Source organism: Malaya genurostris, chromosome 2 (assembly GCF_030247185.1).
Source record: "Malaya genurostris strain Urasoe2022 chromosome 2, Malgen_1.1, whole genome shotgun sequence".
NCBI lineage: Eukaryota > Metazoa > Arthropoda > Insecta > Diptera > Culicidae > Malaya > Malaya genurostris.
The window spans coordinates 334335963-334438156 of NC_080571.1; the positions used below are offsets into that span (position 1 = coordinate 334335963).

General features: G+C 36.6%; 1 protein-coding gene across 1 annotated transcript; it reads right to left on the bottom strand.

The window, feature by feature from the left end:
• Positions 1 to 4023: 4023 nt before the first annotated feature.
• Positions 4024 to 68855, bottom strand: LOC131431650 (ATP-binding cassette sub-family G member 4-like). Its single transcript, XM_058597488.1, has 9 exons — positions 68015 to 68855; positions 22551 to 22858; positions 6301 to 6446; positions 5998 to 6236; positions 5526 to 5939; positions 5356 to 5456; positions 5136 to 5291; positions 4577 to 4782; positions 4024 to 4510 (listed from the first exon to the last, which is right to left on the bottom strand). The coding sequence occupies exons 1-9, from the start codon at positions 68313 to 68315 to the stop codon at positions 4369 to 4371; spliced, it is 2013 nt and encodes a 670-aa protein (XP_058453471.1). The 5' UTR covers positions 68316 to 68855; the 3' UTR covers positions 4024 to 4368.
• Between the last annotated feature and the right edge of the window lie 33339 nt (positions 68856 to 102194).

Sequence of the window (102194 nt, forward strand, 5' to 3'; positions counted from 1 at the left end):
GTGAGCGTGTAGCAGTGAGTGAGTGAGTGGGGAATGACGGTGGCATGCGTTGTGTCAGAGGCCGCGAACGAGTGTATAGAATATAAGTAGATATCTGCGGAAAGGAGAATAACACATAAGTAAAGATATTTATTAACAATTATCTCCACATATTAACAAACAGGGACATCTATATTAAAGATATCTCCAGCTCTCAAAATAAACGTCATTCTGAGAGAATTCAGAAATACACCCAGAGAATGTTTACGTATACACTCTTACCAGAGTCTTTTGAGTCAAAACCTACCCAAAATGAACTAAAGTGAGTCTTCCCAATTTTAGGTAACGAGTGATGACCTCAAAATTTAGGTAAACGTAAGTTATGCCGTAACCAATCACGCTACCCATTTTTTACGATCAAGTCAAAGTATAAGTAGATAACGACCTAATTTTGGTAGCCAATAGAAGAGCTCGACAATGAGTGATTTCTCCTCAAAAAATAGGTAAAAATGATTTCCAGTGTAGAAAAAGTCACGAGAGTGTACTCGGGTTAATAGAACCGAAACAGTTACAGCAACGACACGACCAGGCACTTCGAAGGAAAATCAGAATAAAAAGTGTTCGTGAGCGATTTACCGCTAGTTACCACAAATATAGCGACCCCTTGATGGAGATGAAAATAATCTTCTTAAGCAACACTGCTTAAGTTGCCACGAACTAGTAACCGAGGAGCCCCATAATAAATAAACAAACCACTTGGAAAAGTTTCGAAACAGTTCAATTGAAATTTCAGCGTCAAAATCAAAAACTCGAAGTAATTCTGGAGAAATTAAGATTGTGAAAGCTGCACGAGGTAGCGCAGATCCGGGAACTGGTACCCCTGATAAATGAAATTATCAATACGACGAAGTTAGACGCTTTCACAATACGCTAGGTACGACGAATAAAATTTGGCTAACTGAATTTTTATATTTATCCCGAATTACAGAATTATTTTGCACCAGAGCCAGATTCAATAGTTGATCTTGTACCAGACCGAATTTTAAATTTGTAAGATACTATCAAGTTAATGGAACTGGGTGCAAAATATGCAAATCTGACATTAGATGTAGTGCTGCGATAGACAGGCGTCATGCTATATCATCATCAAGAGCTAGGAGCTCTACCTGTATTGTAGTCACGAAACTCATTCATGATGAGTATCAAATTATTCAAAGAAAATTTGTTTTTACAGGTCACAATTCTGATCAGATCCCACATCCTAAGAACCCGTACTTCTCCGTTTTGCGAAGTGAAGGAATTTCTCGAATGTCCAAAATATGAAAGCGTATTGTTTTTCATGTACGTTGATTAGCAATTAAGGTCGAATGATTTGGAAGAAAATCAGAAGTGGCGAATATACATAATTTTGACGAATACTTTAGAAAGTCATTATAAAAAAAATAAATTTTAGTTCTGTTTATAAGGCTATTCGTACCTGCATATGAAGTGCGATTCTGGAATGGATTTAAAAATAAAGCTCAAATATTTAGGTATCTTTGATTTTCTGCAAACGAATTACTTGCATCTCGTAGAATAGTACTGATATACCGGATCGACTCAGCTTTATCATTCATATTACGATACTAAATTTCGATGGTCAGATTGATAAAAGGATTCGCACTAGCGCGTTATAACGGTTCAAGGACTTTGGCAGTTTGCTATTATTTTGAAACTCGTTTACATAACAGACTGCCGTCATAGATCTGATCTGAAGTCTGATTATGTTAAATTATTTAACAAACATCTACGGATATTGGAACAATATGTGATATCGACAGCGCAACAAAAGTATCCAATACAAAAGATTTTGGTCACATACGGCAACCTGATAGCGCCGGTCCTACAAGAAATTTTTCGTATGTTCAAGTCTCAGCTGAACTAATCGATCCACTGCTCTTACCCGTGATGATGCTGCAGAACTTGTAATTTGCTACGATATAAGATCTTCCACTCGAAGTAGTTTACATTCTTCAAGTCTTCAATATGCAGTAACCAGGTTTTTGGTAACTGTTTTTCAAAATCAATAATTCACCAACCTGTGTTGCCAGTTTCAATAGTATTTCGAGAGATTACATTTTGACATTACCAGTTACTGCGGGTTACTTAAATTTGCGATACATTTCCGTAGACGAGTGGCAGGTCATGTCGTCGGTTACAGTTTGTAGGCTGTTTTTGTTGGTGATCAAAAGAAACGAAGTCACCAGTTTCCAGGGGCGGAAGTAATACTACTTTTATTCATACCGATTAGAATTCGCAGTAAAGACTGTCCCAGAAAGTATGGACGCAACCAAAAACCGCTTCCATTTCACAATGGTTCAGAATCTGTCCATTTTTATGGCTGCACCCTGTTGTTTACACTCCTCTCTAACCACTTGTGCAGTTGTTTATTCGTTTTCATTAGTTTGTTTCGAAATGCGTGGACTTTAAGCAGAACAACGTCGAAAAATTGTGTACAAATGGTGCACAGAACGCGGACTGTCACTGAGAAAGATGATAGCAAAAATGGAAGGAGTAAGTGAAAAAGCCGTGAGAAATGCAATCAGGAAGTTCGGTGAGGATAACACCTTTGAGGATAAACCGAAAACGAGTCGAAAAAAGGTCCTGCTAACCCTCAGTTGGATAAACGTTTACTGAAGGCGTTCGAGCAAAAGAAGGAGGTTTCAGTTCGGGATGTGGCCAAAAAAATGGGCACAATGAAATGTTCTTCGTGCTAAAGAACGTTTGAATCTTCGAACCTATAAGAAGCAGAAAAAACCAAAATGTAGTCCGAAACAAGAAGCATCGATCAGGCCGAGGGTTCGAAAGCTGTACAATACGATTGTTGCTGGAAATTTGAGCTGCATAATTATGGACGACGAAACCTACGTGAAACTCGATTACAAATCCTTGCCGGGACCACAATATTATACGGTGCGAGAAGGGCAAGTGTTAAATCAGTCCGAGACATCGATTAAAGTTGAAAAATTTGGTAAGAAAGCTATGATCTGGCAAGCAATTTGTAGCTGCGGTAAGATTTTGAAACCCTTCATCACCACTGCTTCAATAAAATGCGAAATATACATCAGGGAATGTTTACAAAATCGACTTCTACCCATGATTGTTGTCTTCTGGCTAGATTTTGCTTCTTGCCACTACTCGAAATCAACGGTAGAATGGTATACTAACACAAATGTCACTTTCGTCCCAAAAGACATGAATCCACCAAATTGCCCACAACTTCGACCAATTAAAGAACTTTGGGCATTTACAAATGCACATCTTAGGAAACATGTCTCGGCAGCCGAAACCATTCAACAGTTCGCAAAAGATTGGAGAAAAGTGTCAATACCTGTCGCCAACAAGTACGGAATTTAATGAGAAACGTTTACAAGAAGGTGAACCAGCTAGTCTACAATGGCTAAGTAGCAAATGTTGAGAATAATATTCGGTTGTTGTAGTCTAGTATTATCAGTATATCGAATAAAATTTGAATATCTAACACTTGTGAATTATTTACAGCGAAATCAAAGTGCGTCCATACTTTCTGGGACAGTCTTTATGTTAAAAACGTTCTGTGCGGTACAGTCTGTTATTTTGACATTTGGATCACCACATATAATATTCACTGCCGAAACCTAAGCTTGCTACATTTTATTCATACGTCCCATTGAATTTTCTATTAGATTTCATTGGTATTCGCATCGCAGTAACGTTGGAAAAATTGAAGGCATTTTTGATTTGATCGCTTCAAATATTCGATGGATTACGAACTATTACGAACGTTACATCGATGCAGCCTTAAAAACAAAAATGGCATTAGAGTATATGGTAAAACACAGCCTGTTGTAAATTGATAACTTACTTAGTCAGTTTACACATTACATTTACAATTAATGTTGAGGTATCGAGCTTGACGGCACGATCTGGCAATGGATAAATCTGTTTCATTTAAGGACTGATGACAGAAAATACGGGATGATTTCCGACACTACTGAGATATAAATAGGGAACATATATTACGGAGTAAAATAGGATTTATTTGTCGAATTACTTATGATTCTACATTCCACGTAACATTAAAAATTTTTTGTTCAATATAAATTTACTTATTGAAAATAAATATCACTAGCATAACTCGGAAGAGAAACGGTTATTTACACAATACACTCGAGTTGATACAGTTTTCGATATTTGGCAATTGGTTTTTGTTTCAGCTCCCGTATTTACTAACGAATCAAGTGCATTCTCACGCAGAACGCTGAACGGTATTACGAATATCAACTGTTGTAAGACTCCCAGCAACTAGGATTAGTCTTTTTGGTGGAATCGCTTGGCGAGGAAAAGATCATCGGTACGGATCCAGACTTCTTACCGAACAGCCATGACCTTCCAGCGTAGCATGAAGTAACAGAGAACTCGCGTCAGAACCAGAGTGATCGAAAGTGCGTATATATCCTTCCAGAACTGATCGTCTTCCATTGCGATCTCCGAAAGGAACTTTGCTGGGTACCTTTGGATAACAGAAAAAAAAGATCGATTTATTTCATGGTAATGAGACTAATCAGATTGGACGCACCTATAATGGCAGTACGGTTTCAGTTCGCAGTCCATCGTGGCACGACCCTCGCCGTAGATCGCATTCACGTAACCTTCCAGACCGTACCGCAGATAGGAGATGTGAGTTCCCCACTTAAGATAGCCGGGCAGATCACGCAGTGTCACTCCGAAGCCGGCAAACATCATCATCGGGATGGACAACACCGGTCCGAGGAATGTTCCGTTCTGGTTCATGGGAAAAACGGGAATGAAACGAAAGGAAAGTTTGTTCTTATCATTTGATTTGAAAAGCTGTCAAAACAAGACGCGAACGATTGGATGAGCAGTAGGCTCTAACGTGGTTGCCAGGGGATGACGTCAATGGCAAAACTATCAGAAACGTGTTTTTCTACACTTGACTAGTTTTAGGGTGAAATGTGAGCTGAATAGTAGTAAACTACTGGGACTGTCATTGTGTTTTTTTCTGTATTAGTGATAATCAAGTTGAAGGTTCGTCATGTTTGGGTGATACAAAAACTTCAATATTATACTGCCATTATGATATTAATGGTTAGAATCTAATCAATTCAATCGCTTACCACAACGTTAAACCAGGCACCGATGGCAAGACCAATGCTTTGGGCTATCAAAACTATCAGGAAGCTGATCGCGAAGAACATACCGAACCGGAATAGTTCCATAGGCTGAGCACTCATGAAATAAATTATACAAGTGAACATCAGACAACAGGAAAACTGCGAAGAAAAAATGAGTTGGTTATTCGAAAATAAGTTTATTTAGCAACGAAAAATCACTTACCGAAAGAGGAAGATCGATTATGTTGACCGAGAGGTAGTAACTTTTAAGCGTGTACCATCGATTGAAGTGTTCCTTCAGAATAACTCCCATCTCGGTCGGGACTGGCAAATGCAAATACAAATGAATAGAAATTAAAAATTCACATTAATTCTCAGCAATATATAACTTACATGTCAGAACTGTCAACATCATGGTCGCCATCATGTGGTGCATCAGAATAGAAAATAGCAAATTGTAATTATCCAGAACCCTCGATCCTTCGTTTCCAGCGTCGATGAACAAAAATCCGAGCATTCCAGCGATCAGAATGTTCACCCATATCCTCAGATGCGTCAGCGTGGAGTCCCTCTTTGCTTTGATGATCCCCCGTTTGATCAACACCTCCAGTTGGTGCCACTGCGAGGTCGCATGCAGTTTATCGCTCTGTTCGATGACCTTCTTCAGTGGGTACTTCTTCCGTAATTGTTCCAGCTTTAGAACCCGTCGCTTATCCCCGAACCAGTCCGTACTCTCGCCGTTGCCCATCTCCATCACCATCGTTTGGATTTTGTCCATTCCATGTTCCCCGCAAGCCAGTTCAATAACTGTAATCATAGACAAATTTTAAGTGGAATCCAGGTCAAATCAAATGTTCGATCTTACCGTAATCGGCGGGATTGTGATACACCGGACAAGGCATATCCACGGACTGTAGGAACGGAACCAAACTGCTGGTACTGCCCTGGTACATGCATTCACCACTTGACAGGACGTAGACCTGATCGAACTCGTGGAACAGTTTCGCCGATGGCTGATGAATGGTGCAGATGATGGTGCGTCCTTGCTTGGCTAGCTGCTTCAACAATTCCACCACTTGATTACAGGAAAAGCTGTCTAATCCACTGAAAACAGTATCGAACAATTCCGTTATTATCCTACGCATGCAGAAGTAGGTTAAATACATACGTAGTCGGTTCGTCGAGGAACATAATTGTCGGATTGTTGATCAGCTCCAAAGCGATCGAGAGACGTTTCTTCTGGCCACCCGACAAACGGCTCGTGATCGTATTCTGATGTTCGTACAGCCCCAGAACGGTGAGGATATCTTCAATCTGTAAAGTGTACGATGGGAAAAGAGGAGTTCAAAGAAACAACGATTGTGATAGGGAATCTTAATAAAGTAAAGATCGCTGGATCGTATTTTTTTGTATATTCTAGGATCGTGACAAAACCGAATGCCTTACCAATAGCACATGAAAGTGAAATTTTCATAAATTTCGTTCAAGTGTGTTGTGAGTAGAATTGCAAATGAAATAACCGGATTGTGAAATCACTTTATAATTAACTCTCTGCTGATTATTTTTCAGTTCTATTTCCGCATAGTCCAACGTGTCATTCTTCTACAGGAAACACTCCTTGAATTGATCCGGTTCTAACAGATCAAACTCACATTTGTAGTGAACTGATTACTAATGCAAACTTCGACGCAGACCATCTTCAAGTTACATTCAGAATTCCAAATGAAGCGATAATTAACCCAATTAGCTCTACATTCTTGGAAAAAATGAAATTCACGATTGACGTAACTTTTTTTTTTTTTTTTTTTTTCAAATAAAATTTTTATTAGGCTCATTTGCTTTAGCTTAACGTGGCCGATTGTCTTGTTGTTAGGGGGAGAGAAAGGGATGCCGTATTACGGGGCGGCATACTCCCCAGTTAGTAAGGGGACATAGGGAGGGTGGGACCTACACAGTATTGAATTGAAATTTGAATACATCATTGGTTTGTGGCATACATCTTTTAGACACATTTTGCGTTCGATGAATCTTCATGTTTTTCAGCTTGTAGCAATGAAGAGATTATTCTGGATTGGGATGCTTCGTTGGTGTGTTCTGACGTTGATGTGACGTTTTTGGGTAGCTTCCAGCAACTCAGTCAGTTCAAGGCAGGTGCATGCTCCGAAGCATCGTTTACACAGGCCATACTTCCAGCAACGTAAAGAAGAGTGCGGTAGAGCTGTAGACGAGAAAGAGATAGGGAGAGCACTAAATTTGAGCATTGATAGTTTTCAAGAAGTTATAGATGAGAGTCATATAAGGAAGATTTCGAGTTGCCAAGACGTCGCGGACTGGTACGAAGGGTGGTATACCTCGGGCCCGAAGGGAACCTATGAGTTGGGACCTGGCATCACAATACTCGACACATGTCCAAACAACATGTTCGATGTCATGATAACCCTCACCGCAAACGCAGACACCACTCTCAGCGAGCCCCACACGACGGAGATGCGCGCTGAACATATAATGATTAGACATGAGCCTTGACATTACACGAATAAAGTCTCGACTCACGTCTAACCCCCGGAACCAAGCTTTCGTCGATACCTGTGGGACTATTGAGTGTAACCATCGTCCCAGAGTTCCACTATTCCATGTATTCTGCCAGCTGGCTAGAGTTTTCTGACGACAGCAACTGAAAAATTCATTGAAGCAGATTGGTCTTTCATAGATATCACCTTCTAGTGCGCCCACCTTGGCTAACGAGTCCGCCCTCTCATTGCCCCGTATGGAACAATGTGAGGGGACCCAAACCAAGGTAATCTGGTATGATTTTGCAGATAAAGCACTCAATTGTTCCCGTATTCTCCCCAGGAAATACGGTGAGTGCTTTCCAGGCTTCACTGTACGGAGAGCCTCAATGGAACTGAGACTGTCCGATACAATGAAGTAGTGATCTGTGGGCAGAGTGTCAATGATCTCAAGGGTATACTGAATTGCAGCTAGTTCTGCGACGTAAACTGAAGCTGGATCACTGAGTTTATAGGAAGCGGTGAAATTTACATTGAATATACCGAAGCCAGTGGACCCGTCTAGATATGATCCGTCAGTGTAAAACATTTTATTACAGTCGACTTCTTTAAATTTATTATTAAAAATTTTTGGGATCTCTTGAGGGCGTACAGGATCCGGGATTCCACGAATTTCCTCTTTCATGGATGTGTCGAAAAACACAGTAGAATTAGAAGTATCCACAAAATGAACACGATTGGGAACAAACGAAGAAGGATTTATATTCTGAGCCATGTAGTCAAAATACAAGGACATAAAACGGGTTTGTGAATTAAGCTCGACGAGCTTTTCAAAGTTTTCTATCACCATCGGATTCAAAATGTCGCATCGGATTAGCAGTCGATATGAGAGATCCCAGAACCTGTTTTTCAACGGTAAGACGCCCGCCAGCACTTCAAGACTCATCGTATGGGTTGATTGCATGCAACCCAAGGCAATACGTAAACAACGATACTGAATTCTTTCCAGTTTAATGAAATGAATATTCGTAGCGGAGCGGAAACAGAAACATCCATATTCCATTACTGACAATATCGTCGTTTTGTACAACCTGATCAGGTCTCCTGGGTGAGAGCCCCACCAAGTTCCGGTTATTGTACGAAGGAAATTGATTCTCTGTAGGCATTTTCGTTTCAAATACCTAATGTGACATCCCCAGGTACCTTTGGAATCGAACCAGACCCCGAGATATTTAAATGTGAAAACCTGAGCTATTGTTTCACCCCCTAGTTGAAGCTGTAATTGCGCAGGTTCTCGCTTCCTTGAAAATACAACCAGCTCAGTTTTCTCCGTAGAGAACTCGATACCCATTTGAAAAGCCCATGTCGACAAGTTGTCGAGGGTATCTTGCAATGGTCCTTGGAGATCGGCAGCTTTGGGTCCTATAATAGACACAACACTGTCGTCGGCAAGTTGTCTTAGCGTGCAAGATGTGTTGATACATTCATCAATGTTATTTACGTAAAAGTTGTATAAAAGGGGGCTTAAGCATGAGCCCTGAGGAAGACCCATGTAACTGAATCGCTTTGTCGTCAATTCACCATGCTCAAAATGCATGTGTTTCTCGGACAATAGATTATATAAAAAGTTGTTCAAAACTGGTGAAAGACCATGCTGATGCAACTTCTCAGATAGAACGTTAATGGAAACTGAATCGAATGCCCCCTTGATGTCGAGGAAAACTGATGCCATTTGTTCTTTACGAGCAAATGCCATTTGAATTTCTGTTGAGAGCAACGCTAGACAATCGTTCGTTCCTTTGCCCCTGCGGAACCCAAATTGTGTACCTGAAAGCAATCCATTTGTTTCGACCCAATTGTCTAGACGGAAGAGAATCATTTTCTCCAACAATTTCCGGATACAGGAAAGCATAGCAATCGGCCGATACGAATTGTGATCGGAGGCTGGTTTTCCAGGTTTTTGAATAGTAATAACTCTCACTTCTCTCCATTCGTGTGGGACAATATTACCCTCGAGGAACTTGTTGAATAAATTCAACAAGCGCCTTTTGGCAGAGTCGGGCAGATTTTTCAACAAGTTGAATTTAATTCTGTCTAACCCCGGGGCTCTATTGTTACACGACAAGAGCGCAAGTGAGAACTCTACCATCGAAAACGGTGTTTCGTTTGTATTCAATGTCGCGACGCGGGATATCTTCTGTTCCGGAACAGAATCAGGACATACTTTCTTAGCGAAATCAAATATCCAGCGGTTAGAATATTCCTCGCTTTCGTTCGCGTGATTTCGATTGCGCATGCGACGGGCCGTATTCCAAAGAGTGCTCATTGCTGTTTCTCTCGTTAATCCGTCAACAAACCTTCGCCAGTAACCGCGTTTCTTAGCTTTAATAAGACTTTTCATTTGAAATTCTAACGCCGCGTATTTCCGATAATTATCTGGAGTTCCGTTCTTTCTAAACGAGATGAAGGCTGAAGCTTTTTTCGTTTTCAGCTCTGAGCACTCTTTGTCCCACCATGGGTTGGGAGAACGCATACTAGTTTGCGCGCTAGGTACTCGTTTCGTCTGAGCTTGAATTGCGGTGTCAAGAATCAAGCCAGCCAAAAATGTATACTCTTCCTCCGGAGGAAGCTCCTGTGATGTTTCTAGTTTCTCAGATATCGAGCTCGCGTAACGTTTCCAATCAATGTTTCGTGTGAAATCGTACGAAACATTGATTGTTTCCGATGGTCTTCCACGGTTGGTGATAGAAACTATGATCGGCAAGTGATCGCTACCGTGAGGATCACAGATTACCTTCCACTTGCAATCTAACTGTAGCGAAGTCGAGCAAAGGGATAAATCCAGCGCACTTGGTTGTGCTGGCGGTCTAGGGTTCCGTGTCATTTCTCCCGTGTTTAGAATTGTCAAATTGAAGTTGTCACACAGATCTTGGATTAACGAAGAACGATTATCATCATATAAGCAGCCCCATCCTGTACCATGCGAGTTAAAGTCCCCTAAAACCAGCCGCGGTGAAGGAAGAAGTTCTATGATGTCTGCAAGCCGACGATGCCCTATCGAGACTCTGGGAGGAATGTAGATAGAAGCTATACATAGATCTTTGCCTTTAATATTAATTTGGCAAGCAACAACTTCAATTCCCGGTGTCGAGGGGAGGTTAATACGATAAAATGAATAGCACTTTTTAATCCCTAAAAGTACCCCTCCATAAGAGTCTTCTCGGTCCAGGCGGATTATGTTAAAATTATGGAAGTCGAGGTTGATGTTAGAAGTAAGCCAAGTTTCACTCAAGGAGAATACATCGCAATTATGAGTATGTATTAAGTGTTTGAAAGAATCAAGTTTTGGGATGATACTTCTGCAATTCCACTGAAGCACAATGATCATATCTTCGATTCTCAGTGGTAAATTATCCATCAAAAGATACGATCGCTGCAAGGAGGGGCCATTGTTCAGTCAACTGTTTTAAAAATGTCCTTACTGTTGGCAGTAGAGCAGTTAGGAAGCTTTTCAGAGGATCAGTAATATTGAAGGCTGTTAATATCCAGTCCACGATATCAGAAAATTTCAATAATCCAGCGTTTGTTGGATTTTCTGGTTGTGCTTTGGGGTCATTCGGGTTTTTTGATGCCCCAGGAAGTGCTGGGTACTCCTTATCATCCCTAAGTTTTTTTAACCCAGGAGGTGTTTGCTTCGGTTTTGAGTCAGCACTTTTTGTTTCCGTTTGGTTCTTTTGTGACGAAGAGGACAGTCTGAGGCCTTTACGAGGAAGCTTGGGAGAAGCCAGATGTTGTCTTTTCCTGCTTCCTTCAACCTGTGTGTAGGAAGGTCCTTCGCCTGGGTCGTCAGAGGTATCCTATTCAACTGGCAAGATTGCAAACGGGTTCTCAGGGGTCGATGGAGTGGTTCTTTTTAAGATTTCCGCATAAGAACGTTTGGAACGTTCTTTCACGGATCGCTTCAATTTCTCCGCACGCTGTATGTACGTAGGGCACACCGAAAGATCATGAGGATTCTCCCCGCAGTAGCAACACTTTTCCACTGCTCTTCTGCAGAGATCGTCCTCATGGGCCTCTCCGCATTTGCCGCATCGCAGTTTGTTGCAACAATAGGTTGCCGTATGACCTAGCTGTTTGCAGCTTGTACAATGCATTACCCGCGGTACATACAGCCGAACAGGTAGACGAACTCCACTCACTACCAAATAATTTGGAAGTGCAGATCCGGCAAAAGTCACGCGAAATGAGTCCGATTGGTAAAATTTACCATCTATCGATTTGGAGTGCAATTGCTTGCACTCCAAAATTTTCACTGGTTGAAGGTCGGGGTTTTTGAAACGGCCTACCCCGTCCTTCATCAGATCTTCGATTGTCAGACTTTCGTCACGGACCACACCGTCGATCTCCACCACATGAGACGGGACGTACACGCGGTACTCCTTCGTGAACAACTCGTTGGTAGCAATCCCGTTTGCTTGCTTCAGGTCGGACACAACAACGCGTAACTTGTTTGGCGAAACCTTATCTATTGTTTTTATTGCCGAGTAATGTTTTTCCAGGTCCCGAGCAATATTTAAAACTCTGAGAGACTTTAATTTGGGCCGGAAGTATACCACCCACGGACCCCCCGAGCCATCGTCTTGGTAAACTTTTTGGCGGGCAGGCAATATCTTAGAGGGAGATGGAGGCATCGGAGAGGGAGATGGCATCGGAGAGGGAGATGGTATCGGAGGGGGAGATGGTATAGGAGGGGTAGATGGCATCTCGGAATCAAACTCAGCCTCTAAATGTTCTTCGTTCATTCGTTCAGCTTCGCCCTCCTCCGAGACACCCCCACTGTCATCAATATTCATATTTAAAGTGCGGGAGTAAAGAAGTCTCCCGCACTTGAAATGAGAAAGAAAGAAATAAAATGAAAAGAAAATATATAAATAGTAAAAGTTGAAAGAAAAAGTTTGAGAAAATACTTAACAGTATGTCACGGTAAGCTGTTAGGTGAGTTGCTCCTTCACTCCTTCGTTGTGCTTCAGCGTGACCTTGACTCAGGATTTGGCTGCTGCGATGCGGGTAGCAAACAATAGAAATAACTGCTGCCCGAGGATAGCACAATAGCGTCTACTGTCGATACCGATACAAAACCGGTGCACAGACAGAACTCACTTGCGGGGATGCTACTTTTTATCACTTTTATTTAATGCCTATACTACAGCCTCTGCTGTGATAGGCACCTTCGTCTTACCGATGTCGATTGTTAAAAAAACGCGTGTGCTCACTTCGAACATTCGGTTACGAATGATTGACGTAACTTCAAGCAGGCCGTAATTTTGTTCGGTGATGACACAATATTACAGGGTCCGGCACTCGAAGTGTAACCAACTTCAGACCGCTCGCGCAGCTGACGCACGGGCATCAGCTCTCTAGAAATTTGCTAAATGACAGTTCGGAGTTGTATTGTTTACAAGAGCAAGAAAGCATTTTGCCAAAAGTGAACGCGAAAAAAAATCTTGACTTGAGAGAGCGAAGGAGTTGCTTCGTTTGGCCGAAAGCGGTCAATTTCCGAACATTGTATTTTCTGACGAGAAAATTTTTCCAATTGAGCAATTCGTAAACTCTCAAAACGATAGGGTTTACTTGACCGACCGTTCATACGAGAATTTGAGTCATCGATTGGCCACCAGGAGGCAGCACCCGCAACAGATAATGGTTTGGGCCGCTGTAACCGCAGATGGGCGCTCTCCAATCGTTTTCATTGAGCCTGGCGTCAAGGTAAATGCGATATATAATCGGGAAAGTATTCTGGAGGTTGCTTTGAAGCCGTGGGCAGACAAACATTTCGGTGGCAGACCATGGACGTTTCAGCAGGACTCGGCACCGTCTCACAAAGCTCGAGTGAACCAAGAATGGCTGAAAAACAACGTTCCGAACTTCATCACGTCCACACAATGGCTCTCAAATTCACCAGAATCCAATGGATTATTCTCTTTGGGCCATTTTGGAGAGCAAAGTCCGAACTAAAAGATACACCAGTCTCGAGGCGCTGAAAAAAGTTATTGTCCGCGAGTGGGCCAAAATACCTGCAAGTCACATTCGGGCAGCTTGCGATTCGTTTTTTGACCGTCTCAAGGCCATAGTCAAGGCAAAAGGTGGTCATATCGAGCAGAAGTGAATTGATTCTGAATTTTGTAGTATTTTTACACATTTTGTACTTTGAATTAAGTAAAAGTAATTTTCCAAACTGAATTTATGGCCTTTTTAATCGGTTACACTTCGAGTGCCGGACCCTGTACATCTATTAACATGTAAACATAATGTTTGAGTCTGTATCGATGTAAACTTCAGCTGAATCAACTGTGAAGTTGAAGATATGACATTTTTACATGCTTTGCAATGTAAATTTCAGTGAATTATGACGCTGCTTTTATGTGCATCTATAAAGACGTAAATTTACACGATTGTTTTTGAGTGTGTATATCATAACTGCCACATTTAAAAATATTAGATGCACATAAATGGAGCGTCGCAGTTCACGCAAATTTACGTGGAAGAACATTTAATATTGTGTCTAAAACTCCATGACATGAAATTCGTTGAAATAAAAAAAAGGAATTTGTAGCAACCCATCACGACTTGAACCGAGAATGGTACATTTAAATTCATACAGTCGCACCTGCTAGCAGAACGCAAGTTACAGTCGAAACCAGTAAAATACAAGCTCATGTAACATTAAGTCATTACAAATGAGATTTTCCGTCATTTGACAAATTAGGTCTTTATGAATTACATCGTATGAAGGATTAAGTCATCTGTGAAGTTCAATTTTTTTTGGTGTGTATATCATAAGTGTGTAACTATCATGGAGCAAATTACTTACAGAAAAGATCGCACATTGAAAACAGAATGAAGCGAGAAATTGTTTTAGTAAATTCTTCCGATATCGATATAGCAATAGATCATTTGAATCATTGTCTAGCAGTTCCCTAAGCACAAACTAAATGCAAAAAGTGTCTACGAGGGGGGAGGGGGGGCTTTTAGGTAAAGTCTGCGTAGTCTCATATATTTTTTAATTTCCAAAAAAAAAATGACGTAAATAAGCCAACCAAGCTAGAATAATGTTTCACCAGCTTACACAGTTCGAAAAAATCTTGTAATCTTACATCGTATTTCACACAAAATTATATTCAAGAGCATGTAAAATTGTATAATATAAAAATAACATGGCTTGAATTCGAGTGAAATAAAAAAACTAAAGATCAATAGCAACAGTGCGGCTTGAACCGAGAATCATTCGATCACAGAGCACTTCGGTTAATCGACTGAACCACAGAAGAACATATCTGCTTGTTGAATAATTGATACATATGAATCCATAAAGCGGCATTTGGTAGCCGAGTGCAAATTACACTCGAAGTCTGTGAAATTCTGTGCAAGTGGAATATTGCTTTATTAGAAAAATTAAAGGGCGGGTAGGGTCAAACACTTTTGAAAAATCATTTATATTTTCTGTGTATTTTCTTATAGTAAAACATTTCAAGAGTATTCTGTGAAATTTTTAGGTCGGAACAAAACTCTGGAAATTATGGGCCTTTACTTCTGCTTATCTCATACTGCGAAGAAGTAAGAGCTCGACACACAGGCCCAAGATTCCTGCTTCATTTGACTTATAAACTTGACAAAACATTATTGAAATGTTTCATTATAACAAAATTCAAAAGACAAAATATGATTTTTTGAAAATATTATATCCTACGGGCTCCCTAGAGTAATAAATTGTTTCCATTGATTTTCTAGACAAAAACATTCAAACGCGTTTTTCTCGAAAGCAGGTTTTGAAAGTCCATGTCCATCGTCATTCAAAAACTACTGCACCAATTTTTTTCAAACTTTGCACACACTTTCTACATATAGAAAACAGACCCCAACGTTTTCCTTTTAGTTGTTTGTTACCTAGGGAGGTTTTACAGCTTCATAATGGCGGATTTTTTCGTGAAAAATCGTAGTTTTCACTTTAAACAACCACCAAAAGTTCAAGAAATTAAAAATAAATCAAACAAAAACGTTGGGGTCTAGAAAATCTTCTAGTCTAACTATGCTGCTTTGGTTTGTTCACTTCTGATTAGTCTGCGCTAAGATACAGTGGACACCGCAAATCATGATTTTTAAGAAGTGTCCTTAAAAATACTTCTTCGCCGACTTATTTCTCAAAATTTTTCCATGAAAAAATTACAAAATGTTATTCTAATAATGCTTTTTATCATGCAAAACATTTGAATTTATTTTGTTGAACGATAATTCTGAAAAAAAATTCGCAAAAATGATCACCCTACTCCCCCCTTGAGTAGCTGTAAATCGTATCGTTTGTAGAATTATGTCACCTGTAAAACTCATCATTTTTTTCTGTGTAGCTTTACCTGAGGCCAAACAGAAAAAAGAAAAAAGTAAATGTCTAGCATTGCGGAAGTGCAAATTTACGAAATTACACCTTAGATGCACCGATGAATGACTTTCAAAATCAAAAACGATATAACTAAACTAACTTTCAACACAAATGGTATACTGCTTTGCTCGCTTTACGGCTTCTAGTATCATATTGTTGACAAACAAAATTTATCCAGACCACTTATTAAGTATTTTTTGTAACACTAAGGCTGTGGACCATTTCGTGGATTATTTGAAATTTTAAATAAAATTTGACAGTCGAGCAGTTAGCAGTTCGTCGTTAACAAAAATAACCCTGCTCGTGAGTATGGTTATTATTGGCAGTTCGATAGTTATTTTCCAATACTGGAAAAAATAAATCTTGCAAAACAATTATGATTTTGAATCTTGAGTAGAAATCACTCCTGTATTACTTCTTTTATACTTACAGTAAAAGAAAATACCCCAATCAGAAATTTCAATACATTGTCAAACTCTAAGTTCTTACGTTCTCTGCATTGAAAACAATACTACCTTGTGCAAAAAGTTCGCGGAAACACCACCGTGTGGCGCTCTCAGTCATCTGATTAGATTTTTCTAAGATTGCCACATCTGTCATTGATATTCTATCAAATTTTCCGATTGATACCTGGACATTTGTAAAAGTTACGCTGTATTGAAAAGGTGAAAGACTGTAACTTGGTTAAAGCCGGGTATAAATAAATCAATTTTAATAATAATTAGTAATTTGCAACAACGAGTTTGCATTAAATTTTGCGTTAAAAACGGTTTCAATGGTGCGACGACATTGCAAAACAAACAACAACGAAAACATCAACAAAATCAAAGAATGGATGACCGTAAACAACAAATTGACTATTGAAGAGGCGGCAGAAGAGTTATGAAACGTTTGCGTGAAGCACTTCGCCGAAAAATACCAGATTTGTTGGCAAACAACTCGCGTAACTTGCACCACGAAAACGATTTGTGACGAGAGCGGGTTATTTCACCGAAAGTCGTTTCGCCGAAAATCGTTTCACCGAAAGGGTCATTTCGCCGACAGGGTCATTTCACTGAAGGGAACATTTCGCCGAAGGGAACATTTCACCAAAACGGTAATTTCGAATACATCATATTATTTTTTTTTTCTTGGTGTTATGTCTCCTGTATAACTGATGTGGCGCTGCCAACTAACCGAAGCCAAGATGGCTCGGCGGCACAAAGCCGCCGAGGTGACGCCAGCTGAGTTGGCCGGTCAGAAGCGGCGGCCTCTTGCATACAAACCTACAACCGCCTGGTTTGTCCGGTCTACTTAACGCTAGGTTTCATTGATTTAGTTATGTGCGAACGAGCGGTAGCGAGGTCGGACAGCACACGAACCAAAACTTTTCAAAATGTACCCTCTGAGAGAGTGATAAGGTTTTGATTGTGAATATCTCTTGTTGTATCAAACGAATCAACATAATTTTTGCTACATGCCATCGGAAATATGATCACAATTTTATTATAACATTTTTAGTTGTGTGACATAATCTCAAATAATTCAAAATTAAACTTTTCCGAAATGTTTGGTATAAACGAGTATCAAAGAGGATAATTAATAACGTGTTTGCCTTTCTCGTATTTTTAAAGCTCATAGCTCAGTGATCTATGAAAGGATTTATATAATCTAACTACCAATAGAACTGAACTTTTTTAACTTAAACGTGTATAGCAACAGCCTTGAAGTATTTCAATAGTACACTATTGAAAAACCTGTCTCATTTGACCCATGTCAACACCAGCCAACCAGAACGCGTTCTGAGGAAGAAAACAAAATATTTGCTGCTGTACAATAAGTCGTTCGAGAAAAATGTTCCGAACAGTGCTTAATATCGTAGTGAGTTCCACAATTTGGTCCTTCTGAAAGGCGGGAATGAATCCCGTACAGCATCCTGATAGTTTCTTTCAATGAAATGCAAATCCGAAATGAAATAATCGACATTAAAATTTTGCTGCCAATATTTTTATAGCCGTTAGGACAAAACGTAATCACGTAAAAGGAAACCTCTTAACAAAAATTTGGATTCAATCGCCACTGCGAGCAGATGTATTGTGTGTCGTTTGCAAAGCTAGTTTCGCTTCCGACAAGTACGTCACAGCTGCTAATCGTTTGCATTGGTGAGAAAACAACGAAAAGAGGACAACGGTGGGGAGCATCACACAAAATCAGAGGTTCCAATGGCTCTAAAAGTTTCCTAAAGAACTATTAGGATTCCTTGCTCGCAAATCGAAGGTAAAATCCTTAGTTTAGTGCAAATCTAGAACTGTTTGATTAGATTTGTGCACTTTTCGCTGTGTGAAATTCACAGTAATCGAGATAAAGTGAAGCCTTCTGTTTTTGCGAACAATGTTCCAGAATTTAACGTCGTAGAGAATTACGCAATTTGACCCTTCTGAATGCTAGAAACGAATCCATACAACATATTTATAGTTTCTTTCAAAAAATTATGCAAATTCGAAATGAAATAATCGACATTAAAATTCTGTATGCGGCTAGTTTTATTATAAAGAACTATACTGGTTATTTCATAATATTTGTGTTTCAGAATGTTTAATGTAACTAATCTGTACTTTAGTTTAGGAGAATCGTTTCAAATTCTGGTAGTGAAAAGGGGGAATGCTTGCATAATTCATACAATAGATCAACTAATTGATATTCGGAAGTGTTAAGGAACATGTCAGTTGTTTTCGTATTCACGACATCCAGTTATGTCTCTGACATTACCCACCCGCCTTTTCATTTTCTTTTAGTAAACGAAAATACCACATACATTTGCCTTGTAGATACACCTTGTCTTGCTTTGATGCTTAGTAGCTAATAGTCAACCAGTTTTCTTGGGAACTCCGTTCTGAGGTTCATTAAACAATCTTTATTCAAGAGTACAAGAATCAAGCTTTATTCAAGAAGTACAATTGTAGGTCAACAAAACGGGTGTTAACGCTATCATCTTTCATTTCTCTTTATTTTAAATCAGTTTCAATTATAACATTAAGACAATTGCAAGAATCGACGTAATGACCCTTTCGGCGAAATGGCATTCGGCGAAATGTCATTCGGCGAAATGTCATTCGGCGAAATGACCGTTTCGGCGAAATGGCTTTCGGTGAAACGACTTTTGGCAAAATAGCTTTCAGCGAAATGACCCTGATCCCACCGTCACACAATGTCATCGTTATCCGTGAACTTAAAAACGAAACAACTGGTGGTGCATTGGAAAAGTCTACGAAAGTCTACGAGGGACGGGGGAGTAAAAAGTTCCTATTTGAGTTCAAGTTTTACTTAAAGACTCTCCCAGAAAGTATGGACGCAACCAAAAACCGCTGCCATTTCGCAATGGTTCAGAACCTGTCAATTTTTATGGCTGCGTCCTGTTGTTTACACTCTTCTCTAACCACTTGTGCAGTTGTTTATTCGTTTTCATTAGTTTGTTTCGAAATGCGTCGACTTTCAGCAGAACAACGTCGAAAAAATGTGCACAAATGGTGCACAGAGCGCGGACTGTCACTGAGAAAGATAGCAAAAATGGAAGGAGTAAGTAAAAAGCCGTGCAAAATGCAATCAGGAAGTTCGGTAAGGATTAACCGAAAATGGGTCGAAAAACGGTCCTGCTAACCCTCAGTTGGATAAACGTATACTGAAGGCGTTCAAGCAAAAGAAGGAGGTTTCAGTTCGGGATGTGGCCAAAAAGTGGGCACTTCGAAGTCAAATGTTCTTCGTGCTAAAGAACGTTTGAATCTTCGAACCTAGAGGAAGCAGAAACTACCAAAACGTAGTCCGAAACAAGAAGCATCGATCAGGCCGAGGGTTCGAAAGCTGTACAAAACGATTCTTGCTGGAAATTTAAACTGCATAATCATGGACGACGAAACCTACGTGAAACTCGATTACAAATCCTTGCCGGGACCACAATATTATACGGTGCGAGAAGGGCAAGTGTTAAACCAGTCCTAGACATCGATTGAAGTCGAAAAATTTGGTGAGAAAGCTATGGTCTGGCAAGCAATTTATAACTGCGGTAAGATTTCGAAACCCTTCGTCACTACTGCTTCAATGAACAGCGAAATATACATCAAGGAATGTTTACAAAAACGACTTCTACCCATGATTCGAAGCCACAAGGATCCAGTTGTCTTGCTTGGCTAGATCTTGCTTCTTGCCACTACTCGAAATCAACGGTGGAATGGTATACTACCACAAATGTCACTTTCGTCCCACAACTTCGACCAATTAAGGAATTTTGGGCATTTACGAAGGCACATCTTAGGAAACATGTCTCGGCAGCCGAAACCATTCAACAGTTCGAAAAAGATTGGAAAAAAGTGTCAAAACTTGTCGCCAAGAAGTCTGTACGGAATTGAATGAGGAACGTTCGCAAGAAGGTGCGCCAGCTAGTCTACAATGGCTAAGTAGCAAATGTTGAGAATAATATTCTGTTGTTGTAGTCTAATATTATCAGTATATCGAATAAAATTTGGATATCTAACACTTGTGAATTATTTACAGCGAAATCAAAGTGCGTCCATACTTCCTGGGACAGCCTTTACATGTAGTTATTTTTATAGGGTTGAGAATTTGTAACGATTCGTGGTCGCTCAATGGTTCTTACCAGACATCGATTCCGATCAATGCGATGAAGTTTTTCTCAGTATAAACCGAGTTTATCTTATTTAAATTAGGAACTAATTTTAAGCACTCAAGATTTACACTGGGTCAGCTCCAGCATTCTATGGCGAAAATGCCATACCAGTATTCCATCCAAACTCGCATGGCTTTTAAGTCACGTGCATCGAATTTAATTACAATTAATGAAAGCTAACCCGTATGAACTAACACGAATCGTTTTATCTATGCTTTGTTCGATGCAATTCTATTAGTTCGATGTTTACCTTCGATTAGTTAGAGATGGACAATTCGCTCTTGAGCTGTTCTAGTGAATCGAATCATAATAGTGAGTTCCAAGCGAGAAGAAATGTGTGCACGAACTTTCGTTTGTTCTTCCAAGCTTGAATCTATCATTCTTAAGGTCTGAGGACAGAGGGTCGCGTGTTGAGTTTTAAATCGACCACGTGGCTCGCTCCATTTCCTTTGCGCATCGTATTTCTCTTGTACTCTCTCGTATATGAGCAAACTGTACCGGGTTGCCAGCATACATTTTATTACTTTGATGAGAAGTTTTATCACATTAATCTATCGTATGGGTTGGACATTACATGGATTCCGATGAACAATGAAAAAATATTCAGCTTTCACAAAGATTGAATGTCTGTGTGTTTGGCAGCCTTGTCGAGCCAATTTTATTTCTCTCTCCTTTTTCAGAATGCTATTAGCAAACCAAAGCGAAAAAAAAATGGCGGATGCATTGAAACTGACTTTGTTTCACAGAAAAATACAAGACTATTTTCATCGCGATAACATATATGTTTTTATGTACTAATCGCATCTAAACTAAATTATCTAGATTTGATGGTACAAGCCTTCTAAGCCGAGATATTCGATGAACAAGTAGAGGTATGCATTTCCGAGCGTTCCATTTTTCTGCAGTTCTTCAGTCCGAGAAAAATAGAACACGAATCCATGAATCATTCTGAAAATTTCACAGAATATTCTCAACTAAACTTCGAAGACATTGTCAGGTGGCTTTTTCTATATTCTGCAACGTTTCCAAGAAAATTTAATTTGAAACGAGAAAATAGCAAAAAACCTACCACTTTACGGTACTGTCCTCAGCCCTTAAACGGATGAAATGAAGTAAGAAAAGTAAGTAAGAAATCTTACCTCTCACTCAGTAGGCTATGGTGCGGACAGGGATGCCACTTTTCCAGAGATTCAACAAATGCGGTATAATGATATATAATGATAATTTAGTCGACTATTATCATATCAAATAAAGATAAACAAATTCGCGTTGCATTGAAGAAAAAAGGTACATAGTACAAAAAAAAGCTTCTGTTCAATCTAAATGAGCTGAAGAGCTGGTACATCGAATCGATACACTTTGGTAAGCTGATCGGTTCGGAGCTGCTCACCAATATGAGCTGCTTCGCACATTTATACTATTAGCAACCTTCCTATGACATGTTTCATGTGAGACTGAAATTTTAGCAAAAATATTTAAATTGCATTGAATTGCCCAATCCGAGAAATGCTCCTCAACTGATATATCGCTTACTCCTTCAAAACCATCGTGGAATTTGGCCTTTCTGTTTCAACAGACTTCGCAGCCGATTCTTAGCGGCGTACAGAATCATTGCATGGCTAGTACTAAGATCTTACTGGCACTATGAATCCTTCCAGGTCGAGGCTCGAACATATGACAGCTGGCTTGTAAGACCAGTGCCGTATGCATTGAACCGCCAACCCGGGTTTACATCAAAAGTAGTCAAATCATAGGTACTTTTTATGTTCTGTACAAAGGATAAACCCTTCTCTTCGGATGTCACCTGCACTTACCAGCGATTCCTTCTCGTGCCGGGACACGTCCTCCCCAAGCTTCAGATCCGCGGCAATCCTCATGTTCTCCAGCACCGTCAGCAGCGTTTGCAGCTGGTCCGCTTGCGTGATGTAGCACGTCATCCGTCGGAAGCTGTTCAGATTCCGAATTCGTCCGTTTACGTACACCGCTCCGTCGACACCGGTCCGCCGGTATCCGGACAGCACATCCAGCAGGGTTGACTTACCGGCTCCCGATGGGCCCATAATTGCGATCAGCTGTGATCCCGGAAACTTTCCGTTCACTTTGTGCAGGATCTCCTTCTGGCCTGTGTGAGAGAAAACGAAAAAAAAATAATTTTCTAGTGTGTTACAAAATGACTGATACTACAGTCGGATAGATTCATTTTCCTTTAACGGGCTAGCAATGGATTTGCTTTCGATATCTTATCAATGCGACTAACTTGTTGCAGCATGTTTACTGACGAAGTGCAACTTGCTGCTGTGCAAAGGTCGTTCCGGAAGATGTGTCAATAGTCAGTAACGCGATGCAATAGTTTGCTGATTTGATTAGAAAACAGTTGACACCTACAGTGTACAAAGATTGCATTAGCCCTGTCTCGCTCCCGCACTCGATTCTCGATGGAATTGCACCAGAGGCATACAGTCGACGAGCCCATTCTAATTGAGATCCGGCAACAAGTAGACTTGAACTTCGCTCGATAGGGTCGAATCGGGTGGCAGTCGATGTTGTTCAAATAATATACCAATTCATAATCAGAACTAGAATGTTAAACACACGGGCCCGTACTGTTCGAATTAGGGTGCAAAAGTACCCAACTGCAGGGAAGAAGAGTGCTCGCAACTGATAAGCTGGCGAGGTTGACAAGCTATTTTGAAACGGGCGCAGAAACGAACAGAACTTGTTTTTGCAAATTAACGGTTAGTAAACGAGTGTTTGATTAATAGCTGATATTTGATTGAGTGTTTTAGTTTCAGGGAGCAAAAAGTAAGTCATTAACAAGGTTCACTTCAGTTGTTTATCTAACTACATCTTTAAATCGATTTTCGGTAATTGCTACACTGAAAATAAATAGGAAGCTGTCACAAAAAAAGAAATTTTATGAAAAATAGTTTTATTTAAAATGTGTACCACAAGTTGTTTTCGGGCAGCAATGTCAGAGCTCTTTCAACAATATTGGGTCATCACGGAACGACCGAAATTAGCTCTGCGCCTAATTCGTTTTACTGTTTTTGAATTAGTTGATTTGAACAACAAAATTTCCAAAATAACTATGAAATTAGTTAAAATTGAGAATTTACTTTGCTGAAAAAAACTCTTATTTTTAGAGAATGTGTTTAGTTGGCAAATATCCTGGACACAATCCAACAATATTTCAATCCAACACGAAATTCTCATTGACAACTAATTTTGTTATTAAAATCAGAAAATTTGTTTCTATTTATCTATCACCATCATTGCTGAAGGATAGCACAAAGAAAACCAAAATGAAATTGGTTTTATTAACAAGTTTATTAACCAAAAACTCATGAGAAGTGTCAAAGAAAAACAATCCATAGAAAAGCTAAAAATGACAGTCTTGTTGAAACTGCTTGCAAATTGTTTTGATATTTTTCGCATGTGTTACGATATATCCATATATAAATTTCTAACCCGATATGTGAAAATGACGTAAACTCTTAGTGGAAAATGTATTTATTCAGAATTTGTGTGCATTCGAAGCGTTTGTGCGTAATAATTGTATACGTCAAATGATGTTTTTTGTAGATTTCAACCTTCCGGGCCACGCCGTTTGGTGTACTACTTGTATACGGTTTTTGTTTTCCGAATGCTCAAAGCTTTCAGTGCGAGAGTCGATTTCGCAAAGTCGAATGAAGAAAACAGCGATTTAGAAGAAAACGTTTCACGAAGAAGTTTATGTTTCGTTTATGTCTTTTCCTCCAATACAACATCTTATTTATACCTACCAATATAGAAAAGACGACTTTTTTTTTTCGGTAGTAGTGTGCCATCTAGTGGCTAGTATGTAGTCATTACGGTGTTAACGTTTTTTCAGTGACAGTGCGACATATAGCTGCAAATTGCAATTCAACCATTTATGTTGGTTGAAAACAACATTTTATTTCTCTAATTCAACTAAAAAATTAGTTGAATGAATATGAAGTGTGCCTTAGCTAAGAAATGACAGCACGTTTAATTGGTGAATTCAACTAAAAAATAGCCATTTAAACTTTTTTATTATTATTATTAAGGGAATGAGAATTAAAAAATCTAAATTAGCATAAGTAAGATATTTTTAGTTGTCTCAAAAAATAACTAACTAAAATCAGAAAATCAACTAATTTTTTCGCCAAAATACTGATTTCGGTCTTTCCGTGTGCAGATATGGTGATTGATTCCTATTTTTTTCCAGGACGATGATGGAGATAAATGATTTTGTGATGGCCGTTGTTCGTGAACATGGTTTGAATGGCTACTGGTTTCAACAGGACGGCGCAACATGCACTACAGCTCTACTAACAATCGATTTTTTACAACCGTTATTCCCCGGACGAGTCATACCGAATATTTTTTGTGGGGCTATATGAATTCCAAGGTATGTGCCGATGAACCAAGAACCATAGCTCAACTCAAAGACAACATACGACGTGAAATCGCCGCCATATCGGCCAAAACTACGAAAAAGGCCGAAAAAAGGGCACATTAGGCACTCAAGGCCAAAGGTAACTGTAACATATCTCCTTGAACCAAAAAAAAAAATCTTATAATCGGAATGAAAATAAATAAAAATGATATTTTCTTATATTTTGTTCTGAAGCTTCCTTTTTAAATGGTCCATCCTGTATCTGCACCATTAGGAGTGACATAAAAGCCATTTGCCTGCGCCTGAAAGTATTACGGTTCATCTAACAGCTTGTAAATTTAGTTTTGTCTGAATTGAATCCGAGAGATGTGGAACGACAATGCTGCAAGTCCGAAATGTTACTAAAGAGGTATACAAACTAAACGTGTGACAAGCGGAAAATATTTTTAAAGTTAACGAACTGATTCATAGTGGATAAATTTCAGAAATTATCAGCAGAAAAAATGACAATATCAGGACCGATTTGCTTCAGTTTGGATAAAATTTTGTATACGTCTCCGACATGAAAAATTTGTAATTTTGCACGTATTTTCAAAACGAATGAATGCATTTTTTGCAGACACTTTATTCAAATCATTGTAACTCAGAAACCGTAAACTGTACAAGTTGTCGAATGGACACTCTAAACGGTTTAAACGCTATTCGCACTATTCCGGGATGACCGGGACGGGACCATCCGGGGCTATCCGGGACGTTTTTTTTTCTCATCGGCGATGCCTGAGCTGCCGGCAAAAGCTCGGCGAGGAATGTCGGTGGCAACCGCCGGCAGTTCAGTCATCGCCGATGAGGAAAAAAAACGCCCCGGTCGTCCCGGACTAGTGCGAATAGGCTTTTATACAGTGAAAAAAAGCTGAACGCATTTTCATAAATTCTCTAATTTTACCTTCTTATATTTTTATTTTTAACTTGTTTATATAACACACAATTGAGAAAAATTTGACTAGCGGCTTTTAGGAAAGAAAGAAGTTACAGCTAAAATAATTTAAATGGTTTTGTTAGTGCCGATAAAAATGTCACTTAAATATTAGAATATAGTTTCACAAATTAAAAGCAATACCTTTGCTTATCCTTGCTCCTATACGTAGTCGTTTTCGATATATTTTGACATTCAATTAGAAAAACACAGGTTTTTGGAGCAGTTTTCCATTTTTCTTCAAACCGTTGAAACTCGAAAACTATTTATTGCACAAAATTGAAAATCGAGTTTACATTCTATAGTATATACATTAAAAAAAATTCAATAAAAATTTACCAAGAACAAAAAACAATATTTAAAAATAAACACAGCTATAATGGTTTTTTCAATTTGAAGCCTGATATTAAAAGAAACATTTGGAGTATTTTTTATGGGCAGTACTGTTTTTTGTCGTGAATACGACTCACTTTACTATGGGGAGCCTTTTCAAAATTTCCCCTCTGAGAGAGTGATAAGTTTTTGATCGTGAATATCTCGTGTTTTGCTACATGCCATCGGAAATATGATCACAATTTCATGATAAAATTTTCAGTGGTGTGACATAATCTCAAACAGTTCAAAATTAAACTTTTCTGAAATGTTTGGTATAAACGAGTATCAAGATAATTCATAAGGCGCGTTTGCCTTTCTCGTATTTTGAAAGGTCATAGCTCAGTGATCTGTGGAAGGATTTATATAATCTAACTACCAATAGAATCGAAAATTTTCAACTTGAACGTGTATTGCAACAATAATGAAGTTTTTCAATAGTACACTATTAAAAAACCTGTTTGATTTAACCCATGACTGCACCAGCCAATCAGAACGCGGGATGTCTGCATCTATACAAGAGCATCCATATAGAAGTTGAGTGGTTCATTTTTCCTACCATTTGCTGAGCAACTGTTCCCGAAACAAGACACACACGAGAGCAACATCGAGGACCTGTCGTCGCCCGTTCTGCGAACAGGAAAAGGAATTTTGGCAAAGGGGCTGTCCGTACACCGCTGCCAGTAGCAGGTATAAAATGAAATGTGATGTGAGAAATAGCGTCGAAATAAGACGAAACGAAAAAATAATAAAAACGGTTATGTGCCCTAGCACAAAGTTTGGCTAACCCCTAAATGGCGTCATTTAAGTTAAAGCAGCTACTTTGAACGTACGAGACACCGTTAGCACGATGGCACCGAAAACCGGTAGAAAAAATGTTTAGCAAGGCCCATTCAGCACTTTTCAGCAGTGATGCCACTTTTCCCTGAGGTGAAATCCGTAGATTTGGTTTCAAGTGTACTCATATTTATATATTTGCATAAAATTATTTTGATGTCGTTTATTTAACCCCGCACGTAAAATTGGACTCTGACCCATAAAGATAGGCTTCCAGAAATGAGTGATCGGGGGCGAATAGATTACTTATATAACTTGACAGGCCAACAATAATTATGAGATGATATTTTAAGTGTTTTTCCGGATAATGGTCAATAAGTCATTTGTCAACACCTACTTTTAAGAGTAATTTCTTAAGTGTTGAAATCAGCACCAAATCATACAGAATCTTTCTTTAAAATGAATTTGGATAAATGGATCTTTGGCTGTTTTCATAATAAAAACCCCAGATTTAGTTATTTCCCGTAGATATCTGGAGAAATAATACAACATCCGTAGATTTCAAGAGTAAATCCATAGAATAGGCAGAAATCCGTAGATCTACGGATAAATCTGTAGGGTTGGCATCACTGCTTTTCAGTGCTTTTCAGACAAATCAAAGCACTTTTCAGTGCTAAAGATCATCATAAAGAACTAGTCGCTTTCCTATCATTTTTGTTGCTTTCCTACCATTTTCTGAGCAACTGTTGCCGAAACAAGACACACAAGAGAACCATCTCCGATCTAAATGCAGATCTTGTTGATTGTGACAATTCAAGGCACTTTTTAGTGCCACAGATAATCATGAAGAGTTAATTAAACTTTCAATATTACCTACCAAAAGATTTATCAAGATGGAAATTAAAATAATTTGTACCGTCACTAACACATTCAATTACGAACGGCAATGCAAAAGCGAAAGTGATGATGTTGAACACATCTTTATAATAGTATGGGGTCGTGTGAAAATATGCCATGCGAAACAGGGTTGCCATATATACAGATTAATCTATATTATCATTATTATTATTATTATTATTATTATTATTATTATTATTATTATTATTATTATTATTATTATTATTATTATTATTATTATTATTATTATTATTATTATTATTATTATCATTATTATTATTATTACTATCATTATTATTATTAAAATGACTCTTGCATACCGAAGATCCTCGATACATTTAAGACCAGGCCATTGCAATTGTCTCGTACTGAAAGGCTATAGCAGGATAAGCATGAAAAATCTGCCCCCAAAGGGAATTCATATTGTTATACCACATTCGAAAGGTCATAGACTGTAAACTATTTTCTCAAAGTTTCAACCCTTTAACTGCCATTTTGACGGAACTAGGGTGGTTCTATTGATTTTTATTTTATTTGATTTTTGAAGAAACTGCTTCTCCGAAAAATTTGAAAAAAATCAGGCATGTTTAAGGCATTATGGGGATGCTTTACAATTTTTTTCAAAATTTTTGAAGATGTATTTCTTTTATTAAAAAATACTAGAAAATTTTGAAACATATTTTTTCTCTCTTCCAATTTTTCCCTTATCTGGATTTTTTAGTGATAAATGAAGAATTTTTGGACATGTTAAAGTGGTATGTTTCCATATTTTTTAAAAATGTGGACGACCAAAATATTTGATTTTTTCTAAAAAATTAATAACAGTCGACCATGCGTCCCCATCGAATTCTGAGAGAAGGAAACGCATGGTGCTTTATCTTAGCAGTTTCTAGTAGTAGTCGACCATGCGTTCCCATAAAGTTCTCTTAAAAGGGAAACGCATGGTGCTTTGTTCTAGTAGTTTATGATGCAACTCAAGCGCAAGGCTTAGAAATCAAAGTAACGAAAAGAAGGAAATGAGTATCAACCTTTGCATAATACATACACGATCATACTTCGGGTACAACCTAGAAAGCTACAAAACGAGAACTTACTGGTATGTGGTTCATATATGAATGATAGTAATACATGAACGTCGCGAGTATCACACATATGAAATTCGGTTATGGCAGTCAAGAACTAGAGCGAGTGTCAGTTTTTTACGTGTTGCTGATGGATGTAAAGAAAGAATAATGAAAGAAAGAATGAAAATTTCATTACAGTGTCAAAAGTTATCATAAAGATATGTTATCGAGGGATGTGTACAGTTTTCTGGAAAAATGTATAATAAAGATAAAGTTGGAGTTTTGTGTTTGAAAACTTCAATCGAATATCTTTATGATGGTTTTCATGGTTTGTAGACTGAGAGCGCTGTATATTTTTTTATTTATTCTAAAATTTGAAACAACAACAGATATAAAAAAATAGTGATGCGTTATTTTTCATTTTTGAGTTATAACCTTTGCATAATTTCAAATCAAGCATTTATCGACCATGTCTATTAAAAAACTTGATTCGCTGAATCGATTTCTTTAATTTTTGGGTATATTGTGTAGAAAGCTCCATATTTTCCAGAAAATATCTGAGAATACATAATTAACTCAGTAAGTGATTTTCACTCTCAGAGGAACGCTTCCAGGTTTTTACAGGTTTAATATGGTCAAATATCACTGAGCTTCGTGATATGCTGGTGTAAATGAGAAAGATTTATTCGTATTTGTGTTCAAATTGCGAACGGGAAGTTCTAATAAGATAATATTATCAATCCTTGGATTGGAACGAGTGCAACAAGTATCGGAATATAGTAGCTCTGGAACAGAAGCTTTTGAAAAGGATGTTCTGCCAAGTAATTTTGGATTTAAAGCTTTATCACGAGATGACCCAATTGAGACACACAGATCACAAAAAAGCTATTCGGGCCGGTAATAAGTCTCATTTTTAAAAGCTTACAAGTACTATATCGAGTACACTACAAATTCGACTGGATATTTGGGAATCCAGCGCCGTTGCTGTGAATGCGTTATTGGCAATAGAACTGTTGGTTGCTGTTCACACGAGGCCGCCATTATTCACTACCTTTCCTTATGCTCGGTTTTTATCCAGAATTGTGAGACCGGCGAAAATATTGTCAGAAATGCTTAAATCAGAACAGCTACCAAGTGACGATGATAACTCTATAGAATAAACGAAAAGAATCAGAGAGAAAATGTGTGCATTGAAACAGCAATGTATTTGTATAACATTTTTATCCCTTTTCCTATTTAAATGAAAAATACAGTCAATAATTTTCAGAAATTTTTTCGTGACCTTTCTTACATGAAACTTCTTAATCATTTCATAAAGACAATTGAAGTTTCAATTCAATAATTGACCCTTTTGAGTCTTAGTTCTGTCTCCTACTGCGTCCATTAGTTCATCCAATAGCAAAATTTCATTAAAAATGATGTGCTGATAAAAAAAACTCCAAGTGGGTTATGAAATCAACCACAAAATGTATAAAAATTTCAGCTTATTTTAAAATTTATAGCAGTTCATCGTTTGGTTTAAATAGTATGATATTTAAAAAACAAGAGGAATATGCTTTATTAAACTCAAATTGATGTGACTATATTAGTATTATATTAGGATAAGAATTCTATGTAAAAGTGATGCTACGGCGAAGAACAACTTATGTAAATTGCCTTAAGAAATAAACGTATTTATGGAAAAACAATTCTAAGAAATCGATTCCAACCTTCATCAGTGGGCACTTTTGTTTGACACCAATATAAAAAAGAAAAAATTAAATTCACTGCTGTTTCAACTCGTTATGTATTTAGTGAAATGTACAGAGCTGGCAAAAAGAAAACCGCGTTGTACGAGACCCAACAGTGCAAAACGATTTGACCATTTCATGAAACACTATCGAATCATCGAATTATATACAGTCACTCGCTCTAATTCTTGACTGCCGTTACCGAACTGCATATGTGTGATACTCGCAACGTTCATATATTACTACCATTCATATATAAACCACATACCAGTAAGTTCTCGCTTTGTAGCTTTCTAGGTTGTACCCGAAGTATGATCGTGTATGTATTATGCAAAGGTTGATACTCATTTCCTTCTTTTCGTTACTTTGATTTCTAAGCCCTGCGCTTGAGTTGCATCATAAACTACTAGAACAAAGCACCATGCGTTTCCCTTTTAAGAGAACTGTATGGGAACGCATGGTCGACTACTACTAGAAAGTGCTAAGATAAAGCACCATGCGTTTCCTTCTCTCAGAATTCGATGGGGACGCATGGTCGACTGTTATTAATTTTTTAGAAAAAATCAAATATTTTGGTCGTCCACATTTTTAAAAAATATGAAAACATACCATTTTAACCTGTCCAAAAATTTATTATTTATCACTAAAAAATCCAGGGTGGTGCAAAAATTGGAAGAGGGAAAAAATATGTTTCAAAATTTTCTAGTATTTCTTAATAAATGAAATACATCTTCAAAAATTTTGAAAAAAATTGTAAAGCATCCCCATAATGCCTTAAACATGCCTGATTTTTTTCAAATTTTTCGGAGAAGCAGTTTCTTCAAAAATCAAATAAAATAAAAATCAATAGAACCACCCTAGCTCCGTCAATATGGCAGTTGAAGAGTTGAAACTTTGAGAAAATTGTTTCCAGTCTATAACCTTTCGAATGTGGTATAACAATATGAATTCCCTTTGGGGGCAGATTTCACATGCTTATCCTGCTATAGCCTTTCGAGAAGAATCAGATATCTTCGAACTTCATAGCTTCAATAAAAATAAACTACAAATTTGTCGTACCTAGCCTCCTATATTAGCAAATTAAAAAGGAATTGTTTCAAATTTGGAATATATAGTTGTAGAATAGTAGTTGTTTAAGGTAGCGCTTCGCCGTGGTCACGGGAGTTCGCTGCCTATCCCGGGGTTTCATGCACTTTACCCAAAATTGTGAGAAAACGGGGAAGAAAACGGAAATTCCAAGAACATACGATTCTAGATAAATAATTTTTCTATCGATTCGTATATAAACTGTGCCTGATAAACGTTTTTATCGAAAGATTTCGTGCAAGTTATAAAAATAAATGAGTTTTTCCCTATTTTTTCGCACGCACACAATGTCCACGCATGCATTGGGGTGTGAAAAATGTCACATGCGGTAGACGCCAACAACATTTCTTTTGTTTTCGTTGTTTGTTCTCTCTGCGTAAACGTTGAATATAGATGAGTAGAAAATGTAAGTAAGTGTTACTACTTTGTAAAATAATGTCTATTCATGTTTCAGTAGAACCAGAAATCAGTAATGATTTTCATCGCTACTAACTTTGACGCTTTGTTGAAAACGTAGTACATCCCTACATATGCGAGTTGTTTATAGCGAGAAAAGGAAAAAAGAAAACAAAATGTTTAACAAAACTCGCACGAAATCTCGCGAAGGAAAGCTTTCTAACTAATATTTTTCGCCAAATGCATAGTAAAATCATTTACCTACAATCGTATGTTTTTGATTTTTCGTGAATCGGCTTAGTATTGGAGAAATTTGCAATTTAGGGTGAAATTTCGGCGACAAAGCAAGAGGAAGCAGTGTGTTGTCTCGCTTCGACCTGACCACGGCGAAGCGCTACCTTAATGTAACTAATCTGTACTTTGATGTAGGTGCATCGCTTCAAACTCTATTAGTGAAAAGGGGAAAGCTTGCACAATTCATACAATCAATCAACTAACTGACATTCGGAAAAGTGATGGGAGCGTGCCAGTTTTTTCGTATTCACGACATCCAGTTATGTCTCTGACATTACCCACCCGCCTTGTTTTATATTTTAGAAGGCACAAATAAAATCATTTTCTAATATTGGATTAAGTAGCCAGTTCAAAACGAATATATTACAAAAAATCGTAAAAATGGTTGAACCAACCATCTGTAACCAAACCAAATAACGCTCAACTGTTAGAATGTTCTGAAGATGGTAATGGTTAAAAATGTCAAACTTTATGATGGAAACGTCAAATCCACCGGGCAACTCTTAGTGTTGCTAAGACTAAAGACATAAGTATCAACCTACGTATGAAACCCAAGGAATACTCTTGAAACGGGTATTGAAGCCATTTTTCATAACGACAACGGTCGGCCACATGACAGCGCTCGTCAAAATCTTTTTGTGATAAATTGAACAACCATCTAACTATCACAACTGATTGTTTGTCTAGTGATATAACAGTTGAGTCTAAGGACTGTGCTCGAAAAAAAGGCAACGCAGGAATATGCTCAACATAAATTTATCATAAGTCGGATATTTTTTATACTCTCATGGATTGAATACACACATATTAGCTATGTTTTGGAAAAGCTGGTTTATTCAACACCCTCTCCTTGGACTTAATACTACCCTTTATATTATGTGCAACACTTGTGCCATCTTTCTTGTACACTTTCATTCACTCTTTCTTTTAATCCCTGTGGTTTTTGAAGATCTTCCCGGTGTTCCGAAACTTTTCTTTCATTGTTCTGTATGATTGGGAGAAGTTCAGAGGAGTTTGGTGGTTCGTAACAAAGAAAGACGAATCAGCCTCTGACTGATTAATACTTAAATTAGTGAAACAAAATATTATATGCTCGGAAAATGATCTCAAATTCTTACCAAGACTGATTTTTATCAGTAAAATAACAAAAATTTAAAAATATTTTTGTGTTTTTAAAAGGTAATAAAACCTTGACGATTCAAATAGTCAAATGATTTTTTGAACATGCCTTCGCTATCGTCATCGTCAAGTCGTAATCGTATATCAATCATGATACTCGATTGAAAAAAAAACAGCTTTATCAGCATAGCTTACCGAAATCTCATCGTGACGTATCGAACGAAATCGTTCGAAAACAACGCAACTCAAGGACAGTTGGAAGGAATTGTTGAGTTCCTGTGCGATTTTGGAGCAAGATAAGATTTTCAAATGACGCGTGACAATTCCAAAGGTTGGCTTTTCTTTTGTTTTGTCACTAACTCGCGGAGGATTATAAACCCGAACTTGATTAAAATTTTATCTCCAACCAGTCGGAATTCCCCAGTTCAACAGAAACGTTAACGATTTGATTGGTGGAAGAAAAGGGCAAAGCGTGGGGCTAATCATAGCAAGCTTGTGAAACTCTCCCGGTAGTCAAAGACACGTTTGTTGAGGGTCAAATCTTAACCTCTTTTTTTTTAATTTTTCTTGCGGATCATGGCAAATCACGAAACATCTAAAAAAAACCTGCGACGAAAATAATGAAACAGCTCCTAAGTTGTTTTTTCATGATTTATTGTGTTTCATATTTTCGATATTCTCCCACTAAAATTTTCCACTTCAACTAATGCCTAACAACTACTTTAACATAGATATGCACAGTTTAATTAGACCGCAGAAATTCTGTGAACTTAAAAAATTTCAAATTTATCAGGTTTTTAGTTTACGTTTAAATTTATATTATTTTTGCCTATATCTATATAACGGTAAGATAATTGCTGGACAACTCGAGATATGATAGGAGCTCCGGAGACCCCGAATGTTATATGCCATTCGACTCAGCTCGACGAAATCGGAAAATGTTTGTGCGTGGATGTGAGCACCTTTGAAAGATTTCTTTCTCCGCACGATTTTCTCGGAGATAGCTGAGTCGGTTTTAACAAACTGAAGCTCGCTTGAAAACTACTTTTGGGCTGTGAATCAAATCAATTGGCTGTTACTTCTAGTTCCGGAGATTAAATAGTATAGGTGACGTAACCGACAAAACGCTTTTTTCTCTCCGTTTAATTTTTTCGGAGATGGCTAAATCGTTTGAAAGCTGCTAATGGACCAAGTTATAATTTTCCTATCCATTTTATACTTTTATTCAGAAAGAACTGTGCATAAATGATCAATATTTGTGTATCTTTTGCTAAAACAGTACGAAAGCATTACGGTCAGCTCACAAACAAAACATTGCGAAACAACAACTACGGAAATTAAAGGATTGATAAAGAAAACTGCGACGCGACGCCTAATCGTGTTGATAATCGTGATTTATATTCAGTATGAAAAGTCACACTTCAATAGGCAAACAGATCCGTGTGTGCTTGCGTCAACTGTCGATTTTACTATATGTACATTTTTACAATCCCCCAAGGACAGAGTATTGTTTGTGACTTAAAGCTTCCGAAGGGTCGATGATTATAGGAATTATGAGATACAATTTTCACCATTGCCATTATTATCAATCAATATAGAGTAACAACTGGCTTATTGTCTTCGGCATTTATATTTACCGCAATGTTAACGGATAAATGTTCCTTACCCTTAAACTGGATATGAAACTGCTCAGTTCAACATACACACTAATAAAATTTCGCAGAATTCGGTAATTTTTTACCGAATTTTCAACAGCTGAACGTTCGGTAATTAAATTGATTACCGATCGTTCGGTAATTGCTGAACTGTCAAACAACTACCGTAAACTGTGAACCAAATGGATCTAACTGATTGTTCGGTAATGTTTTGTTTTTTTGTTTTCCTTTGGTTAAAATTCTGGATTTTCGGATTTCAAAAAAACAACACAAATTTACAAAAACGAATGAAGAAAATTCCAACCTGTTGTGGCTATGGTTTTATTCCACGAAAAAAGGGTCAAATGTTTTCCGGCTGACCGGAATTATGAGCGCCTTCCAAAACACTGCACAATCCGTCGAGTTCACCAGAAATTACCCTCGAACGATTTGTGCAGGCCGCAAGTGGACAAGTGATACAACATTATTTTCTACCTATAAGTAAACAAAAAGTTTTTAGTGGTTCTAATGTTTTAAAAACTTTAGCACCTGTACTTCAATCTATTCGATGTACTCTTCAAGAAATTTTTTGTTTGGTTAATAAAAAGACACTTATTGAAAATTTTAATAACTGTTTGACAATTAGTTTAACGACAATCAGTTTTGACTGAAGTTCGGTTATTGGAAGATAATTTCACCATACGGATGTATAGTTTTTACCGTACTCGGCGGCTATTCAGATTTACCGTATGAACTGTATATCTATTTACAAAATTCTGTAACGAAAATTTACGTCAAACTGATCGTCCGGAAAAAATTGCATAATTTTTGTAAAATAAAACTCATGTACCGAAATATCGGTCATTTCTATAGATTACCGAAATTTCTCGTCAAAAATATTACCGAACAAAGCAATTAATTCTTAGTGTGTACGAGACACGTACAGAAAGTAAGTCTACTGGTATCTCACAGCTGTAGGCAATACTTTTTCGATATGTTGACAGCACTGCCACTGGTGGTCTAACCCCTTCTTTTCAAAACGAGTCTAAAGCGAGATTGTGTTGAAAACTATTTTCTCGTGAAAGGAACGAAATTCGCGGCTTCATTCACTGCGAAGAAAAAAGCTTGCGTTGGACACTGAATAAAGATTGAAAAAGGATGATTCTTAATAAAAGAAGGTGCATGCTGACGAGAACAGTTCACCTGCTGCACGGCAGTGCCAGGCCTCACACGGCTAACGCCACGAAGAAAAACTCCTGGGCTCTTTTTGATGAAACGTTTTAAGCTTCCCCCCGTGTTCCCATGATCTGACCCCTTCAGATTTCTATTTCCTAAATTTGAGTTGGACAAATCGTCGTACAAAGCATAACAACTCGTTGTTATTTCAACACAAACCCCAATGTTGCATAAATTCGTGTCATATTTTTATAAGTAATTTTTGCTCAAGAAATTTCGCCACCGAACCCACCGTACATTTTTCACACCATCACCATAGTAGCACGAATGTAATACAGAAAATGATGAAAAGTTTTAGGAAATTCACTTGAAACTTTTTCAAATTTCAATTATTTCGGCTAAAGTTTCATAACTTTGAGTTGCCTTTTCAAATTCTGTTCTTCAGTTCCAAAATCAAACGCGTGGATCGTTTATACAATTCAAAAATCAATTACGGTTCGGCAAAGCAAAATTTCAAAATTCTAAGAAAACTAAGTAGTGATAAATTGAACTGCGAAAATGTAAACGTGTTTTTGGTTTCTCTTTTCGAAATTCTGTTTTTTTTTGTGAATTTTGAATAATTGATCAAAAACGCGACGAGCTTTTCGCTAGATTTCACCTAAAGGTGCGCATGAGTGGGAACAAGTTTTCAACGAACAAGGAGGTGAAGAGGCTTCAGTTCCCGGATCTGTCACTGTGGGATGCTCATGTATTTCCGAGCAAATTGCAGCAAAGAATAGAACACTTAATTGCATCTAAATTAAAATATCTAGACCAGTAGGTCGCATATAACCACGTGTCTCGCTCTGCGTATTACATTTCTCTCCGTGCTCTCTCGCATATGTGCAAAATGACTCTCGATGAGCCGGGTAGCAGAAAAAGTTTCGATATTTTTGGTTACAAGTTTGACTACATCAATCGATCGAATGGGATTGACATAAATAAGCATAAAATGTGTCTCCATCAAATGAAGATACCGCTTGTTTGGCAGCCTGGCTGAGCCGATTTTATTTCTCTCTCATTTTTCGTTACGTTACCAGGAAACTGGAGCAGAAAAAATGGCGCGTGCATAGAAATCGACTTACCTTCACAAAAATAACATCCCCTTCATTTTTATCGCGACAACATATAAGTTTTTATGCACTAATCGCATCTAAATTAAATTATCTAGACATTGTCAGAATAGATTTTTGATCCATGCTTTTGAAGGCGTGATATTCAATGAACAAGTTGAAAGAGAGCGTTTTCAGCTGTGCAATTCTTCCTTCAGAAGAAAATACTATTAGACCGCTAAAGTCAATGAATCATTCTGAAATTTTCACAGAATAATCTAAACTAATTATCTAAGAGATTGTCAGTTGGGTTTTTTATATTCGTCACCGTTTCTGAGAAAATCTGATTTGAAAATAGCCCTCTAAAACACCCTAAAACATACTGGCCTCAGACCTTAATACAGAGTGCGTGCGATATTTGAGGACTTTCATATATGTGCTGTAATTTATAGAGAACAGTTTTTTTTAACTTCGATCATCAATGAATGACTATAATGTACCGCAAGAATTGAAGAGACATGCAGTTATCGTCGAAAAACACCGATTTAGAAATCTACATAAAGTTCGTCGTGAATTGAAAGCATCAATTGACGATGTATAAACTGTTGCAAAACGCACTAGAAAGACACAATTTGTCAAACAACGACACAAGATTGGATGGCCGAAAAATTTTATGACGACATTTTTATGAGTAATAAACATCCCCATAACACTATTCCATCGTTAAAGTATGCTGATACAACCACAATGATCTCGAATTGAGTCCGTTATTTCCGCTAATGGGGATTTGTTTGAATAGTCCAAGAGTCAATTAACGTTATGCGAAAGTTTCATTGCTTTATACTAAATTTTGTGAAAATATTAATAAAAAGATTTTTATATCAAATTGTCCTCAAATATCGTACGCCCCCTTTAGATAAATTAAAAAATATGCTTATATATGGGAGAAGTTAATTTGGTAAAACTAAGTGGAAAATAACTTATCAAATCATGCAGCAGTTGCGCTGTAATACTTGTTCCTGGAGGCATAACTGCTCGTTATAACTGACTACAGATCTAATTACTAGAAATTTAACACTGTGTAGGGGATGCGCATTGTATTGTCCAAGTGAGCTGACAATATTCCGAATAAGACTTATTTTCAAGTCTTTTAGCATGAATCGTCATAAAAATCTCAGTAAATATTCGTCGTTTTGTAGAGTATTAGTGAAATATGAATGTTATTTTTTGCTAGGCTAATCTCGAAATGTATTCTCCATTTTATCGGTGTCCGCTTAAGTTTCGTGCCCCTTGGGACTTCATTACACCAGCAATAGGAAATGGAGTAGATTTTGCATCATTCTTTTGCCATTTCATTTTTATACTTGGCGAACAAAACTTCTTCCATGACTTATGCCCAAAAACTCAACTTCAAGCTGTTAAAATTATAGGCCTATAAGAAACCATTCGGAAATACCCCGGGCATAATGTATTACCAACTCATTCCAGTGTACAAAAATCTCCGGTGTAACAGCACACAGAAAAAATATGATATTTACACGATATGTAATTCAACAGTATTATAAAATGGACTTTAGATGAATCAAAGATTCGATTGAAAACCAGCACCAATGGCAAACTGAATTAGAATGCATTGATTTTCCATTGAACTAGATTTCAAATTTTAATTAACGTTTAATTTTGCATGTAAAGTATATTGGGATATAAAGAACTGTAAAGTAACTTTGAATTTAATTTCTTGTTTAAAAAATGTGCATGAAAAAAGATGTAAATTCACAAAATATTTCTATCTGTGTACATACATTGACATGGCATAAAACCACGACGAATTTACATTGCTTCTTGCGTGTAGCAAAATAGAAAAAATTTCAGATTTCCGTGATCGATTTTTTTTTTGATGCCGCATATCTAAGAAATGCATGAAAAGTAAAAAGAAGCAGCGTGAAAAAAAACGTGTGAAAAAGACCTCAGTGCTTTTGATTTTTTAAAATTCAAATAGGATAAATCAAAGTTATTGATTTCAAAATTTGAACTTTTGTTCGATTTCAATGTTTTAATTACGAATCAATTTGTTCGTCAATAAATATACTCTCTGATTATTACTAAAACAAAATTACATAAGTTATACTCTGCAACAATAAATGGTCAAATATAAAAACAAAACAAAAAAATCTCTTTTCCAAGTTTTACTCGTTGAAAACTCATATCTAGATAGATTAAACAATACACTCATTTATTTCATTTTAAAGGCCTTTTTCAAAACCGTATTAGGGTAACGGCTCCCTATTTTTAAAGGCGTTACCTCAAAAACCTGATTTAGCCACTAAAATCACCACGATTATTTCATATTTATGCCTAATTTGCCTCCACATTGAGAATCGATTCACTTTTCTTGGTAATTAAACTTATATTCAAAAAACAGTCTTCCTTCCTTCTCGTCACCCTCGCCCTATGGAATGAATACCAACTGCCTGTTCATGTATCGGCTACACTGTTGCCATACTGACAAAATTTTTACTCACTCTGTTTTTCAAAAAAATATTAATTATTCGCACATGTCTCAGGCATACAAAATAGTAGTAAATTGTTGTCAACTTTTTCCACCTCAACGTATTCATCGCCATATGGCACTTTTATCGATGGTACATTAGTAAATCAAACTGACTTTTTTTTTTCCATTAGGAGAATATAAAACAAATCTAGTTATTATATTTCATTCACATTCCTACAGTTTGTTTTACACCACAAATTCTCATTCCTGCTTTGATGATAAAATACGAAATATCTCTTTCATGTTGAACGCAAAATCGAACCCATTTTTGACGTATTACCGGATCTTTTGGAAAGCGGAAAAAAGTCAAATTTGGATGCTTAGTGCGACCGCAGTGTATAACACAACACTTTATTCTTCTCGCAAAAGTAAACACTTTTTCGAATAAACACTAATTTAACATATCAATTTTGGTTACACTTTAATTCACTAAAAAGGAAAACGGTTTGATGCTGATTTTAATTACACAGTGCTGCCACTTTAAATATTTATTACAGATGAGGTGGAAAAAGTAGTGAAACATTCTCTGAAAACTTTCATTTTCATTAATGAGTAAAATTATACATTTTATTGGCACATTGTTGCAAAGCTGAATTACCCGTAACGACACCTGCCAATGAAAAATGGAACCAAGAAAAGGAGGATTCTTCGAAAATTTTCATATCGACAGTAGTGATTTGTAACGATTTTTTTTTTGTTTATTCAATAGTACTAATAGATATCAGCAATGAAAACAAACTCGGAGTAGAAGAAAATCGATTTCAAAATGATTACTACTACCTTTTTTAGTGTAAACTACAATTAAACATGGACATGGAATTATCAGAAATGTGTGAAATTGGGTTAGTTTAGGTTTTATAAATAAAAGGTAATGTTGTTGTTGCTTTATATTAAATGAATTATTCATTGAAACTTTTAGTAATGCTGATGTCAACGAAACTTTCTAATTGTGACCACTATATTACTTACGAACAAAAGGTCGAACCGAATGCACTGATTTTCATTTTTTGAGCCATTGCAACTTACAGTTTCAACAGATTATATGGATGAATATTAAACATATTCAATTTAATTAGTTTGTTCATACAATTTTTGTACATGACTTGAAGATAACACGATGCTCATTCATTAACATGCATTTCACGATGGAGAATCAAGTTGATTTTAAGACCGAAATTCAAACGCATACAATTCACTGGGTTCTAGTTTTGGTTAAACACGTTTTGTTAATTACAATATCTTCAACGGCTATCAGTTCTGTGCATAGCACTACTTTATATCAATCGTTTCTTCTCGTAACACAAGAGCAGTAAAGATGAAGATAATTTATCATCACATTAATATTCTGAGAACTAGTGTTATGATAAACATTAATTTACTTTCATTCAAAAGTTACTCTTCACGAGTTTTACAAACGTATAATAAGCGAATTTCGTTTGCATGAAAATGTTTAAGAAACACGTTTGAATTTCTACTAAAGTAATGGTTGATTTCCCATTGCGATTTTTGTTTTGCTTTGTGCTCTTTTTGACATAAGACAGTATTAAAAACAACATATTTTTCAACTACTTCAATATGTGCAAATCAAAGAACAAATTGGTTGAATCAACTATTTATTAGTTAAAACAACAACTGCGAAAATCAAAAATTACGAGATCGTAATTTTTTTATTGGAGGGTTTTCCGTGTGGGAAGACTAATAATGTGCGCGTGTCAAATTAGCTGTCGCGATAAAAAGATCTAACAATCAATTATCAATTGATCCCTAAAAGTAATCCTTTCCTTCCAACTTCAAAAAATATTGTTCATTCGGTACGATTGAATGAAGCTCGCAACTAGCAATAAAAAACAAATTAGTCTATTAAAAACCAAAGCTACATTTCGATTCAACACCTGAAGCTAATTTCAAATTTGAGGTTCGGAATACAAATGGACAAAATTCTGTTCAGCCAATTATTCACCGCTAGGTACTTGGTTCAGCCGGTAGAAAATGAACAAGTTTGGCATCGCTAATGACCAAGAAGAAGTATAAAGGAAGTGACCTTGAATCAGAGTACTGACAGAGTGGGGTAAAAGTGGCGACGTGAAAAGTTTAAAAACAGTATATTTATTTTCCTGTGGCTCACCGGATTATTCCCCGGACTAAATGAATAAAGTAACAAACGATCAATTGCAATTTTTATCTGTTGAGTATTTTGTGTCTGGATTGGAATGCTTCTTACCCGACCTTAGTCCATACTGCGTACCGAATAGTGAACAGGCAGAAGTGGTAGAACGAAAAACAAACAAATGTCTGTGTTGTGAAAACGGACAGAAAAATAAACAACACAGAACAACAGTGAAAAAACAAAGAAAGCAAATACGCAGCAAACTGATAATTGAACGTTGTAAAACAGCTGATAAATAAGACAACGGATGGTTTAAATCAAACCTAACGCACATCGCATTATCACGTCACTTGCATTTGCCAATCATGTAGCGTGTAAGCCAATCGTCCACGGAAATAAATAATAATAATAATGGGAGTGTCGTTTATTCACTAAAACAAAAGGTCAACAATGGTACCGGTTATCGGTCTGGGAGTACCGAGTATTGAGGTTTATTGAGAAATATAGTTCATTATGTTGCTGAAAGAAGCATGATTAATGTCGTTTTCGCTTGATGAAAAACCTAACCCAGTTTTCACTCTAACTGCTGCCAAACCGTTTATTTGAAGCTAGTTTTGAACCTAGTTTTAACGTTGTTGAACTGAAAATCGAGTCAGTTTCGAACCTGGTTCTTATATCAGTGCGAAATCAATAAATTTTCGTGAAAAGTGTTTGTTTGATGAAACTACTCTGGGTCAGTTTCAGTTTTCTCAAGCGAAAACGACATAAGAGAGGCGTTGTTTATGTCTAGTGTTGGTTGATATTTGGCTTTCGCCTGTGCTTTCACAATGGATGGCATATTTAGCAATCAAGAAGCAACTTAGAAACTTTTTTAGGCAGCTATGCTAACGGTGTAGCAAGTTTTGCATACAGACCCATTCTACGGCAGCTAGATGTATTTTTACTGAATATGCGTGTCCCACGGTTAACTTATGCGAAACATACACCAGAGTGCACACCAGCGTGACTTCGGTGAAAAAGGCGGGTGGGTAATGTCAGAGACATAACTGGATGTCGTGAATACGAAAACAACTGACATGTCCCTAACACTTCCGAATATCAATTAGTTGATCAATTGTATGAATTATGCAAGCATTCCCCCTTTTCACTGCCAGAATTTGAAACGATTCTCCTAAACTAAAGTACAGATTGGTTACATTAAACATTCTGAAACACAAATATTATGAAATAACCAGTATAGTTCTTTATAATAAAACTAGCCGCATACAGAATTTTAATGTCGATTATTTCATTTCGAATTTGCATAATTTTTTGAAAGAAACTATAAATATGTTGTATGGATTCGTTTCTAGCATTCAGAAGGGTCAAATTGCGTAATTCTCTACGACGTTAAATTCTGGAACATTGTTCGCAAAAACAAAGAAGGCTTCACTTGATCTCGATTACTGTGAATTTCACACAGCGAAAAGTGCACAGATCAAATCAAACAGTTCTAGATTTGCATTCTAGATTCACCTTCGATTTGCGAACATCGAATCCTAATAGCTCTTTAGAAAACTTTTAGAGCCATTAGAACGGCTGATTTTGTGCAATTCACCAATGCAAATGACTGGCAGCTGTGATGTAATCTGTGACGTAAATAGCTTTGCAAACGACACAAAATACATCTGCTTGCAGTGGCGATAACATCCAAACTGATTTTTGTTTAGAGGTTAGCTTTTTCACTAATGGGCGGTCCTAACGGCTATAAAAATTGGAGCATATAGAATTTTAATTCCGATTATTTCATTTCGGATTTACATTTCATTGAAAGAAACTATCAGGATGCTGTACGAGATTCATTCCTGCCTTTCAGAAAGACCAAATTGTGGAACTCACTACGATATTAAACACTGTTCGGAACATTTTTCTCGAACGATTTATTGTACAGCAGCAAATATTTTGTTCTCTTCCTCAGAACGCATTCTGATTGGCTGGTGTTGACATGGGTCAAATGAGACAGGTTTTTCAATAGTGTACTATTGAAATACTTCAATGCTGTTGCTATACACGTTTAAGTTGAAAAATTTCGATTCTATTGGTAGTTAGATTATATAAATCTTTTCACAGATCACTGAGCTATGAGCTTTAAAAATACGAGAAAGGTAAACGCGCCGTATGAATTATCCTCTTTGATACTCGTTTATACCAAACATTTCAGAAAAGTTTAATTTTGAATTATTTGAGATTATGTCACACAACTAAAAATTGTATCATGAAATTGTGATCATATTTCCGATGGCATATAGCAAAAATTATGTTGATTCGTTAGATACAACAGTAGATATTCACGATCAAAAACTTATCACTCTCTCAGAGGGTAAATTTTTAAAAGGCACCCCATAGTAAAGTAAGTCGAATTCACGACAAAAATATATGCGTCCACCTCAGAGAATTTGAGAGCTCTGCTCTAGCACTGCGGTGTAATCCGGTGCTAGAGGTGAAAGAAAATAAACACGCGCTCTCATGATGCGTGCACACTTTATAGAACAGTTGTGTAAGTAAAAGTGTAATAGAGAAGATCTCTCTCGTTGATGTTGTCAGTGCGAGGGAAGAAATTACACGTCACACAGAGGAGATAGAGCACTCAGATGTCAAGTATGGAAAGATGAACAATGAAATTATTTACTACTTATGGCCGAAACGAAGCCCGTGGTACCGATCACAGACTAATCCGTCGAATGCATACATACCTGGTAAATGATAAAATTATGCAGTTGATTGAGTAATGGAATGGATATAATAGATACAATTTTTGTGTAATCCGTGTTAAGAAATCTATTCATTCATCAAAGTTTTAATACTTATATCAAGAGTAGTATAGTTCCGGCATAAAGATTCACTTTTTCAAGAGAAACTCAATAAAATATAGTTTTATACTAATCATTCAAATCATAATGAATCTGATCCAAATTTATTCATACGAATGTTGAAGTTTGTTCAAAAAAAAACTTGGAGTAGGTAATGTCAGAGACATAGCCGCGAGATTGACCGTTCAAGATTTTGTAGTCCTGAAAAGGACCATTCGGTTTCGAAAAATTGCGTTTGTATTCTAGGTATTAGTGCGGCAGCTTAAGACAGTTTTCTAAATAAGTTCTTTGCGTTACTTTTGGAGTTAGTGGCTTTGGAGTCCTGGAAAGGAGTATTTTATTACGGACCTTCGATTTCCAGGAAGAAGTGTGCCAGTCAAAGTTATTTTGTAAGCTTGAGCCTTGACCTAGAAGAAATCATTACATAAATATAATCGTAACACAAGTCGTCCATTCGCTCATATATTTCCATATTTCATACATCACAATATTCGAGTGTTAGAAACTATTAAAATACTGTACGGAGCTCATTTTTGACCTTCGGAAGGGCAAAATTGTGCAATTTTCTACGATATTAAACACTTTTTGAGCATTTTTGCCGAACGCGAAGCAGCCAAATACAAGCTTTATTTTCGCTCGTTCGGTGCAAATTTCACGCTGTGCAAATAGCATAAAGCTAATCACAATATTCTAAATTTGCACTAAACTGATGATTTTTACCTCCGATTTACAAAGAAGTAAGTAATTCTTTAGATAACATTTAGATCCATTAGAACGCCTGATTTTGTATAATGACGGGGAACATTGTTGTCCACTTCGTTTTCTTTTTCTCCAATGCAAACGACCAGCAAGACCAAGAAGACGCAATCGCTCTTGTTTGAAGCGAAACTCACACTGAGAACGTCCAACAGAAGATATGCTCACAGAAGATCTAGTTTTTTTTTCTGCATTCAGGCTTGAGGAACAGAGCCTCATATTCGCCACTGACTGAAGCACCAGTTGAATAATGCGCACTCGATGTGACTCCGTTCATGGATTATCATAGACTGAAGCTAGCAAACGAGCAAAAGGGTCTATTTATAGATTCGGTTATTTTAATATTTCGTGTTTGGACGTGGTATTAACAACAATCGTACATTTTTTTCCATTCGTTTTGTGGAAGAATTAGAGAAAATACTCGAACAGTTATTTCGTTACACTTTCGTGTTGTGACATTTTGAAAATGCACCCGGGCATAGTGAAGAGAGACGTAGTACTACGTCAAAATGTGCTAAGTTGAACATCACTATTCAATTTTTCATATTCGTAATAAGTCATCGAAAGGGGAAAGTGCTTACAAGTTCCTAACTCATGCCGTCTCATGCGTATATGATGATATTTCTGTATAAAATGTTCAAAACGACGAATGTAAAACTGAGAGATTCTCTTTGTTTACTTTCTCTTTCGATAACTGCGAAATATTCCTGCATTTCTCGGTAATTTCTTCAGTTCAGATTAAAAGATGACACCCACTTAGAAAAAAACGTTCAACGGTGGTCCAATGAAAGTCCAATCAATCGTTCAACGGGAGGCCAACACGGGACCTTCGTTTGCCGATTTTGAAACAGACCGTTGAACCGAATGCCATTTTTTTCGTTCAACAAACCCGGCAGACAGAGGTCCATTGTTGAGCCATTTTGAACATGAGGAGTTGGAGCCCCGTTGGACTATTTTTGCTGCAGAATTTCTGAAGCTTTTCTCCACTTATTTGTTTAAACAAACAATACATACCTGCACAATACTTCTACTTCACGTAGAATAACAACAAATTTTCTTTCTATGTAAAGGTAACACTTAATTTTCACACTATTTTTGCAAGACAAAAAACAACAACAAACCGTTCCAGCAAATTGAACGAATATTTCGTGCAATATGTCGTTCAACAAGCGCTCAAAAACCAACAAAATTGCACGGCCTGCTGAGTGGGCAGCTTTGGTTATTATTATCGGTAGATAATTGAAGAGAAGGATTGCTAAGAATACCGTAATAATCGAAAGAGAAAATAAACAAAGAGAATCTCTCATTGTTACATTGGTCGTTTTGAACATTTTATACAGATTTGATCTATAGAATGCCATCGACTGGGCTTTATCGCCTTCTGCGTTAGTAGCAGAATCAAATAGTACGAATTGGTTTGTATGATGGGGTATGTATGTCGAAATTACGAAGATCATTAGCGTATTGTTCAGTAGTGTTCCAACGCTAAATGGAATTGCGATCACAAGAATCGACCAACGATCACAAGAATCGTGAGACCAAATTCCATGTTTTGTTCATAGAATGAACACTTTAACAAATATTGTATCTCATTCCTAGAACATTCGTCATCTGAAGGTACCACACAATACATTTTATGAGCAACAGTATCTGTCTGGATCAGTGTAACGATGATTTCGGATCCTGATTAGCTCTATTTACGAAATATATCATCGGAATTGGATTGAGCTAACACATTCCCGAGCTACAAAAATTTGGAGCTAGCTAACCTTACCCTTTGTTTTTTTTTGTGAATTTTCTGTTGTAGTTTCCCCAGGTTTCTTCAGGAGATTTAGTGGCAGAGCAGTTATATTGAACTCACAAGTTCGAGTCCTAGCACTGGATGATTCGAGCTTCGAAAGAGGAGTTGATTTTTGGATTTTTTGATCATTCTGGTTAATTTTTATATATGCTCTAGCTAAGTCGGCATATTAGTAAACGTAGATAAGGAAGTAGTTGAAAATTGGAAAACAGAAATAAAAAACACAAATTTCGATTACCTCGATTTCTAAGACATTTAATATTTAAATTTATTCCAGTAAGGCTGAGTTATGCGTTTCGAGATATTATTGATAAACTTTTACCTTTTCTTCCACAGACTGAATTTTGAAAAAAATATCTCATGCCTGAATACGACTTATGCATGTAACACCCTTATTCTAATATAACCTTACATTTAGTTTTGTAAGTATAGGTTTAGTAAAAAAAATTTTTTTTTGGGTTCATCGAAGGGTTGAGAAACAAATTCAGGCCTTTTTTGCTTCGATTATAAGAGTTTTAACCTTAAGGTCATTCGCCTTTTCATATCAGAAAAACTTTCGGATCCTGTGTGCGGGGTAGTGAACCGAACCCAAACCGGGCTGCGTGAAATGCATAAACTTACCCATCACGCTATATTCGTCCCCCTAAATTTAAGCATTCAAACATGTGAAAAGTAAACACTTGACTTCATTTCTACACTCAAGTTTCTTTACTAGGTGTGCCAGGTAATAATGCAGGATTTTTAGAATGAGAGTACAGATTGATTGTTAGCAATCGGCTTGAGATACCTTATTCTATGTTGTTGCCCTTCAAAAACTATGATTTTTTTTTCAATTTTTTCTTCAACTCACGAAAACCTCGTTGAAAGAACTGGTCATCTTTCGAAACAATCTGCTCGTGAAGCCATTTTACACATCTTCATAGCTAGAGAGAAGCTGTTCAGCATATGCGTGAGACATCGAAGAAAACAAATGATAGTCGAGAGGGGTCAAGTCAGAGTAGTACGGCGGGTGGATTTGCCCGTTCTTTGTATTTCACACCAGTGTTGGGAAAATCATGATTAGAAAAAGTTCTTTTCATTATTACCCGTGAAAAAATCAGTTCAAGAGATTTTATAAAAAAAATCTCAGTCACTGAAAAAATCACTTCCGATATTTTCATTCATGAAATCTCGAAGTTAACAAGTGATTTTTTTGTGTCAGCAAAACTTGATGGAGAATTTTCACCCAAAGCAATATCGCTAAAAAGATCATCGAAAAGGGGAAGAGTCTTTGATGATACTTCGATGCTAAATTACCACTACGCTACGTATTTAATTATTATATTTTCATCAATAAAAAATCTCCACTAAATAGTTTAGCAACTGAGAAATAATGACTCCAATATTTTCGATGCATGATTTAATTTCAACTCACGGATTACACTGTACTATTTAGGTTGAATCCACTTATCAACCACGCACGCTGAACATTTTTAGAAAGCTTCAGTTTTTGTTCATCGGCGAATTTATTCATCATGTATTCTGCAAAGGGTTGAGAAGGGTAGAAACATATCAGATATATTCAATGGGCGAACTTTTTTTTTTCGAATATCATCGAACTTTAGCCATGCGAAATCAGTTTCAGTGAGAATCACGTTGTCAAAAAATCAGTACTCAACTTTTCTGCAGTGAGTTTTATGATCGATGATTTTTTGCCTAAAAATCTAGTGAAAAATTGGGATCAGGGTCATTTCGCCGAAAGCCATTTCGCCGAAAGCCGTTTCGCCGAAAGTCATTTCGCCGAAAGGGTTATTTCGCCGAATGACATTTCGCCGAATGACATTTCGCCGAATGGGTCACTTCGCCGAATGCCATTTCGCCGAAAGCCATTTCGCCGAAAGGGTCATTTCGCCGAATCCTGAAATCGTAGTTAGAATAAAGATTGATTCATGAACCTCAGAAAGTAGTTCCCAAGAAAACTTGTTGACTATTAGTTAGTAAGCATCAAAGCAATTGCATAGGTGTATCTACCAGGTAATTGTAGGTGGTATTTTCCGTTTATTAAGTGAAAATGAAAAAAAAATACTAATGCGGCTACGCCACATCGTTTTAGTTCATGTGCTGTCCGCTAACTAAAGCAAAGAAACCTAGCATTGAGTAGACCGGGCAAACGAGGCGGTTACAGGTTCGTATGCAAGAGGCCGCCGCTTCCGACGGCGGGTCGGCGGCCGACTCAGCTGGCGTCGGCTCGGCGGCTTTGTGCCGCCGAGCCATCTTGGCTTCGGTTATGTGGCTGCGCCACATCAGTTATACAGGAGACATAACATACAGGAGATATGCCCCTTACGGCGAAATTACCCTTTCGGCAAAATGACCCTTTCGGCGAGATGACCCTTTCGGCGAAATGACCCTTTCGGCGAGATGACCCTTTCGGCGAAATGACCCTTTCGGCGAAACGACTTTCGGCGAAATGACCTATTCGGCGAAACGACTTTCGGCGAAATGGTATTCGGCGAAACGACATTCGGCGAAATGGCTTTCGGCGATATGACTCGCTCCCAAAAATTGCAGTTGCGATTTTCGAAATTTTTATTTTTTCCAACACTGTTCCACACTGAAATTCCCAATTCCCAGTATGTGGCACCTACTTGTAATCGATTAATACATAAATGACGCAATAGTTTCGACGGTGAACTCATTCCTGCTTGCAAAGACATCTTCAAAAAAATCCGTATTATTACCTGGCACACCTGGTAATACTGGATGTAATATAGCATTTTACTAAAGCACAAAAATTTTAATAGAAAGAAGGAAAACATGCCCGAGACTTTTCTAAAATCTTTCTGCTTCAATTCTCATCAGTATCTGAACCTTTACTATTCGACTTAATAATTCTTCGAACTCTATATAGAAACGTTACAAAATTGTAGACGAAATTTACGAATGTGGCTTATTTGGTTTTTCAAAAATAAATTAAGACTGTCTTTTGAAAAGAACCAATCTTTTTTACCATTTCTGCCTTTGTCTTAACATAGGTAGTAGAAATGCTAAAAAACCGATTTTCGTGCAGAGTCTCGCAGATCCATAGTGTTACATATCATTCGACTCAGCTCGACGAGATCAGAAACTGTATCTGGGTGTGTGCATGTGTGAGCACCTTTCAGGGAATTTTTTAGCACTCTATTTTCTCGAAGATGGCTGAACTGCTTTCATCAAACTCCGTCGTTTTAATATTACTATTGGGCCATTAAACAAGTTCGAAGATCAGACGGCTGACATTTCCGGTTCCAGAGATATAATGGTATAAGTGACATAACCGACAAGACGCGTTGTTTTTTACCACTCAATTTTCTCAGAGATGGCTGAACCGATTTCAACTAATTTAGGCTCGTTTGAAAACTACTGGACAAGTTTAAACTTCAAAGGGTTGTGACTTCAGGTTCCGGAGATATAATGGTATAAGTTACGTAACCAACAAAACGCGCTTTTTCTCTCCGCTTAATTTTTTCCGATATACGAGGTCTGTTCAAAAAGTTCCCGGAATTTTTTAATTGCGCACGTCTGGAGAGTCCGGTGGTCAAAATTTTTTTTTATTGTGTTGGTACATATGCCCCTAATGTATGGTGAAATTTTCAGCTGTATTCATTGTTTACATTCTGTCTTGTAGCGGCTGGTGTAGACGTGTTTTTTTGAGCTCGACGATTTTTGTTAGTTTAAACAATGGAAGAATTGAAAAGTCAAAGAATTTTTATTAAATTTTGCGTGAAAAATGAAATAAAGTGTAACCAAGTGTGCGAAATGTTACAGAGAGCCTACGGTGAGTTTGCTATGAAAAAAACAAGTGTTTACGAGTGGTATAAGGGTTTCCAAGATGGCCGCGAAGATGTTGAAGACGACGAACGCGAAAAGTGGAAAAAATGATTATGGATGATCGCCGAATCACTATTAGAGAAGTTGCTGATGAAGTTGGCATATCAGTTGGCTCATGCCATCATATTTTTTCAAATGTTTTGGGCATGAAACGAGTGGCAGCAAAATTCGTTCCAAAACTGCTGAATTTTGATTAAAAAAAACAAACGCATTACCATCGCTCAGGAGCTGTTAAACGACGTCAACGACGATCCAAATTTACTTGAAAGGGTCATAACTGGTGATGAAACATGGGTGTACGGTTATGATGTCGAAACAAAAGCACAATCGTCCACGTGGAAGCACCCAACGTCACCAAGACAAAAATCGCCGAGCGCAAAAAAACACGGCTATACCAGCCGCTACAAGACAGAATGTAAACAATGAATACAGCTGAAAATTTCACCATACATTAGGGACATATGTACCAACACAATAAAAAAAAATTTGACCACCGGACTCTCCAGACGCGCGCAATTAAAAAATTCCGGGAACTTTTTGAACAGACCTCGTAGATGAACCGATTTCAACAAATCTATACTCTACTATCAGCTCCTTAAACAGGTTTAAAGTTTAGATGACTGTCACTTACGGTTCCGATGATATAACGGCATAAATGACGCAAACGTCACAACTCATTACCGTTCGATTTTCCAATATCAATGTTTTTGGACTCGTTCAAAGTTTGGCAGTAGGTCAAGTTCGAAGATCATAGGGCTGACACTCCAAATTTCGAAGATATATTCATACAAAAGACGTAGTCGACAAATTATTTTTTTTCGATTCGCTCAATTATTTCAGATAGCGACCTGTAATCACGCTCAAATATATTATTGCTGATGCGATTGGTCTGAGGAATAGTGCCGAGTAGGTGATATAAAAGCTGAAGCATGCTTTTGTGAACTACCCGAATCAATCTGAAAAAATTGGTGTTAAAAATAAGCCGCAATCAGTGTCAGAAACTATCTTATTGAAAAGTCAAAAAATATTTTAATGAGACTGTATCGATGAAAGAGAAAGGCGTGGATTAAAAATGTTTTTTTTTAAATGGTTATAGACAAAAAATGATCAATCCTTCAAAAGAGTGTTGTACAAGTAATTTTTCTAAAACCATTCAAATTTCCCAATAAAAATACTGGAAAAAATCCAAATCAAATCATACACCGAAAACAATCGATTATAAAATTTCAATGTCATTTTACAACAAAATAGCATTTATGAGCATGATATAAAAATTTATTATCCATTGCAAGATGGGCTGTTTCAAGGAAAACAAGTTTTTCGAACATTTTTTTTTGTTACCCGACATTAAATTTATAGATTGGATTTTTTTTTCAGGGCAGGTTTCGACTGAAACCATTTGAAACAAATTGGTAAATAACGTTTAACCCTTTTCAAAAAAAACATTCTAGATCAAGCTAGGTTGTACAAACCATGCCAAGTGGTGTTTTGTTAGTCTACGTGTCCAGAAAATTCCATTAAAATTTGTGAGAGCGCTGCCAACATTGGTTTGAGTTGACATGAAATTCGTCTATAAGGAAACTCTGTGCATTACCAGTAGATTTCCAGCTTAAAGAGTACAAATAGAATGCATTACAAGCTCGGATAACTACATACACTACGCATGCACGAAGCATTTCGCGTTAAAATATCGTACCGATACAGTTGAACGAAATAAAGACAATGTTTGGCATCGTTTCAAATTTGAAAGTCTAATTTCTAGACCATAGTTACAGTAATATCATAATTTAGCGGATAGTGATATATAAGAAAAGAGGTTAAAGCCGAGCTTAAAAATGTTGTTCAGTTAAATTCAAGACAAGCATGCTCACTAATTTGAAACTGTATATCGGAGTTTCTATGTAAAACCGTATCCGAACTGGAAGTTGCAACTTTTTATTCGTACTCCACAAATTAGAAAAATACGGAAATGAGAATTTGTCCAAATAACATCACAGAGATAAGACTAGAACCCGTAACTTTGTCCAATCCGGGAAAAACGTTTAGCCATTCAAACTACTTCGAATATGAAACACAACTTAGAAAGCAACCCAGCTGTTCAGGACCAATGTTCGGGTTCAGTTTTTGAATGGCCGCTGTGTGGTTTAATTCTCAGACTCGCCTCTATGGCATTATTCCAGGGGTTGAAAATAAGCCATTTTTTTCATTCACAGTAAATAAAAATAGTCAGTATTATCTTTTCATATCGAATATTTATTGTAGATATTATAATTAATTTTGAAACGAATGATTTTTGATAAGATAAATGTTGGCTTTACTAAGAATTTCAAATTGTCTTCATCGTTATCAGTATCACTGTCTGATTCAGAATCAACATTTCAACAAAGTTAGGCTCGTTTTAATGCTACTCTGGGTTAATTAACCAGGTTTGAAGTTCAAATGGCTGTCACGGTTCCGGTGATATAATGGTAAAAGGGACGCAAACATTAAAATTGATTACCGCTCAATTTTCTCGGATATGGATTTCCGATATCAATTATTTTAGGCTCGTTAGGTGAGTTTATTTCGTCGGTCGCATCTGAATTTTATGTTTCGTGATATATTTGAAATTTATTCAGTAATACCGTCGTGGTGGAGTAATATCATCAATAAAAACAGCTAATAATATTAACATACATGATGCGATGAATAATAATTATGATGAAGAAAAACATGTCCAATCACAAAGCGTCCTACGCTGCGGATTAATATTACACCCTATTTAGCTTGAATATCATACACAGAAGTAACAGGAGTGCAGAATTTCTTCAACATCAACCAGCTGGAAATAAAACAAAGTCTTTTGTCGTTATAATCACTAATCGGTGTGGTATTTTTTTCACTAATTATGCTTTGTGTGTTGCTATTGTTCAAAGAAAACTGTAAGTTACATTATCAATGTGATTACAATCCATACTGATTATTTTCATAAACCCTTCATCTAGCATTCATTTCCCTTCATTTAGTGTTCATTTTCTTGCGAATTAAACAACAGATTGCGAAATCGAACACGGTTTGTATCAAACGAGAATGTTGAAACTTCGTAAACCGTGCCGTAACGAAACCGGTATTTTTACCAACTCTGGTGATAAAGGCAATTGAAGGAGCATTCCTGAAAGTTACAAATTGACAATTTTCCTCAATTTGAGCACCCTCATGCATATAAATTGATGAAAATCATTGATGTACATGCTCCTTTAATATTCCTTATCACCCATCACTAAACTTCCCAAAGATACAAAATTTGCAAATCTCCACGATTTTAAAAGTCTCATGAATACGCGTTATCCTTAGTAAAAATTTCTGCTCATATGTGATTTTCTTGCTCATATGTGATTTTCTTCCACAATGCTCCAAGCTGATCGAATCGTCCAGTGATTTGATCTTGCAAGAATCGGTGATAATAGTAATAGTTCAAAATCACTACCGATTTTGTGTAACGGAAGATCTGTATTGATTTTGATGGATGTGATTTAAAAATCAATGATCAACTAATATTTATTGGGAGAGATCACAAGCGATCATCTTCGCTAGTGATTATGATTTGATGATATTTGATCATGATTTTTCTAGCACTGATTCAAAGATATATTCTAAGTTAGCAGTTTCGCTGCCTGTAACGTTCAAGAATTTAACAACAGAATCTTTTACATAAGGGTAGATGCAAAAATTTGAAAAAATAATGCCTAAACTATTCGTATAGATTCTTAGCAAAACGTTCTATCAAATTACTATAGAAAACAAACTCGAAATATTTTTTGAATATATTCCTGAATCTGTTTATATATTGGACATAGAAATGTATGTGTAAGATGATTTTTTGAAGATTTATAACCTTTTTGTGATAATTTATATGCCAGTTTTATTATTATTTTATTTTTTGCAGAATCGGAAGTTGAATCTGAATACACAGTTCCCACAATTCAAAAATAATTGCAATTTTAGTTTTGTTACCCATGTTTTTAATTCACGGTGTTCGATTTTTTGATGCACAATCGGAAATCTTGATTCACATTTTCGTGCCCAAAATGGGCTTATTTCTACCTCTGCATTATTCCGCAAGAGAGCACTCCACAAACATTCACCAGTCTACTGAGAAAAATATAGAAAGAATAGAATAGTTGATTCTTCCTGTGTTTTACCAATTTTTGATTGTACAATTTTCCAGCGACAAACTTGACGACACCAAAAAAATTCGATCAACTGACATTCAAGATTTCGGTTTTCATGCAAATTTAATTTACTTTTTTAAGGTGAAATTTTCAAAATGGCATCTAATTTTTATTCCTTGTTCAACAAGGCTAATTTTTGTAATGCAAACTATGTTTTCGTCAGTGATTCATCCTAAACCGAGAACGGCACCGGAGTTCTACGGTACTCGACAATGAAGTGTCCAAACCGGTTTCCGAATTGAGCTGGAATGAGAATGTAATTTAATCTTACTGCGCAACCTGACACGGGTCATTTCAAGCGACTTTGAATTGTAACTTCCTTCTTTGTTTGTTTCTGTAGCAAAGTGCACAAACCGGTGTGAGACGAGGGGGCGGTATCACATAAATTTTCCGTCGAATTCATTTTAACGGTCACATTTGCAATCCGCGATGATTGAAGTGGTTGCCCTGATAACATGGTGATTTATTACTTTTGCAAAGGAAGAAATTAGAGCGTTTTTTTTTGTTTCAATTTGTGCACACTTATTTTTTTCTCGCTGAATGTTATGACATTTTGAGAGGATTTTTTTTGAACGTGCGTGAAAATCTATCTTTAGTGATTCACATTGAATGTGTAGATTGTCCTTTGGTTATCAGAGCCAAGTACTTACAATTCTGTCCTGTTCGAAGAACCAAATTTGAAAGAGGCCGAGTCAGCTTCTGTTTCGCTTACTTTGATTGAACCTGAGGTTGTACTTCCATGGATACAAACAACATGTAACCATGGATACCGCTTTATGTTATAGTCAGTGCTACTGGTATGGTCGTTCCTAAGATTGTCTTGATAAGTTAAGGAAGTTAAGTTTCATATAGGCTAAGAGCTCCCTATTTCATCTCATTTGTAAGGACGTTACCTTAAACACCTGATTCAGCCACTAAAATCACTACGATTTTTTTATATTTCTGCTTAATTCGCCTTGCTCCACACTGGGAATTGATTCACATTCCTTGGAAATTAAAATAATAATTAAAAAATTAGCTAAAAACACTTCTGATATGTTCACTAGTGTGCTCATAATTTCATCTCAAAGGTTTTATATTTATCCTATCGTTGGTCCTTTATTCATCCCATAAATTAGCAATGGCGACAGCAATTAAAACCAAAATATTGCACTATTACACTCTCAGGTTCAAAATGTCAGAATTTTCCTTAAAAAGGGTCTAATGCCAACTATGACACAACACACGATATTTTAAAAAACAGTTTGGAATCATGTCAGCGTTTAAATTTTTTGGATCGTTTTTATTACCTTTCGTTCCAAACTTAAAATTTTACTCTGCAGTTAATTTGGAGAACTTAAAAAAAACAAAAAAAAAGAGTTGTTACTATTTAGGCATTAGCCTTTCTAACAACAAAATGCAGAACCAGTGATGCCATTCATACAGATTTATCTGTATTGTATATATTTTTGCGTTCGCGTTCGTTAAATCAGATTACCGATTTTCTATATTTAATACAGATTTGTAAAGGTTCATAAAAAGTGAGAAGTAAAACGTTAGACTTTTCTCTTTGAATATCTATTAGAATTTGATTGCAGTACTTCTTTAAAAGTTTATTAATCAACGGACAAATCACGTGCTAAAATGTAAATCCTTTGTGCAAATGTTTGATGATGAACACTGATAAACATTTATATTAAAACTTAAAACCAATTTGAATTTGATTAAAATTTGGATTTGATTCATTTTATTAGTGAAAACAGATGGAGAAGATACATATTTTCTATGTAAATATCTGGCATCTCTGTGCACAGCCGATGAAACACACACATTTAACAGTGGTATGGTGACGTATAGCGAAAAGAAACCAGTGCTACTAGATTTGCCAAAATGGATATTTGATTAGTATTTAACACGCTCTATTTGGTAATATTAGAATCCGAAACAGTTTTATTAATATATAAATATCAATGATATAATTAAACTAATGTCACGGATACCAAAAAATACTTGTTGATGATAATTTAACGAAGAAAAAATAAACTTTTTTATTTAACATTATGAGAAAACTTGGCAACCTTGCGATACGAAATGAGATGAAAACAAAGCGCAATCAAGTGAATTAAGTGCAAGTTTTCATCTCATATTTTTCATTGCTTTTATTGCTTATCAGGTAATTTCAGAAGTCTTTAATCGTTGAATAAACAAGTGGGAAGTGAAACATTACTAACTATAAAGTCATCCAACATTTAATAGTAGTGTAATCAGTGCAGTAAAACTTCATTAAATTCAATTGAAACTGAATGTGGAATACATTGACGATCTCTCTAATGCAGTAAACTTCACTCTCTGACACACACAATGTTTGCTGACGGCCCGAACGGGCAGCATTCAGTTCATCACTCGTTTCTCTTCAATCGCGGCTCAGTTTAACTACCGTCAGTTGATCTCTTAAAGTAACAAAATATCTCTTTCAATAGTGTGAGAGCGGCCTTCAAATGAGATTCATGTAAACATTCGAATTGGTTCAATATAATAGATGAAAGACAAACCAGATAGCTGAAATATCAATCACAGAATACACATAAATTAATTGTTTCCTCCTTCAGTTTTCATTTTTAATACTTTACTCCATTTATAATTCTATTCGTTCGAACCTGCTTACTACCAAGAGCGAAGACAATGGAGGAGCTGCACTACTTGGCACTCGAAACTGAGCAAGCAAAACTTCAAATGACTAGGTACGATTATTCAACTGACGATGAATTCCGGGAGCTTCACTTGAAAATGGCAGCAAAAGTCAAATGAATTAGTAAGGATATGCTGACGGTCAGCGGCCATAAATTTCATTTTCATCTTATATTATTCGATTGAAAATGAAATTTTACCGCAATTTATGTGAAATTTATGAAATTTTACCGTGTAATTATGTGAAATAGTGATCATGTTTTGAGACGAATCGATTAGAAAATATTCAGAAACATGATGAATTGTGAAACTTCAGACGAAAGTGGTTCCTAAATCAAAAAGTGAGTTTATTTTAAATGAAAAAAGCGATCGTTGAAGGTTTTTTAACTTTTTTTTTCAATTGGAAAGTGTGGCAAAACCTAGAATAAATGTTTTAAAACGTTCCACAGTTTTGTTCAGGTTCGTTTAAAAATATGATTAATGTTCAAAGTTATGAGGTGAAGGAATGAGATGGAAATTGGAGCTGAGATGAAATAGGGAGCCCTTGCCCTACATACAATAACAACAAAGAAACTATTAATAAATAAGGTAGACAATTAAACAAATGTCCCACAACTTCATTCAGGCACAGCTAATTTAGTAAGGAGTGATCCAATGCTAGCATAAAATAGACATTGACTTTCTAGACTAGTTCCATTTGTGGTAAAAGGAATTTCAGCGATAATAATTAATACTTGCGAACACCGTCGGAGTAATTGTGCATGCTACTTTAGAAAGTGCAATACATTTATACTGAATAATTTATATCAAGCAAATCCCAGGTAGTACCTGTTTTTAAGTGTCTACAGTTCTATATGAGACCGACTAATCGAAGAAGTCATTAATCTAAGGAGAGAGATTTGAGATTTACTCGATTACTTATTCTAATGAATTGTCCAGTTCAACAACTATCGTAAATAGTACTGCTAGTCAGTGGAACTAATCGAGACATGTCCGATAATGTAAAGTCTTGTTTTGTGCTGGAGAAAAACAACACAGCGTTGAACGTGAATATTTACGAAGTATCTCTTTTGACTTAACTTCAATGATACAAAAGTTATAGGGCATACTGACAAAAGCAATCGCACTTTAAAAGAGACTTGAGTGTATCGTAAATATTCATCGTCTCCGCCAAGCAGCGCGTCATCACGGTCAACAAGTCGCAGCATATAACTTCCTTTGTGAGCAGCTACTCTCGGCATCTGGAAACTGTTATAATTCACACCCCCCGTAGAAGGAAGAAACGGCTGGCTCGAAAATCAGTCACCCTTCTTTCGAAGAGAATCGTGACAAACCCCGCCAAGAGGAGGAAACGTTCGGAACCAGTCGGTCGATTAAAAGTTCATTCGATCTTAAATCTGCGATTGCAAAAGTAGGCTAAGCAACGATGTGTTGATTGTACCCTTCAGGACCGTCTCGGTCACGATCGATCCCAAACAATGAACATTGCTCATTCATGCGATGCTGCTTGGAATCAGTTGACATTGACGTTTGTTTTTATCTGAGAGCTTGCTGAAGCATAACTTAAATATCGTGATAGAGAATCATGAATATGATAACTGGCAGTTCCATTCACGCTTCAAAGTCAGGATCCTGTCAGCCTGCTATGATCGAAACCAACAGTTTCCTTTGTTTCCGACTGTGTGCTAGGGCAATCACCGGTTGGTGAATGTGTATCAAACAAACAAAGTTAGTGGTTCGTTCGCTAGAAGATTATCACAGCAAACATCGCACTATTTGCACTATTTGAATAATCGATCGTCAGCTTAGCCCAAACGAACTCAATCACTTACCCGGGAAGAGAGAGAGGTTAACGCCTTCAGTCAAGTGAAATCAGCAAAATCGTTAGTCAACAACTATCGGTTATAGCTACTGAACTAAAGATGAGTACAGCTGACTAAGAGCACATTCAAGTGGTGATTGACGAGCTCAATCGCGATAGAAAACCTAAACAAAACGTGCCGATCTGCTCCCAGTGGGCAACCGTTCGCTGGAAACTTGCTGCAGGTCAGTAAACTTTTGATAACTCAGCATATTCAAATATTAGCTTATTTGCCCGAACCACTCGCCATTGCGATGATCTAACAATGCAGGAATGATTCCATATGTCGTTGTGTCAATCCAATCAGAAACCTCCGTATGAATATGTTTGCACTGGTAGGAAGTTGACTTGTCTGTGTTTTTTAATTGTCGCAAAATTTTCCAATCCAATGGAAATGTTCTGCAGTACGAACGGGAAGTGACAAGTACCCCTGTTATGATACATTCCTGCGAAATTACTTGTAAAGGAAATGAATCGAATGTGTTCGATTCACTGTACAACAATCTGCTGTTGGAATCTGGTTGTCGATACACATATAAATTACATGTACCAACACGATCTTCCTGCGCACCTTAGAAAATGGTGTGAATTGCGTTCCGCATCTAATCAAAGTCCGTGTCACTTAGATCGAATCGCATGTCCAAACAACTGACAAGAGCGGAAAATCCATTATCTATCAAACCAAAATATACCGATTTGTATTCAATCAGGATTTGAGAGATCAAAACATCGAAACCAGAAATGTTAGTGACTCTGTGAAAGAAACCTTGAAGTGAACCGGAATCAGTTTATCATTACTGATTGGATTCTGTGCCATAAAGTGACAGAGTGATTCATCAATTGGGATTTCTGTCTAACTCACGCACCTCCGACAATCGGTGATTGTGTACTCAATTCGTTCGCGTCCCTCATTAATTCATCGTCGCAGCTTACTTCGATAATGTCACATTGAAACAGCAGTTCGTAGTATTCCTGTGATCATTTTTTTTAGCAACAAACCTACAGGGTGCAGCGCGTAAATCTGGACAAGTTTCAATTTGAATTTTCCGCCACAAAGAAAGAACACCATTTTCTTTTTGTTTTTTTTTTTTATTAGCGGCTTTAACCGTTGATGGTCATTCGCCTATTGACGTTCTTGTAAGCCATGGAGATCAAGTACTTTGTCATAGTCTCAAGATGGCCAGGAAGTTACGTACAAATGCGCAGTACAAACGAAAAGTCTTCGCGCTGGGCGCTCGCCGACTGTAATAATTCAGTTCAAAGGTTCTGGGAACCCAGTGAGGAAAACTAGTAAATATGTCCAGATTTCAGTTCCGCACCCTATATAGCTAGCTAATTACGACTCAAGGTTCTACCAGCAGAAAACAATAAGTGTTGGAACCAATCGAATGAAGATAATTGCTTTCGCGTTTTCCAATAAAAACAGTTTTCCTTCAATTAAAACTTGTATTTTATTTTATTCTTAATTTTTAATTTTTTAAATTTATTTTATTCCTATTCCTTCATCTGACCTGTTATAGTCTCCATGAAGCATTGGAAGGGAAAAAGCTCAATTGAGGATAATTTAATCGTTAAATTGGGCATAAAAACCCCTTTGTCTTTTCTGGTGGTTGACAATAATACATTTTCACATACATTTTCATATTACATTGTGGGTTTACACTTATTCATTACATGAATCATCTTAGTCTATCTTTAAAAACATCACATGAAATGGAAACATCAAAACATTCATAGGCACTGTTAAAACTTTTACACATTCCCCTAATGGGTTCGTTTTGTCCATAGTCAGTACGTTCATAGTCAATTTTTTAAAGGTTCCGCGATCCTAAAGTTCTAGAATATTAGGAGCGTCAATTTGGCCCATCGATTGTTTCCCTATAAATGCAGCTCGGGATATATTTTATCCTCTTGAAAATGTGTCCATACCCAGTAATCGAAAAAGATCAGTATAAGGTGGTAATTCTGTCGGGTAGCGCCAAGATAAAGATTTGAGAGCATAAAGACAGTCCCAGAAAGTATGGACGCAACCAAAAACCACTGCCATTTCGCAATGGTTCAGAATCTGTCAATTTTTATGGCTGCGTCCTACTGTTTACACTCTTCTCTAACCACTTGTGTAGTTGTTTATTCGTTTTCATTAGTTTGTTTCGAAATGCGTGGACTTTCAGCAGAACAACGTCGAAAAATTATGTACAAATGGAGCACAGAACGCGGACTGTCACTGTCACTGTCACTGAGAAAGATAGCAGAAATGGAAGGAGTAAGTGAAAAAGCCGTGCGAAATGCAATCAGAAAATTCGGTGAGAATAACACCTTTGAGGATAAACCGAAAACGGGTCAAAAAACAGGTCCTGCTAACCCTCAGTTGGATAAACGTATACTGAAGGCGTTCGAGCAAAAGAAGGAGGCTCCATTTCGGGATGTGGCCTAAAAAGGTGGGCACTTCGAAGTCAAATGTTCTTCGTGCTAGAGAACGTTTCAATCTACGAACCTATAAGAAGCAGAAACAACCAAAACGTAGTCCGAAACAAGAAGAATCGATCAGGCCGAGGGTTCGTAAGCTGTACAATACGATTCTTGCTGGAAATTTGAACTGCATAATCATGGACGACGAAACCTACGTGAAACTCGATTACAAATCCTTGCCTCCTGGGAGTGGTAATCTCTGAACAACAGCTGATGAGTTGGTGATTGCCGAAAATTTGACAGAAGCTGCTCGATATTTAACTATATTGTATACAACATTTTCGCAGGTAGCAGAGTATGGTCAACACGATCGAACGCTGCTTTACGGTCTGTGTTAGCTGTATCAACCTGTGCTCCATCCTCAATGTTTCTGATGCAGTACGACGTAAACTGAACTAAATTTGAAAACTGTTGATATACAGGAGAAAATCCATGTTGATCGGTCGACATATATGATTTGTTTTTTTTTTTTACAGACCATTGCTAACGAGAATCTCAAATAACTTAGTCGGTGTTGAACAGTCGTTCGCACCGCACGCGTATAGCTCTTGGCTCCTGGAATTTTTTCTGGCTACCTAGAGTTTCATTGATTCAAGGCTTCAGTCTTTTTCAAGGCTACCTGAATCACTAACAACAGTCTTTTTAAAGACTAACAATTAGTCAGCCTTTCTCAAGGCTATACAAAGAGTGATATTCTAATACAATCAGTCTTTTTCAAGACTAAGAAATTAATCAGCCTTTTTCGAGGCTAGCTATTCAAAGAACGATTCTCTGAAATAATCAGTCTTTATTAAGACTACCACAAAATCAGTCTTTATCAAGACTTTTAGAAACTAGGAGTCTAATCGAAGACTAATTTAGCCTAGTGAATTTAATTTAAAATTTCATTCATTTCAAAAATGCCTGCGTCCAACCGGAAAGGCAACAAGCCCAAGGCTAAAAATAATTCAATACGGAATAAATCACAATTCGTTATTCAACATTTTTCTAATAACGATTCACGATTTCTTATAGAATCTGAATGTAAAAATAAAAGACAACGGACGGATTTCCCTTCCGTTGATTCTATGCCGTCTAACAATATTTGCGAGATTCTTACTGAATCCGATTGTAGCGACATAGCAGAAAAGCATTCCGTATTGAGCTTTCTACTTTCCTCCCGGAAGTAAAAGTCTCATTTCAAATCGGACGAAAAGGAGAATGTCGAGTCTTGGTTGATGGATTGGAAGATTACGAACGTCTTATCCGATATTTGTCCGAGAAACTTCATAAATTTTATTCATATGATATAAAATCAGACAGACCCTTCAAGACTGTCTTGGAAGGCTTATCAAATGATCAAAGTACTGATGAAATAAAAAATGAACTAAAAGAATTACTTGGGTTTGCCCCTCCCCAAGTAATACTTATGAAAAAAGAGCGAATGGTACTTCTAAACCACGCTCTGGAATTTCCCATTAACTTTACCTAATACACTTCAATCGAAGTGATGTAAACAATTTGAAAACTTTAGAAAAAGTACGTTTCAATTCCCACATTAAAATTCCTTGGGAACATTATAAACTGCATAATCGTATTGCAAACTTAACGCAATGTCGTCGTTTCCAATATACGTCATATGGATATACGGTGTATGAATTGTGGTAAATCGCATTCGAAAGACGTTTGTCCAATGAATGTAACCACTGAAATCATATTTTCATGTTCAAATTGCGATGGAAATCATAAATCCAATTATTTGAAATGTCATGTCAGGGAAAATATTTTAAACGCTCCTTCGCTTAGACAACAAGTCAAATCAACGACCTTAAATTTACAGAACATACCTGAAAATCAAAAAACCGTTACAAATGCCACGCCTAATTCTTCTAAGGCACTTATTTCCTCGAATTTAAAACAAAAAACAAGTACGCCTTCCAATTCGTCTTCTAACGAAAACAATTTATTAACAGGTAGATCGACCTCGTCATCATCTTCTTCTAATGACAGTTACGCTTTGGTAACAGGTAGAAAACTATCACTTAATTCTTCTAATGTAAATAATCAAAACACACGAACGCCTTGCAGTTCATCTTCTAACGAAAACAATTTATTAATAGGTAGATCGGCCAAATCATCTTCTTCTAATCGCAGTCTTCCTACCAATATTCCTTCAATGCCATTCGCTTCTTTAAACGAAGTCGATTTAGGCGATATAATGGAAAATAAAATGATCTACCTACAAGATCAACTTTTTCAAATGATCATCCGAATGAATTCGACTTCATCACTTTTTGAAGCATTTCAAATCGGATGGCAATTTGCAAATAATATTATAATGAATTTAAAATTTAACAGTGATGTTAAATAATTATTTGAATATTTTAAATTGGAATGCTCGATCTTTGAAATCGAGTGAAGATGAATTTTATAATTATCTCAAAGTTCACAAAATTCATATTACCATTGTGACAGAAACTTTTCTTAAACCAAATGTCAAATTGAAAAGTAATCCACATTATGTGGTTCATCGTTTTGACAGGTTTACTGGAATGGGTGGTGGAGTTGCCATTTTTATCCAACCCCAAATTAAACATCGAATTTAACCTTCTTTCAATACTAAAGTTATTGAAAGCTTGGGAAGCGAAGTTGAAACCATTCATGGAATTTATTTCATCGCTGGAGCATATTTGCCATTCCAATGCACCGGTGAACAATTTTCCTTTAATATGTCGCTTACTCCTTCAAAACCGTCGTATATGGCAGGGAAATCCGATATGCCGGAGATTTTTAGTAGACAAAATAGGACACTGCTCGCTACTAATCAAAATTTCCATCATTTGTAATTGAAAATACGTGTCTTGATACATTTAAATCGAGTTTTAGAAATATTTCCTATCAAATAATGAAATAATATTAATAATTGATACAAAATATACTGAGCTGTAAGTGTTTAAAACCTGACCACATTTCTACGTGTATTTTTCCTTGAGTTTCTGATTTGCACCCCTATATAGAAAATAAAGATGTGTTCCACATGAAAATTATTGAGGTAATCATCATCAGATAACTATTTTCAAAGTCGATGTACTGTATTTTTTTATATTTTGCGCAACATGTACTGTTGATCGTAAAAAAATATTCGAGCATTACGTATGCCACCACTGCACAGTGGTTCGAATTCAGAAAAGTTTCTCAGAATAATAGACGTCATTTTTTGGAAAATTTTATGTATGTGATTAATCTCCCTAAAAGTGAGAAAAAAAGTTATTTTAGCTCAGGGCCAACATAGAGGCAAAGTTACTTCAACAAAGTTATGCAGAAAGTTATTTCAAAAAAGTTTGCTATTCCCGTAACTTGAGTGTAATTCATGATATAATGTATTTTCTGAAAAGGGTGTCCAAAAACCAGTTTTTATAAGAAAACATACATATTTTCAATTTATATGAGTTTTTCATGTTATACAAAGTTGTTCATCTTCAAGAACTACACAACTTTCTCGAACATATTATGCTGCTATCATTTCAGTTTAATGAAATAGAGCAATTTTTCATATTTTTAAATAAAATTCTAAATGTCTATTATCAAAAGGCGCAGGAAGGTCATCTGCACCTTACATATTAAACTACTTCAAAAGAGCTTTCATACCGTGGTTGAGTTACTGCGATCGTCTGCAGACGAGATATGTTCTTTTCAAATATCCTTGTCCTTGACATTTGCAATGATTAGGTTCATTGTATTTCAGATAAGATTTCAGTATATATTCATTACTATGATACTTGTCACAAAATATGATTTTTTTTGTGCACATTGAAGTCTATAAATTGAATAGTTTAGTAACTGTTTTGTCACGACTTTTAAAAAAAGCCATCATCAAATCGAATTAAGTTATGGCATTTTCTGGTAGAGAAAAGTATTATCAGAACTCATTTTTAATTATATGTATTTATTTTATGATAGCTGACTCTTAGCATCGTTCTAGCTTGTTCGAAATAACTTTCTGCATAACTTTGTTGAAGTAACTTAGCTTCTATGTTGGCCCTGAGCTAAAATAAATTTTTTATCTCTTTTTTAGGGGCATTAATTACATAAATAAAATTTGCCAAAAGATGGCGTCTGTCATTATGAGAAACTTTTCTGAAGATACTGTACCTCGAAAACCACGTTTTAATGAGTTATCAATAAGGAGCGTGAAATTACGCTTTTGAACCACTGTGCACTGGTCAAAACTAATCTAACGCTACCGATTTTGATATTCTCGATCGGAGCACTGCTTCTAGCTAACTGGCACTATGAGTCTTCTCGAGTCGGGACTCGAACATACGACACGGACGGCTTGCGAGCTTTATAGCTTTTACTCTGAACCCGGCCGAGCCCGGCCATCAAGCCTCGTTCGCAATTGTCATCTATAATGAAAATGTTAAAATGTGGGCTTCGAATTGCTCCCTCATCCACCGTATTCTCCAGATTTGGCCCCCAGTGACTTTTTCCTGTTCTCAGACCTCAAGAGAATGCTCGCTGGTAAAAAATTTAGAAGCAATGAAGAGGTAATCGCTGAAACTGAGGCCTATTTTGAGGCAAAGGACAAATCGTACTACAAAAATGGTATCGAAAAGTTGGAAGATCGCTAGAATCGCTGTATCGCCTCTGATGGCAATAATGTTGAATAGTAAAAACGAATTTTGGCAAAAAATGTGTGTTTCTATTAAACGATACGTTAAATAAGTAGAGAAATTATTCTCTTGTTTCCAAGTTAGATTTCATTTTATCAATCCACATTCTTCTTACATTCATGTTCGAATTATGTTCATCATTTTTTTCACTTGTAGCTCTTCTTCCAGATTGTTCAAAAATTTCGCGAACCCACATTTACCCGGTAGCAGTATAATTCTCCGGGTCAACAATTTTTTATTGCTCTGAATCGTTACGATCACTTCTTGATCAGCTGTGAGACTAATTCGTCATAAATCAGCATTGCAATAGGATTGTCCGAACAACCTTTGTTGATATTTTTGCACGCGAACACGAGATTTCCGACTGGCCGTTGTTTTTTTTCGTATGCAGATTAAATTTAACGACATCACCATCAAACGAAAAAAAAAACACGCACGTAGAAACTTAGTTCAAGAGTTCAAATCAAAATCGGCAGGCTCGCATCCGATATACTAACCTTTTCGGAATCCCATGCTCACGCAGTACGACACATCCTTGAACTGAATGTCCACCGGTTCGCAGGCGGGCAAGTTCTGGAACGGACGAATTCCGTGAAACTCGATATCGTTGTGGGACTGGTACAGGCCATGGTTGTTGTTATGACCATTGCCGGTATTATTCAACACTATTGCAGATTCCAGATTTCGCGAGTCCTTCCGATGCAAGGGCACGGTCGTTGCATTATAAACCGGTCCGTGTTGGTCCGAGCTGATCGTCGTCAGGGCTATTGCCCGCACATCTTGTTGCAATATATCCATCTCGTCGTCGTCGGTTTTTCGCGGTTGTGTCACTCGTTGTATTACGTTTCCACACGGCGGCCTGTACTTTCCGAATACGAATCACAGTCTGGTTGGCGGAAAACTTAAAGTCTCACACGTCCAATACCGGCCACGCACTATTTCATCTTCAAAGAAGATCACTGTTTGAAACGAATGAATGAATGGAAACAACAAAAAAAAATAACACCACGACCGGCGACTAACCGTATCTAATAACTGCCGGAGGGGGGGAAATCCGCTTCCAAGAACGTCCACTCTGACTGCCGTCCAGTGGACTAATGAAGACGAGTCACTTCCCACACCAGAACGAAACCGACGGCTCTCGACGAACAGCTGGAGTTTCACGCTATCAAACAATGGCAAGAAAGTGATTGATTCCTTGCGATAAAGAAAAAAAAACCGACACCGCGCGCCTTGTCTGTGTTTGTTTGCGCGCGTTGCGTTTGTTTGGCTGACGGTAAATACCGAAGTAGGCTAGTAACAAACCGATCCGATCCCACTCGCACTGAAGGACAAAGAACTACTGCCAACTGACCGATCGAAGGAGTCGAATGGGACCTCAGCTCAGCCATTCAGTGCCTTCGTCGATTATTCATGAACTCATCGATTCTCGAACAACAGCAAAACTAAAACCAACAACAACAACAACATTAACGACGGCAATGACTTACAGTAGGTACACGTTGGTACTTACTCGAGTGTGATTGTGGTAATTTCGCGGGCCTGTATGGAATTGAACGTTTGCTTCTACACCATTGATGGTGAAGGTGGTGGTGGTGGTGGTGGAAGGGAAATTAATAATTAGCAATCATAGTGATAATAGTAGCAATCGACGGATGGCATCGGACTAACCGTCGATGATTTGGCTGCGTTGGAGAGTCTAAGACTCTCACTACCTTTGGGCTAATCTTCGTTTCTGGAAAAGACGCAAAACCGTCACCCGAAAGCTGTTATCAGTTAATTGATAGCAGAACGAGTTCGCACGGTTCGGTTCGGTTCGGTTGAATTGAATGCGATTTTTTTTTGTATTACGCTTCTGTTTAAAAACATGTCATTGAAGACTAAATTTATCAGGAATGTAACTATGTCGGTACGAACTGTGACTACTGAAATTACTTTTCAACGATAACCATTTTCTATTCTATGATCAACAACACTTAAAAAAACAAAATCACTGTTGAACTGTGTGAGATATGGAATGTATCCGAGTGGGTTAGACGGCCACAAATAACTTATTTATAAAAAAAAAACAACCCTAACTAGACTCGAGTGAAACGACATTTAAACATTGAGTAACTAGTATTTGCTGGTAGTGGTGTCTGATTAGTTCTTAGTCAACCTAGAACCGATTGATCATCATGAAACATAATTGATTCGCTTCGAAGCGAGGCTTTATAGTTCGATTTACTCTCGGTAATCGATTGATTAACCGCTTTTATTGGTCAATTATTCCACTCATAAAACATCTTACGGCGTGTGACTAAAACGTGCATGGCGGCCTGATTACTTACGCATTTTCAAAGCCTATATTGCAGATTGATGATCACGGATCGCAGTATGTATGGTGGCATCTGTCGACTTTTAATACATGGGCTGGAAAGTCCTGGGCCTAACAAAAAGAACAGGATTTTTTTGTCGTGAATACGACTTACTTTACTATGGGGTGTCTTTTCAAAATTTACCCTCTGAGAGAGTGATAAGTTTTTGATCGTGAATATCTCTTGTTGTATCTAACAAATCAACATAGATTTTGCTACATGCCATCGGAAATATGATCACAATTTTATGATAAAATATTCAGTTGGGTGACATAATCTCGAATAATTCAAAATTAAACTTTTCTGAAATGTTTGGTATAAACGAGTATCAAAGAGGATAATTCATAAGGCGCGTTAGCCTTTCTCGTATTTTTAAATCTTATAGCTCAGTGAAAGTATTTAACTTTAACTACCAATAGATTCCAAATTTTTCAACTTAAACGTGTATAGCAACAGCCTTGAAGTATTTCAATAGTACACTATTGAAAAACCTATCTCATTAGAATCATGTCAACAGCCAGCCAATCAGAACGCGTTCTGATTCGTTCGAGAAAAATGTTCCGAACAGTGTTTAATATCGTAGTGAGTTCCACAATTTGGTCCTTCTGAAAGGCAGGAATGAATCCCGTACAGCATCCGGATAGTTTCTTTCGGTGAAATGTAAATTCGAAACGAAATATTCGAAATTGAAATTCTGTTTGCGGCAATTTTTATAGCCGTTAGGACCGCCCATTAGTGAAAAAGCTACAAACGAAATCACGTGAAAAGAAACCTCTTAACAAAAATTAGATAAGTTTGGATTCTATCGCCACTGCGAGCATATGTATTTTGTCTCGTTTGCAAAGCTAGTTTCGCTTCCGGCAAGAGCGATTACATCACAGCAGCCAGTCATTTGCATTGGTGAAAAAACAACGGTGGAGAGTTTTGTTTTTTTTTTTGTTTTTGCGAAAAATGTGAAAAAAGGAAATGCTTGCATAATTCATACAATTGATCAACTAATTCATATTCGGAAGTGTTAAGGAACATGTCAGTTGTTTTCGTATTCACGACATCCAGTTATGTGTCTGATATTACCCACCCGCCTTTTTTGGTTCAAAATTAACTTTATTCATTAACGTAATCTCCATCAAGAGCAACACAATCATTTTTGTAGAACGATTTATCTTTTGCCTCAGTTTCAGCGATAACTTCTTCATTCGTGTGAAATTTGCAATTTTTTTCAGATCTGCAAACAGTCAGTAGTCGCTGGGAACCAAATCTGGTGAATACGGTGGATGTTGGGGCAATTCGAAGTTCAATTCATATAGGTTTTCCGTTGTTGCGATCGACTTGTGACGGGTTGCGTTGTCTTGATGAAACAATTTTTTTCGGTCGTTTCTTTGCAATATCAGTCTTCAAACGCTCCAATAACGCTAGATAATATTCACTGTTAATGGTATTTCCTTTCTCAAGATAGTCGATAAATATTACCCCACGCACATCCCAAAATACCGAGACCATAAACTTTCCGATTGTTGTACTTTCGGGCGCTTTGGACGAGGTTCACCAGTTGCTGTCCACTCAGATGACGATCTGATTTGATTCCGGAATTTGAATCCACGTTTCACCCATTGTCACATATCGACACTAAAATTCCGGTTTGTTACGTTTAAACATGGCCAGACACTGCTCATAATCACCACGTTCTCGTTTTTTGGTCACCAGTAAGCAAACGCGGCACCCTTTTTGAATAGAGCTTTCTCATAGTCAAATGCTCATGCAATATGAAGCCAACGCGTTTTTTTATATCTTTACGATGTCAGCAAACCATCGTTTTATAATTTTTTTTATTCAAAAGATATTTTTATTCAGGCCTATTTGCGTACAAGCTTTACGTGGCCGATTTAGCTGAGTTTTTAGATAAATTTTGTTTTGTATTGGATCTCGTTGTCACCCTTTTTCTAGACGGAGAGGAGCCATTCCATTGCCCTCCTGCGAGGATTGAGAGGCACTTCGTTTGTGGTTCGTCTCGTCATCCATTGCCGCATCGATGGTATTGTTGTCGATTTCCGTCTTCTTTTCGTTGCTAGTTTCTGTAGATGCACCTTGTCGTACATTGGTTGCAGTTGCTGGTGTACTTTGTTCTATACAAGATACTGATGGTTTCGTTGAGGGTAATGCTTTATTGTTAAAGACCATGGACGAGTATGAACGCAAATAAAAACCGCTGCCATTTCGCAATTTTTATGGCTGCGTCTTGTTGTTTACACTCTTCTCTAACCACTTGTGCAGTTGTTCATTCGTTTTCATTAGTTTGTTTCGAAATGTATGGACTTTCAGCAAAACAACGTCGCACAGAACGCGGACTGTCACTAAGAAAGATAGCAAAAAATAGAAGAAGTAAGTGAAAAAGCCGTGCGAAATGCAATCAGGAAGTTCGGTGAGGATAACACCTTTGAGGATAAACCGAAAACGGGTCGAAAAAAGGTCCTGCTAACCCTCAGTTGTATAAACGTATACTGAAGGCGTTCGAGTAAAAGAAGGAGGTTTCATTTCGGGATGTGGCCAAAAAAGTGGGCACTTTGAAGTTAAATGTTCTTCGTGCTAAAGTTTCGTTTTAATCCTCGAACCTATAAGAAGCAGAAACAACCAAAACGTAGTCCGAAACTAAAAGCATCGATCAGGCCGAGGGTTCGAAAGCTGTACAATACAATTCTTGCTGGAAATTTGAACTGCATAATCATGGACGACGGAACCTATGTGAAACTCGATTACAAATCCTTGCCACAATATTATACGGTGCGAGAAGGGCAAGTGTTAAACCAGTCCGAGACATCGATTGAAGTCGAAAAATTTAGTAAGAAAGCTATGGTCTGGCAAGCAATTTGTAGCTGCGGTAAGATTTCGAAACCCTTCATCACCACTGCTTCAATGAACAGTGAAATATACATCAAAGAATGTTTACAAAAACGACTTCTACCCATGATTCGTAACCACCAGGATCCTGTTGTTTTCTGGCTAGATCTTGCTTCTTGCCACTACTCGAAATCAACGGTAGAATGGTATACTACCAAAAATGTCACTCTTGTCCCAAAAGATATGAATCCATTGAAATTGCCCACAACTTCGACCAATTGAGGAATTTTGGCATTAACGACGGCACATCTTAGGAAACATGTCTCGGCAGCCAAAACCATTCAACAATTCGAAAAAGATTGGAAAAAAGTGTCAAAACTTGTCGCTAAGAAGTTTGTACGGAATTTAATGAGAAACGTTAGCAAAAAGGTGCGCCAGCTAGTCTACAATGGCTAAGTAGCAAATGTTGAGAATAATATTCTGTTGATGTAGTCTAATATTATCAGTATATCGAATAAAATTTGAATATCTAACACTTGTGAATTATTTACAGCGAAATCAAAGTGCGTCCATACTTTCTGGGACAGTCTTTAATAGTGAATCTCGTTCCGTGAAACATACCAACCATACACAGATAATAATACTTTGTGGATTTAGACATTTTCTCATGCTCATATTTCGAGCAGAAAATTGAATATAAAGCTACTTCACAATTGCTGTATTTTATCAGCAAAGCCAAGCGTTAATCCAAAAATGCAGCCTAATTCTTTGAAAATTTGAAGCAATTCAATTTCATTATACATATATGATGAATTACAGTCAAATTTTAGATTCAAATTGTGTCTATTTCAGATTACTATTGATTTACATGTCGTATGAATTTCATTAATTTTATCTGTGACGAATTTTGTGCCAACTCGAACAAATGTTGGCAGCATCCTCTCAGATTTGAATGAAACTTTCAGGGTTGTTACGAAAAATTTAAAAATCAAAACGCGCGAAATCCGCGCGAAGTCGAAAACTAAAACGCGCGAAATCCGCGCGAAGTTGAAAACTAAAACGCGCGATATACGAGTGAAGCGTTAGACAACTATTTTTATGCAGGTGATACTTTACGGTACTTGAAAATTCACTTAAATATAATTTAAAAATCTGCATAAGTTTGTCATATGAACACAAAAAATAAGTCCGCATACAGCACTTCACTTCGAGAAACCCCATGAAAACGATCTTTTTCGATGCCCTTAGTTAAGGAGCAAGACTTTTTGCAAGCGTATGAGTAATGTCCACAATATGTACGTAAAAACAAATTCCGGGCTTCTTTTCCTGATTTTAATCAATAAATCTTCCATATGGTTGAAAAATAAACCAATCAGTTCATTCTGCTTAAAATTGCAATTCATGAAAAGTATCTTAGGCTAGAACTCTTCGGTTTTCCTTCCACTGACACATTTGATTAGCAACAAACACATTCCGATATGGATTTCCTGTTGCAGAATTTTTTTTTCGTAGCTTCTATAAGTAAACCCGTAAAATAGGAACCTTCAATTTAACATGCGAAAGACAATGGAAATAGCATGTTGTCGTAAAACTATTTATTTTTCCGGAAAACTACTTTTATAACAAACAATTTTTAGTTTTGCTTATTTTGTGTAATTTGCAATCTAATACAAATGCATTGAAGCAGTGTTGCTAACTTTTTTATTAAAGAATTAAAATCTTCATTCATAAAATGTAAGCAATTTTCCATCAAACGTTGGTGAAAATTTGTTCAAAACTGTTATTTCATACAAAATGTCAGGCTTAACATTCATTTGAGAATGAATTATTGTTAAAGAAGATTGTTTGAAACTCAATCCTGCAAGTCACTTTAATAAACTCGCTGCACTGCATATATCAATCTATGACATACGTCCTGAAAAAATGTAAGTAATACACAAATTACCAACACAAGTTAACTTGGTTTACTCTTAATACTTAATTAATACTCTCTGATGTACGGAAAATGTTACAGTTAAAATAAAAATGCTTACACTTGTGATATTGAAAGAAATGAAACAGATTTCATCGAAGATATTTTTTTTGCTTCGACATCTTTTTGCTCGGCAAACATTTTCTTCTTGGTAAGAAGAATTTTAAGGTAGACCACATCAGGATGATCTGATTCACTCTTTTTAATTTCAGTTTCAATTATAATAGCGCCTTCTTCTGTTGTCAGATTTTACTCTGAATGCCTTTCTTTTCCTCCTCATCTTTTATTCTTTTATTTTGATCAGGGAAAAGCCCACTGGAATTAGTTTCCGTCAAACTTGTTCTCCAGCAGGCATAAAACCTCCTCATCTTTTGCATCAATAGATCAAAATCCTCCAAAAGATACATTTCCTGAAATCTCGTGCTTTTCTAGCAACTAAATATAATAAAACTATAACATGATGAACGATTTCTTGATAACATTGCGTGATAAATGAAAGTCGAAAGAATTGAAACATTTGTTAAATATGCGGCACATGCATTGGAAATCCGAAGAAAAAAATAGGAAAACTTCGATGTCGAATGTCAAATCGTAACAATTGAAAGCTCTATGTACTCTTTAAAATTTAGTTTGGTTTACAGAACACCCAGGTCCTTAACAGACGATGCGCATTCGAGAACAGTTTGTGGAACATTATAGTCGAACTTGAAAGAATGAAGAGATGGCGAAGCATCTAGTGGCATTTGAACCATTTTGAAATATGACTAGGAAAGTCATCGGCGAACGATAGTTTCATACACTTGACCGAAAAATTCAGATCGTTGAGATACAATAAAATTATGAATGGCCCAAGGTGACTTCCTTGAGGAACTCCAGATGTAACAGCACATTTCATTCCCAGTTAGATATGATTGAAGCCAATTAAAAAATGATCCGTTTAATCCCAGTCTACTTAACTTGGAGATCGTTATGTGATGATTGATTTCGTCGAACGCAGCAGGAGAAGTTGAAAGCTTTGGCATGGATCCAAGCTGAGTCTCTGATATCTAGTCAGAGCAACTATGTGTTATAAAATCCAGAACTATAATTTCGAACAGCTTCGATACAGCGCACAAAGCAACAATTCCAAGGTGGATAGTGGAACCAACAAAATATTAGAACACTTTCTTATCACCACGGATGAAATCCCAGAACTTCTTCGTTTCTTTTATTGTCAGACTTCGCTTCGTAAGCATGTCGTGTAAATTTTGCTTTAAGAACACGATTTTTATCACACACAAAATTTGTTACCATATTATTGAAGAATCGTATTCCATTTATTACATTATTGAATGTATTATCACTGAGAAGATATCTTCCATCTGACATCAATATCTTTGAGTGCAAAATGTTGAAATAGCAATTTGTATCACTCGAGATCGAAAAGCATAAAATCGAAATTTTGTCCACTGAAGAAAACATTGGCTAGAACCGCCTTCTACTAAATTTTAGTTTTATCAAGGTGAATTTTCGGCAATCTCGACCAATTGCTGAAACGTTCGCTCAACTTTAATTTTTTAGGGTTTCATAAAACTGACAAGCTTAAAAAATTTGCAAAGAATTTTGTGGAATGATGTTTTTTTTAAATTCGCGCGAAATCCGCGCCATAGCATAAAAATCTAAGCAGAAACCGCGCCAAATCCGCAAAAATCGCGAAGTCCGCGAAAACCGCGAAATCCGCGCGACCGTAACAACCCTGAACTTTCTGAACGTGTGAATTTTGTCACAAAAAGCCACCACTCAAAAATTGATGTAAGCTGTGTTTTGAAAAGAAAAAACTTTTTTAACCTGTTTTTATTTCAAATAATTATAGTGAAAAAAAACGATAAATCCTACAAAAGACTGTAGTACTAGTTATTTTCACAAAATAAGTCAAATTTTCAAATAAAAATACTAAAAAAATCCTTATCGAGTCCTACACTGATAAAAATTGACTTTAAAAATTTAAAATCGATTTCGAAAACCCCACTTTTGATTTTGATAAAATTTTGACCTAAGACAGCTGATTATGTTCCCTCCAACCGTTTATTCATTGCAAGATGGAAACTTTTGAGGAAAACAAGCATTTCTAACAAAAACCATTTCTTGTCCAAATAACGTATATATGAAAAAAATTTCTGGTTCAAACTGATTTTTTTTATTCGGTGTGTTTTTATCGAAAACGGAACTAAAGTCGAAAGTCATTATCATCCAAGATTTCAACGAAACTCAATGTGTGAGAAAGTTACTCCAAATACCCTATTGCTAGTTGCTCGATATTAGCAGAAAGTATCAGTACTGACAAAGAAAAGTTTTTACTTTCTTCCCCCACAAATGCCCATCTTGCAACATATGGTAGATTGACAGAGAACAAAATCATCTATGTTGAAACAAAATTTCATCCCAATGGTTTGAAATGGTGGTGTTTTTGTAATTTGACATCAAACTCTGAAGATCGATATTTTCAGTGAAGAGTTCGATAAGAAATTTTTATTTGAAAATTAGACTCATTTTGCGAACATCAAAAGCACAATAGTATGTTGTAGGATTGTCATTTTTCGACTTTATTTTAAAGTATATATGCCTATAACGATTCTTCCAAATTTGAAAGGGTACTGCCAAATCCGAATGCGCGAAATTCGTCTATTCGAATACCAACCTCAATTTTCGAATTTAATAAAATTTTTTCTCAAGGTAGGTAATTATGTTCCCTATCAACCTTCCATATGTTGAAAGATGGACATTTTTAAAGGAGAAAAAGTTTATCTGGCATATAAACCTTTTTTTTCCCAGCACGGATAGTTTCTGCTAATATCAGGTAACTTACAATAGGGTATTCGGTGTAATTTTCTCTCAAATTGAGTTTCATTGGACTCTTACATGATACAGATTTTCAGTTTTGTTTAGTTTTCGATAAAAAGATGCTAAATAAAAAGTTCAGTTTAGGACAGAATTTGATCAAAATCAAAACTGGAGGTTTTGTTCATCGATTTTAAATTTTTAAAGTCAATTTTTATCAGTGTAGGACTCATTCAGACCGTTTTTTTATTCGAAAATTTGACTGATTTTGTAAAAATTACGAGCACTATACTCTTTTGTAGAATTTGTCATTTTTTGATAATAACCAATTTACAAAAAAACGGTTCGGCCCTTTTCAGAAAACAGTCCAGATTGATTTTGCAGAAATAAAGTATGCAAATGGGTTTTCGTTATACAGTCAACATGTCCAAAATGTTTCATTCAAATTTGAGAGGGTGCCTCCAACTACGAATACGAAATTCGTCTTGTCTAGCTTCGGAAATCAATGAAATTCCAGTCCCTAGTAAATTAAAAAGTTCAAGATAGCGAGAAAGAGATGATCTATTGAATGACCTTTATGTCTACTATCATTGGATGTCATTTTCTTCATGTCATATTATCCATTTTCTGTAGTTCTGATATCTTCATTCACTTACCTTACCAAACAGCTACAGTTCTAGGGTGTTCTTTGCTGTACGCTGTAAGTCATCTTTATTTATTCCTTTCGAATAAGATTTTAACGTCGGACTACACCTTATTTGATACACAGTGTACTGAATTAACCATGAATGAATATTTCTGCAGTATTCAGAATGGTTTTCGATATTATAGTGTGAATTACAGAATGATGTGCACCAAACAAGCTAAAGACTGTCCCAGAAAGTATGGACGCACTTTGATTTCGCCGTAAATAATTCACAAGTGTTAGATATTCAAATTTTATTCGATATACTGATAATATTAGATTACAACAACAGAATATTGTTCTCAACATTTGCTACTTAGCCTAGCTGGCACACCTTCTTGCCAACGTTCCTCATTAAATTCCGTACAGACTTCTTAGCGACAAGTTTTGACATTTTTTCCAATCTTTTTCGAACTGTTGAATGGTTTCGGCTGCCGAGACATGTTTTCTAAGATGTGCCGTCGTTAATGCCAAAATTCCTCAATTGGTCGAAGTTGTGGGCAATTTCAATGGATTCATATCTTTTGGGACGAGAGTGACATTTTTGGTAGTATACCATTCTACCGTTGATTTCGAGTAGTGGCAAGAAGCAAGATCTGGCCAGAAGACAACAGGACCCTTGTGCCTTCGAATCATGGGTAGAAGTCGTTTTTGTAAACATTCCTTGATGTATATTTCGCTGTTCATTGAAGCAGTGGTGATGAAGGGTTTCGAAATCTTACCGCAGCTACAAATTGCTTGCCGACTTCAATCGATGTTTAACACTTGCCCTTCTCGCGCCGTATAATATTGTGGTCCCGGCAAGGATTTGTAATCGAGTTTCACGTAGGTTTCGTCGTCCATGATTATGCAGTTCAAATTTCCAGCAAGAATCGTATTATACAGCTTTCGAATCCTCGGCCTAATCGATGCTTATTGTTTCGGACTACGTTTTGGTTGTTTCTGCTTCTTATAGGTTCGAAGATTCAAACGTTCTTTAGCACGTGCCCACTGTTTGGCCACATCCCGAACCGAAACCTCCTTCTTTAGTTCAAACGCCTTCAGTATACGTTTATCCGACTAACCTAGCAGGGCCTTTTTTTCGACCCGGTTTCGGTTTATCCTCAAAGGTGTTATCTTCACCGAATTTCCTGATTGCATTTCGCACGGCTTTTTCACTTACTCCTTCCATTTTTGCTATCTTTCTCAGTGACAGTCCGCGTTCTGTGCACCATTTGTACACAATTTTTCGACATTGTTCTGCTGAAAGTCCACGTATGTCGAAACAAACTAATGAAAACGAATAAACAACTGCACAAGTGGTTAAAGAAGAGTGTAAACAACAGGACGCAGCCATAAAAATTGCCAGATTCTGAACCATTGCGAAATGCAGCGGTTTTGTGTTGCGTCCATACTTTCTGGGACAGTCTTTAGATTAATGTCACTAAATTTTCTCAAAGATGACTGAACCGATTTCAATAAACTTGGATTCAGATGTAAAGTCTTACAATCTCATAGAACGATATTGAAATTTTTGGATTCGATTTCATGTTCCGGAACTACTGGGTGATACGTAATAAAAATCAATTCCAAGAGTGGTTTTCTATACATGTTAAAACGCACGAAATTTTTATATTGTACACGTTCTGTTTGTTGCTTGTTAAAAATTCATTAAGTTCAAATGAATTGTATTGTAACCTCATAGCCTGCTATTATACTTCATTCGGATCCGACCTCCGTTTCCAGATTTACAGTTCGATGTGTACTTAGAATTTCAATTCGTCAGTCTAAGTGACGAAGCAAACAAGGGGAAGTTCTGCAAATTTTGACTGTTCAAGTTTGTAGGATATGCTAGTTTACACCCCAAAAAGTTTTCTTTTTAGTATTCAAGATTCAATTAAAAGTAAAATAATTATTGTCATCATATCACTAGGTGTATTAAAAGGGGTTAGGGTTTAATGAAAGTCTACGAGGGGGAGGGGGCTTTTGTGCAAAGTATTCGTAGTCTCCTTTTCTTTTGTTCACATAAAAATCCGAAAATCAGTAAATCAAACCAGAATAATGTTTCACCAGCTTAGCTTTACCTGAGGCAAGACAGATTCGAATAAAAGTAAATGTCTAGAATTTGCGGAAGTGCAAATTTACGAAAAATACACCAAAGAAGCTAAACTGAACTAAAGTCTTTCCACGTTTGAGAATAATCGTTTCTCATTGCAGCTAGTGCATCTTTTATAACTGAGAACTCATGACACTCCCCGGAGAACGACTTTCAAAAAGTGTTTTACGAGTTTTATGCACGGTGCCAAAGGAAGACAATAAATTTTTTGTTTAATCTTTCAATGGATACTGCCACAATTTGTTTGTTATTATGGAAAACACTAGTTATTGAAGGCAATCATGCATGAAATTATTATGTTTATTTTTCTCTAGTTAAGCAATGTTTCCTTTTAATCCCTCTTTCCCTAAAAATTCCTTATACAACAATGTTCACCACCCGCTTCGTTATGACCTTCTGCTTCCGGCCGTGACCGTCAATTATTTCTATTAAAGAAAAAAATTATATATTTGAAACATGTAATTGAACAATGTTAATACGCAGTATAGGGGACTGACTTAGAAAATTAGTACTTCGGAAGATTTATATCTTGTATCATTAAGTGGTCTTGTCAAGCTTTTCAAGTGCATCCTCACTGTTCGAGATGTGGTGTGCCATCGGATGGGGTGCAAAGTGATCTCCAATTCATTAGTTTTAGTTCATTGAAAGCTAGCACGATGCAGCGATTTGATTCGCTTTGCTAGTCGATTTTCCACCTGTTTGACGTCATGCTGAAAACAAGGAAACGAAAAATGGCGAAGAAAACCAAAGAAAAGTTATCTTTCAATAAATACATAATTGTACGTGGTAGAATTTTCGTATAGATGTCTGTTAGGACAAATGATTCGAAATTCCCTACATTTCCCTAGAAGTAGTCGGTTTTCTCTGTGATTGCATAGGTTTTCCTCATGAGAAAGGCAAAAACTGCGGATTCTACGAATAGCTAGTTGGACAAATTATTTTGGAAAGAAAATGTATTCCTCCAGATGGTATAAAAGCACGCAAACACGAGATAGAGCATACTACTAATCACTGTTTAAACTATAACAATGAGAAAGCAGTTTTCCGTCCCCAGTAGATATTTATTATAGGAACAACCCCTGAACGAATAATCTAATTGTAATATTATTTTCACACTGTAAAGACATAAAACATCTTTGCTGAAAACAATTTTAATACAAGACATTCCAAATAAAATCTGTTCGCGGAATTGAATGTGTAGCGGCTTTGTTATGCGAATCTGATCGTGTTGTGACATCTCATCGTCACTGGAAGCATTCCGACGAAAGACCGTGTTTACGCACTTTTGTTGTATTTACCATCAGCACGCAGTGCCTTTGAACCTAGTGAAAGTAATTTGACATTATGTGCAATTCTGATTGTAATCTAACTGGTGTTACACGATCACCTGCGTGATGGAATGCACTTACAATTTCAGCAAACATTCTATCGTCATCAGTTAAACAGTGGGATGACCGAGATCGCTTGAGCACTGCTGGTTTGAGATGCGTTGCTTTGACTCATGGGTTTTCTTACAAAATGTGATTTGCGATAAACAATGAGCAACTTATTTCAACAAACAACATACAAATCGATGAAAATGGGTGAATCATTTGCACTTTCGTAGATACTGTTAATCAGTTTTGCGATAATTGTCATTATTCTAACGAGAAAAACAAAATTGAAAAAAATTAGAGGGTTGTATTCAAGACACGACCGAGCACAATAACATTAAAAACGAAGCGTTTCTAGAGTCTTCATAATTAATACAAAAATAAAGATGATAATGATGATGACACACTAAACTAAAAACTTATTCAATTGACTAATTACAAACTTGCTCTAGTTTAAGCGCTTAGATTATTAGCGAATGATAAAATTGACAATTAGATTCTTTCTTGATAATTGATTCTATTCAATTTTGATCCCTTTCCACAATTTTTTACACTGTTAAGTTTACGAATAACGTTCTTTATAATTTTATTAATCCTTCTTCAAAATAGTCGATAATCTTCGGAAAGTGTCGGTAAATAAAATGGCAACAATACGAGGAAGAAAACATGTGAAACAGTCCGCATAAAATATTTAGTTACTTACATTGATTTTCGCTTTGGCATATTAGGAATATACGGAATGGATACGCAACAAAATTCCGAAATTTTGTTCATATTGTAACTTGATGTTATTAACACATGAATGATCATCGTCATAGTTACAACGCGTGTAGCCATCAGGCGCTTATTGTTTTGAAGCAAATAATAATTAAACTGAAACTGGCGGTTACCCAAATTCTACGAGGGTTCCTATTCAAACGATACACGTAAAATCTCAGGTAAGCTTACCTTGAGTTTATCTTTGATACTATATGATATTGCATCTAATAGTTTTGTATATATGAGCCTGTGAAACTCTTTTATACTACTAAACCGAGGAGGCCGCTTTTAGATAAGTTTCAGAATTTAATTTTGAATCTTTTGAAGCGTTTAATTCCTGGTGGGACAACAACTTGTCCAGTCACATATAATGAAGAAGAAGTATCTATGATTATCATCATAACACAACTTTATACTGAATCCATTTTCGCGCCACCGTTTTGTTCGTATGGGAATGCAGATTTAAGTATGCAAACCGATCCATTGACAAATAAAAACATTTTTAGGCTTACAATATTGAAGCTTTGGAACCGTTTAAATTAGGGAAATCCATTAACAAATCATCGAGGAACAAGCGCTGCAAATTAGATCCGAAAAATCTATCGCCGATAATTCTAAATTGGCCTGACAGTTACCAGAGAACCAAAATAAAATACTCAATTCAAACCAATTTTTCAATGGTATGCAATTGAAATACTCAAATGACGTTATCTCATAAGTTTACGTTAAATGTTTCCGAATCGATTGTTTGTTAAATTATATAAATCCATCAACAAATGACTGAGTTATAAGCGTTCAAAATTATGACAGAAAAATGTTACGCGATTAGTTTTGCGTGTTTTAAATTGACACCCAGCCTCGGGAAGCGAAGTGTAAGGCATTTTTAATGGCAAAATCGACCAAAAATTTGCTAAATACATGGGATATTTCAAAAGAATCGCCACGCTGATTCGGTTCTTCAATAGCTAGATGATATATAATACCGTTTTCGTTTTAGAACCTACACGCGGGCGACTCTGAATCCGAGTAAAACGAACACGTGGTACGCGCTCTAAACAACAACTTATATAAAAAAGAAAAAAATAAACAAACTCGCATGGATGTCGTGTGCGACCCGAGAAAATTTTCAGAGCGAAATTACGCGATTGGAGTCTGATCTAGAGCGACCCCAGGTTACAAAAACAAACTCATCAAAAGTTGTTTGGCTACTCTGGGTCAGCTCTCGAGCTGCTCCGATCAATAAACGAAAAAGGCGTAAGATACTCAAGCGAACACGGTGTTGCGCAGACAACAGGAAATTTCACCAACACAATCTAGTCATCACCTCACTGGACGAGCTACTTGTTTCATTCACAGTCAACCATCAACTGAAATCAAGAAATGATTTAGAGCTTAAGCAGTGTGCCTTAAACATTATATTCTTGAATAAAAAAAAAAAAAGAAATGATTTGCAGCATATATTTATAAATTCCTCTTCGAACTACGCAGAACGATGCGGTGTTTTTATGCATGACGCAAAGCCTCCTATGCCGAACAATAAGTTGACGTCATTTTTTACAACTGGGATTGGTGGATGAAAACATAGGTCGATTCTAACCATTTTTTCAATAGTATGCTATTGAAATACTTTTTTTCGGTTTTTTAACGATATCAAACTAACTAGAGATTATAAGAGGAGAAAGAAAATGAAATCATAGAGCCATAGTACTCAAGGAAGAGCAAGGATGTGAAGAATAAAGTGCGGAAAAGTGAGACGTGACAAGGGTCATTTAAGTAAGCAGAAGGCTTCTCGTATCTAAACTTTTACCTTCTACCAGAGGAGTCGAACTTAGGCATCTTAGCGATACGAGTTATCCGAGTCTCTGATATGTCAGAAAGTAAAGGCAAAGGTCGTTTGCCATTTACTGTCCGAACCGGCAAAAGTAAAGTTACGAGAAGTTGTCACATTCTGCCCACGACGGTTTCTCACACAATGTGTTTCATTGTGTTGATATTTTCACTTTATTCTTGACATCCTTGCTCTTCCTTGAGTACTATGGCTCTATGATTTCATATTCTTTCTCCTCTTATAATCTCTAGTTAGTTTGATATCGTTAAAAAACCGAAAAAAGTAAAAAAATACTGACTGACCAGAAGTCATAAATAAAAAAGTAAAAAGTAAAAATTTGATGGGATTCCATCACACACAGCGATGAGTGGAGCGCTGTCCGTGCGCCGCTTGCACCCTGGGACGCATAGCCATACGCTACAACTCCAGGCACTCAAGCAATAGTTTCGGATAAATCTTCCATTCCGGTGTTATAACTAACTGTATGAGAAAATATCAACACAATGAAACACATTGTGTGAGAAACCGTCGTGGGCAGAATGTGACAACTTCTCGTAACTTTACTTTTGCCGGTTCGGACAGTAAATGGCAAACGACCTTTGCCTTTACTTTCTGACATATCAGAGACTCGGATGATTCGTATCGCTAAGATGCCTAAGTTCGACTCCTCTGGTAGAAGGTAAAAGTTTAGATACGAGAAGCCTTCTGCTTACTTAAATGACCCTTGTCACGTCTCACTTTTCCGCACTTTATTCTTCACATCCTTGCTCTTCCTTGAGTACTATGGCTCTATGATTTCATATTCTTTCTCCTCTTATAATCTCTAGTTAGTTTGATATCGTTAAAAAACCGAAAAAAGTAAAAAAATACTGACTGACCAGAAGTCATAAATAAAAAAGTAAAAAGCTATTGAAATACTAAAACGACGTTGTCATATATGTTTAAGTTTAAAGTTTCCGAATCGATTGGTTGTTAAATTATATCAATCCATCAACAAATGACTGAGTTATTAACATTCAAAATTATGACGAAAAAAGGTTACGCGGCTATTTTTGAAACTTTTAATTGATACCCGGCCCCGTATAGCAAACAGTAAGGCATTTGTAATGCCAAAACTAACCGGGGTTCGAGTCCCGGCTATATGGTAACAGAATTGCAGTTTTCTTTCTATAGTTGTATTTGGAAGCCTTTTTTCCAATTTTGTTTTTCTCATTGGATGCTGAGGCTCTACGTCTAGCAAGACTGAATACTAAATTGTTAACTGAGAATCATTTTATTTGTGCACTGCCGATTTTATTTGTATATGGTAATAATTGCGGTAGAACCCAAAGTTTAACGTATCTTTCTTGGATTTTGTAACTTGGAAATTCTGAGTACTGACACAGAAAGTCATCACGCTATCATCAGTAAGTACGAAAATTACTTTTTTGAGCGGTTAGTGGAATGAACTAAATCGATTAAAAAAGAGAAAAACATTCCATTTAATTCCTTTATATTTGAAAAGTCTTCACTATTTCGCCACGCAACGGAGAAATTCATCAAATCTAAGAAATCTATTTCACAGCGGTGCTTCACGTGATTTCCATAAACATTCAGCTGCTGGTGTAACGAATAAGACAACTAAGACAATTCAATAAATCGGTCATTCTAGTCACAATAAATGTTCCTATATAACATTAGGAATTCTTATTTCATTCGAATATTCAGATATATTAATGGGCGGGTAGAGTCTAACACTTTTGAAAATCATTTATTATTTTCTTTATATTTTCTTGTAAAAGAACATTTCAAGAATATTCTGTGAAATTTTCAAGAATATTGGAACGAAACTCTGGAAGTTATGGACCTTTATCTATGGCTATCTCATTCTGCGAAGAAGCAAGAGCTCGGCAAACAGGCCCAAGATTTCTACTTCGATTTACTTCCAAACTTGACAAGACATTCTTGAAATGTTTTATTATAATAAATTATAAAAGAAAAACCTGTTTTAATCCACCTAGTGGTGTAATGATGTCTTTCTCATGTACATATAATATTGTGGTATTCTTTTCAAAAATTTTCTCTTCGATTTTTTATGGAAAAACCAAGAGTTTGTTTGTGCATTAACTAGTATAACATACAGAATAAAACAGTGGTTTGATTTGACCCGAGAACCGGTATAATCAAAGTCGGTTCGTCCGGCCACCAACTAACATGACATACAAACTCTACTAGTACGCACTCTAAATTACGATTTAAATGTTTGTTGCATCCGAAAATATGCAGTAATTTTTGGTAGGACCATAAGACCTTTCAATTGACCCTAAGATTGGGAATAACAGTTTAGAGTCCAGTTTATAACATTTTTTACGGTTTTTGTTCCGCCAGTTTAAGTGACGGTGTACAATATTGAACACACTTTACCCTATAACTCCGGAACCGGAAGTCGGTTCAGGAATTCCGTATGGGACCACGAGACCTTTCATTTGAATCTAAGTTTGTCAAAATCGGTTCAGCCATCTCCGAGAAAACCTAGTGAGATTATTTGACACATACACACACAGACATTGCTCAGCTCGATGAACTGAGTCGAATGGTATATGACACTTGGCCCTCCGGGCCAATTTTCACTAGTCGGTTTTTCAAGTGATTGCATAACCTTTCCATATGAGAAAGGCAAAAAGGTAAAAATATGATTTTTCGAAAATACGGGCTCCCTGGAGTAATAAATTGTTTCCATTGAATTTATAGACACAATCTACAAGGATCAGCCCCATGGGGTTGTTCGAGCCATTGATGTGGAACAAGGCAACCAAATTTTCTAATGATCTACAATCAAACAGTTCAATCAATCGTCACACTTTTGAATCCGCAATTGCACGAGGGTCTGCTTTGATTGATCTTGATTAAGAACCAACACCGAACATTGTTTGTTTTATAACCGACGAAATTACACCAATATCCCAAATGTATGCAATTATATCATTGTACATACTTGCGATACAATTTTGATATTTAAGCTTCTCTTCGTCAAACTTGTGTTCAAGTTTTGGGTGCAAGTAGTTATTTGTATAGCGTTAAGTTTCTCTACCATTCTGCGATTTCGGTTGAAGCGATAAACTATTTCTCATTATCAATCGAGTTCATCTTATATAAATTAGAAATTAATCTTGAGCAGTTAAAATTTACCCTGGGTAGTTGTCATTTTCTCAGGCGAAACGACATAACATGGAATTTCATCCAAGCTTGCATGACGCAAGATCAGAGCATACCAATTAAAGCTTCCAATCATTTTAAGGCACTTTTGTCGTGAATACGACTTACTTTACTATGGGGCGCTTTTTCAAAATTAGCCATATGGAAGAATGGGCAGAACTTAATCGTGAACATCTCGACTTGTGTTAACGGCAGCAACATAATTCTTTCACCATTTCATCATAAATTTGATCAGGAATTTAGGATAATATTTTGAACAGTATGAGATAACTACAAACAACTCAAAAATTAAGTTTTCTAAAACTTTGAAAACAACGTGCTTGACTTTTTCACGCAAGGACTACGATTTTGAGGTAGTAAGGCACATATCTTCAACTGAACGTATATAAAAGGGGAACTGTAGTAAAAAATCGATCTTCATCGAATCAAAAATCGAATCTTGCAACTGAATTCTGAATCTGTTCTAAGTTCTGAATTTAGTTCTATTTATTGTAATGCTAATGATGATGCTGAGTATCCATCGGAAGTCAACAGTATCCATCGAAATTCGAACTCAAATCGTCACTCTCCATCACGAACGCTTTCATAAAAGGTTCTTTTCAGAGCTAGTCACCATTATGTTATGGGAGTTTAATATGGCTATTTCATAATATTTAATTGTGTTTCAGAATGTTTAATGTAACTAATCTGTACTTTAGTCTAGGCGCACCGTTCAATATTCTAGTAGTGGAAAAGGGGAAAGTTACACAATTCATACAATCAATCAACTACCAATTCCAATTCGGAAGTATAAAGTAAGCGTGTCAGTTTCATTCGTACTCACTACATCCAGTTAAGTCTCTGACATTACACACCCGTACTTTTTTTGTCTTGCTGTCTAGCAACAACCTACCTCTAGCATGATACGCGTACGACTGAAACGTTAGCTATAATTTCGCTTCTATTTATAGATTCGCGTGCTTCCAACAGCTTCGCTTTAGAACCGATTGACCAATCAGAGTGATGCTTTCCCTTTGATATATCGCTAACTCCTTCAAAACCGTCGACTATGGCAGGAAAATCCGGTATGCCGGAAATTTTCTGCAGACAAAATAGGACACTGCTCGCTACTAATCAAAATTTAAATCATTTATAATTATGTAAATATCTAAATGTACACGCAAAACGTAACGGAGTCATCGTAATGCTAATTCCAGAATTTAGCCAATATTTCCGAAGAAAGAATTAGAAATTTCTTGATTTTAGAAAGCAATCCACTTGTACTCAGGAATGCTTGCATTTACAAGGTATCGAAATTCTTAATGTCATGTTTGAATCCATTTGACGCAAACATTGCATTAAGGAGGGTCTGTTCGATGGAATGCTGACCTCGGAACACGATTTGCTCGAAATGGATCATGATATGAGAACTTCGATATGAGAATGAAAAAGATCAGCACAAAAAACCGCAAATCTTAGAAAATTCGTTTCAAAAACTGCAAATTTTGAAGAAATAGCTTTACGTGTAGGAAGAAGTATCGATCGTGGTTAAATGGTGATCATTTTCAATTTGTAATCATTTTGTCAATTCGAAAGCTCAAATATGTCAAAAGGAATGAATTGCTATTACTATGGCTAATTTGTATTTGATTCTACGTTCGATAGAGGAAGTCCAACATATAATTTACTTGGTGTGTTCGATTGCAGTAGTTACGTATTTAGATCTGTCATCCATTCACAACTATTGGATGCTTATTGAATTATGTGAACCATAAATATAAAGTTATAAATTAGATAAAAATAAGACAGCCAATATCGAGGATCACAACCCTACCCGTAAGAAGCAATGAATGTGTACCGTTGTGTTTAATAACCGGTTGCAAAGGTTACATTCATCATCGTGTTCTGTTTCTGTGTCATTCTGATGGACGATGCCGTCGGTTGTTATTACCGCTCTGTCATTATGATAAATGCATCGTCACTTCGGGTGACCCGCAGCAGAGCGGAAGTGTAAATTGATTCCAGCTTATTGCTTACCGTCTCGCATCACTCGATTCAGCATCGAGCGCGGCGGAAAATCTCAACCGATTATTGAGTAATACGATAGAAAGATTGAGTAATATTTTTTACGATATAATCCACTCTTGAGAGGAACAGAACAATCAAGAGAGCTAGTCACCATTTCTAAAACCAGCTTTATTCATTTGCATTTACTCATTTACCCTGAACACTGAACAGAATTAATACGACGTACGGGGTCATGAATATGAGAATATTCTCATCACTCTTTTTGAGGTGGGAAGCAAAACGGGCACCGGAGGAAATTTTTGTTGAGAGGCATCAAAGTAAGCGGATCCTATAGTGCTAATGAGTCGTTACTAATCGAATTGACACATTGACGATATTTTATTATCGAGTTAGGGCTTTAAATTATCACAGATTACCGACGTCGAATTTTAAGTTGGATGCGTATTAGAAAGTGAAAAAAAAAATCTTTGCATTAAACGTTGATTGTGCATGGGTGCAAAAATCGATTTCAATGGCTTCTGGATTCTACTACACATTATGTCAAAAGATTCGGTTTTAATCTTAAGTGTTTTAATATTGTATTAAGGTTTTCCCTTATATTTCGAGTTAAAGTGCATGGGTGCCCAAATTGAACTACTGGTGCAAATCTCATCTGTTAAATGAAAAAAGCTGCCACATAAGCACAATTAAATGACACATAGAAATTCATAATGCGAGCGGAATATTCCATCATACTCTGTTTATTTCTTTTGGTTCAGACATATTCAGTAATAGTCCGTCACAATTTTGTATATCTTTATCATATACTAAAAAAAATTCGTATGAATAGAAAAAATCGCGTCTATTTTTCTGGAAAAGAAACGTCTTCTTTCCGAGTCTGTTTCCTGTGGTTTTGCTTTATCGATCAGATGCCAGCTTGTACCGATTTTCCTATTTACCAGGAAAACATTCTGACAATATATGAAAGCAGCTTTAGTGCATAATTTAATGTGTAAATATGAGTAGAGATATTTTCTTGAATACCAGGATGTTTGTTCGCGAGACATATTGAAACCGGTCATTTTACTCGAATGAATTGAACTAAATCACCTAGGAAGTCGCTTCGAGTACCTCAACAATCACTTATGGGCACTTGCGATCCAATTTTCACACAAACAAGTGAATTGCCGTCATTTATCATTTTTTATTCAGCTCTTTTTCCTAATATTTAATCTAAATCAATTTCAATACTTTCTTGGTTATTGGTTGAGAGTTTTTAGTTGCTTACACTTCACACTTTTTACAGAATTTTTTTTCTATCCTCGATTTCTATTCTCTGTGTAGGGATGTCCGATACCGAGTCGATACTTTAAGGTATCGATACTTTCTATCAAGAATCGGGTATTTTTGGTATCGATATCACATCAGAGCGATACTGTTAGTATCGATACTTTTGGTCTCGATACTTACAGTATCGCAACGGATTAAAGTCAATTCCCATTACGACGGAATATTTTTTGTTTGTTTCAATTATAAAGTCATTAACCATAAACATTTCATAAATCTGTGTGCGGGGTTGGGAATCGAACCCAGGTGGGCTGCGTGAAAGGTATAGATTATACCCGTCCCCAATGGAACTGAATAACCTGTATTTGCCGCGCAGCCGCGCACAGTGGTCCAAAAATGGAAAAAAGACGGTCAAAAGTCTGTACTGACTTTCCCTGATTTTTAAGAGCTAACGTGTCTTCAAAGAAGTTTTACAAGATTGTATTGTGCTTCTTCTAAAAGTGGCACCTTAATTTTTGTTGAGGAGGTAGTACCAATTTCGAATAAAATAATTTTTTTCTTCACAAAAAAAATTTTTTTTCTATCTCATTTTGAATAAAAAAACATTTGAAATATTTTTGCCGAAGATTTTAATAATGTAAAAAAAATATTTTTTGAGATATATTTTAAAAACAGTTGTTTTGGATTTATCTACGTAGAACCTACCTCTATTACTTAAGTATCTACTACAAAGTGCGCGTAAACCCGCATAAACAATCTCATGCTTTCACGCGCAACTTAAGCAACTTCTTGTGATTTTTGTTTTGTTTTATTGTTGACAATTAACAATATTACAAAAAATTTAAGTGGAACTCGATGCAATTTTTTTAGGCCTTTTCAAAGTTAATTTTAAATATTGAAAATCCGAAAAATTATCAAAAGTTCAACACATATTAAAAAAATGGAAAAATGTTTTCCAAACAAAATATGAAAAAGTATTTTATTTTTAAACGTGTGAATAAATTGAGTTATCGCGAAGCAACACGTTTTTTAAGATGATATGTTCATCGTGCGACGCTCATTTAGAGATGTGCGAAGCAGCTCATACCGGTGAGCAGCTCCGAACCGATCAGCTCACTGAAGAGAATCGATTCGATGTATCAGCTCATCAGCTCATTTAGATTGAACTGAAAGTTTGTTTTGAGTGCCGTTTTTCTTACTCCGTTTTTCTTTCATATGCATGATCGAAATCATTGATGCACAAAGAACGATGCTACGCGAACTAACTTGTCTGCGAATTATTATTATGTCACATTGGAGAATATCTGCAAAAGTGGCATCCCTGAATGTACCTTAGCCTACTGAGTGAGAGGTAAGCTTTCTTATTGACAATGGCTCATTCAATCTGTTAAAGAAGGATAGATACACATTTTGAAGAACTGACAAGAGCTCACTTCTTCTCATTTATAACTCTCTTCGAGAGCCGAAGATCCGTTCAGCTCGTAGCTTGTTTCTACCTTACCAGCAGGGATACCAGGTCATTTTTTCAAAAATCTGCGATCAATCCAAAAACCTATCTGTGCAAAATCTGTGCACGTTTCCCCGTTTCCATAATAGCTGATCGGAATCATTTTGGTAAGCAAAAAAAGTCTCACCACTCTGTAATTTTTGGTGCTAAACTGTGATCAATTTAAAAAATCTGTGATCGATTTCAGAATCGGTGTAAATCTGCGACCATTTTCAGAAATCTGTGAAAATCTGTGCCATTTTTTAAATCTGTGCAAAAGTTTGAAAATCTTTGAAACACAAATTAATCTGTGAACCTGGCATCCCTGCTTACCAGTGTGGTGAACTGGTGAGCTGCGATTCTTTTAAAAATAGCTGTGAGCTATCAGCTCACTTTAAAGATTCGATTCACTGGAATAGCTCAGGAGCGAATTGCCCGTCTCTACGCTCACTGCACGGAACGACCGAAATTAGCTCTGCGCCTAATTCGTATTACTATTTTTGAATTAGTTGATTTTAACAACAAAATTTCCAAAATAACTATAAAATTAGTTAAAATTGAGAATTTACTTTGCTGAAAAAACTCTTATTTTTAGAGAATGTGTTTAGTTGGTGAATATCCTGGACACAAACCAGTAATATTTCAATCCAACACGAAATTCTCATTGACAACTAATTTTGTTATTAAAATCAGAAAATTTGTTTCTATTTATCTATCACCATCATTACTGAAGGATAGCACAAAAAACCAAAACTGAAATGGGTATTATTAACAAGTTTATTAGCCAAAAACTCATGAGAAGTGTCAAAGCAAAACAATCCATTAAAACCCTTCTTAATCCACCTAGTGGTGTGATAATGCCTTTCTCTTCTTTCATAACAATCTTATGAAAATATGACTAATTTAGACACCAATTGATTCAGATTGATTCGAGTAGTTCACAAAAGCATGCTTCAGTGTTTATGTCACACACTCAGCATCATTTTTCCAAACTAGTGCTTGACATTTGCGTTGCCTATTTGTATGAGAACAGTGAAGCTAATCTAAAATAAAAACCCTTCTTAGTCCACTTAGTGGAATTTTCATATATCTTTAAAAATCACCATAGGGGGGAGTACATGAAATTTTCGAAATCGAAAAAAAATTTTTGATGCCAAAAGGCTTAGAATTGCATGAAACGTCGAGATTTAGTGTCATCTCGAAAAAAAATTTTTTTGAAAAAATCGACTTTTTGGGACTTAGAAAAAATATGAAAATTTTTCTAAGTCCCAGAAAGCTGATTTTTTCAAAAAAATTTTTTTTTGAGATGACACTAAATTTCGATGTTTTATGCAGTTTTAAGAGTTTTGGCATCAAAAAAAATTTTCGATTTTGGAAATTTCATGTACTCCCCCCTATGGTGCTTTTTCAAGATCGATAATTGTCAAACCTTTACCACCGGGCAGCACCCCTTAAGCATGTCCGATTTAGGTCAAATTTTGCATGAAGGCTTTTTTCGAGGTGCTTAAACTTTTGAGCACTAGAACTTTACGAAAATAGAGTTGATCCCAAAATTTTGGCACCCTTATATATACAAGAGCGGTAAAAATCAACGTGTTTTGTCGGTTACGTCACTTATACCATCATATATCTGGAACCAAAAGTCACAACCATTTGATCTTCGAACTTGATCAACGGCCCGACAGTAGCTTTCAAACGAGTCCAAGTTTGTTAAAATCGGATCAGCCATCTCTGAGAAAATTGAGCGCGTTCAAATACAACGCTTTTTGTCGGTTACGTCACTTATACAATCATATCTCCGGAACCAAAAGTCACAGCCATTTGATCTTCGAACTTGATCAATGGCCCGCCAGTAGCTTTCAAACGAGTCCAAGTTTGTTAAAATCGGTTCAGCCATCTCTGAGAAAATTGAGCGCGTTCAAATACAACGCTTTTTGTCGGTTACGTCACTTATACAATCATATCTCCGGAACCAAAAGTCACAGCCATTTTATCTTCGAACTTGATCAATGCCCCGATAGTAGCATTCAAACGAGCACAAGTTTGTTAAAATCGGTTGAGCCATCTCTGAGAAAATTGAGCGCGTTCAAATATCTTCGAAAAGTGCACACACATACACACACACATACACACACACACACACACATACACACACACATACACACACACACACACACACAGACATTTTCCGATCTCGTCGAGCTGAGTCGAATGGTATATAACACTATGGGTCTCCGAGGCTCCGTTCGAAAGTCGGTTTTTCCAGCAATTCTAATACCTTTCTATAGAGAAAGGCAAAAAGCTAAAAAGGACAGTCTTATTGAAACTGCTTGAACATTGTTTTGATGTTTTTCGCATGTGTTCGATATATCTTTATTTAAATTTCTAAACCGATATGTAAAAAAAGTCGTAAACTGTTACTGGAAATCGTATTTATTCAGAATTTGTGCGCACTTGAAGCGATTGTGCGTAATAATGTTTTTACGCGGAACAGTGAAGTGAATTTCGAATGTTTCACTCTAATTGTGATGAAGTTTTTTTGTATCTTCAAACCTTCCGAGCTGCGCCGTCCGGTGTACTACTCGTATTCGGTTTTTGTTTTCCGAGTGCTCAAAGTTTTCAGTGAGAATGAAGAAAACAGTGATTTAGAAGAAAAAAATTCAAAAAGATGTTTATGTTTCGTTTATGTCTTTTTCTCCAATACAACATCGTATTTATACCTGCCAATATGGAAAAGACAACCGCGTCTGAAATTTTTTCGGCAGTAGTGTGCCATCTAGTGGCTAGTAGTCATTACGGTGTTACCGTTTCGGTGACAGGGCGCCATATAGCTGCAGATTGCAGAAGCCAATTCAACCATTCATATTGTTTGAAAACAACATTTTATTTCCTTGATTCAACTAAAAAATTAGTTGAATGGAAATGAAATGTGCCTTAGCTAAGAAATGACAGCACGTTTAATTTGTGAATTCAACTAAAAAAAATAGTCATTTCAACAAATATTTTATTATTATTAAGGGAATGAGAATAAAAAATCTAAATTAGCAAAAGTAAGAATTTTTTAGCTGTCTCAAAAAATAACTAACTAAAATCAGCAAATCAACTAAATTTTTCGCGAAAATGCTGATTTCGGTCGTTCCGTGTGCGAAAGTGAGTTACAGAAATAACAGACGCGTCCGTTTTTTAACCATTCATGGTTTCAGCATGGCCATAGTGAAAATAAGTCACACGAATAGTAACTCAGGATATTCTCATTCGAAAATAAATTGGATTAGGAATATATTTCCCTATAGGTATTGTAAAAGTTGGTTGCAATAAGTTGCATATTTCGCTTCGGTACAAAGTTTCCTAGGTAAAAATAGGTAAAATGATGTATAACTTTTCCAGAAAAGAATAAACCAATGCATTATCTTCTACAAAATTATGAGATTTTATATTTTCTACAACTATTCCAAACAAAGTAAGGACTAAAAAATTTTCATAATTCAATAACTAAAGCTAACTTTGAAAATGCCTAAAAAAAGTTCCATCGAGTTTCACTTAGATTTTTTTATAGTATTGGGCATACCTTTTTTTATAAATTTTGTAAAAATCAGCTGCATAAAGTTGCATATTTCGCTTCGGTGTAAGGTTTTATCATAGGTAAAAAAAGGTAAAATGTGTATAACTTTGCCAGGGAACAACAAACCTATGCTTTAGCTTCAACAAAAATATGGGATTTTTTATTTTCTTCAATTATTCCAAAGAAAGTATGCATAAAAAACTAACTCGAAACAAGTTATGAATAAAAAACTGATTTTAAGGGGGTTGCCATAAAAACGCTTTGTATATCCAAAACGGTGCCACCTAGACTTTTGATATATTTGACAAAGTAAATTATTTTCAATAGTTCGAAAACTTTGCAGAAGAAAAAAAAATTCTATCTCTTCAGAAAAAAGTTATGGTTATATTTTTTGTCAACTTAGGCCATGAACAATTAGGGATAGAATCAAATTACGCGGTATATATATATATATATATATATATATATATATATATATATATATATATATATATATATATATATATATATATATATATATATATATATATATATATATATGTAAATAATTTCTTAAAAGCAACTATATGCATTAAAAGAACGGTTTGGCAGCTACTGATTTATGTCCACGTTTTTATTGATTCCAACCACTGTGCGTCGAGAATTGAAGGGGTGTTTTTCACAATTAGAAATAATAATCCTTTTTTTTTGTTCTTCTTCAAACTTCTTTTAATTACTTTTATTACTTCACAATAACGGTTTTCACACAATGGTTCAAAATCTCCGCAAAAAACTGTTATCACTTGTTATCTTTACTCGGTAACACTAAATGGGATGTACGCTTCTTGTGCTGTATGCTTTGTTTACGAAAAATACCTATTATCCCTCAGTGAATGTTTCTTCTTCCTCTTGCTACCATCGGGCTAAAGACGGTCCCAGAAAGTATGGACGCACTTTGATTTCGCTGTAAATAATTCACAAGTGTTAGATATTCAAATTTTATTCTATATACTGATAATATTAGACTACAACATCAGAATATTATTCTCAACATTTGCTACTTAGCCATTGTAGACTAGCTGGCGCATCTTCTTGCGATCGTTCCTCATTTAAAAAATATGCGCGTACAGACTTCTTGGCGACAAGTTTTGACACTTTTTTCCAATCTTTTTAGAACTATTGAAAGGTTTCGGCTGCCAAGACATGTTTCCTAAGATGTGCCTTCGTTAATGCCCACAATTCCGCAATTGGTCGAAGTAGTGGACAATTTGGTGGATTCATGTCTTTTGGGACGAAAGTGACATTTTTGGTAGTATACCATTCTACCGTTGATTTCGAGTAGTGGCAAGAAGCAAGATCTTGCCAGAAGACAACAGGATACTTGTGGCTTCGAATCATGGGTAGAAGTCGTTTTTGTAAACATTCCTTGATGTATATTTCGCTATTCATTGAAGCAGTGGTGATGAAGGGTTTCGAAATCTTACCGCAGGTACAAATTGCTTGCCAGACCATAGCTTTCTTACTAAATTTTTCGACTTAAATCGATGTCTCGGCCTGGTTTAACCCTTTCCCCTTCTCGCACCGTATAATATTGTGATCCCGGCAAGAATTTGTAATCGAGTTTCACGTAGGTTTCGTTGTCCATGATTATGCAGTTCAAATTTCCAGCAAGAATCGTATTGTACAGCTTTCGAACCCTCGACCTAATCGATGCTTCTTGTTTCGGACTACGTTTTGGTGGTTTCTGCTTCTTATAGGTTCGAAGATTCAAACGTTCTTTTGCACGAAGAACATTTGACTTCGAAGTGCTCACTTTTTCGGCCACATCCCGAAATGAAACGTTCTTCTTTTGCTCGAACGCCTTCAGTATACGTTTATCCAACTGAGGGATAGCAGGACCTTTTTTTCGACCCGTTTTCGGTTTATCCTCAAAGAACTTCTTGATTGCATTTCGCCTTCCATTTTTATTATCTTTCTCAGTGACAGTCCGCGTTCTGTGCACCATTTGTACACAATTTTTCGACGTTGTTCTGCTGAAAGTCCACGCATTTCGAAAAAAAAAACTAATGAAGACGAATAAACAACTGCACAAGTGGTTAGAGAAGAGTGTAAACAACAGGGCGCAGCCATAAAAATTTACAGATTCTGAACCATTGCGAAATGGCAGCAGTTTTTGTATGCGTCCATACTTTCTGAGACAGTTTTTAGCATTCAGCTGACTACGTAGACAGTAAACAGTCCTTTGCTTAGCGGCTTAAATTGAAGTACTAGGCGGAAATAGCAGCTCAATTTGAACTGCTTTAAGCACTGATGAACCCAGGGCGAAACGTGAAAAAAGTCTAAAAAAATATGCGCTTATTGGCACAAATCAGAAACCCTACAAAAGTAACATATCAAGTTTATGAGTCAAGGTACGTAATCACAATGACTATGCATCTAGTCAACGTTATCTATCACCTCATTTTAAAATCGAAAAGTATAAATTGCACATTTACCGAAACAACCTACTGACGTCATTCGCTTCAAAGATCTGTTCAAAAGAACAAAGTCCTGCTCGCACCAACAGCTCATAGATCTCCTGATTTTGAAATCATTGGTAGCGGGAAAAAAGGTCCGGCTTGCTACGACTAACATTCGCGTCCATTAATCATCCTCTTCTGTTTTTAGACGTGCTGATATCTTATCATAAATTCCACGGCACGTGAAGTTGATACGCCGAAGAATCGATTCCAGTGCAATCCTCATACCAATTTGAAAGCTATAGAAAATAAATTACACTTACGGCTTTGGGGCTTAAGAACAAAAAAAAAACAATTACCCCGAGAAATTCTCAACTCAAAACATAAATACCAGAACAACAAAAACAAGTATTCTAACCAGACCTTGACTTTTCATTTTGCTTATGATTCGATTAAAAAAGTAGCCAATTTCGACGGCACTTTGAAAAAGGTTCGCCCGAATATTCCACGTGGGGCGCGATAAGACGGCGGTTGATGGCATTCGACTGTAACCGATTAGTGTTCAGTGTTTCAACAGTAGCAATTCCAAATCGAGTCACTAATGAGGCCATTCAAACAAAAGGTCCCTCACATTTCAACCCCGATTGACGTCAGAACCGGCTGGGGGTGTACTTTGACCGAACTGAACTTTGTTGTTTGCCACTGTGGCTTCACGCAGCTGTCTTATCACTTTGCGTCGAAGTTACTCAGCGTCTTCCATCGTCCATCGCAGTCAGTTCTGTCATTGTGAAGAGTGCGTTCCGCTGATGCCGTTTACTGGACCGTTTCATCGATAGTCCGGGTGGTGTGTCTATGTGGGGATATGTGATGTTTTCGAATTAGTGTGTTGCAAAGAAAAATAAGCTTTTTTTTAAATGGAATTTGAATTCGGTTACTTAGTCGCCAAAATATGTCATAATGTTTGTATTACTAAATGATCAGTATTTCAACACTGTACCATTTAATTGTGCCATTATTAAATGATGCGCCGAATTCATATTCCAGTGGACGCCTCTTGCTACAAGACAAATGATAGGCTGAAGCAAAACAATCAAATTCAAAGTCCAACCTGAAAACCAGATGATCTCGCGACCTAGTCTGGCAAATTTGAAGCTGTGTTTTTTTTTTTTGCTTTCCCACGATGATAGCGTTTCATTTCCGCAGTACAAAACTTTGATCGGTCTAGCTGTTTTCGATTAACCGGTAATCATTCGCTTGATGCTACTTTTGAGAATCGACTATGAAAACATCATGTTGAATTCGTTTTAGGATTTTGCAGCGTTATTTTTAACCCTAAAAAAATCAAATTCTTGTCAATTTGCTGTAACAGTTCGGCTGTAAAGTTCGTATCGTTTAATAGAAACACACATTTTTTTGCCAAAATTCGTTTTTATTATTCAACATAATTGCCATCAGAGGTGATACAGCGATTATAGCGATCTTCCAACTTTTCGATACCATTTTTGTAGTACGATTTGCCTCAAAATAGGCCTCAGTTTCAGCGATTACCTCTTCATTGCTTCTAAATTTTTTACCAGCGAGCATTCTCTTGAGGTCTGAGAACAGGAAAAAGTCACTGGGGGGCAAATCTGGAGAATACGGTGGATGAGGGAGCAATTCGAAGCCCAATTCGTTCAATTTCAGCATGGTTTTCATCGACTTGTGACACGGTGCATTGTCTTGATAAAACAAAACTTTTTTCTTCTTCAAATGAGGCCGTTTTTTTTAAATTTCGTCCTTCAAACGCTCTAATAACGCTATATAATAGTCACTGTTTATGGTTTTTCCCTTTTTAAGGTAGTCGATGAAAATTATACCATGCGAATCCCAAAATACAGACGCCATAACCTTACCGGCCGATTGTTGAGTCTTTCCACGCTTTGGGTTCGGTTCATCGCGTGCAGTCCACTCAGCTGACTGTCGATTGGACTCCGGAGTGAAGTGATGGAGCCATGTTTCGTCCATTGTTATGTATCGACGAAAAAAATCGGTTTTATTTCGATATAACAGCTCCAAACACTGCTCAGAATTATCAATTCGTTGTTGTTTTTGATCGATTGTGAGCTCACGCGGCACCCATTTTGCACAAAGCTTTCTCATATCCAAATATTCGGGAATAATATGTCCAACACGTTCCTTTGATATCTTTAGGGTGTCAGCTATCTCGATCAACTTCACTTTACGGTTCATTTCATTGAAAATCATTTTGTGGGTTTTTTTTCACGTTTTCATCGGTAACAGCCTCTTTTGGACGTCCACTGCGTTCATCGTCTTCGGTGCTCATATGACCAGTACGAAATTTTGCAAACCACTTACGAATTGTTGCTTCGCCCGGTGCAGAGTCTGGATAACACTCTTCAAGCCATTTTTTGGTATCGGCGGCACTTTTTTTCATCAAAAAGTAGTGTTTCATCAACACACGAAATTCCTTTTTTCCATTTTTTTCACAGTAACAAAAGTAGCTTCACTCAAAATGCAATATCTCACAAACTAATAATCAGACAGCTGTCAAATTTATACACGTATCTTTTGAAGGTTGGTACTAACTGAAAATGGTATGGATTTAATTCTAGTGGCGCCCTCTCATAGAAACGATACGAACTTTTCAGCCGATCTGTTATTCTAAGGGCATATTTCTTAGTTTTCCAGATCTGGATGCATAATTTATGTCAGTTGCAAAGTTTTAATTTGGAAATTATAACAACAAAAAATGACAGCCCCAGCAGTGCTTGATCAAATATAGTAAAAATAGAACGCCAGCGTATACCATTTTCAAATTTGACAGTAAGAACTGTTCGAATAAATAAAACTAAAACGGCTCGCTAGTGATATGTCTGATCTCTAAGGCTGTGAACCATTTTGCGGTTAATTTTAACTTTTGGTTGAAATCTGACACTCGAGTGGTTATTTTGATGTTGTCAAAAATAACCCTGCTCGAAAGCATGGTTATTTTTGACAGATCGATGATTATTTTCTGACACTGAAAAAAATCTTGCAAAGAAAAAGCTAATATCAATTTTTTAGTTAAAATTCTTTCCAGTGAAAAATAAACCCAAATAACTTTCCATCCGTCAAACTTTGAAATGAGCCGCAGTTTTAGTTAAATTTAACTACTCGACACAAATAACCACTCAAGTGTCAGATTTTAACCAAAAGTTAAAATTAACCGCAAAATGGTTCACAGCCTAATTAGTCACTTCGACGTCAACATTTCAAAACAATTGAGAGTTTCTCTTTGTTTACTTTCTCTTTCGACTATATATGCGTTATTTTACAAACGTTCGCTACATATTTGGTACTGTTAGAAACATGGGAATAATGTCTTCCATTTTACATGAGTGCACGTGAAATTTAAGGAGATATTAACAAAGAGAAAGTTAACAAAGAAAAACTCTCATTGGTTTATGTGACCTTCTGAAATGTTGACGTCGACTTGTGTGTTTAGTAGAATAAATTCACTAGAATATTAATTTATCACCATCGAATTCTACTATATTACTGTGGGCAAAAAGTAGTAAGACTTTTGAATTGAAGCTTGCTTCATTTAGAATTGGAACAAACTTTTGCTCATATTGTAGCGCTCCTGGTGGTAGGATTTGGAAGTTCTTGGCACCCACGTGTAGGGAATTTTGTCAGCTTCGTTTTTGACATTCCGCAAATCGACTGTACTTTGCAAACAATCAACATGTAAGCCGAAAGAAGGGAAAAATTGTGCACAGTTTTTTGGAAAATCCATTTATGGTCTGCATCTAGGCTAGCTAAACAGCTGAAATTGCCCAGAAATACCGTATGGCGCGTTATCAAACGGTATAAGGAAACATTGACGACGATTCGGAAGCCTCAAACCAACCGTCGGAATGGAACTGTCAGCCGGAAACTGCGTGGTAAGATTTTGAAGACGATTAAGATGAATCCTAATCTGTCGGACCGTGATTTGGCCAGAAAATTCGGTGCTGCCCATAG

Bases quoted from the DNA above. Each gene is read 5' to 3' on its own strand.
- LOC131431650 (XM_058597488.1), bottom strand. From the start codon at position 68,315: ATGGATATATTGCAACAAGATGTGCGGGCAATAGCCCTGACGACGATC. The intron at 5,940-5,997 runs GTAAGATCGAAC...CTATGATTACAG, and splicing joins TCACAATCCCGCCGATTACG to TTATTGAACTGGCTTGCGGG. The intron at 5,457-5,525 runs GTAAGTTATATA...TGCATTTGCCAG, and splicing joins GATGTTGACAGTTCTGACAT to TCCCGACCGAGATGGGAGTT.